We start from the raw sequence: 140888 nt of genomic DNA, 5'->3' as shown, positions 1-140888 counted from the left end.
GCTAGGTCTAAAATATTGTTTGGTCAGTCTAAACCATTTGAAACATTGGGTTTGAAGCAATATTCCATTTTGACATAGTGAGGCCTAAATGAAAAAGCTGCACAGAAGATTCACATCAAATCATTTATACGTGCATCGATATCTGATCACTTTCATGCATTATGACCGGGGATGTAATTGGATCGAACATAATACTGTTCAGCGGCCAGATCTGGTAAAGAAATTTGGATCTAATTACTAGTTAGACTAATTTATACACTGTGTGCAGTTTGAGCAACTGAATCACGCACTAGTCTAAATTGAATGTCTGGATGAGATTTAAGAAAAATTTGACCCGATTACATGCAAATGCATTTAATTAATTTGCCTTGCAAATAAGACAAATTGGTTGAATTCGATCTAAATATTTCTTACGTTTCATGTGTCAAATTAAGGGAGAAAAATGCAAATCAATTTATATATACGACAGGCTTCTTGATACGAATTGAGTATGACAATCTTGGAGACCACGTACGAGGAACTAATGTTTTAAATATCAGCATGGAGATGTATTGCTTGAATCCTGATCAAATATAGTTACATTACGATTTAAATTGAAATATATCCAGAAAAACTATTAAGAAATCCTACTAATGCCATTGTAACTAAAATGAAAAAAAAAAGTAACAAAAAATAAAAGAAAAGAAATATCATGTCAATTAATTGAGAGAGTTTAAATAAATAGCACTAAAAATTATAGTTCCTCACAATTAGCAGCAGACACTACAAGAATGAGACTTGTTGGCGCTAAATCTTCTCTATAACCAACTGCAGATCCACACATCTAACTTTAACTGCTTCTCCTTTCATCACCAGAAACTGCATCCTTGACAGCACTGTTATCAACTTTAGAACATAAGTTCTAAACTTCTTCTTCTTCTTCTTCTCTGTACATCAAATTTGACTGAGATATTTGGTCTGCTCATCCGAGAGATTACAAGCCACCGAATGGCGATGCCTGTAAGTAGGGGCAGCTATTGCCAAATCGGAAGCACATCAATTCTTTCCGCAAAGTTGAAGATCAAAGAGAAGCGCGTGGGCAGAGGATAAAGTCGATGTGCAAGCAGCATAAGAGACAATATGCATGCAAAGTATGATAGCTACACTGGCGTCACAGTGCCAAACCTAAGCCTATAATTGGCAGGTTAAGCTCACCTAACCAAGCCTGGCTAGCTAAGAGGCCGTCAATAACATCCACTCATCTTGGATGTATCTCACCCACCTTTGCAGACCTACCTATGTCATTTCCTTCAAAGGTCTACACATGCATCCAGAACCTGTATATATATATATATATATATATATATATATATATATGAGAGAGAGAGAGAAAGAGAGAGAGAGAGATCGCATAAAATACCCTGTAACTCAATGTGACACACCCTGCAATCTTAGTACGTACATGAGACCATAGTTTTTTCTATATATCCGGTACATGTGGTTAATAGCATGTAAGACTGATTATTCCTCTAGCTAGTTCATTATTCTGATAGATAAACGTAAGAAGGAAAATCAATATTTAGAAAATCCGTGACTCGCCATGCGTTGAAAATCATTGATTGATTTAGTAAGGAAAATGCAAGTTGAACATGAGCATGAAAGGTAATTAATATGTCGGAACCAATGAATCAAAAGGACACATTTTTTTCTAGCTGTGTATACGGAGACGTGGTTGGGTTGATTTTATTGACTGGGATGCGGACATAGAGGACAAGTTCCATCTGTAAAGTTTTTAGAAGGAGGGAAAGAACAAACAAGGTTACTTCAGAGACGGACCGGCAATGATTGTCGTTGCCGGGATTTCCGTAGGTCGGAAAGCGTCAAGCAACGGTGTTGGGGGAACCTGGCGAACCAGGTTATATGCACTCTCTCTTTCTCACGGATGAGATTTTATGTATGCTCCTACACGAACATGCGAAACATAAGTGATTATATATATATATATATATATATATATATATATATATATAAAAGAAGAGAGAGAGCGAGAGAGAAGCCCTTCCAGTGAAAGAAAAAGCTTATATGTAACATACATACTACACTATACGCCTGTTAATAGCTAGCTACATCAGAAAAGAGAAGGCAAATCCAAAAGAAGCTTGTATTCTATCCTTGTGATACTATTCGAGGTCATAGTGACCTCTCTCTCTCAATTATCCACCAAGTGAAATGATGCAGTACTACCATCGTCATTTTTACTCCGTTTCTAGATTGAATCTCAACCGTCAGTAATCACCTCACCTTTATTTAAGGCATAATTTTGGTCGCCTCTCTCAAAAGGGTGTAGTTGCCTGCAGACACCCTCCTCCTTCCCCCATCTTTTCTTCTTCTTCTTCTTCTTCTCTTTTTCTTCATCTCTCTCGCCCCTTTTGTAGAAGATGGATCAGGGAGTAGTCCCATCAGCAGCAACAGATTACAGGCCTTACCTCGTAGGCAAGGTCATGTCACTCACCTTTTCCCCTAATTCAGTAAAGAATTTACTGAAGAACATGCACTGCACCGATTCTGCTGGTTATTCTTTCTGTCTAGTGCGCCTACTAACTTGGCTTCTTTTGCGTACTCTTCAGAGCGTCGAAGAACTCAGGCACGCTTTGTTGTGCACCACGCTGGAGCTCGAGTACACTCGAAACACAGCCAAGGAGGAGATGGAGAAACACGAGCAGCAGGCCAGGGAGATGCTGCAACTCCTGAAACAAGCCTGCAGGGAGAGAGACGAGGCCAAAGACCGCTGCCGGGATCTCCTCGAGAAGTTGCTTCTTGCCTCCTCCACCAACACCCCGGGGACAGCGGAGGTGTTCACCAACGTCGACCCCAAGCGGGTGGACTCCACCACCTCCGAGTGCGACAGCCTCTCCCGCGCCTCCTCCTCCACCGCCCACTCCGGCTTCGGCTTCGACCTCTCCGATGACCACCGGCGAGTATCACCACCCCCGCCGCCGACACCACCAATGGCAGAGCCAACGTCAACGAAGGGGAAGTTGGCGTCCACCTGGTGCGATATATGGCCGGAAACGGGGGCACGCCTTCCGGAGAAGGGGAAGCTGCTGCAGGCGGTGGTGGACGCCGGGCCGCTGCTGCAGACGCTGCTGCTCGCGGGGCCGCTGCCACAGTGGCGACACCCTCCTCCCCCACTCACCTCCTTTCAGATTCCTCCCGTCGACGTGTGTATGTCTACCGGCGCGTTGACGACCGAAGGCTTGCTCTCCATGCCCAGGGTGAGGTCGTCGGATTGTCGTTATTCCGGCCCCGGCGACCGCGATGCTGCCAACGAATACCGGAGGGTCCATTAGATGGTGGCGGTGGCCCACCGCGGCCGTGTCCTCTGGGCACGAGGGCTTGAAAAGTTGCTCAAAAATGCCACCTTCGACTAAAAGCGACTAAAGCGGTTTTCAACTCGCCGGACAACGTCTCGATTCGCCGGCCAGACAAAACTCGTCGGAAGCGAGACGGAAGAGCCAGATCGCCGCAGGAAGTCGTCAGTTTTTGTCTCCTTTGTGCTTTTCCTCTAAACCATGTATAATAGATTTTGTTAACTTAATGTTTGATGGAAGAATTACGGACTTCCTATTAACATGGTAAAAGTGTCGATCCTTGCTCTCAAGTTTGGTTAAGTTTGAAATGGTTCTAATTGAACATCTTTCACAATTCTTTTGACAAAACGGCAAACTTAATGTTACGGACACATCTAAACTTCTAACCACACCAACAGATGCTTGAGTTCTTTAGACGAAATGTGACATCAAAATATAAAAGTATTGATCAGAACAGTCGAGAAAAGAGCGAGTATAGTGGTTTCTTTTTGTTTAGTATACTCGAGCAATGGGGTGAGATATAGCCTTATCTAATTTTGTTATGGGAAAGAAAATAAAAAACTTAGGCAATAACCAAAGAGTACCATATTACATAGTTATAGTGTACTGGACGAGAAGGTGGTATGGTTTCTTTAAAAACTCAGGTTTAAGTTTTATAGTGGTCACTTTCATGTCCTAATGTACTTTATCTCTACACCCTAAAATGTCTCAAAACATGTTACATGAAAACCTAGGATGGCGGGCACAGGAGGAGTTCAATGGCCTCTCTTAAGGATGGTGCAATGAACCACTTACCTTTAAAAAAAACCAAAGAAAGACTAAATAGAAAGTTTAATAACCAATGTTAATGACATTGCACGTGGTATATAACAACTCGACCCACTCATGGGCTTGGGTCCCTGGTTTGGTGGATCCCAATTTGGCTCCTAGCAATTTCAGCTCCAACCTAAAAAAGACTAGAACTTGAAGATATCTCACAATATTCAATACGAGATTAAACTTTTATGGTGTTAACTAATTATGAGCTGCATAAAAAGTCCCATAATGTGTGTTACATTTTAAATGTAGTGAATCTTTCAAAACAAAATATGCGGTTGAGCATATCAGTAGTATCTATGCAGCGGGCATACAAGATGTTGATGCCGAGTAAACTACGGCATCGGTCATGTGCACATAGAAAATGCATATGCATTTATACGACACTTGACACTTGATTTCGATCTTTTGAAATTGGAAAAAGAAAACCAGTCACTTGTCAGTGACTATATATGTACTTTTTGTAAATTAAATAAGTGTCATTATCTTTGCTTAAGTGTAACTAAGTTTATCATTAACATGTAGTGAACTTCATAACGTGTTCGCACTTGTAAGCCTAGATCTTATCACATTGGCAAGCATTAGAAGTGCTAGACACAGTCATATAATAAGGCATCATGTCACAATCAAATTTAATACAAACAAAAAGTGGCGGAGCCAGGAAATTTAGACTGAGGGGAAAGACCATCCACATCTTGAGCTGCACCACTGAACATAAATGAACAAAAAACTGGATGCATCAATAAGAAAATAAATGAGAAAATAAAGAATTTTTGTGGGGCTGGTGTAGGCAACTGTCAACGGCTACCACTAGGTGGCTCCCCCGCTGCAAACAAACATGAAAAACATATGTATGAGATGATTTAGATCCAACCCATTTGAATTTCTGCATTGTATTTGGTGCGGCCCAAGGAAACTGGCCATATATATATATATATCATATATGAACCAAGATATCTTTCTCTGTTTCTCTTCATATTGAATGTTCTTTCATTGACATTCAGCGAAGATGGAGAGAAAACAAAACTGACATGGTGCACATATTATATATATATATATATATATATATATATATATATATATATATACAAAAACATACATACAACCCTTTCATACCCTTGCATGTGAGTCCAAAAAGCTGATATCTAAGGCTTTGTTTTCGACAGCATGTGCATTCGATGAATATGAATGCGCTATGAGAATAGGCACCAGTTGGCCTAGAAGAATTGAACTGTGAATTGCGTTGTATTAGGCAGATACATCGCATTCATGTTAGGCAATTGAAAAGACATTGCAGTCTTATTGTGATCAACATATTTATTTCCTCTTTTTAAAAAAAAAAAAATTAATTGGCAAGTTGGGGTTAGGCAAGACTTTTACCATATTATGCCTAAAGAAACTTTTTTGCATTTCTTCAGCCTAAAGCCTAAAGGTCATAAAGAACTATCCACCATCCACTAGTCCATTCTTAACATTTGCATGTTGAGAGAAATCCATCTCTTTTTACTTTTAACCATAATTAGAAATTCAGACTGGTAAAGAACCATCCACCATCCACTAGTCTATTCTTAACATTTGCATCTTGAGAGAAATCGATCCCTTGTTAATTTAACCATAATTAGAAGTTCAGACTGGTAGCTGTGATGCCCATATAATGATCGTATAGGATAAACGATAATGTTCATGCACACCCAAGCATCATTTTAAATGTTTTAATTAAAACATAGGGATGGACTTGTTAATTGATATAAGGTATTAACTAAAAGCATCAATAGCTCATAAGGTAGGGATGGATATGAAAAAACAAAAAAGGAAAATGACCAAGAAATTAAATCTCAAGCCTTCTTGTTCGGATCTAAGATGCTAGCACAGCAACCGGCTTGAAGACGACTAATTCTCCTGTTTTTAATCCGAAAGAAGTGGAAGCCTGGAAGCAGCACCAATTGCGAGCCCTCTTCTTCTTCCTTAAATTGGCATAAACCTTTGCACCAAGCCCTTGCGTCCATCAATCTTGAACAGTTCCCTTCTCCATTTTTCAGTTTCAAGGTATTGTTACAACAAATGGTACAATTAATGGTGTTGCGTTCAGTCATTTAGTTTCTGACCTTAATCTTTGTTGAAAAGGAAGATGACTGAACAAATGGCAGCAGACAACGGAGCACGTCCGGCTCCTCAACTCAATGAGAGGATCCTTTCATCTTTGTCCAGGAGATCCGTGGCTGCCCATCCATGGCATGATCTTGAAATAGGTTTTGTTCCTTATCACCATCTTCATAATCTCCCTCTATCCCTTTTCTCAAGGCGAGGAAATGTGTACTCATTGGTTGGACCCATGAACATCGAACTTTACATTTATGTTATTAGACCATGTTTTGGCCGTCTTGTGAATAAAATATGGCAAGATTAGGCGAGTTAGCTACTTTATTTACTTTTCCAGTTTCCCGAACACGCTTATCATTCTTTTCGTTACGTTGAACTGGCAGGACCTGGAGCTCCTTCTATTGTCAATTGTGTCAGTACCCGAACTATTTCTCATCCATTTAGTTTTCCAAATCTGTAAATTTTTGACCATGGTAAAGGAAGTAGTCTCTTTCAATATTTTAATGCTCATTACAGGTGGTGGAGATTACCAAAGGAAGCAAGGTGAAATATGAACTGGACAAGAAAACCGGGTTGATAAAGGTGAACGAAATTTAACCACGATTTGTTAAGAACAGAAGATAAAATTGCCTCTCATTAACATGGAAGAAATTCTACTGGTGCAGGTTGACAGGATTCTGTACTCCTCTGTTGTTTATCCCCACAACTATGGCTTCATACCACGCACATTGTGCGAAGACAATGACCCGATGGATGTGTTGATCCTCATGCAGGTGACAAGCTAATCTACCATCAAAATGAAGAGATGTTCTATTTAATCTCTTTAACCGATGTGGAAATTTATGATACTGGGTGTTGCCATTTGTGAGCAGGAACCAGTTCTTCCAGGTTGCTTTCTGAGGGCAAGAGCAATCGGATTAATGCCGATGATTGATCAGGTTGGGGAACAGTTGCTCCTTTTGTGTTATAATGAGTCTAGTGGTCGTCTGATAAATATTTTGGTCGTTCTTTCGTATTCAAATTGATTGTCTTTTGGCTGTTCCAAAACCAAACTGATTATGTTCAGACTCAGTTCCTATTTGTTATTGAAAAATTGATCCAATTTGCTGGCATTACTCCATAGCTGCTGTCAAATTGGTCTTCCCCTGTTGAGAGACTCTAAAGCTAACAATTCATGCTATATTGACATTACAACCAGGGAGAGAAGGATGATAAAATCATTGCAGTTTGTGCTGATGATCCAGAATATCGGCATTATAATGACATCAAAGAACTGCCACCTCACCGTCTTGCTGAAATCCGGCGCTTTTTTGAAGACTGTATCCTTGGGAAAAGAAAAAGAAAAAGAAAAATAGTAGCCAGTCGAAACACTTGCCGTTTCTTCTACCCCTACGCTAAGGCACTGCTTCAGAACAAGGTATTACAGGCAACGAGAAATTCAGTGTGGTTTCCTCAACGCCTTCTTTTTGGGGGCATTAGTTTCGCCAAAAAGTTGCATACAAATAGAATTGGCAATTTAACTCAATCCTCAAAAGCCATGTTTCAACGCCACATTGAATAGATAGTCTTCGCAACGTCATTATTATATGTGGCTTCACTGCTCTCTTGTAACAGAACAGGAATGGTCATCCAGCTCCTTTCTGAATTTCCCTGGTCAGCAGACACGATCCAAACTACAGAAAGAGCTTGAAATCATCTGTTGGGGTCCGAAACTTCACAAAATTTAAGAGATCATGCTTCATCAATACATAGAAACCATGTCTCCATCTGAATGCAGGGCTTAACAGCGCCTAGACCTTGTTGTTATTAGTCGGATGCTGCAAATTCTGGGATTTGTATGTCATAAACCAGGTATTGTAAGAGTACCATTAAAGCTCCAAGTAGCAGTTTGACAGAAGCAGGACTTGGCTTTCTTAACTGTAACTCAGATAAGAAGAATGAGCACAAGGAAGTAGCTGTAAATGATTTCCTATCGGCGCCCACTGCGCTTCAAGCAATTCAGCACTCAATGTAAGTTCAGAATCAGTGAAACCAGCAAGTATTATGCACTACATACTGAAAATGCCAGTAATGCCATCTATGGAAGTTCATGCAGCAGTTCCGTGATTTCTTTAGCTCCTGTTGGGAGACCACATTTGGCATTGAAAATGCGAAAATTTTATCGGATCCCACTTTTTTTGCTAATAACGGTAGTGGAAGTTGGATCTATGTGCTTTACTGAATGATCTCGTTTCCTCTGTGCTGCAGGGATCTGTATGCAACATATATATTGCAGAGCCTGAGGCGTTAGACGGCATGGCTTTTACTGAAGATGCTTCTGTATGGCGACAGGCCGATATGTGGAGAGTGGAGAGACTTTGATGTCCTCCACGGAGATTGAATTTTGGCAGCGAACTTTCCTCTTTTTCATTTGCCCTTTCTTCCTCTCTATATCTGACTTCTATATAATAATTCATTAGTGTTTTTTCTGTTGTCAGCTAAAAGCAGCGGCTTGCTTGAAGATGAGCTTGAATCAAACCGTTCCCATATATGTAATATAAAATTCAATCCTTGAGTCATCTCTGTCTCTGTCTTTCTCTCCTGCTCCGTGCATATTGAGATGATTCCTGTAACCTGCAAACAAGTTGGGAAATGCCAATTGAACAATAAGAAAAGTGAAATTGCCTTTATGTCCGGTTTCTGCCTTGTGATTGTTAAAAAAACGTAATGGAGTTTTTATCTTTTCCATTTTATCCTTGTCTAATACGCAATTGACACGTTCATTCTTATCTTGCTGTGGATGACGATTTCATCGAATCTCCTTTCTGTCACTTTAACAATGGTTGGCAGCTCACCATAGTAATCTACCTACTGGTTGGAGTTTACATTATTTGGAAGTAGTACTTGGGTAGATTCTGTCCGCTTGTTCCTTTCTTTTGTTGCAAAATGAGGTGTCATTAACAAATGTAACCAGGGAGCTAATTTGAAAAACTGAAGGAAAAGGCAAGGATTCATTTAATCGTCTACATTAACAGTATTGAGGTGTATCTGTCAATTCCTCATATCATTTTATTATTTTTCTCCTTGATACGAACAAACTGAGGTTCCACAGACCCCTGTGGGATTACAACAATGGCGTCGTACGTGTCTTGAACTTTCGGGCTTCTTCAGTACAAAGTTTTTAAGTCCAAGTAGACTAACAGGGTGGATTGAAATCTTGTTCAAGTAATTTGAGAAACATGGGTTTTCTTATTCTTCAAGAGATAGACAAAACAAAAAAGACCACGAGGAAAACCGACTGTCGTAAATATCTCTCACAATATTGCCCCATCCACCAACAAACAAAAGGGAAATTGAAATTTTCCAGGATATTTAAGTGACAAGACTTTAAACCAATCGAAGTTCTAGCTGACAAATCTGCGGCACCGCACAAACTGAAGTATTGAAGAACTTTATTGGGCAGTTGGCATCAATGTGAAAGCAGCAACAATTATCAGGAAGCCACATGGAGTTAACTATCGATCATGAAGTGGACAAACTCCATCATCCCCATGTGATCATTTCTACGGACTCCGTTGCTATCCCTTTCAGTAGTGACAGTTCAGAGAAATGGGAAAGCCAGGCCCGCCTGAGATTTAACCAAGAAAGAAATTTTGCTCTGTAAATTGAGTTGGTAAATAGTTGACTGTCACAGCACCGAGTCATTCGGTTCCCACCGGCTTCTGTCGCTCTATCTTCTCCCTTTGTCCCGTTGCATCTGCCACTTACTTAAACTAGCTTTGGTGCAACCCCCAAGATGCTAGCAATTTAGTAAAGTTCCAAGATGATGCGAGCAACAAAGTTTGTGCCGCAGATATTTTGCCTGGACTGCGGTTCAGAACAAGCTGGATAATATACAGTTATTTAGATTCGTATAAATAGAACGTAACCACTATCGGAATTATTTGTGGATCCAAAAGAGGAAGCGTAAGATGCTGAATTTGAGAAGCATAAACTAAGTTTTTTATTGGAGCGACGAGTAACGTATGAATGCTAAAAAAGATTAGTATTAGAATACTCTGATCGGCACACCGGCGAGCGAGACGACCCATGTCCTGTCGGCAAGCCCCACGCCCCCGCCTCCGGGTCCATCCTCTGAACCTTTTCCCTCGACCCCACGTTCATGCACAGCAGCCCCAAAACCACGTCCGCCCAAAAACCACGGGAGCCAGCGTCCGATGGTCGAAAATGCCCTTGACTTTTCTTGAAATCACGAATTTCATGGTGTCCAATCAATCGAACCGACTCGAGTTTGACTCAAACTCGCAACCAATCGAGCCGACTCGGGTTTGACTCAAACTCGCGACTCTAAGCTTGACTCGAGTTCAACTCATTTAAAAAAAAACGAGTCAAACTCTTGAATTAAACTCGGGTGAGCTGAACTCAGCTCGTGTCTTTCCCCATTTGTTAACCATCTGGGGGCATATGTCGTTAACGAATTTGAACATCATTTTTGTGGTTTTTATTTTTGTTTAAAGAAAAAATATATAAATAAAGTGACAAACGAGTGGAGTTCGAACTCCATTTACCATGTCAAGCAAGAGCTCCCCTTATAATCATGACTCGAGCTCGAGCAAAGCAATATGTGACTTGAGTTGAGCTCGAACTTGACTTACACACCTTATAATCATGACTCGAGCTGGAGCAAAGCAATATGTCACTTGAGTTGAGCTTGAATTTGGCTTACTTGTTGAATATTCCTACTCTTCTTCGACGTTGAACGAAGAAGAAAACCATCGATAAGTGAGAATATTACAATCCATTCTTGTGAAAAAGAGTCCAAGCACTCCCTCTTCTCTTCCTTCTCCATATTTTTAAGATTGAGAGAACACGATAATGGTTCTTATTCTCTGTCACTGGTCAACCCGTATGGACCAAAGCCCCATTGCCTATGAGAATTGAAGCCAAGATTCTGTCTTCTACCAGTTCCCTGCTCAACAGCTGAGCTAGACCCGTTGAAGTCCTTTCACTTCTCTTTTAATTGGAAGAAATACAACAGTCACATACCACGAAGGCAAATTGTTGAAAGGAAGTGCAGAGAACCAAATTTAGCCCACACGAACTATCTGTTTTTTTTTTTTTTTCGAAATTTTGTAGCTTATTTCCTCTTGCTTCATGGACGAGGAAACTATTATACGTGCCTTGTAAGGACCGCATTTCTCGTGTTCAGAGGACCATTTGATGCATTTTTAGTTTGCACTCTACGGAATGGTTGGATTGAACGCTACCATTTTAAGAATAGCATTCTAATCAGACAGATATTTTAACTTGATAAGCATCAAACTATAAAAGCCATACTAATCTAAAAATGGTAGTCTGACAACAGAAAATTGGCAGAAACAAAATGGGCCGGAGACCTTTTCACCAGATCAGATCAACTTGACATTGAATTGTGGATAAAGCATTAGAAATTGACAAAAATAAGACAAGGGAAAAGAATTGGTAATCACTACATCTACTCGTTTTCTTCAACTCGGAAGCATCGATTTCGGCAACACTGGTTGATGGCCAACCTACCGAAGTATCACAACGGTGGGTCAAGTGAGGGGCTTGACCGACTCGACCAACGAGGAGAACTGTGTAAGTATTGAAACTTGTAAGGGCATTTTGAACTTTTGAAGCAGAAGCATACCAAGAAATCTAGGGGAAAGCGGCAGTCCGACGGTATCTCTAAATTTAAGAGAAGAGAACACGATAATCCATAACGTTGGGGCCCTCAATCCACCTATCAATTTATATAAAGAAACAAAAGGCCACGTTGGTATCGAAATCCGCAACTCAGGAGGGTGTCCTTCAATTTGCCACCGGAAAAATCTCTCAAAAAGAGCCAGAGCTTGTTCTTTGTCTACCGTTCAATTGACTGTATTTCTGGCAAAACGGATTGCCAACGGTCTGTATATGTCGTTTAAGGGGTAGCCCGTTTTTCCCTTTTCTTCTTTTGGAGATTGTGTTTATCTGTGAGTTGTGCCAATTCCCAAACTGCACCAACGTAGATTTCCTACGGAGAAAAGCCTTCTTGATCGCTTCCAGCGGTGGTCGTTCCCTTTCAAGCTGATCTGGCCCTTGTGTTGAGCCTATTTATTAAATCATTTTTACCTCGTTTCGTGTCTGTTGAGAGCACCTTTCTTTCCCCGCTGCACTTCGTGTTTTGTCAGAGGTTGAAGTGGTTTGGATGGTCTTTAAGTGGGTGGATTTGGTTGGACTTTGTCAGAGGTCTGTCTGTCGCTGTTTCAGAGTGGAGAAGGATTCAATGGAGACGAAGGCAGAGTCCTCGTACAGTTTGGATGATGCCAAAGAGGCAGAAAATATGAAGCCAATCACGAAAGATGCAGTGGTTGCTGATAAAGGATATGGCCTTTTTGGGTGCGTCTGGTTTTCGGCACCTTGAGTTTGAAACCATTTTTGTTGTTTAATGGTTTTTTATCTTAATGGTTTAAATAACCGATGGGTTTTGATCAGGTGCTCACATTATAGAAGAAGGTGCAAGATCAGGGCACCTTGTTGCAATGAAGTCTTTGATTGCAGGCATTGCCATAATGAAGCCAAGGTATGTTCGAAAGAGGGAGGCTAACTGTTTCAGTTTCCTTCTGATATCTTGTTGGGGATTTGGGGTTCTTTAGTTGGCGGAAAGTTTTTGATCCAAGTGTTGTCTGGAACTGAGCAGAACTCAGTAGATGTTGATCCTCTTGACAGACATGAAATTCCGCGTCATGAAGTTAAAACGGTAGGTGTTACGGTCACTGTTTTTTATCTATTTTGATTGTTTAACTCTTTAAGTTCACTAGTTTAACTACGGTTTCGATATTAAATTGGTTTTGGAAGGCGATGTTAGCTGCCATCTTCTTCTCCAGAGGAACAATCTGGTTTCTGCTCCTACTTAGAAAATACAAACTGCAAATGTTAATCAAAATTTCATTCAATTTTGCTCTCCGTCGAAAGTGGATATAAACTTTAGTACATTGATCTATATTCTGTTGGACTTGTTGTTTCAGGTGATATGTTCCTTGTGTGGCACAGAGCAAGATGTAAGTTTGCTCAAGCTTTATAGTTTGGCCTTTTTAACTGATTGATTTCCTCCGATTATCTTTGGAGAAATGGAAATGAAAAACTGTTCAATGTTCTCACAGGTTCAGCAAAATTGCGTAAGCTGTGGTGCCTGTATGGGAAAATACTTCTGTGGAATATGCAAGCTCTTGGATGATGATTTATGTACATCTACACTTTCTTGGTCCGTTTAATTTATTTATTCGGCAATGCACAGATGAACTGATAAACTATCTTCTTTTTTTCAGGTTTCAAAGAGGCAGTACCACTGTGATGGATGTGGCATCTGCAGGTTCTCTCTCTCTCTCTCTCTAAAATTGCCAATAATTTGCAGCAGAGGACTTGATTTTACAGTGAAATCAAGATAAATACTACCCATTTCATGTCATGATTTCTTAGACCTATTTTTCTAGTGTTAAAGTTTAGATGCTTTTGGTTGAGTTGAACTTGGCTTCTTCAGAATATTGTTTTAAGATTTCGAGAAGCGGCTGCAGTCATTGTGAATGGTCCCAAGCAGCTTTTATATTAATAATACTGTAAATTTTTGTATTCCATGTTTGCAAATTTTAGAAGTTCACACTGTTTCCAATGATACCACTTTCAAATTGTTTGCTTCTTGTTGATTTAATTTAACTGAATGATTGGTTATTTTTTGGATGTTGAGGCTTTTGTTACATATGAAAGTAATTTCTTATTTGTGCAGAACTGGGGGTCAGGAAAATTTCTTCCACTGCGACAAATGTGGTAATTCTTCTTTTCCTCATCATTTGTCCTGCAAGCTCCCTTCTTATTTTTACCTTTCTATTTCCCATTCGAAAGTAATAAGCCAGTGCAATTTTGCCTTTAGGATGCTGTTATTCCACCTGGCTAAAGAATGCTCACCGTTGTGTGGAGAGGGCAATGCACCACAGCTGCTCTATCTGCTTTGAGGTATGGATCTTTTCTATTTTTTCAATTTCTCATTCTGTTTTGCTCTCCTCTTTATCAAGTTGCTGATTAGGAAAACCTAAAACTCGCCATGTGCAATCCACTGTCATTCACATGCAGTACCTCTTCGATTCTGTAAAAGATATCAGTGTCCTAAGATGCGGGCACACACTGCATATGGACTGCCTGAAAGAGATGAAGCGTCACTTTCAGTAAGTGTCTTCACAAGTGTGGAAGTTATAAATGGGTATATTTATCATATGCTGCTTACCAAGTGAATGTGGTTGCTCTCGTCCTCTTTAGGTTTGCCTGCCCAGTTTGCTCAAAATCGATTTGTGACATGTCTACACTGTGGGAAAGGCTGGACCAGGAGGTAATTGATTTTCTTGATCACATTTTTCATTTGTTCCAATGTGTTAGTTCTCTTTAGTATCTTTGTTTCATATGCTTGCTAGACAATCTTGTTTCAATGCCATGAAATTCTTGGTGGGATATCATTGCAGGTCGCAGCAACACCTATGCCTGAAATGTACCAAAACAAGATGGTGTGGATTCTCTGCAATGACTGTGGTACCACATCTGAGGTCCATTTTCATGTACTCGCACACAAATGCCCTGGTTGCAACTCTTACAACACACGGCAGACCAGGGGTGGATCAGGTTCGTGCTTATCCAGAAGTTGAGTGTGGGGGTAGAACTCCTAGTGAAGACTTGGCCTGACTGGCTATTATCACTCGTGGATGCTGTTGTCCTAGGCAAAGATCAGAATGCAAACTACTTTCTCCTTTATTCTAGCTTAAAGGATGAGGCAGCTCCAACCTTGCCACAGTTTCTTTTCCTATTGATCTGCAAAAGAAAAAAATTCTTCCACCTTGGGAAGTGAAAATTGTGTGTAACATGCATAGTTGGTCCTGCTGAAGATTTTGGTTTCAGCGATGGTGTGATGTTTGGTTTAGATTCTTTGCAATACCTTATCCAAGACACAAGCATTTGAAGGGCGAATATGTGTATCCACAGCTTGAACCCACTAACTCAGTGGTCAAGTTATTCCTTACCACATGCCATACCCATTGCTATGTGACTGTTGCTATCAATACCTTCATGTATTCAAAAAGTCGATGATTCTGCAGATCAGAGATGGTTCTCTTGTGCCATAATTGAGTGCGACGTTTCTTGGGTGTATATCATTTTTTTCTGCTACTGCACTCTTATTTTGGATGTAGGCTTTTGAAGTTGAACCTGCGGAAATCAGTTTGCAAGTTCTCAATTTTACATAATACAGGAACTTCCTAAGAAACATTGAGATTATAAAGCTGTTCGATTACCTCAGATCAGAACAAGTCTTGGATCCTCAGAATTTGAAACCCTTGGACTTAATAAAAGACCCTCTCCCCTCTTGTCTCTAGACAAGACACCTTTTGACAGAGCGTAGAGCTGCAAAATTCCGGGGATCCTGAGTGTGGATCTTAGGCCTGTCCTATTATTTGTATTTTGATGAACTATGGGTCTGGTTTGTATCTCTTGCCACGCAGTTGGCTGTTATGCACATCGTTTGGGAAAAACTGCATGTTTGAATCAGTTACTGTCCATATGGTTGGGTTGACATTATTTAGGCCCTCTCTACCTTTTTGCCAAGAAGTGGAAGCATTGTAAGCCATCCTAGTAAGATGATGAGCGTTCTCGCATGAAATTTATCTTGTGAGTTAAATATTTTAGCATCTCGGTGCGCGTAGAATTGAATTGAATCGTAGACTATGTTCAAACAGGGACATCTGAGTTAATTTATCTGCTTCTTCAATTTCCCTTGGTGAGCTTAACCTGTTCTTCAGACCCAACCTCTCCAATCTAGCAAAAAAAAAAAAAAAACCATAAAAAATGCTGAAGCTATCTCCTTCTCCAGCATTAGGATGCAAGTTTTGCACTGAAAACCAGTGCAGGAATGCAGAATCATAGCCTTAAGGTGAAGAGCGCTTAGAAAGAGGTGCCTAGACAAAGTTGAGTGAAGACGGCATGGACAGTTTGATCGAAAACACGCAATGAGTGCCCGAGAAGTCTTCTCAATTATTAAACACGGGGACGTATCTCATAGGAGCTGACTCAAATTTATGGCTGATGCTGATGGGTATCAATATGTAAATGAAAAAAATGGTTCTGACACATCAATATACATGCTTACTTCCTTCTTTTCCCCACCTTTTCTTTTGACTAAGAGGCATGCCACCAGAACATGGGGACCGGATTGAAGGCATTACATCAAGAACATGGCCTTCGACAAGGACAGTATCTTACCTGAATACGCGTTTTATTAAATGACAATACTGAGGAAGAAGAAAACCGTATGCTGGCTGGATGGTGGGCCTTCTGTCTGTTATTTGAATTGAGATAGCTATGTAAACACCAAGATAAACAACAACCCAAATAATCACTTGTTACGGAACAGAGGCTTCCAGCTTGGGAAGGCAGCCGCTACGTGCCTCCATAGCGGGAGACAGAACATGAAATGCAAAATCTGAGAGTTCCTGTTAATGTGATTCAGATGTTACGCATATTTCTTCCTGTTCTAGTAGCGGAGGTAGATGTGGGCTGAGATAGGTCATTGCATGTACTAGCCCACATAAATGGTCTTACTCATACGTGGGTACATCCTTGATTTTTATTTATATGCAGGTGCCTCTTAAAATTTAAGCTAATGGTTCTTCGTATCAAGGTGGGTACCTACACTATGCTTCAACTTGTGTATTGCGATGTGACTCAATGGCCTATTTATATGCAGGTGCCTCTTAAAATTTAACCTAATAGTTCCTTGTATCAAGGTGGACACCTACACTGTACTTGTACTTCAACTTGTGTATTGTGATGGACGACTGAATGGCCATTGAACTACCCATGGATATGGATGTAGATTTGACTAAAGACATCTAGTGTTCCTAATGATTAGGCGAGAGTTGCATTTGACCATGCATCCAATTGGCGTATAAGGCATGTATGTGCATACAGTTGTCCACAAGGTCCCACGGAATTTAGCTATTTACATTTTGGTTGTCTACGAATTATTTGTTTATTTATATACTGGTGCCTCTCAATCACACGACCTGACATTTTCTTTTGGCTTTTAAGTTAGCTTTCTGCTTCACACGGCCAGTTGCGTGGATGATCTCTGTCTACCATTAATGGGATAGGCGTTCGTTGCGTTTGGTGCATGGCATCCGGTGATGTGATCTTATCTATTAGGCAAGCTATGCTTTTCGTTTGTCATCAGCTGATTATCATTAATATTTTGCTTGTCAATACGGCAAGAGTAGTAGGTAATAGTATGTTCCATCGGCTGCATAAGATCCAAAGGAAATGAGCGCATTCATGCACCCGAAAGCTTGGTGGGTAAGTGTCAACAGCATCTTTACTTAAGAAAGATACATATTATGACCACATAAGAGAGAACTACTACTACATGTTATGTCCATATTCTTAAAATATTTAATAAAAAACTAGAAGTTGGCACATGAACAAGTAAGTCGGCTACCAGATCAAGTCACTTTGCCACCGATTCGACTGGAGAAATGTTATATCAGTGCTTAAGACGTTGCAGTTAAATATAATCGACTTAATCAAGTTGGTAGATATTGTAAACTCTGAATCTTATCTGCTTACTAAATGAAGAATAGTTCGATAAAAGATCTACATATGACGGCTTGATCGGAAATATGGGTCATAACCTTCGAAAGCTATGGTTTTCATATTCAGATAAATGATCCTTTCGAACGTAAGAAGCAGAAAAATGACTGCAGCAAGATTCAAGAACCGAGGGGTGCTTGACTTTTATTGCTGTTTCCAATCAAGTCACTGTTCAAAACAAGAAAGGAATTGAAAGTCATTGTGTCCAAAGAAGTAGGTCTAGTTTAACCAAATCCTGAACCAGTTGAGTGAAACTTAGTTTTTAATTTCGTATCTTCGCAAATAAGTTGAAAACCTTCTGTCATATTTAAAGTGTGTCTTGGAAGAAGAAAAATTATTTTTTTAGAAAATTTATTCTTGTAAACATTTATAATTACATAAAGACGTGTTATAAGACCATATGATCTCAAAAAACAAGGTTGGTATCATAGAAACCCTCCGAGATACAAAAAAAGAACTGTTTGCAAACTTTGACCAAGCTAATGTGTCCTGATATACGAAAAAATCAGTACAAAATCTAACACAATTTAAGAAAGTCACTTGAGAACCAAAAACCCCACATCGTTCGTCGAGACAACCAAACGGAACAAGCCCCAGAGAGCTACCTCACACCCGAAAAAGAACCAGAAGACCGGGTAGAAATTAGGACCAATCATCTCCATGATCCAACGGCTAAAAACGAGTCCCATAAATCCCGAACCCGCACCGAACACGGCGACCGCCACATACCACCCGATCTCCGCCTTCCTCGTCTTCTCCTTCCCTTCCTCGCTCCTGCTCTCTCCCCCGAACTCCACCGCTACCGTCTTGACGCAGAAGCCGAAACCGGCCAGGAAAGCGGCGGCCGTTGGCAGCAGGTACAGCAACTCCCTCGTCAACTGAGACCCAAAGAAAGCACCCACCGTCGCCATTAGATACATCGCCCCGATAATCCGGCGGTTGGCCGGAATCCTGTCGTCGAGCCCCAAAGACCCCGCGACGATGGAAAGAGAGGAGCAGGCGGTTCCCGTGACGTCGACCTTGTAAAAGAACTGCCCGTGGTTGATGGAGTGGTACCAGAACCCACCGAAACACATGAGGGCGTATGACAACATGGCCATGCCCCACGAGAACGAACCCTTAAATTGGTGCGTGGTTCCGGTTAGCCGGAGAAGCCTCCTTCCGCCATCGAGACAGACGATAAATCCGGCGACGGCGGCGACTGCCACCAGCGGGTAGTTAATGACGATGGATTCCGAATTCAAACCCTAAACGGATCAAACGAAAAGAGCAACAGGAAAAGCCCAGAACATACATGTCAGATTAGGGAGCAAACGGAGAAAGCTGGACAGATGTGGATGTGATCGTACCTTAAGATGGAGGGTCGGAATGTATGGGGAGTCCGGGAGAATGAAGTTGAGGAAATGAGAGATCGCGGAGTTCGAGGCGGCCGTTTGGGTGAGAAAAGGAAAGAAATCCTTGACGCCGTTGGCTGCCATTTTCTCGATGTCTCGAGGAAAATGCGATGGTGGGGAGAAAGGAGATCGTGGGGGCGCACCTATTTGTTGGTGGTGCACCAGTCCACGGCGGTGGAGATGTGCTGGGAAAGTTCGTCCCTCGTTTGCTCCTTGACGTGTGAAAGTAAAGATTTGAACAGCAAAAGCTCGAAAAGTGAAACGCAGAGAGAGTTTTCAGTTTTCTTTCCTATTACGCCATCTGCCCTTTCAGGCGGTGGAACTAATTTCACATGTGAATGTGTGCATGATGCGGTCACCTTGTTCAGTTTTCTTCGTTTTGTAACTGTGCGAAAATGACAAACTTTGTTAAACAAAGAAGCATGTTGGAGGGTTGTCTTCCCTGTATCGACGACGCCAGGCTGCCGTTCTCGTGGAAATTTTCTAAAATTTCTCGAACTTTTTGCTGCGCAGATTCCTGCCCGTAAAGAGCCTGAAGGGTATAGTAGTCGGTGAGGTTCTCATATTTGAAGCTTTTCTCCTTACAGTAATCTAGAAAAGATTAATTTTGCGCAGACATGCATTTCACGGGAAGCTCTTGTGAACGACAAACTTTTAAAGGGCCACCTGAAAAAAGAAAAAAGTGGGCTTTGAAGAATTTTATTTGATTGTTCTTGGATTTTGTGGATTTTAAATTCTTGGTTTTCATCAAAAGCTTGAAATCTTACGTTAGAGGGATGCAAAGACTATATCCTCTGTCTTGAAATTCATGAATCTCAAGAAGATCGGCTTTCCCCTTGAGTTTTATATATGGATTTGAGGCATAGCGTAATCTTAAACCCACATTTTTTAAATTTGTAGCTTGTAAAAACCATAAATTTCAGGTGCAAACTCTGTGATTTAAGATCCAAGGCAACGAAATCCTTAGTAAGATTCACAAAAGAGCCTTCGATTTTGTAAATGCTTGCACAAATTTGCTTACACAAGTCCACGTGGGGATCTTGTAAACCAAAACAACCCGTGCACTAGCACCTTTAAGTAGCGACACTACTTAATTCAAAAGGGGTTTACTAATTCCAGTGTAGTTAGGAACTCAATTTTCTTCGGTACCCACAACCTTCTTCTCTTCTTCCATGAATTCGTCGAGCCTTTCTGATGGTTTCCCGTCCGGCAATGCGGCCACAATATGCTTGCAGATCCCTAGCGGCCGACGGCATCCACCGGCGTCACTTGCAGAGTCAGACAACTGCGTGCGGTCATGATCTCCATGTGGAGAGCATTTGGCCGGCTTGCTTTGTGTAGTCCTGATCGTTAGGGGAATGCATTTTAGCCGTGCCTCCTTCTCCTCCGGCTCCGGCCACTCTTCCTCCACCACCGAGTTGCTGCTCCTGTGTTTGCATTCAAGGGGTTCAAAATGAAAAATAGAATTGTAATATAAAATTTTGAGACTCCGAGTCGCTTATCCAGATGCATGAATCGGTACCTCTCGCTGTTGTTGGAGGATCGCTCTAGGGGAGGCATCAGTCTGGGAGCCGCCTGCTGGTGCTCTCGCCCGATAACTTGCAGTCTGGGTTTCTCGCTCAACAAGTTCGATTGACTTGAAGAACCGGATTTGTGCAAGAATCTGCCGGAATCATCAATCCTCCGGCTCTCCCCTGGAGAGCCTCGCTGCTGGTATGCCGGAACGAACCGGTGACCGTTGTTCCTGATCGAGATGGCGCCGCAGGAGATCAGCTGCATAAGCATGTCGGCAACCGTCGTCTTAGAGCCCTCCGCCCATTCTGCTTCTGGCTCAGCCTCCATGACTCTAATGCTCTGATGAGTCCGCTTCGAAACGTTTAATGACTCGGGAGTCTCGTGGTTCTCCTCGGACGAGGGTTGATCTCGCCTGAGGCTTTCGTCTCCCTCAGCGTCCTCCGTGTCCGGTTCCTCCGTGGAGACTCCCCTGTTGCAAATATTCTGGGACGCGGCGTTGGTCTGTGTCGAAGCATCGACCGGCGGAGACGAATCCGGCGCCTGGGGAAGCTTTCCGTTGTCAGTGGAAGGGGAAGATGCGGACGTGGAGGAATCCTCCTCTACGTCTTGCTTTGTTACAACCACCGGTGGCAGATGTGCCCGAAGTTGACGTTGGCAGTCTGTGAAAAGAGAGTGAGGTTGAGTGCCGCTACGAGTTTGAAGGTAAATTTAACACAACTAAACTAAGATTTGGAATGGAAAATGATCAGGAAAGAAGAGACCAAATAGGAACCAAATGGTGAACTGGAAAAGAAAAGAGAATTAATACCAGGAGTAGAGGACAGAGACCCTTCCAATAGTTCAGAGCCTTTCAGAATATACTCGTTCCCATTTGTGGGGTAGATCATATCGTTTTCACACAGATCATGCCACACAAACCCGTTCCTATAGCTTCTGATTTTCAGCAAGAATATAAGAAACCTACAAATATTTAGTTCCTTCCAGGAAGAAATGCCCAAAAGAGCAAAGAGCAAGCATGCATCAATTCATTCAGGAGGCTTTAGTAGAACGACTAAACTACAGAACTAAATTTAGAAAAAAAAAGTGGGGAACCAAAGATACGTCCAGAATCAGAAAAAGGAACAAGTTGGTGAATGATTTTTTTTTTTTTTGAACAAAAAGATCAAGGAAAGAAAATAAATTACCTTTTGCAAGACCAAGAGTACAACGCAGGCATCCCTTTGCCCCTTAGCGCATTCAAACGCTTTACAAAGTCTGCAACAACAAGCAGAAGCTATAAGCAACAATGTTAACTTGAATCGCCAATCAAACGAATGCAGAGTTTGTGCTTGCTGGTCCTGAATTTTTGCTTCACCTTTGAGGAGAAGACTGCGGGAGGAGGAAAGTGGGACCTCGATGAAATGCGGGTGTTCCAGATGCCCGTTTCTGCAGAGATAATAGACTACCGAAACTCTCTTCGGCGGTCGGTGCCTCCCCCGTGCCTCTGGGGACAGCTCGGGCAATGCCGGCGACGGCCTCCCACCGTTCTGCTGACTCTTTTTCATGCTTACGTCCATACTTTTCTCTTGAGAACCCACCGACATTGTCCTGACCTCTGGTTAACACAAGAAACGCTTGATACCAGAGAGGAAAAGAAGGTTGAGGCATCGATATCGATCTGATCATCCCTTTAATGGAGTTAAATCTCTTCGAGAGGGAGAGAAGCGAGCAAGCAAGAGAGAGAGAGATTCTGACCAGTTGGTTCAGATTCTAAGCGACAGAGTTCCACAAAATCTGCTGATTCAAGAAAAAACCAATATAACCCCAAGAAAAGGGGATTGTCAAAAGTGTATTTCTCATACGATCATATTTACAATTTTCTTCATTGTTTTCTAAGTAGAACTCTAATGTCTTATTATATAAGTTTTATGAATCCATGACTTTGATCTCCACTATCTCAAGGCCTCCCCATAATATATGAAAACTTTGAAGTCCAAACTTGTTCAACCTGATGTCCAACCTCTCAGCAGTACCCGGCTTGGTACTGGGGTATGGAACCACCTCCTCTTGCCAAGTTGCTCTCTTGCCTTTGTACAGCTGACAGGCGAAACAATTCCTGTTCAGATGAGTCTTCCTTAAGTCATGCATGCATTGGTGCTTTGGCTTCCTTTACATCCAAGCTTCTCCAACATGGTGATTGATATCAGAACTTACAGAAAAATTGCTTAGTGTATGGAGAAATAACAAAATGATGCCCATGTTTTCGCTTTCCCTGCTTGAACTGGGGTGATTAAATGAATAGATTTAAAGCTTAAGTGCTTTATTATTTCACCAAGAACCAAACATCTCTTTCATGTAGATTTTTCATAATAAAATTGCTCAGGTGTCAGGAACAGTGCGCCGCTTTTGCGCAATGACAAGGTGATGAAAAGACTGTTAACAAAGAGATGCATGATTCGGTTTTGAGGGTATGACCCGTTCTGCTGCACAAGGCAGAGACTGATACCAGCAAGAGAGATTACCCAAGTTTCAGGAAACTAATAAGTGTCTTTTTCTTTTCAAATCTTTAGATAATGGCCTTTACACGTTATGCTCATAAGTGGAGCAGGCAAGGCAAACTTAACATCGAACTCTTCGTCAGGCTTTCAAGTCAGCTCTGGTTGGCGAAAGAGTGCTACACTTTGTTGAAGACATAGTGTGATGCATGGTACCTTTGTGATCTCCATTATATTCAAATGATCAAAGGTTGAAAGCCTATTGTTGATCAGCCTCTGGGCGAGGAAACGTAGTATTCATGTGTATTTAGTTAGGATTTAGAAAGTTCAACGTTTTTGTGGTTTAAAAAGCTGTAAAACATTCGATTTCTAGCTGAACCAACGTCGCAATTCTCTCTTTCTCTCTCCGTCTCCCCAATCAATATGCCAATCATTTACCATGCTGCAGGTCGTTAATCTCCTTCTATACTACAAAGAGAAAGTTGATCGCTAAGGAAAAGAGCTGCACGCACTCGTCCCCTTCAAAAAGTTGTTCATGCAACCCCTGTCTAGCAGTTACTGTTCTGAGCTTCGTTTCTTCTACAGCGTAATTTACAAGAAAACAAGGACTCTGTGTCGCAAGATTCAGCAGTGACCTTACAAATTTTGGCTGCCATGCACCCAAAATTTGTGGAAAACGATTGCTTGCTTCAAAAGTCAGGCTGTTGAAGATAAGAAAGTGGTTCTTCTGCCAAAATTATTCGTCTTTTGCCCCTTAACTTTAGTTCGAACACGCCTTCGCTATCAGTGGATTTCCTGTACGCAACTTATTCTGGGGCACCCTTCGGCTCTTCAACGTTTTCTCATGAGAACACGTTACTGCAACTCATAATCTCACGCACGCTTTGAGACGTGACAAGCCGGCGCCAGCAAGTCAAGATTTTCGTTCCGACCATTGCTTATCCCTCTGCCGAAACTTGTGACACTATATAGGTAAAGAGTCATTCACTTTACAGAGGTCGGCAGTGTCACTCTGGTGGCAACGCTTATCTTGAAAGTAAACAGGACGAGTCCACAAGATTAAAAAAAAATTAGTAATTACTAATGCGAGCCAAAATATTCTTGGAATCTAATGAACAAATTATTAATATGTAATACAAATCGAATATGCTAGACCCCCTGTTCTAACAAGAAGTGCATCTCCCTGGTGTTATGAAATATGGATTTCAGATCCATGTCAAGGGGCCTAAACCTGGGTTCGGTTCTTAAAACCTTGGTATAGATGGTTATGATGTAGATATGAAGGAAATAATATTTTTTTTTAAATTACAAATGCTCCCAATAACTTGTACAAACTCTTGTTGTTCAATGGCACACAGCAAACGAAATTAGGTATGTTTGTGGTTCTGTGGCAGCATTACCATGTCTTCAGGCTTCAGCTTTATTCAATTTACTGTTTAAATGGAGTGGAGTGCTGTTACTAATACAACATTGGGAGAGGTTAAAGAAAAGAAAGAAAGAAAGGTGAACAAGAACAAAAATGAAGACAAAGGCAAGAGATTACTGTAGCATAATTTCTTAAGCGGCAAGCCCCCTTTTTCCGATAGATCTTGGTGTGACTGGACTTACTTCAGAGATGAATAGATTTCACTTTGTAATGGAATATTTTTTGGCTTTGTCAAATGTATTCGAAGAAGCTTGGCAGCAGCAACGCAACTGTTACTGGCAGTGCGTCGGCACTTAGTTTTTGGGTTGCTTTTCTCAGCAAGAACTAGTTGTTTTTGGTGGCTGTATCTCCACAGTTACACTTTGATTGCACTGCTCAATGTGGACTGAAAGACTTCCACGACAGCTGCTTCATTTAGCAAATTCTTTTAGGAGTATTGGAAACTGTAATGTTGTTTATTGCATCCACTTGACTAATTGGAGCAGGTTTAATTTACTGCTCTACGCTGGAACTGTAATAAGGTGTTCCAAGGCATGCAAACAATACTGGACAGTGGCACATGCGAACAGAGAGATCGCACATTTCAAGTTCATCAAATCTAGCCCAATGAAGGACACATTTCAATTGTGGGAGTCTCTCATGGTGCTTCTGAGGATGAAATCGCCTAACTCTGATGGTGGGTTTTCTTTAAAATTTTCTAGTATGTATGCTGATCAATGTTTCATTCCTTGTTGGTCTTTCCTTTTGTTGGTTGTGGAAAAACAAGGAGCAGCAGTGGATAGTCAGATTGAAGAGATCAGCATTTTCATGGTATTGATAATCAACAAATCATTTTTGTTAGCTTTTATTGCTTTCCTACTTTATTTCCAGATGCTCTTTGGGCTTTGTGGGCAGAACTGCTAGCCTGAGAGTGAGATCCAAAGAATTTGCTTCCCATCAAGGTGAAAAGAGAAGATCTCGAGGGCCTTACCAGGCAAGACTGAAGGTGCCGGGGCCTTCCTCTGTCCCAGCTAAAAGGCGAGTTTTACAATAATATCAACATTTTGAACTTTAGGCAATAATGCAAGATATGATGATGTTTTCAAAATATCAGAAAACATACATACCTTGGTAATGTCAATGGTATTGTCAAAATATTTTGCAACATTCTTGGAAAACAAATCTTTTCCGTGGTTAAAATGAAATGAAAAACCTATAGTTTCCTAATTTTTTCTTGTATTATGTTAAATTTTCAATTTATGAAAGTTCTATTGTTTTCCGTGGTTGGTTGTTTAATTTCCTATGTGGGCACTACTCTTAACTTACACATATTTAACATCTATATTATAATAACCCGACCCACTCATGGGCTCGAGCCCCTGGTTTGACGGATCCCAACCCACCCCCTAGCACTTTCGGTTCCAATCTTAAAAAGACTAAGAATTAAGACAAACATCTCATTAAAGCCTCCATTTATAAGGCACTAAACTTCTAGGGTATTACAATCTACCATCCTTAAGGCACACGCGTCCGCGTGTGTGGGACCCCAGGTCCGAGTGTTGAACCGGCTTTGATACCACTATAACAGCCCAACCCACTTCTGGGCTCGGACCCCTGATTCGACGGATCCTAACTCGCCCCCTAGCAGTTTCGGTTCTAATCCCAAAAAGGCTAGGAATCAGGACAATCATCTCATTAAAGCCTCCCTTTATATGCTCTTGAAGATCCCTCACAATCTTCGATACGAGACTAAACTTCTGAAGTGTTACATATATTCACTCCATGACAGTTGCGTCTACCGAACATCCCTTGTTCTTTCTTCTTAATATCTGTTGATGTACCAAAGTTGAATGGTATAGTTTCAATCTCCAGTTGTTCGTCTTTTGTACAAGATCACATTTTCCACTCTCTCCCTTCTGTTGGAAAATCACATTTCACAGTCTCTCTCTTTATTTTTATCTTTGGCGAAAACCCTTAGAAACCTTTTTTTTTTTGCTGCAGCTAAAAGGACGGGAAACTGTGAGTCTACTAGACAGTTCTATGGTCCCTCTTAAAATTTCATTCACGGAACATAATTGTCCTGTTCCTGCAAAATTTCCAGTGAAACATCTGAGGGCCCCCACGCATACAGGTTTTCTAGTCAGATATTGTCGGCTGATATTTTCAAAATCACACAAACATAATATGCATTTTAATCACCACATAATCTAAAACACCTCGTTACTGACTGAATAAATCTTGTAGATCGCATTTGGAAGATTTAACTCTTATAAAACATCAACAGAGAAAGTAAGAGAACATCATGGCGGACTAAAACACAGCCACAATTAAAGGTTTTGCCTGTGGTTAATGAACATTGAAGAAAATAATTGGAATGAATTGAACCGCCCAAATTATTGATTTGGGGAGAGATCTTTCCACCGAAACAGTTCAAAGAAATTTGAAATTTTCCACATAATTTCATGATCAGTACCTTGAAATATCTACGGTCTTATGGACTGGTAGGTGGGCTAGAATGCGACATGGTATCGAATTGATGACTCTGATAACTGATGACTGCATTGTTGTATTCAATTTTATGAACTTCAGAAATAATTTTGAAATATTTTGAATCGATTTTAAAATAAAAAACTGAAAAAAAAAAGACCTTGATGCATTTTCCACATGTGTCTGAATTGAAAAGAGGGTGCCCTTCCTCCCTCTCTCTCCTCAAGAATCAATCGCCCCAGTGGGGCCCACAGACTCATTTGATCTACAAAAAGGGCCCCACCAATGAGATTGCCAGCCAATTGCCAACTCTCAATGGTCCCGCCTGACCTTTTCGGGCGTGTTGGAGGGAATCCCATCATCCGCGGAGAGGCCGAAAGCCCCTTTCTTTCCTTTATCCCGGGCTCCAGAGCTAGGTCGCAACCTGGATGAAGGTTGACCCCACCTTATCTTTTAGACCATGTGCTGCAAAAAAATAAACAAAAATAAAAAAAGAATTGGATAGAGTTGCCAACTCACCTCACCTTGGCTTGGCTTAGAAGGAGTGGAAGCATTTGCTAATCCTCCAGTCCACATACTTCTTGCTCACAACTCATGTTTCCATTTTCCCCATAATATTATGAATGAAAAAGCAAGTGATATGTAGAAAATATTAACTTGGTAGATCTTATAGTGATTATTGGAAACATCAAAGGCCTAAAATCAAGTTTATTAAAATTTGTTTTCCAATGTTTTTTTTTTCTTTTCTACACGCAACACTAAAGCGATGGGACAAGTGGGTTTGAAGCCTTTCATGGTGAAAATAATAAATGGGACAAGTTAAAATTTTCGAAAGTTTTTTCCATTGATTCACTTCTTTCTGTTCAATTAGAAAAATAGGTGAGCAGAGCCCATGTGGAAAATTATTGATGTGTAAATAGACTGCGGAGGGAGAGTTTTTATAACTAGGCTCTTTTTCATTGAATTATCAACTGTTAGATCATAATTGAATCAAGATTGGTGAATATTTGGGCCGTCGCCTTAAATTCTAAATTCTGGATGTATAAAAACAAGTATGGCCCAGTACTAGGAAGCCAATCCTGGTGATAGATCAATGTACCAGCGACACCCATGATGGTAAAACATCAAAGGAGTCATCTACATAACATAAATAACATAATTGCATAGGGAAAGGAATGATAATAATGAAAAAAATGATTTCTTAGTGACTCAGCTGAAAATACAAAAAGGAAATCAAGGCCGTTTTCGATGGATCAGATCGCCCTCATGTAACATCAAATTATTGATCATACAAAAATCCTCATTTTTCATAAGAATAACTTAAAAGTAAAATTAAAGCATGTTTTATATCGAATTAGTTACTATTAATATATTAAGATGTTTATATTTTGTTTACATGAGCTTTTTTAGCAAAAATATAAAGGTTTTGGTTTTTATCCTTCATCGTCTAGTATATATATATATATATATATATATATATATATATATAACAAGCTTGTTTCACTTAAAATGGTGACAAAAGTAAAAGTTCTACCCACTGCCAGGAAAGGTTGAACTTTGTGGAACTTGTACTGAACATTATCCTGGACTAGAAGGATCTTGGCAGTTCTCAAACGCATGCAGATCTATGTTAATAAACAGCGGGGAAAACTAATGAGACAAGTCTACATGAATGGTGGTCCATATACAACAAAAATTGGCTACACAAAATATATTGATATTCTAAGCACTCTCTCTATCTCTTTCTCTCTGTCTTTTGTGATCTTCACAATATGCCATGGCATGTGGGCAGGTTAGACTAGAAAAAAGAGAAAAGCTGAGATTGCAATTATTTTCTCAAAACCCAAGTTTTCTTGAAGTTGCTATTTTGGAAATTCAGAATTCGAACTTCGTTTGCCGGAAAATTCTGCCGCAGAAATCAACAGTATTGATCCTTTGCCCTAAGTTTTAGTCTGTTGTTTTACAATCTGCTTGCATGATTATTGCGTCCACGTCTGCTGTAAGAGAGCTCCTTCAGGCAGACATTATTGTGTTCTCCATTAATTTCCTTTTCTCTTTGTAAGACGTTTTCGTTACGGGTCCCAAACTCCAAAAGGGAAGCTGCTTTAAGAAAAGCCTCTGCATCTCAGACACCATGAACAGAAAACACGATCACTTCTCCAAATTAACTGCGGTGAACGACTTGATTAGCACTCCAATCACTTCCATAATCACTATAAGATCTAAAAACTATATGCAGGAGTAGAAGTGTAGAGAACTTTCACAGTGTTCTTCCATGTCAAGATTATTATGGTGAGCCCATTGACAGAGACGTCTGAACTTGGCCATCTGTCGCCGGCCGCCCCCACAACGAGCACCACTCATCACTTCACATGGAGTGGTTAGATGATGCAGCTTTTCAGTCTGCTAGTTGGGAACCAAAATATCAGTCTCTTTCCATAAAACTGCAGCAAAATTCCTGATGTTCTACGACCATATTAACCGGCTATATATGAAGATACGTAAGTTAATTGCAACCATTAGTTATCATTTTTTGACTTCGGAAAGTTGAACATGGTAAGATGCATGTTCCCCTTGTGATCATCCTGATTTTTACTGTATTGTAGGCACAAGAGATTAATTTCTTGCTCATCTGATTTCACTGAATTCAATGTACACCACAGAAGGCATCATTCTTCTTTGTAAAAAAAATAAATAAATTGTTATTTTCTAGAACAGTTTTTTTTTTTGTTTTAGATAGGCAAGAGAATCCTAGGTGATTTTTTGTCCTACCATACATTTTTTTTAATTGAAGGAAAAAAAAAAGGTCTGAGTCTTTGACTTTATTTATCCATTCTTCTTCAAAAATCACTTGAAATCTCCTTTAAAACGTCAAGCCCATGAATGACTTTTCCAGAGTCGGATGATGTATAAGGTACACGTACTGTTCCGACCAAACAAGTCACGTGACCGCTCGCTCCAAAATTAATCTTCCTTATCTTATCCCTAATTAAATAGATTTTCTTATCTAAAACCGTTAATTAGAATCTTTTTAAAGGTTGCTCAGTACTCAGTAGACTCGGTGCCCTTTTGATCTTGTCTTTTCCAAGTTGTTGGTAGCCCTCTTGGGAATTGTGACTGCCAGAAAAACCAAGAAAATAAAAACAATTTTATATTCCGTCAGGTCCTTAACAAAATAAATGTGAAAATAAATAAGTCAAAAATCATTTACAACAACTTTCGAGAAATTTCGATTTGGGTGGGGAGCCACTAGAAAGACGAAAACACCCACCCCCAATAGGATGGGCATTTTCGTCCATCGACTTATCCCCGTATCCCTTGCTGCTGTCGGGTACAAAATAGAGGGGACTTGGCGGGACGCACTCACATGTAGGACGGCGCAGGAACCGTCGGATCATACACGTGGCGAGATCTCGTCCTGTATCGTCCGGTCCGGCTGAGCTGTACCGACAACGACGAGGTGGGACGAGGAGCGTCCTGCGTTCCACACATCGCCTGCGACAGCGAGGGGTTTTAAGCAATATTTGAAGAAGAAAAGGACGTCGGGAAAATTTTTACCAATAATTTCGATGCCTTCGGCTCACGGCCGGTGGCTTCACCGGCAGTGGCCGGTAGTCTTTCCAGTGCCTATCGACTATATATAGCCGCCATGGACGTGGGTAGAAGAGCACACCATCTCTGCGCCTACCAGTGTTGAGGAGAAAGAGAGAGAGAGAGAGAGAGGAACAATGTCGATACCGTTCTCGAGAGTGGCGTGGGGAAGGCCGGAGGAAGCGACGCACCCGGATACGCTCAAGTGCGCGCTCGCCGAGTTCATCTCCACCCTCATCTTCGTCTTCGCCGGCGAGGGTTCCGGCATGGCCTTCAGTGAGAGCCATCTCCCCCTTCCCCTTCCTTTCTCTTTGAGCGCTGTTGCCTTTTCTCTTTAGCGGGTGTTTAAAATGGGGTTCTTTTGCAGACAAGTTGACGGACGATGGGTCGACGACTCCGGCGGGGCTGGTGGCGGCGGCGCTGGCTCACGGGTTCGGTCTGTTCATTGGCGTGGCGGTGAGCGCCAACATCTCCGGCGGCCACGTCAACCCCGCCGTGACCTTCGGCGCCTTCATCGGAGGCAACATCACGCTTCTCCGCGGCATAGTGTACTGGATCGCCCAGCTGCTCGGCTCCACCGTTGCTTGCCTTCTCCTGCGCTTCACCACCGACGGCCTGGTACGTCCTTCCTCCTCTCTTTCCTTGCTTCCGTCGGCTCCGATGGTGCTGGATCCCGTAGTGCGGCTAAGTTGCTCGCTCCAGCTGCATGCTGGACCACCTGCATTTCATTTTTGCTCTTCTTCACCACTGTTTTTGTTCCTGTTCCTTTTCTTTTCTCCATCTGAACGTCCAATTGCTCCTCATGTTTGGTGACGCGTGCAGACGACGCCTGCGTTCTCTCTCTCCGACGTCTCCGTGTGGAACGCGCTCGTGTTCGAGATCGTGATGACGTTCGGCCTGGTCTACACGGTGTACGCGACGGCCATCGACCCAAGGAAGGGCACCCTAGGCACGATCGCCCCGCTGGCAATCGGCCTCATAGTGGGAGCCAACATCTTCGCCGGAGGCCCCTTCACAGGCGCTGCCATGAACCCGGCGGTCGCCTTCGGCCCGGCGCTCGTCAGCTGGTCGTGGACCTACCAATGGATCTACTGGGTAGGCCCCCTCATTGGTGCCGCCATTGCCGCCCTCATCTTCGAGCACATCTTCATCAGCCGCACCCACGAGCCGCTCCCACAATAGAGAGGACAGCGTCCCTCCGGTGGAGTCCTTTGGTTTCCGTCCGCCCTCGCTCATCCATTCCCTTTGCGTCCTTTCTTTCTCTCTATATCTTCCCCACCAACTTTCTCATGGCATCGGACTCAAGTGCATTGTTCAGTCCACCTATTTCGCTGATCTCCTCTTCTTCTCTCATCCTTTTGTGAAGCTTCTGAGGTTTTGAGTAAGGTCGGTGGACTCTCTTTTGTATTCTTCTCTTCTCCTTAACCATTTGTGTGATTTGTCTTGTCCTTTTTTGTTTTAATCTTTGCTCTTATATATATATTATCGTCGCCATCTAATTATTGGCAGCAGTGGCGAGAGGATTACGATCAACCACTGAAAAAAAAAAAAGAAAAAAGAAAGAAGCTCAAAATCCTCCTGCTTCATATATTGCCTGTGTTTGTGTCTGTCAATGACGGCGCTCTGTCTCTTTATGCGGCTGGAGCACATAGCTGATAGCCCAAGTTAAAAAGGCATTTGCCTTTCCTCAAGGGGGAAAGAAAAATTTCATGTTCCATTTAACTCACTGCCAATTTAAAAAGACAAAATATTTTATTTTCTTAAATACGCTTCTGAATCATGTTCCATTTAACTCACTGCCAATTTTTGATGTTGTTCAATAAACGAAACTTATTTTTTTGAGTGTTTTTGTGAATCAAAGACGGAGTTAGATTCATGAACAACCTTCCATAAATTTGTCATCCGTGAAACATTTACGTAGTGTTCTAATTGCCACAAGTGTTCAATGTAAAAACGAATTTACCTCTCCTGTTTCGTCCAAGTTGAGAAAGCGATGTTTCGAAAAGGAAAAAGGGTAACTACTTTTACCTTCACAGGAGTACGAAAATAAAAGTTAAATTCAAAATACTCCAAAATGACGCACGGCTTCTTATTGAATGCTGCAGGACAGGCCTTTAAATGTGCGCGTGCAAAAGATGAGAGTATGTGAAAAGAGGTCGATGGCAGCCCCGAATTTGTTGAAGTTAAAAGTGTGATTAAGGAGTTGTTTGGTAAATAAAATAGTTTGTAACTGTGTTATAAAATTTGTGGTAGATTTATAAAACATGTTTTAATGTGTTGCATGAATGTACCTCCTTAAAAAAAAAAAAAAGTTACATATTGTTCTATTGAGCTTGAGTCTTACCACCCCATGCATACACACACAATCACACCAGCTTGGGAAAAAATTGGGCCGAGTTTTCCTCTACATTACTAAGGGGACGACCAGGTGGCTGCATAATTATAGAGGGCAGGAGGAGACAACAAGGTGACAAAGCTGCACCCTCCCGCTATTCACGTGGGTGCGTGGTCCTCCTCCTTCTCCCTCCGCTCTTACCTACTCTTCTTACAAAATCGGCCATAGGTTTAGCTGAATCCGTTGTGAATCTTAATTTCAAAAGATCGTTTCTCAAAAAAATTATATATACATATACCTAGTTAATTCAAAATATGAAAAGTATCTTTAGATATTTTATGAAATCGTTGAAAGATACCAGACAATTTGAATCCGCCGGATTCCAGCCAATTCCGACGTCATAGGCCCAGACCTGGTTCCTTTTCCGGTACCGGAACCTGGTTTATGGCCAATCTGCGCCCACTTCTCGATGATCCCCATAATCTGATTTACATGGTTGACTTGGCTTGATATAATGAATCTTCATACGCCAGTAAGATTGATTTTAAAGCTTTATCGTTATCAAATTAATGAACGAATAATAATCATAACCACAAAGTTAAATTGGATCCTCCTCCTCTGAATGACTAATTGCCTTAGAGATTCTAGAACTTGTAATAGTCCCACCACCTCTCCCTTTGCTGCCTTGCCTCGCATATGATCTTTATGTTAAACTCATAGCAGTCTATATGAATCACATCTAATCTACACAATTAAGGGAATTAAATTAGTACCTATATCTCACTATCACGATGATACATTATGATACAGGCAGTACTGTTCAAACATCCTAAGAATGTTCCAAGCTTCAGGGGATCACTTCATTAAACCTAAATTTGTCTCGGGCCCAGTTTGATCTGATGAGCATACTGTGTAAGTTATATCCTCAGTCTTTAAATCTAACTTTATGAAGGTACCAAACTCAGTCTTTAAATCTAACTTTATGAAGGTACCAGACTGTGTAAGTTATATCCTCAGTCTTTAAATCTAACTTTATGAAGGTACCAAACTCAGTATACAATTGATGAGAAAAAAGAAAGATCAGGAGGCAAAAGAGGCCACGCGCTCAGGTTAATTAACTTAACTGTACTAGAAAAGGATAGATAGTCATTCCTTCTGTCATTTCTTTTACCATAGAAGATCTTCTGAAACATGCATATGACAGAGAGATGTTGATCTTACATCCTTTTGTTTACTTGCTGTAACTTAAGATCATAGAGAAGGGTCAGATCTACTTTAACAGTTATAGTATTTCATAATGGGATAATCAGGCAACATCACAAAGGCCTGCTCAAAAGGAGCTAAGAGCGAAATCCTTGGATATTCCTTCTACAAAGCAAGAATGCAAGTGCATGTATAACGGGAAAAACGACTTATTTAAGACATTGAATGATTCCACGCCGGATTCAAAAGCAAATGTAAGCTTCATTGATCAACGTTATGAAAAGCTTAACTCAATAACAAATGCTCGCCTCTCTAGTCCTGTTAATTTCGACAGTCTTTCTACGGCCAAAGACACGATTTTGGTAGTTCTAGTTTTTTCAAGTTCCAATCTTCTTGCATTGTGTCAGCACCGCTTTCATGGTGGACATCCACTTTCAGAGTATGACAGTGGAAGCGCATTAATTCTGTCGATTACTGTACTGCGATGTTCACAATCTCCATCGCGAGAGAATATGTAACTTTTCCCAATCGGAGTACATAGATGACTCAATCGGAAGCTCGAGGGCATATCGAAGCCTTGGTTATATTATGTGGCCTTAATAAAGCCAAAATTTTTGTTTGATGAGTTCAGTCCTCTGTCAAGTTAAGTTGGATGAGGAAATGCAGACAAGAAACTTTGGAAGTTGGATTTCTTCCGTCTTGTATATGATTGTAAGGTGAAGAGAAACCACCTGTGTACTTCCGCTACTACTTAACAGTTTTTATTTCATTTGAAACCAACGAGTATCAAAAGAGAGATTGGAAAACACGCTTGTTGAAAAAATAAAAAGAAGCAAAATAAATAAGAACAAGCAATGGAAAAAGTTGTTTTCATTAAAGGTGCATGGTTTTTCACCATGGAAGGCCTGAATGCTTATATAATCCAAAGATTTCTGGAACTTGTCGCGCAGCAACTCCCCTCGCTGCACTGCATATGATCTTTATGAACTTCCAATCGGTAGTTACATTCTTCTCTTCTTCTTGCCTATTTGTGTGATTTGGCTTCTTCTTTTTCTCTTTGCTCTCACTTCTTCTTTGGAGTGAATGCTTGCTTCTTTTTTTCTCTTATCAGTTCCCTTTATGTGTGTGTGTGTTGTGTGTGGAGAAAGAGAGATGGAGAGAGAGCGAGTGGGAGTCCTGAGAGCAGAAATCTCATATTATGCCTCTCAAATGTGTCTTTCATCCGTATCTCTTAGTGTTGTATCATACAATACTCGAACAAGTGTCCCATAAATATACCTTATAGATCTATGAAATATTCACATGATGTTTCTAATATCAAATGAACCGCTCCAAATTAATCGTGTTTGCTTCGATTCATTACTGTTATCTAAAATGTCCCATTGGTTTCTTTTAAGTACTACGTTGTATTTTCTTAGTGTAAAAAAGTAATGAAGTGTAGCTGGTGGGTGAACCAGAGGCTAGATTTCTGTGGGTGTCAATTAATCTTTGAGCAAGGACCATTACTTTGTAATGGACCAGAAGAACTTGAATATCTTTGGCCCGGCTTATTGCAGAATATAACTTTAGAGAGATAGCCAAAATGCATTATTCGATTAAAATTTGTTAATAACAGCGTCAATATCTTCGCCTGATGAAATTCGTCTTTCTTTTGAGGAGTTACGATCCCTTCAATCAAGCACAAGTGAAATCAAATTAGTTTACCACCTCTCTTATTTCATTCACTTCACTCCAAAATGAGAAAAGGAATGTTCAAAATAAACCAAAACCAAAATAAACGTGTTCGTCCAACGAATGGAGTGCGTCGATTGAATCAGAAAAGAACAAGAAAAGCTGCATGGCAGCTCCAACCAGTCAATTTCATTTTGAGAATTAGTTCAGTCATATCGTCACTTCTTCCGTGTATTTGCCTCAATCATCGATCAATCAATCCCTGTAACTTTCAGGTTAAAAGGCAGCCAGGAACTCGATGCGTACCCGACATTTGCATCTTTAGCAGAAAGGAAAGCACTTCACGGGACTCTCCCCTCTTTTTTCTGAAAGTTTCCACTGCTTAATTTCCATGGAGTTCTTGTCACCTCAATCATTGGCCTGAGGAATGATTACTTATCCAGAACAACCTGCTCCACCTTTTCCCCGTCCATTACTCTTTCCTTTACTTTGGACGTTTGCTGGTTTTCTGTAATTTGGAGACAGACGTGACAGAAAATGTATCGTCCGGAAGATCTTCAGGCTTGTAATTTTGTTCTTCAAATTCGTGCTTGGACGCAGAAAAGAATTCATGAATAGAAAATTTCGTTTCCGAGAAAAAATCGTTCAGAAAGCTTAGGTGTAAAAAAAATTTCGACAGTTACTGAACCCGTTAAGTAATTCTCACTATATGGTAAACCATTTACAAAATGTTTCAAATGAACCAGTCACCAAAATTTTGTTCTTACAGACGAAAGTTTTCATCTAATTAGAAACTAGAATTTCAAGCCAACGATGACTGACAGCATTGGTCAAGACCACTGGCCTCCCACTTGGGCTATCTCTCTCTCTCTCTCTCTCTCTCTCTCTCTATATATATATATATATATATATATATATATATATATATATATATATATATATATATATATATATATATATATATATATATATATATATATATATATATATATATATATATATGGACGGGACCATTGAACCTGGTTTAAGCCAATCACAAGGTGGGTCGGCGCCCATACTTTTATGATGGTCCCCTTTTTTTTTTCTTGGGTAATGTGATGTAGATGAATAGTAGACTTCTTAAATATATCGAAACTTTGAACATTGGAGAATCATTGGGAAGGATTAATTTATTCTATTTTTATAGATCCATGATTTTCCGAATGAGTGGGAGGTCAACAACCCACTAACTCAATACAAAATTTCCATCTTTTGCGCGGCACATGAGAGTAATATCCATTGAAATCAACACAAAGATATGCGGCTATGCTGTGCTACACCTTTAAAACAAACAAGACATTCAATTCCCCTTAGTTTCACTCCTTAATTTACGCAGAATCAATCTATACACGATATATATAGACCTGCCCTTGAGGGCGTGCACCCGATCTAGTTAATTTAAATATTTTTTTGGATATCTCTACATCCGGTCACCTTCATGCCAGAGGAAAGCTTATAAAAGATTTCTTCGGTTTTTAATACGTTAATTTGTGTACGTTTAGGACTTTCTTCCTATTATAACACGCTGTAACCTATGATTTTAAAGGTTGATTAACATCAAATAAATAAATGTTAATTATGCCAACTAAATTTGATTCTCCTTCTCTCTCTCCATATATATATATATATATATATATATATATATATATATATATATATATATATATATATATATATATATATATATATATATATATATATATATATATATATATATAAAATTAATTAATTGGATTTAAAACTGCATGTTTTTACTGATAAACCATTCTGAAATCAAAGTCACACACATACACATGCATATGCACGCTGACACTTACACATGCACTCGATAGTACAGTTAACAAATAGTGCCTGATCAGATTAGGGAGGTATGCTAAAACCTTGGTCTTTGAAGTTTCTCAACAACGATGACTTCAAGGCAGCCTGGTCGATCTCTTCACTGCATTCCATGACCTGAAACCAACACTCTGTTCAGCTTTGCATCTGCAACCCACTTATCTTTTCCCAACCATTGGATCCATGTTCAAGCCTAGCTAAGTTTTAATAAGAAGAAATAAAATCATTACCCCTTTGGATAAGAAAAACAGCATGCTCAGGAAAGACATCAAGCATCCTATATATATATATATATATATGCGTGTGTGTGTGTGAGAGAGAGAGAACAATAACCAGTAACACACTCACATGAATTGTGATACTCAAGGTGATATTTTCGCCATGAATGGCCAAATTGGAAGTCTGAATGACTAAATGCTTGAGAGATTCTAGAACTTGTAATAGCCCCACCACCGCTCCCTTTGATGCTTTGCATTTGATCTTTATGTAAAACTCATAGCTGTCTATATGAATCACATCCATCTACACGATGAAGGGAATTAAATTAATATAAATCTTACTACCACAATGATATATTATGATGCATCTTCTGTTCAAATTAACATCCAATTAGGGTGGACTAGCATGGTGAACATATATAGATGTTATATGTCTCTCATTAAACCTAAATTTATGAACGACCAAACCTCAGTTTCTGATCCCTAGAAATCATGCCATCAATCATATGCTCCCTAAGTAAAAAGTATTTTCATAAGTTTCATAAGCAAATTAACTATGTAAACTATATTATTACTCATGCAACCTGCCTAATTTTAAGTACCAAACTTAGTACAATTGATGAGAAAAGAGAGTGGTCGCGTTAAGCCCTTACGCATGTCTTTGGTAGAAAAGATAAGTACCCATTCCTTCTCTCTTTTACAATAGAAGATCTTCCGAAACATGCATATGAGAGGGAGAAAGATGACCATCATGCATCCTTTTCTTTAATTGATAAATTTAAGACGAAAAAGAAGGATCAGATCTTCTTCCTTTGTGGTATATTGTTGGTAGAAAACAGCTACACAAGTACACAAGGGAAATGCAATAATTTGTTACATATACTTTGAAATATTAATCGATCATTTCTTTTTTCGAGCTGCCATCTTCTTCATTGTGACAGATAAAATTTCTTTTGTTGTAAATAAATGCATGTCTAGGGGGAACATAAAATGAATAAACAAGTATCAAGCAATCAATTGCCAAAAAAGAAAAACACTTCAGATTGAGGAAGAAGATATACTTCATAATGGAATAACCAGGCAAGATCACAAAGGTCTACTCAAAAGAAATTAAGTGCTGTCAAATGTCATGATCAAGTCTTAACCAAACAATATTAATGCTTCAACTCTCCAGTACTCCTGTCATGTATGTGAAAGTGTGTGTGTGTGTGTGTATAGAGAGAGAGAGAGAGAGAGAGAGAGAGCTTGACGTCTGCCCGGTAGACATTCTTTTTTTAATTTTCCGTTGCTAAAAACATAAAAAATCATTGCTAAGTGATTGGATAAACAATTGCCAATGCACCTTTTATGAAGGAATTTAGTGACAGAAAATTAAAAAAAATCCATCCGGCAACTAAAGTAGCCGGCAGATTTCAGTAGTCCTACTTTCTTCAAGTTACATTCTTCCTGCATTCAGTAGCATTTTTTTGCCACTTTCATGGTGAACTTCATTCAGCATCTACTGGCCAAATGACATTTTCTGGTGTCTTTCATTTTAGAACAATTAATTTGTTAACAATTTCTATTATTAATTTTCAATCACCCTTTTTTTTTACCTCAAAAGTACATTAGCTTTTACATGCATGAGCATATTAATTAGGCTTTAGATGCCCGTAAGTTTTCTCATGCAAAACTGCAACAGTGTATTAAGGGGATGGGATATTTTGACAGTCTACCATGACTGATCAAAGTTCACTCAAAACATGAACAAATAATATCTATAAACGAAGTCATAAGAATTTAGTTCCCGCTTAAGAAAAAAAGCGGGTGACATCTGAGATTCTGATGTTAATTTGTTGAAAGCTTGATCGATGGTGGATTTCATTTACTAAATAAGTTAATTCGCCCCATAAAAATTATCCGGAAGTCCAATAAATGAAAAAAGGAAAAACTGGCTGTATATAGGGCAAGTGCACAGTGCATTAACTAGGCACTTGAAAAACATATTAGTAGCCAACCAAATTAATAGCAAGTCATATTGAGCATGAAAATTTATATCAGAAAATTAACCATTTAAATATGCCAGTACTAATTAAATGCAGCACCTTCACAACAATGGTAGTACCAATAGCATCTTAAAGTACAATTGTACGAGGAATAAATGGGTAGTAGTAGTACTGGACGAGGAATTCTTCATCTATGTATTTTCTTTCAATCTAAGCACACCAAACAAAAGGTGTTCTCAATAATAATCACTTAGATGTGTCATCTGCGGAAATGGATTGAGATTTTTCGGATGAAGGTACTGCAAGAAAAATGGCTACGTAAAATGTATATACCTTGGGGAAAGAAAAAAGGAAGAAGAGAAGATGGTGGTGAAGATGATAGACGCTCTTATTTCTTGTTGCAGGAAACAATTTCCTGCGCATGATTTGCAGCAGTATATCTGTGCATTGCGTTGAGATTTAGGAGTAGTAGCATACGACGCTGAAGAAAAGGAAAGTAAAGGCCAGATGACAGAAGAACTTCCCGCCATTATTGGTTAATGTTTCCTATTTGCTGGCGATTCAGATATGAAATTACAGAGGAGTCAGCTGCTAGCCTAAGAATGCAGAGCATGGTTTCTTAATCGGGCAGTGGTGCTTTTATAAATAAGTTGAGATTTTGGTGAGTGAGTACTTGGAATAAGGAATTATAAGTAGAAGCAATGGTGAACGACTGAATTTGTGGCAGCGATCAAAGATGGTAATGAATCAAGCAACGAAGCAATGATCAAGTGAAATGAAGTTTAGGGTCTGTCTTTCCTTCATCAATATCTCTGGACTTTAGAACCTCGACTTTCACAACATTACGGCATCTTCACCGATTTATGAGTCATTACATCTTCTGATCAACGATTTCTTTTTTTTTCGGCTTTTCTCTGTTTCAAGATTTGGTATGTAAGAGAACATGAAGCAATTGAAGGTATGCATTTTCAAGCTTCTTGAGAGAGAAAATACCAAGTACCTGTAATATCCTACAAGGTAAAGATTCCTCACTGTCAGTAACTTGTTTCGGAGTATCGAAATCAAGTTCACAGCGACGTCCTTCTCCACCTTCTAAACAACACTCTAGCTGTACAATTTCCTCGGACAGTTTCGTTGCTTCTTTTTGCAACTCTTGCACGTAAGCCGTGGCATCTCCAATTATTGAAGCTTTGTCCATCTGCACTCGGCAAAGTTAACTCATTACTTCTTATCATTCTTTCAGGAAACAGATGTCTTGTTCTTCTTTTTGCTGTAAGGCTGCAGCAACAGATGACAACAAGAGGACGCACAAACCAAAGAACTAAAATGGCATAAAGAAGAGACCTTGGTTATGTTGGGCACCAACGATCTGAGAGCAAGGAGCTTCTCCTTCATCCTCCCTCTCCTCTTTCTCTCGGAGACAAGAGACCTCGAAGGTTCGCTTCCAGATAAATTGGTAGGGGACGAGAGGAGGGGCTGTGCATGGTCGTGTTGGTGGTGGCCGCCTCCTTCCTGCTCGGAGGAGGAGCAGCCGATTTGCTGACTGCCCAAGTCGGCGAAAGGCGCCTCGTAGAAGGGAGTCTGAGGAAGGCACGAGTTTATGTCGAAGGCGCCGTCCAAAGGCAGGAAGGGGAACGATCCCATTAGGTTGATGCCTGCTTCAGGTGCATCTCGTTCCTCTGCTTCTGTCTCAACATTCATGAAGTTGTCCGTCGGATCGAAGTTATCCATGAGATCAGGATCTCTCTCTCTCTCTCTCTCTCTCTCTCTCTCTCTCTTGTGGTGGCTTTGAATCTGCGGAACAGCATTTGTTGTCTCAAGGGTTTACTTTTGCAATTGATCTTCCGTACGGACAAGAAGGAAAACAAACTGTAATATATATATATATATATATATATATATATATATATATATATATATATATATATATATATATATATATATATATATATATATATATAAGTCAATGTTTTAGGGATAGTTGCGGATGGATAAAAGTTAGAAATTCATTGCTAAAAAAATTATAAATCGTCGCCAAAGCCTTCATAAACTCTCGCCGTGACTTTTTATAAATGACAGGTTCTTTTAATTTTAGTCACCCCTAATATTGGCATACGACAGTAATAAATATATATATATATATATATATATATATATATATATATATATATATATATATATATATATATATATAAAGATCTGCCAACAAACTGCAAATTCTTTGGATAGCCTTTTTTTATGTTTAACGAACCCAATTTACATGTTTTAGTTTTACTAATATTGATCTGCGTTGGTCTGACTGAGAATCCAAAACTTTTCATTTTCAGTTGACCATCAAAACCCGATATTCAGGCAAATCGAACTTGCCACAACATGGAAATTAAAGAAAAACAAGAATAATATATTTATCAAGGTCCCAATAAAAATGACGTTTTGAAGAAGTCAAACACAAGAACTTCTACCCAAAAACATATATTGAACCTCTTTTTCCGGACTCACCAGGCGGTATAAAGAGGCCATTTGAAATCGAAGAATCAAAGGCTACATCACTTTTTTGTTTTTTTTAATTGCGACGCTCGATAGCCTCTTTTTATAATCACCCGATTTGGCCCTGCAATTTATGCGGATATATATATATATATATATATATATATATATATATATATATATTATATATATATATGTTGAGGAAGTGAACCATAACTCTAACAAATGTTTACCAATTAAACAGCCGATCAAAACCGTTTGATTTTTAGATTGAAAGGCTCTCAAGTTGTCCTGTTTTTTAATTTTTTTTCCCACTCATTCTCTCTGCCCGCCCCTCCTTCCCTTTCCCAACTCCCCCATCCCACCAACCCCATCTCCTAAAAAATGGTGGCCGCCGGCACCATTCCCCAGCGCCAGCAGGCCTGCTGAACCTCCGGCATGCCGACAGAGGTTTGGTGGGCCCGCCGGCATCGGAGAATGGCACCAGCGGCCATCGGTCCACCCATTTTCTCCCAGCGTTTCACGGGTGCCTCACTTGGCCAGCGGTGGTGGTGGATGAACTTGGGGAGGAAGGTAACGAGTTAGGAAAATAAAGGAAAAGTTGAAGGAGTGAGGAAGGATCCGGGAGAGAGAACGTTTGGAAAAAAAAAAATAGAAGCTTAAGGGCCACCCGATCTAATAAGCTGTATATATATATAAAGAAAAAATGTTGTGAAAAGAAAAAAAACGAGACACTAAAACATTGGCTTTACTGACGTTTATTGTAAAGATTAGTACAAGTAGTGACTTCACTGACGTTTCGGCAATGCATCACTAAAGCGAAACGTTTTACTGACCGGAGACGGAGTAAAAATGCTTTTTAAAAAAAAAAAAAAACGTCACTACAAGCGTCCTATAACGGTGAAAGTTTTACCGCTATAGGTTTCCTGATTAGTGGGAAAGCGAACATTATCACCGCTATAGGCATTATTGAACTTCCTTCGGTGGCGATGGTCCACTATTCGTCAGTAATACTTTCCTTTTACTGGAATTCAGGCGTAAACGTCAGTAAATACCTATTTTTTTTTGTAGTGAGAGAATGGGAAGGAAATAAAGGAAAGGTATGTGAAATGGAAAAACCAATCCTATATTGGAACTGGTTGGACCTACATATCCACCATATATATGCACAGAGAGAGAGAGAGAGAGAGAGAGAGAGAGACTATGTATACACCTTGGAAAACTTTATATCCATATATATACACCGCATGTTGGCTTCTTGTTGGTCTAAAATGATAGTTTATATATATATATATACACGGCATGTTGGCTTCTTGTTGGTCTAAAACGATAGTTGTGAATTGTCCAGGTTATGTGTTCAAGAAGTGGGCAAGTAATGGATGCAAACTTCACTCTCTTGATTTTTCAAGATATTTCTCAAATGTCTTCCTATATGGTGCTCAGATGATTCAATAATGGGTTGTACCGACCGACCAAATTATTCAGGTCATACAAGTCCATGTATTCAAAGCCCAGGACACATGTGAAAGATTGAAATAGTTATAAAACTCAAATGATCTGCATCTTTGTACCACTAACAAACCAATCGCCGGTTATATGCATATTATATATAAATATAAGGCGTGTGACCAGCAGATGCGCACTAGGTAGGGGTTTATTAATATCCACCGTTTTGGTACGACTCATTGGTAGAAGAAACCACCACCGATATCCCATGTGCATGGCATGACACCGAGTGGCGAGGATGACCTTCATTTGTTTAGAACACTATGTTCATGCGGTACGGGCGTCCGAACCTGAAGCTGTTAAGTACTACTACACTCTCGTATTATCTGCAGTACAAGAAGCAGGTCAGTTGGGAAATCCATGGTTTGGTTTGGCATGGAGACCAATCAAGCAGCTCGGATCCAGTCATAAGGTTTATGATCTTTGTTTAATCTCAAAACATTTACATCCTGCTTGGACTGGATGCAGGGAAAGCGTGTTTGGATGGTTAATTAAAGAAGAATGAGAGGAATAGAAGGAAAGGGAGACAGGGCGGAGCTACAAAATTCTTTCTTTCTAAGTTGAATGATTATCCAAAAACATCCATGTTAAAATAAGTTTTTTTTTAGTTTGCATACACAAATGCCCACATAGTGCTTGCACTTGCCCCTCCAACCTTTAAATGGAGGGAAACAAAATGACCGAGTATTTCTAATCTAACAAATATGGGGAGATTGCAACGGAAAGAAAAAAGTTGTTTCATTACTTTCCTTTCATTTTATTTTCCTTGTCATTATTAATTCCTTTTTTTTTACCTTATCATTTACTAATGTCTTCTCCTTTCCCTCCATGCTACAAAATAATACGCCTATACCGGTGACTGATGTTCACCGGTATAGATTGATTATGTATATATATATATATATATATAGAGAGAGAGAGAGAGTATCGATGGATTGTTTTTTTTGTAGTGCCAATTACATCTCGCCATTTCTTTAATTAAATTTGATGATGTAGATAAGTCATTACTTAGCATTTTCTTAACAGTCGAAAGTCAAGATGGAGATGCAACCATATGTATCATGTAAAGTTACATGCATCTTCTGGTGATTTCAGGTTAGAAATTGATGTAAAAGATAAAATGCAGCCCTAAATCAAGGAGACTATTCTATGTTTATTTAAAAAAAAAAAAAAAAAGAAATAGGGGATTGGGTTGGATCAAAGATGAGCAGGTCCTCTTTCCAATTAAAAAAAGGCGTCTTTACGTCCTCCCCTCATCCATCTGGCAGAAATTTGAAGCTTTCTCTTTCTAAAGCATATTCCCTTAGTTATTTAGACTTCCAATCCAAATGAAAACGTCAGTTTTTTCATTATAATTAATAATACTAGTTTAGTCAAAGGGTATCTTAAGCGACGTCCACAAATTTCTCTCTATCTATGCTGAAAAACACAAGAACGGAGATAAAATAAATCATTTGACGTGGCTGAAATATTTTCTGGTCCACCCAAGGCCACCATCGGCCTTGAAATCGAAGCGTTCGCCTCCTTATTTATGATGATCTTCCTTACTGAATATGATGATAGATGTTAACGCTGACCTGATCTGTAGAATAGTTGCGAGCCCTTATGAGATCTTCTTTCCATGCATACGTGCGGCACGGGACGGCAGTTTTAGATTTGAGCTGAAGTTGCCATTTGTTGCTCGCATTCACTGTTGGGCTTGCCATTTGCATTGATACAGTGATCTCCAACCGGTCACATTTGCACTACAAAAGAAAATGGTTTATATAATGATGGTGAAAGTCGGTTTTATCCCATGTCCAATTAGTGCGTCTGTAAAAAGTACATGTATCTATCTAATAATTTTTTTCAGACACATGACTTTCTCCTCTGCATCGTGAAACGTATCTCCATTGGAACATTATTGATGCGAGCATCGCTCATCGTTGAAATTCTATTTTGTTCAATGTGTTGACTGCATATGTCACTAATGTTGTTTTCACCAATGCACCTTGGATGCCGGTAATGTTTATCACATTAACATTATCGACGTGTTTTACATGTTAGTAAAGTCTTTCCTCGCTTATTACCTCCGTTTGAACCCTTCTTCTCATTCATTCTTCTTTCCTCTTTCTTTTTTCTTCCCTTTTCCTTTCAACTGTGATTTTTCTGTGTTTTTTGGCGAGCTTTTTTTTTTGGTGTGTGTGTGTGTGTTTTTAGACTCCTTAAAGCTTGAAAATGTTGGTTCCTCAATCTCCTCTCTAATTTTTCCTAATTCTATATAATTTGAAATTAAAACATGCTTATAAGGTATATATCTGAATTATTCCAATGAGATCTTGTTTGTGAGAATGCTAGCTATCTTTAGTACATTCAATTTAATATATTAATTGTATAAAATCTTCATACAATCACAAAACCTCAATGTTTTCCTAATTTCTGCCATCCGAAATTCCAAGCATTATGGGTGGATTTCAGCGTCAAATTTAGATCATGTCTAATTTAAGTGCACAAATACTTGTTCGCAGAATATTAATTTGATTGGTTGTCATTTGAATGTTTCAAGTCTCTAGCAGTTTTAACCACCCACCAAACATCCGACGAATTGTTTAAACAAATGAAAGTTTATATTTTTCTTGAACTACTTGGATTCTAGCATCATATAGCAATTATGTAGCATGTTACATCGCCATATGATCTTTTGCTAATGATATTTGAGTCAAGAATAAGATGATGTTTATGTCGCATATATGTTAAAGGGCATTGTCTTTGCTAACGATACCATGAAATGTCGGTAAAACCATTAGCAATGCATGTCTTTGATTCCTCTTAAAAAGAAATCACCTTAGGGATTTTGTCTGTATATCAGCTAATTGAATTCACGTTAATTTACGTTAAAAGGGGAGAAAGGAAACCAATACCTTACACAACCTAGGCCTTGAGGCAGTCTAGGACTCCATGAGCGTGGAGAATTCCGGTGGATTGTTAATCTCGCTTGAGTAGGAGAAGGGAAACGATGCCATCTGTGTAAAAACCAGTCCATTCAATGACAAATTAAATTGATCGTCGTCTGAACGCTCATTTGTTTCATCACATAGTTGTAGGAAAACATATATACGTCAGCCATTTGGTGGATGAAGCGCATATCGGGCATGTCTCTTGTTTGATTCTCATCGACGCCCATTCCATAATGGCATCCATGGAAGGTGGTCACCAATGTTTCTCAAGAATGCCCAACCACGAAAAGCGGTGATATAAAAGCAAGTAGAAGCACATTCTACCGATAAATGCGTGATGTTCATAATCAGCATTGCGACAACATATGTAACTTTTTTTCGAATATCTAATATACAACGTTCATTGGTAATATCAACCCTGAAAAATAAGAAATTGCATTTGGAGAATGTTTTTTGTCCATCTACCAATTCTAACTTAATGTACACACAACTAGATGCCTCCTTATCAATTGCCACTTTTTTGTCAATCGCTTCGTACAAATGCATCCAAGCGTTGCACACGCTGATCATACATATGATAATTTTCATGACATCTAGAAAACAATTGAGAGAGAGATAGAGAGAGAAGATCAACTAATAATTAACCTTACTCTCCCTTCCTAAAGAGGAATTAGAAGCTGGTGACACTATCGGAACAGATGACACTAGCGGAAGCTTGGGGGCATGTCCAAGCCTTGGTTAGTGAAGCTGGTGAGCAATGATATCTTCAGGGCAGCCTCATCGATCTCCTTGCTGCAATTCGTGACCTGACATCAAAATTTATTGGTAAGTACATGCATGCTCACATGTAAAGTCTCAAGTTTGGTGACCAGCATCTTCCTTTTTTAACATTATTTTGCACTCCATATTCCTAAAATCTACCTTATGAATGTGATCAAGTTTACATATATTAAAAACATTGTCAAAGTATAAAAGATAATCCATAAAACATGATTGAATTTTATGTTCATTCAATTGTCTTAACATGCAGATAAATTCCAAATATATACCAAAACCAATTTACTGTATGAAGCATCCCATGCATTTGAAACTTTAACGTTTTCCAATTTGAATGGCATATGTCCAAATTCCCAGCCAAAAATACTATGTAGCCTTAATCAGGCCAAATGTTTCCTTGATCACAAATTGATCAGTTTTTTGTCAAACGCCAACACAAGACTTGCAAGTTTGATTTCTTACATCCTGCAATGTATGATTGTTATGTGAAGAGAAACCTACATACATCCTTTATTTTCCACGAGTTTTTATTTCATTTAAACCAAGCGAATAAAGAAACAATGGAAAATATGCTCACATGAATTGTAGAGGTCAAGTTGATGTGCCCTTCAACGGCAGTTAAGTTGGAAGCTTGAATGCTTATATCATCGAGAGATTCCAGAACTTGTAGTACTCGCACCACAATTCCCTTTGCTGCCTTACAAATGATCTTCACAAAGAATTCGCACTCATCTGTACGAACTACAGCCATCTGGATCAAGAGTGAAGTAAATTCAAGTCAGTAATTCACTTTGGCTCTTAAAAAACATATGCTCTAAGTATTGTATTCTGAACCTAAAGTTACTAATCAAAAGTAAAATATGAGTTGTTACCTATCTTTTCGTGAAATAAACGTAATACTTGAAGTGCTGCTTGATATTCATGCCCTTTTGAACATAGGAAACCTACAAGTCATCTGATCTAACTAATGGAACAACTAACAGCGTTACCCATGATTCTGATATTTTCTAGCGGACACATTACAAAAACCTCCACACACACAGGCGTGCGCGCGCACACACACACACACACACGCACACACATATGTGTGGTTCACACTCGTAAATGATGCTCTAGTCATTGACATATCATGAATGAAGCGGAGCATTATCCACTGGTATTTTGATCTTTTTTGGACAAGCAGGTGTGGTTACACATGATACTGTAGATGTTTTTGCCAGGGGATACGATCTCGACTTCTTCATTTTGAAGGTCCCATAGCCAGCATACTATATAGCCGCAGATGGACGAGCTCTTCAATTTACATAATTCAAAATCAGATTAAGAATGGCGAATATAGGACTCTTTCATAACCAGTACACCTCCTCCCAACCAACTAAGCTTGTCCAAAAAAAGATTAAATTAGATCTTGCGGCCATCGTTCAGGACTGCTTTAATGATGGAAGAGAACATGTGAACCAGGAGGCTATCTCATCATAGACTCTCATTGAATCAAGGTGAGGGTGGTCCATGATGCCCTCCACTAAAATGACGTCCAGAAAGGCCGCTTATATATTCTCTCACGAAATTTTTGTGACACCATAAAAAACATGAAGACAAACGTATTAGACATTTGTGTCTGAAATGTTATGTATCCTCCCATTCAAAAGAATCACATAAATTTTAGATCCGAAAATAGTACTAGCTCCCTTAAAATCAGATCTCTGATGAATAAATGGCGGTACTAGTACTACCAGTCGTACATTGTACTAAAAGAAGCAGATAACCTGTCGTACCGGAATGGGTCACCTTCTTTTTCTGGTAGCGGGACCATACTGTAAATTAAGTTCGACGCAGGCGGAGCACTTCTCCTAAAAAATGGAGGAAAGGTGCTGAAGAAAGATCGGAACAATATTTTTGTACCCTGTATGACTCAAAGTGGATTCAAATCGTGTAGAACGATGCCAAATATGCGCTTTCATGTGAGGAACCCATGATGCTAAAAACCTTTTGTTTCTGAAGAAGCAGCGGATCGATGACAAAGGTATTTCATGTTTATGCTCCTCTGAGATCATTTGATACGCGGGCCGCGAAATTGCCTGATTTATTGTGAAGAAAATGGAAGACGAAGAAGAAAACGGCGGACAACAGTAAAGACTCCATATCCATTTGTTTACGACCGACGACATATGTCGATCGCCTGAAAGAGCGCCTATTCATCGTTATCACATCCTGAAAGTTAGGCAAAATCAGAGGAAACAACTGAATGAAAGACAAGAAGAAACGATGGAAGTGAAAGGAAGACGGGGCATCGATATATCATGATCTTTACCTAAACGCCTGCTTGACGAGAATAACTCATTAAGGGAAGAGCTGTGACATGGATCACTTTTTCTTTTCTTTTGTCTGATATCAGACAACCGGCTCTCAGTTCAGCCTAAACAAACAGAGACGAGGCTCAATGGTGGTAGCAGTGTTGCTGCCATGATGCTGTTACTCTACGAGAGAGAGAGAGATGAACAACATGGTGAATAAGTAAACTCGGAATAGGTGAAGAAGAGATATGATGTCAATGATTCCAGACAAAGACCAGACTGTGAAATTCAAGGAAGTTTCGATGTGCATCGCTCGTTTTAAAATACATTAGGGCTTAAAATCTATGCTCTTCATCGATTATAGTCTCTATCTTCTCTTCGTCAAGAAACTTTTCGTTGCCTTAATCTCTATTTAACATTTAAAACATGAATTATCGGCGAAACATAACTTTTTATCTGTACACAAGTTTTGGGATCAGAAGAGTTTTTCTGTACCTGCAATATCTTATGACGCCCAGATTTCTTCTCTCTATTAGTTTCCTTCTGTGGAATGTCGACATCAAATTCGTAGCCACCCTCTTCTTCACCTTGTAAACGACGCTCCAGCTGTGAAATTTCTTCAGATAATTTCGTTGCTTCTTTCTGCAGTTCTTGCACGTAGGTCGTGGCATCTCCTATTAACGAAGCCTTATCCATCTGCATCCAACGGGAGATTTCATCATCCAGCTTTAATTGTTAATTTTCTTGGATAGATTAGTCGATCTTCTTTTTCCTTTTCAATTGCAGTCTCGGTATGGTGGTAAGAATACCAAATAAACTGGCAAATGAAAGATGAGATGACGAATAAAAATGGCAGGGGCAGGACCTTGGTTATGTTTGGCACCAAGGATCTAAGGGCAAGGAGCTTGTCCTTCATCCTTCCTCTCCTATTTCTCTCTGAGAGGAGAGACCTCGATGGTTGGGTTGCAGATTTGGAGGGGGACGAGGAAAAGAGCTCTGCTTGGTGGCAGCGACCACCTCCTTCCTGCTCGGAGGAGGAGCAGGCGATCTCCTGACTGCCCGCGTCGGCAAAGGGAGGCTCGTAGAAGGGGGTCTGAGGAACGCATGAGTTGATGTCGAATTCGGCGCCATCCCAAGGGAGGAACGGAAATCCCATGAGGTCGTTGTTTCCAGCAGAAGGTGCAACCTCTCCCACCTCTGGTTCTATCACATCTTCCAGGAAGTAATCCATTGGATTGAAGCTTGCCATGAAGTCGCTCTCCTCTCTGTCTCGCTCTCGCTCGCTCCCCAACAGGGGTTTACCTTGAATAACAATCTGTCGCCCGAACGAGAAAGAGGATGATGGTATTATATGTATATAAATCAAGTAATTCTAACATAAATATAAATATCTTAGTATCAATTTCTTATAATGTTTCGGTCTGAAGACTTGAAAATCCATTTTTATGTATAAATGACATCATCTATAACATGATTCCCTTTAAATAAATCATGTAACGCATATATATATATACTGTGTTTTTTGTCGCTTACGTGGAAAGATTCAGGAAGTGGTCCTTTGGGGTTGAATTATTTGAACAAGGCTCTTTTTCTTCTTAATCTGTGGTCATGTGTATGTTCACAGCGCACGAGGAGGAGGAGGGCGAGCTTTCGATCTATCCATGTTTTTTCAAATCTTTGGGTGCACTAGTTAAATGAAGCCAACGGTTCAGATGCTTGGCCAGCAAAGAAATTAGGAAACGCCTCAAGTTCCTCAATAGTATTGATCTGCTGTCTGTCGTCTCGTGGTAGACAAAGAGAGGTCAACCGGCCTCATGCCGCCTGAAGCCTTCTGGTTGGACACATCCAATGAAAGATCCAGTTTCAATAAATAAAAAATGTATTGCCATGTTTAAGGAAGCTCGTGCTGTTGGTGGCTGGTGCAAAGGGCGCAGCTTTGGGACTTCATACAGAAAATCCACATTTAAAGGGGAACCCGAAGCCATGCAGAATTCTAAACTAAAAAGTATATATGTTCCGTGAAAATGATATTTTCCCTCATGTGAGAATCGAGATCACGTCGTTTACAAATTCGACGTATATACATTTGTGACCGACGTGTTGCAGGTGTTTACTGGCAAATAAATGAATGAATCTGGCACTGCAGTCTAGCACCAACATGTGTTTCTAGTTTTGCTTCTCCGTTGTTGAGCAGGTTTAACATGTTCACATATGGAGCAGGTTCTGCCATTGAGCTGATCCTTCATGACCTTTACTATTCAGCAGGCATCTTTAAAAGGAGTAGATTCTGCTAGTTTGTGTTGGTTCCTCTTTTCCCTTTTGTTATAAAGATGAATGAACTTCTAAGTATAAGCAGATGGCAGGTGCTAGAATAATGTGAAACACTTGAAATATGCTCTTAAATACAAACCAGGACAGATTGTTTGCAATGATGAAAAGAATGGTTATTTTGAGAATCATATTCAGTATCTTATGTAGCCTTTTGTTTCATGAATTCATTAGCAGGCAAGCTTTCTTTGGGCAATCATATTCATATTAAAAAACGCTTATGTAGCTTATATCAGTGGGCAATTCCCTCGATGATGTTTTCTTTGCCAGAGATGTTATGCCATCCGCACATTAAAGTCCTAAGTCCTAACTGGTATTTGTAAACATTCATGATCAGGACTGCCCTCTACATGTGGGCTTTGAAGCTTAACTTGTCTATATATGTTTTGCTTTTCGTTTACAATAATTTTTTTATTGTGGTCGTGGCACTACAGCAATATTGAGGGCTCTGACGGCCGGCAAAGCCCCCCCCCAGAGCCCTTGGCGACAAGGCCGTCGGAGAAGCTCCCGTCGGCCATGGTTCCGAGAGGTCTTACCACCGTTGGATGCCGTGCAGTCATGTAGTTGCTCTTGTATATTAGTCTTTCATTCTGACTAATATATTTGCTTAATGTTTTAAGCAGTTAAATTTATTATTTTCTAGTACTTAATGCTGTTACATATTTACTTAAAGAGTCCAGCAATGGTGTCACCCTTGCGTATTTGCATTCCTGTGGGACACAGATTTACTTGTCAAATTCCTATAAATACATTATTGACATGTATAGCTACTTGTCTATTTTAAATTTATAAAATAGGATCCAAGTTTTCCGAGGAGCTCTTGCGAGAACATTCTACATTGAGAGCGTGAAGATTGTGCTTGTGAAATATTGTTGTTTGCTTTGATCGCTTGGTTAATGCATAAAGTGGATATGGGACATACGGCAAGATTTTTCCGACTCCATTTTCATGTGAAAGATCGTGCTTTCCATTTACAATATCACGTTCCGTGGGTCTTGTAAGGAACGATTTCTTTCTTAAATTTTTAGATTTCAGTTCCATGATGTTGTACGTCATGATCTATTCTTTTTAGTGTCGGTTGTTGTAAATATGAACAGCAAGTATCAATAACTTATTTTTATGTGGCAAATATATTCAAATATATGTTGAATTGGCGGTACTTTAGCCTTGTTGAGTTAGCATTTGAACAATCAAATACTACAATTTGTACATAATAGAGTATTTAGGCGGATAATAGACAACAGGTCCAGTCATTGGCATTGGCTCTAGCTGGAATAAAACTCTCATGCTGTCAAACAGATGGGTTAAATGCCTAGAATAAATGATCCAGCCTATCAAACACACCATTTTCGCCACTCGAACTTTTATGCAACCCCGCCAAAACTTGGTATTAAATACCTTCGCGTTTAAAGCCAAGCACATTAAACTCACGCTTTCAAATGCTGTCTCATCATGTCGACATTCACAAGCAGCAGTGTGCACCATTAGTCGGTGATTATCTGTGTTTTTTGGTGCATGCATCGTGGAACGAGCTTACATGATAATTATCCACTAATTCCACTTAATGATTTTTTAGTTATCCAAAGAAGAAAATATTATTTATTAAACCCACTAACGTCATAAAGGCTAAAGCCATCTACTTAACGCAACAATGAGGGTTCATGCCGACATTCAAACGAACAGCAGTGTGCACCATTATCAGCGTGCCTCGTTGAACGAGCCTACATGAAAATTACCCATCGATTCCGTACACATCGTGGGAACAATGTCTGCCAATGCCCATGCATGTCACATGGCCCCAGGAGAGAAGATAACTTCTAATTTCTTCGTTATAGATAAAGATGCAGGTATATTTTATGGACGGATCGTGAAAGTTACTAGTGCAATTACATTTTTTATGATTGGATCTTGAAAGCTATTAGTACAATTTCACTTTGCAGTACCAAAAAGTACACCCTCGGTGGCTCAACGATGTGCCATTAGATAAGGTTGATGAGGTATGGGAAAGTTCATACGTTAACGGCTACCTTTTTTTAGCTTCTAATGGCTTCGTTGAGATTAGCAGTACCCAGCCAATTAATCCTTGACATTTCAACTGAAAGGTTAGAAATTTTGGTCATCAAAATATTATATTTTATACCCAACATGGTTGCCTAACTCAAAGCAGGGTGTGACCCTGAAGCAGAGAAACTAGAGGATTTTCTTCACTACACCCTGGTCTAGTTGTCCCCCCTCTTAAATTCAAATCTAAAAAAAATCTGCCCATTTTACTTACGGTGGTACTTCTGGCAAAAGTTTTCATTGCTGTGCATAAGAACTTTGCTAAACATGGACCAGGAAGCGGCTTATTTGTGAACCTTTTAGCTTCGGGATGGACACGTGGTCCATACTATCCATAAATCATCAGATCAACAGTCATGTCAGGCAAAAGAACTTCCTATTCTTGATAGGCTCAAAACAGCTGCGTCAACAACTGGCTGAGACCGGACTTAAAAACGGATCGATCGTCACACCTATCACTTGCAACTCCCAATTTCCCAAACAAGAGTCAATGATAAAGCAATAGGTTTTGAGCTTTAAGTTTATTATGTGCAATCAAGCGTCTACCATTATGGAAACTGTAATTGTTAAGCACCTGTTGTTATGGAAACTGTAATTGTTAAGCACCTGTTGTTTGTAGAGACTGTATACAACCATATTTTCAGATGACCCAAAGGTTAAATCCACAATTTAAAAAGAAAGGCCCCCCCATTGTCTTGGACTGCATCGGCATCAATAGTAGCAGCAATGTACCCTTCAACTTAAGCACCGCATCTCACCACTTTAATATATTCAAGTATAGTGCCCACGATAATCAAACTAAAAACAGGCTTTTCCACATGCCCTAGCTCAGCCACCTAAACTATGGCCCCTTCAAGCATACTTGCAGGCTTGAATGAGAACTATGAATCATGAGTGGCACACTTCCTTTTTTACGGCCTTATTGGTAAGCACCCACGCAGAATTGACATTGCTTATACTCTCACAATACAAAGGCATGGTTTCCAGAATTAACAGGCACACTCCAAATAAAGCTATCCAGCGTACATCCCCCCTTGGGCCTAACCAAGGAACCACCACAGTCTGGATGGCTCTTTTCTTGGACCAGGATCGAACTCTTAGATATACATATCCTACATATTTTATCTCCCAATTTTAAGACACTTTAGAAGTGCTATTCTCCTTGCCATGCTTGGCCTGCTCCTACCCAACCGGATGCATGTACATAAGAATGTGGCACCCGCATGAAGTGGTTTAAGTTTCAACATACAGAAGTTTTTCAGCTATATTCTAAAGCTTACAGTGTTAACACCAAAGAAGGACCCTTGACAATCTTGTCAGAAGGCATCAACTGCATAATGAAAGCAGTTGGTATCTCCAAGCTTGCGCAACTCCAAGCCAACTTCATGGATGAGTATCTGCATGTAACACCCATATTCAAATAGCACGGACTTCAACAAATACAGAAGTTGTTCTTGCCGGTATACTGAAGCTGCCACTCGTTGCTTCATAAAATGAATTCTTGACAACCTTGTCAGAAGACATCAACTGCATATTGAAACCTCTTAGTGCATTGCTCCTACGTGGGCATATTATCAAATAGAAAAAATTTCACCTGCAGTGGATGTAGTTCAAGTTTCTTTCTTCTCAATGAAGGAATTGAAAAAGAGGCATTGGAAGGGCACGCATTGAAGACAATGACAATAAACGAATACCTGGAGCATCATAGAATGTCAGAACACAAAACCACTGCAAAAGCAGACATCAGTTATCAAAACAAGGAGGAACTTCTATAACCCTGTAAACTTAGTCCATCATTCATCAGATTGCAGGCCCTATGGCACAGTTCTATGATGATTATCACGAATAACGCACTTGTGCTTGTATGCACCACTGTACCAGAACAAAAGATAAAACAACCAAATGAATGTGTAACATACAAGGGATCCATTTGAGTCATTCCCGGCATGCCGCTGTATCCATCTTCAATGCTCATCACAATAACACCTCGAACCCATGATGGACCGCAGTTGTGAAAGCGAACTCTTTCCTGAACAATTACGCTAGGTTAATGTCCGCTTAGAAAGTAGAACTGTTTATCTTGCAAAAGAAAGAGACTTTCTGGACAAGTAATCGTCCATGTCTCCATTGTTGCCTGGCATGTCATCATGTAGAAAATATAGGATAAAATACTAACTGCCTTCACTTTATGAAGGAACAGGTTTTGGATGTTTGGAAACAGAAGCAATTTCATATTCCACAAAAAATGTCAAAATCATAGAAAGTCTCATTATCTATGCTTTACATTTAGACATTTTCTTGCTTAGTACACAACTAAATATAAAGCAAACATTACCTTGGCTTCATGACAGCTAATGAAGGATGGTTCTTCATAACAACATTCATAAGTAAAAAAAGCTTGTACTTTCTGCATTGAATATGTGCAAAGCAAAAAAGGGATCTCACCTGAATTTCGTTTGCTGTCCTCAAGCGAAAAAGTGGTGAAGAATATCTTATCCTCAGAACATCCTCAAAATTTTCTACCGCAGAAAGAATATGAATTTTCTGAGGCTTAAATGATGCATTTGCTAGCCGTGATTTAATCCTAAATCAACAACAATTTGGATAAAAGCTAAGATAGATGGATATCAAACATCCAACCTTGAGAGCAAAATATTTGAGCAAAAAAACAGACAATATGCCAACTACAAGCACACAGAGCAGTGAGACATTTTTTCAGAGAAAAGGGAAAAGAATGACACAAATATGCAACTACTCACAGTGGCCAGTTCCTTTCATTTTTCTCTTTCGGAGGGAGGCCAATACCCCAATTGTTTGATTCGTAGCTGAAATCCAATCTGGAATAAAAATTCAGATCCAAAAACCTGATATCAATTAAATTCCAGTGCATGTTAAAATGCATCAGTGCAGGCAATTTTCATGTCAAGGAAGATGCTCATAAACATTAAAAACTCTTAAGATCTTTCTCAGGAAAGTAAATATCGTTCCAGCTTAAGGTTTACAAAATGCAGCATAGCCTATTATAGATTTCAATGGTTCTCGGGAAATTACTCACTGATATCTGATATTGGTTGGCCAATACTCCTGTTGCTCTCTGATTAATAATAAAACCACCATAGATAGCATTGTGCAGGAAAAACAACAGCCTGTTCAAAGTTCAAACTACTCTCTTCCATTTTGAACCAACATATAGACCATATAAGGAGTTTTAGGCATTCCTCAAACCTATGGACAATAGAGTGTCCAAGGGATTCACCAAACAGAATAATGACAGGAAAAAATAAATAAATAAACAAAACTATAAAGCATATCTAGACAATCCTGCATTGGAGATTCAAGAAAACGTAAACTTACGAACACAATCTAGTACACAAGACAGTTAGATCTTGCCTGTTGAACCAATCACCAGAGTTGTAAGAATCCCGATCAAGTGATTTGGACCGCAGCATCTCATCACCAGAGTGGAAAAAAGGTATCCCCTAATTAGAATCATATTGTTAATATTTACAAAATAATATATGCCACTCATGAACTGGAAGAGAATGCCAGGAGAAGCCCAGACTACAAGCATAAGAAGGTTCTAAATCATGCTCAAGGACATAAAATATGTTTATCCCCAAGTCATACGAAACATTCCTCGTCTAAGTATAGAAATAGATTTGCAATTCGAATGATTAATTTCTTGCAGCTTTTATCACCTGCATGAAGCACAGTAACTAGAATATTATCTCATCAACATCATGCTTGCTGATGGTCAGCAAATGAGAGACCTTGACAATGATGCCATTTAGTTCATGAAAAACATAGCTTTGGGCCTACCTGTGTTCTTGTTGAAGTCCAGCTTCTTGATGTTTTTACTAAAGTTCTAGGTACAGTAATTTCTGAATCTAGTTCCTAAGATACACATTTGAGATCTTCACACTCCCAATATGAAAAGGAGTGTGGCAGAATCAGGAAATTTTGTCTACTTGTACTCCCTTGTACTCTCACCACCTAAGTTAAAGGACTTGTTGCGCATTCAACATGTACATGTGCAGTTTCCGATTCAGTTTGCTCTATCATTTCACCAAACTATCCAACGCGACAAGTTAATATTCTTTCCTCCCATCTTCAAAACTTTTATCATCTCCATTTATCACTGAACTATCTCACTGCCATGGGGAAATGAGGCAAGGAAAAGGTCATCTCTTCCTTCCGACTCCAGATTTATTGTGATTTCACATAATCTGACTTATTTTTGTTCTCTGTGTTTCAACAAGTTGCTGATTTTTAGTTCAATTATTTATGGTCATTTCTTTAAAGAAAGGAAGAGATTCTTTATATGCTAATGCTTCAGAACCATTAAGTAAAAATAAACACTATCAACAATCATTCATATGCTTGTAGGAAAAGACATAGCCATGCAGCCTTCATCATTTGTTTTTAAACTGAATTCTTAATTGTTATTGTTGAGATATCTTTAGGTAGTTAGCAGCAATTTTATCATAGTTTTAGTATTTCTCAATTTACTAAAACAAGGTGGACCTTTCTATAATTTCTTACTAATCACTATTTAAGTAGATATTAGGGTTAACAGAGAGATGATTTTTTGTTCTCCTCTGTATCGGTTTGTACATGGTATCAGAGCCAAACCGACTTTGAGACCTCCAGACATCTTTTTCAATAAGGATTTTGACCATCATCTTGTACCCTAGCTATCGGGCCATATCACCTTCTAGCTCCTCTTCCTAGTGCATCTCAAGCATAGCCACAAATATCGTTCTTTGGCAAAGTTGCCTTATTGGGAAATCTTGAAAATTTTTGAGATAAATAAAAAATGAAAATGTTAGGTAAAAATACAACAAATGAGAAACTAATAAGAAGACATAAAAAAACATCTAGTTAAACTGATAAAAATGATAAAGTAATAAGCATTGTATTTCATCTAGGGGTCACATTAAAACTTTATATACCTAAAACAAGAGCAAATAAAACAGTAGAATAAAAGTTGAAAAAAATGAAAACAAAAAGTGAAATAAAAAAATTAATGAAAAAATCATGATAAAATATCAATGCATTGATTTTTAATGTTTTTTCCATTTTTTCTTTTTTCTTCATTTTTTCATTGATATTGTGATATTCGAAAATATCGTACTATTTGTGGCTATGATCTGCATAATAAAGTAGCAGAGGCCTCTTCTCATTATCGCGCAATAGCAAGCAACATCTTGATCAATCATGAATTGATTGGTCGCCGTTGCAATGCATGGATCAAGAGATCAGCCATGTAAGTTATGTTGAATCAGTTGATGACTGGTGTTCTGGGAATAGATCATCATCAAATGTGCTGAAAAGGTGTGTCGTGGAGTTTTATTTTTGGGGCATGAATGAGTTCTGGAATCATGTGACTGGAAAAATGATTGATGTCATGTGGATATTTTTCATATTTCTGGAGCACTATTTGCTTCTTTGTTGACTGACGCTGGGTAGTTCAATTTTATGGGTGTCATCTCATTTCATGGCCGAATCAAATGACAGTAAGAGAAGAAGATGGGGCAGAAGTACGAGAAGCAAGGAACACTCCAGTGTATTTTTTGTCGCAGGTCTGGACATCTAGAAGATAGATGAAGCAGCAGAACACTCTCTGCTGAAGCAAAAGATCAAACATAATGCATGTAAGAACTACAACAGTTAAGAGGACAAAAACCTGAGAAAGGGCTACCAAGCTGGTTGCAAGATGATTTAGTCTGCACCTATCACTGACGGAAATCTCCACGCTAGTCTACATGCAAGAGACTTATCAGAAACTATGATAAAATAAATAGAAAATGCTATTGAGAACTTCAAGAATAAGTACCTTCAAACTTATAGCATCAAATAAGGTCTCATTGTCATGAGCAGACACATAATTCACCTTCAAGAGATTAAGAGAGACAAGAAACATCAGAGTCACTGAAAAGATCTCCTTTTTAAGCCAAGAGATTGAACATAGTTTACTGTAATTTTCTAACTATAAAATATCAATCAGAAATCTATGGTTGGTAGTTGGTACATATAATGAAAACTGTGCACATCTTGAAATATCCAGTTTTACTTCTACTTTTCATTATGGACACGTTTGGAATGCATAAAGATATATTCTCAATTCCTTCATTGCTACTTCCCTTGTTCCCATCCAATATGGTTGACTTGATGTGCGTGCTAGTTTTCAAGCTAACTAACTTTCTAGTATAAAACAAGAACTATGTGTGCAGGGTTTCAGTAATGGACATATTCAATCCATGCTTCAGTGAGCACAAGTTTCTCAAGAAAATAATATGGTTAGACATTAAGTAAATTATCCTGTTAGCATTCTAACACAATTGCCATCTCACAAAGTACAGACCATCACCTTGCACAAAATGATGTTAAACAGCACGATGGAAAGAAAAACGAAGTTTAGCAGCAAAATTGATGCAGTGATTAGAGGCCCTTACTCTAATCCCCATGGAAGTGCACTTCAAGCAGAAGTAGAAAGCAAATAGAATGAAAGTAATGAAGAAGGAGCATAAAGAACAGAGGAAATCAGGGCTAACTCAATTGATCGCTCCTCAATAATCTGCAGAATCACACGCCCTTTTAAATGGGGTTTCTAAGTAACTTGGATCAATGGATCCTGGACATGGGAAAGAATCATAATGGGTCCAAATGGAAACTAAATAAAATAAATAAAGGTAACGTAAAATCCTCTATAAGATTCAGATCCAACTATATAGACTAATACTGCATCAAAAATTCTTACTGTTTCTGTCGGGGAAAGAGCAAATGCAACTGGTACTCCATCATGAGTTAAAACTTCAGACCCTTTCACCTGCATGAAAGCATAAGCAGAAAGGCAAAGAATTAAATAAGCACATTAAATTGTGAAAAGGAAAACAAAGTAAACAAGCATAACCCCTTTCTTGGAATGATTTGTCCACTATGTATTGAACGATAAACATCAAAAGCTATATGCAGATGAACCCTTGTATGTGTCCCCTCCTCTTTTACAGTATCTTAAACTGTTAACTACATAGAGGTCAATTGATGGCATATACTTAGTTGGCCTATAAACTGATCTAGACATCACTAGATATAGACAGGGTTGTATTGGAAATAAAAAGTAGATGAGGCCATAGGTTCTTCAAGACCATCCTTTTCCTCCTTTTCTGCTTCAACTTTCAGATTACCGAAGAGGATAATGTAGCATGCAAAACAAAATGTGGGCCAAGCCAGGTGCTAATCTGGTGACATTAACAAAGAGGATTCCTAACACTTAAAGCTGTCAAGGACAAGATATGTGAAATACTTTTATAGCAATTTGGTTTTAAAGGTATATAAAGACAAAAGTAGGCTTCTACGTGGTGGTTTATCAAAGACCATCACTATATATATATAACTTTCAAAGTGTTGGGCTCAATCAGTTGCCTGTCATCAGCAATCCATTTGGTCATTGCCAATCACCGAAGAGAAGAGGTCTGCAATGTCAAATAGATGGATTGGCTGTTGACACGGTGAAGATCACCAAAGAGAGGAATTGGAAATCGACAATCACCAATCACCAAAGAAAGGAGGTTTATTGCTGCCAAAGAAAGGAGTACTACAGGAGGAAGGTGGCGGGAATATTCTTGATACTCTCCATTCACATTTTCATTCAGTTTTCTTTTCAACTTTTTTAAATAAGAAGAGGATGAAGGTGGCCTGGTGCCATTGACCGCATCAGCTTTTTTCAGGGTAAGAAGGGGTAGAGGAAATGCCTCGAGCCAATGTCCGAGTACCAGGCGCTAGATGCACACTGACCACATCTGGCACCACATTGCTGTCGCATCCACATCCGCACCCACATCACATCAACACAGGCATGGACAGAGAATTGACCGGCATGTGTTATATAGGTTACCAAGTCTAGTTACTGCATGGAATCCAAGTTATGAAATGTTGACCTGCGACAGTCATAGATAGAAAGCAGAATAATAATAATATAGTAAACTGTAAACATAATGGGATTCATTCCCAGCTACTAGGGATTTGTAATTTATAGCCCTTCCTAATCAAAATCAACTCAAATGCCAAAATAATATTCACACGGTCAAAGGAACCAAAAAGGAAAAAGTTTGTGATTCAATATTGATGCCAATAATATCAAGGCAAGAAATATTTTTGCATAAGAAAAGAAAATTGCACAAGAAATTTTTCCAAAAAAATTGGTGCCTTACTGCTTTTCCCTCATGATTTGTGAAAACAAAGTCCCTCAAATTTGCAGCCAACCCAACCTGATAAAGAAATGGAGAGGCCATTTAGTATTCAGCCTTTCAAGCTTACTCTGAAATTCACTTATAGACCTAAGAAGCCATAAAAAATGCATACTTACATTATTGTCATGGACATGTATGACACTTTACATGCTTTGACCAGCAGTAATCTAATGTCACAACGTTGAGAAAATTGATTTTTTATATCCTAACCAACTAGAAAAAAAATTTGAGGATGCTATTGGAGCCCATCTGACCCAATATGGATACCATCCAAATTCATTGTGACAGGAAAAGAGAAATGTTTGATGAGGAGATGAAGAAACATCTTTTTGTACCTGTCTTCTGCCAGTCTGCCTTTCGCTCAACCAAAATCACCTTTTCTTGTTTGGCAACAGCTTGAGAATACTTGTTAATGCTTGGTAAGCAGGCCTAGGGGCACCTAACAGCCTAAAAAAAACGAGTATACTTGTCCAATTTTGAACTCTAATTTCTAGAACTATCATTTTTGTTCATTTATTTTCTAACGTGTTGGCTAGATAGGAAGACCTCAAAACCCCCACCTTTCCCATTTCTTGCTCACCATTCCTGTTCTTTTATTTCTTTCCTTTTCTCATACAGAGCAAGTTAGTTCCAAGTTCCAACAGTGCTCCAAGTGTGCTCCCTAGGGTACACTAGTACTTTTGACTGCGTGATGAAATTCTTCGATATATATTATTCAAGTTAAATTAAACTTGAACCAATCAAATGACAAATCATGCTTCCCCAACTTCACTGATCAGTCCAAATTGAGAACAGACAGCAGTTTAAAGAGCAAGTATTTGGAACAACTAGTGGAAGATAGGAGGAAAGCGCAAAATTTTATGCACACAGTAACATGGTACTTCCCAAGTCTTAAGAGACTTGCCAAAAGAGGTTTAAGTAAAAATGTCTGCTTTATTAACTCAAGATAGCTACCAACCTTCATAGATAGAATTTTTCTACTGTCATTATTTAACTAACTTCATCATCTCCCTTTGCCTATGAGATCATGATGCTGAAAAAAAACAATTGACCTGGGAAAATGGAATGAGAATGCCCCACTTACTGCTTAGTATGTTTGACCTCAGAGTCATAAGCTGCAAAATACAGAATTTTATGTAGTTGATCCGCTAGGTTGGCATCTTCTTTCTCTCTTTATCTTGCAATAATATATAAAAGGTGCCTTTCTTAGTAGAATTTTAAATGAATGGCCCCCAACAAGAAAATCCAGGAAGTATTCAAATTATTAAGTTGCAAAGTGAAAAACCAGATATAAAAATATCAGTGTATTAACACATTTTTGAAATTGTTTTCTCTTTTCTTTTCTTTTTTTTTTTCATTTTTTCCTTCTCCTATCTTTTCCTTCATCTTTTTTCTTCTTGTTTTCTCTTTCCTCCTCGCATTTTATTTAATAAAACTTTGAATTTTGGATGAGATAAAGGTAATCTTGATAAAAAAAAATTAACAATATAGACAAATAAAATTACTTATATAATACGTATACATATATGATATATCTATATGCCCTTGCCGCGCCCGCACCCAATTTTTTTTTTTAAACTTGCCGCATCCGCACACGCACCCTGCACCCATGTGACATAGCATAGAACTACAACATGGTTAAGCAATTTTCGTGACTTAGGTTCTACGTGAAGCACCTGGAATAGATTCATAAATCATGGAATAACATATAAACATGAAATAAGTAAAATAAATAAATGTCACTAAGAAAATGTGAAAATTATGCAGGAATAACCTGAATGTGATCTTTTAGGACTGCAAGAATGTGATCTGAATTCTCTGACTCAAGTACATGCTCATTGGGCTACAAAAAAGAAAAAAGAAAAAATTAGTTAAGTTGCAACAGACAACCATATTAATTTCTGCATTTTCTTACTATTTTGAATAGAAAAAGTATTTCATAAAGTCCAACTATAATCACAACAAAACTTTGGCATATAATCATGTTGGTATTTCAGCATGGAATCATGTTAATACCTTTAACTGTCACACATTTACTGTTAAAAATTTAAAATCCCCAAATGTAACAGTGATATTATAATGCGAGGAACAGTGCACCTAGGTCTACCCATAGGAAAATGTGCTATTTATCATGATTAACACTTTAGAGGTTCTTCCTCATGCCTTGCTTACCAAAAAGTTGAAAAGCTAAAACTACAATTCTGATCAGTAATGCAGAAAAAGACACACCACAAAAAAATAGCAAGACCCAACTAAGTCTCATAGGTTTAAAGGACTAAACCTCTTTTCCACCATTTCTCTAAACATAAAATTTACCTGCAGCAACAAGCCTGTCGAGAAACCTTGTTGAATAACAGGACCAAATGGAGATCCACCAAGTATTGCATCTCGAATTCGATCATTAAAGCTACAGAAGTGTAAATGAGATATATCCAATTATATACATATCAAAGACAGTAAAAGTTCAACTTTAAAATACAGTGGTGTGAATAATCCATATTTCATGACAACACATGGAGTAGTTAAAGATGTGGGAAAAATTCTCCATCTTTCAGGGATGATCCAAAAATTTAAACCAATTCACGTTTTTGCATGAAACAAGCTCTAAAACAGACTATTTGTCAATGTTATATTACAGTATATATTTTCTATAGACAAGCATAATACGAGCAAAGCTACATAGGTAACCACATATGTACGTAATACAGACACACACATATAGTAATTTACTAAGTTATGCCACATCACTTCAAATGGAAATTACTTGTGTATACTATATTACAATAACTTTGTTACAGGGAGAGCATGCCAACGTAAATTAGCAAATAGTTTGCTTTCAATTGTCCAGATGTCAAAATAGAATGCAATTACATAAAAAGGACAATTTCAAGAGGATAAACGAGCTCCTTTTAGTGTTTTTCTTTTTTCTCATGAAATCCAGCAAAAGGTGCATACAGAAAATACTTCATATTAGATACAATCAAAATTTTTTACGTACATAAAAAGATACGCTTGGATAAGTACAGTTTCTGACTTTGACAGGACTAGAAATCAATTAAGAACCACAGGCAACATAAAGTGTCTACAAAGGGCACAACAGAACAACAAAATAAGAATAAGACATTTTATTTAGTAAGGCCACATGAAAAATGTAACTTGAGCATCTATAGAAGGCGCATGGACTGGCATACTTGGATGGCCCCTCCAAGACACCGTGAAATCCTATTATCATGAAGACAGGATATTTGTCGTATAAACCCAATAAGAAATTATGTGTAGTTGATTGTTAGCAAGTCCAGGACAACCAGGTCCATAAAATACACATAGCCTTATATCAGAAATGCTTTTTGGGGCAAGTCATTCAAAAAAAATTGTCCTTCAGCAGTAAATGCTTGAGTGATGTTGTTTCAAGTAGTAGGAGTCCTACTTCAGAAATAAAATCTCAATTGAATTGGGTACTTGTAGGACCCATATATGATGAAGTCAACAATGTTCTCCACTCTTAATTCTAAAAAAAGCTTACAATCGATCAATCAATAACCATAGACATAGCTACATTGTATAGCTAATTCTTTCTGGGTTTGAAGAATGCTTCCAGGGAACCATAAAACAGACGGACAGCCTTTAGAAGCAACAAGATGGGAAGACTAGAGAACGCTAAATCAAACTAAAACCTGACACAAACAGGAGCTCATGTCTATCATGATCTGTCTGAAACCACTTCAAATTTCAATATTCAATCAATTGCAGAGTATCTAAATTTCTCCTTGTCATAAGGTAAAAATGAGAACTTCATGTAATTAAGTATATTCATCAACTATGATCTCGACCTTTTTTCCCTTATCATGCTAATCTTATAAAGACAATTTTATGAATTTTATTATACAATATCACGTGTAACGTTCTTGTGCATCCAAATTTCTCCCAATAGGGTACTATCATAATAACAGCATCGATTAGAATATTACATAAGAGCACAAAAGGTAGCAATTGCATCCCCCATAAACTGTTGCAACAATAACTGATTCATTAAACCACATCAGAAAGCTACTGATTAATATTGAACACTATTTGAAATATCATTCAATAATTCACTCAAAAGTAAGATGAGCTTGAAGCAAGATGTAATAAGATGAACAGAAACAACTGGGATAACTAAAAGCATTACAATGTTCAAATTTATAAACATGGCATAGTACCACACAAAGGAGTCTGCCATATTTTTACATATTTACTTGATATGAGAAAATGAAACATCAGTGCATAATATAATAAGAGGGAAGGAGGAGAAAAGAAATCTGTCTAGACAAAAAAACAAAGGACACTTTTACATAGATAAAGTAGTTTATGTCTCACAGGGAAGGCGAGATCTAACCTCCCAATACCAGTTCCACACATATTAAACTGAGACGCATTTGTTCCACGAGCATTCTTAGAAACTTCACCAAAGTCCCAACCTTCTCCATATCTTTATGAGAGCGAGAGAGAGAGAGAGAGAGAGAGATAATGTTATATAAAGATTCTAACTTGTACAAATAAGTAGCATATTTGATGATTTTAAGAAGAAAAACACAAGCACTATTTCTTTTTACATGTATATTTTTGAGCCATCTACCCCATCATTATCCTTGGACAAACTGTTCAACCTTTCTCTTGCCTTCAACTGTAAACCAACAAAAGCAGTTGTAAAAGATCATTTCATCAAGCATAAGAATGCACCATGCACGTTACAACTGATTACACTGTATTGTGTTTAAATGTTGACACCTTGGAAGCGTAAATGTTTAAATGCAAACTTCAAGTTTTTCTGCATTCCTCAAAATGTAGCTTCAAAACTGGACTTGTTAAACAACAAATCAGCGCTTCAAATCATAGCAAACACTAATGCTAATTTGGCCAATCATCCGAATGCCCCACATGAGAGTTGGTTCATCACCTGAATGATACTCAATTCCAAATCACTACCAGGTTGAAACTGGACTAATCCAAAACTTGTACCTATACTATAAGATTTCCCTTTTCTTCCTCCACCTACATAACAGAAAAATTTCAGCAATAGCAATATTTCTGTCACCATCAGTCAGAACCCCAATTCAAATAAACTATGCTAAGGAGAAGATGGAAAAGTTGAAGTTCTAAAAGAAAAACTCCTTCAGTCTTTCCTTGGTAGGGTTACATTTTGTACTATGGATATTTATCAGAAGTTTCACTAATGAACCCTTATAATGTAAAGCACAATAATTGCTTTTTGTCCAAACATATTAACTGAAAAACACTAATGCCCTGAAACTACTTCCTATCACTGAAGTACAGCAGCCATGATTATTGGCATCCAACAACAATTAATGAAGAATGGCTATATCCAGTTAAGTACATTCTTCCAAACATTCCAATGAGAATTGCAGGCAACAAAAATAAAATTCAAATTCTTGACATTAGAATGGACTTAGATATTAAAACTGTTCAGTGACAGGAGGTGTAAAAACTTCCTTACTAAATAGATTTTGGCAATATATTCAAAGATCCCTCACACCCAGGCTGCATATACATTGATCATGTCTCCCAAAGTGAAATTAGATCCTAGATACAGTTTGAGGGTGTTCAAATACACCTACTTTCCAGTAAATAGAGACAAGTTCAAAAGTGTAAGACGATTACATCTCAAACTTTTGGAAGTGCTAAAAATCTTGCCATCCAGCGCCAACTTCGTTATGTGGCTGATATATCACCAGCAGCCATGTTTGAGGTTTCAACCTGTCAATGGTCCAGGACTACACTTAAACACTTAAGATAGCACCCTATATATAGTACCCTCTATCTATCATAACCTTCAAAGCTTCAACAGTGCATATTTAGTGGATAATTCTAAATGTAATGCATTTATGTCATTGCTAAACTAGGATAATTTTATCTCGACCTACCGACTAATCTTTCACTTAAGTGAAACTAAAGGCTGAGAGGAAGCAATATTTCCATATTTTGCACTAATTCTGTTGTGCCAGCAGAAGTAAAGAAACACAATAACACAACGAAATTCATACAGCAATTCCACAATAAGAGCCAATTCGTTCTAATTGCTTTAATAGCTATGCCATAAAAGAAGCATGTTTATACCACTGCAAAGAACAACATTCATGTAGCATGTATTAAAGGTGCCCACAGGGATCAGATAGAAATAATCAAATAAATGAGCTTCCACTTTTGCAATATGACTAATACGATATGTCACGATGGCATCAGACACCAACTCTGCATTTTCTTCAGAATATCTTGTACTAGCAATTTTTCATAAATACTCAGTAATACCGCAAAAAATTCAGAAAAGCTTGTCAGTATCAGCCATGACACTTTGGCTGGTGCTGTTCTAACAGGCATTGGTTTTCTACTTTCTTAGTTTATTTTTAAAATTTCTAAAAATGTCATATGACAATATTCATTTTTAACAAAAGACACAAGAAATAAAATTTTGAAATCCTCGTAAGAAATATTCATACTGCCAGACAGATAGAAACATTGAAGTCCTTTAGAAATAAAGTCACCTTTCATATGGTTCACCAGCCTAAGACATTTTGATATTTTTTGTGGAAAGCAACAAATTGATCAGGAAGAAGCTTCTGGCCATCCTCTTCACCCAAAGAAGACCTGGCAGGTGAGTACCACATGCCTGGCAGATGAGTGCAGGGGGTTGTACACTTGTAATATGCAACTTCCACAGTTATGTAAGACGCTATATATAGTCATCCTCCAGACCCTTGAAGGGGCATCTGGGAAAAAATATTTGTACAGGTTTTTTTAGTAAAAGAAAGAAGCACATAAGCCTTCAAAACTCTGGCACCTTGCCTTAGCCACTGGATAGAGTACTGTCACAAATATCCTGTGGTAACTAGTGTCCAGAGCTCAAATGCCCCCGGAGGTGTGAAGGCTGATAAGATTCAAGAACCTTAGGCCGCACTCGGGAATAGCTGTGTGGTAGTTTGTTTTAGTTAAACAAGAGATGACATACGCCGCCTCATGCAAGTGAAATATATGTTTGATCAGAATTTCCCTCAATTATATTTAAAAAGTTAAAATCTGGAAGGTAATATGAGACAAGATTGGACCTTCATTGCAGACAACATGCATCAGATTTTTATGGTGGATTGAGATAGAAAGATGCTTGACATCAACTAGAAAGAAGCACTACCATGGTACTTTTCATGATGTGGCCCATCAGGTCAAACCGGAATCCATCAACCTAACAAAAGAAGGAGAATATGACGGTTAAATTGGAAATGTAAAGAACTCAGTAATTATTCAAAATTAAGATATCATCAGGAAGATTAAACTTTATAACGTTATAAGTAACAGTGTCTCTCTGTATCTGCTCTAGCAGGATATAGCGCCAACACTTTATCAAAATGTCATTAAATATATATGATGAAAGGTACAACAAAAACAGATTAACAAATGTGTATATGTCTGATTACATGACTCTGAAAACTATATACAGAATGTTTCCAAAAGAAACCTGATAAGAAAAACCAGACATCCAAGATACTCTGACCTATCATCTGGCAACGGGCTCTGCAGGTATGCAATTCATCATGTTTAGGTTCTTCGCTTCTTGTATGATGATATAACAAGAAAGAGATTTCTGTGTTGATCGACATCAGAGACAAAGAAGGAGAAAACTAATGGTCCCCGAGTTTTCCATACCAAAAGAAGAAATTATAAAGAAGCCATATCAGCCGATAACTACTTGCTAGTTAATAGGTAGATGGGACCATTTCCTAATACCAAAGTCTATGAAGAAGGAGATCAGGTCACAGAATAGAAAATGAATTATCAAGTTTCTTCAACTTGTTTTTATGCCTAAAAGGCATAAAGATGATGGGTAACAGTAGCTAGAGTTAAACGAAGGTCATCAGCATCCATCACAAAGCAGAAAACCCAAATAAGATAGCTTAGTTAGTTACCTTGTATTGAAGTGCCCAGTGAAGAAGATCGTCAATAATTAAGCGTTCAACCATGTAATGTTCACTAGCTGTATTGTTTGTGCATGTACTATGCTCAATGTGCCCATCAGCATTTCTTCGAAGGTAATACCCGGGAACAACCTATTTTAGAACTCACATCCAAGGAAGGAATAAAACTCCTGGACAAGTCAAATTTATAATGCTAATGGAAACTAGTGCTTCCAATCATTGGCATATGGCAACAATTATGTGCCCCTTCACAAAAGACAGATAAACTCCACTCTAGAAACTATAGAACATGAACTTCTGGAGGCATATCAAATATGACCTCTTAAAATAGGATATGGAGCCGAAAGCCTGAAATGGCTAGGCACATAACTGAAACATGAATTAACATCCAACAAACCCTCTTTAGCAACTTGCTAGTCACCTAGGAGATGAACATGCAAAAATTAATACTCGTCTTACATCCAAAAAGCAAGCCAGCCATTTTTAAGGAGTTAGGCCCAACTAATAATAGCAGATGTTTTGTCATCAACTGCCAGGTCAGGTCATTTTGACAAACCTAGCTTTCAGCTAGGCATGCTACAGCAAAACTAATAATCCCTGAAAATGAAGGAACTTTCTTTAAGAGACATGCTTTACTAATCAAAGCTCTATATCTGATGCTAACCTTGTCAAGAACAGAGAAATTGTCATGTGGACCACTTCCATGAACGTGATTATACACAACATCCAGCACAACACGCAAACCAATGTGATTAAGTGCCTGCCATTATTAAAAAACATTAATACTAAATTGATAAAGGAACACTGAAACAAGACAGACAACACTGACCTGAACCATTTTTCTGAACTCCAATGTTCGCAATGGTCCATCAGGGTTGCTGGCATAGCTTCCTTTAGGAACCCCCCAGAGAACAGGATTGTACCTTGAACAGTAAGAGTTCCAAAACATCTCATAAGCATGCATTGACAACTTTGACTGTGCATAAGCAACTAATCCAAGCCATAATAATTTTGAGCTTTTGTAGAAGCTTCACTAAGTGGACCATAGCAGAGTTGCTAAAGCTTGCTGAATGAAGGGAACCCATAGTGGGCCCCCAGTCCTATACAATGTGGACCATAGCAGAGTTGCTAAAGCTCTGCCACTTTACAATGGGCAAAAATGGGGCAAGTCCTATTACCGGTCTCAGAATACCACATGCCAGGTTCTTCATTATAAAGGGAAAATCTTAGAGGATGAATACCCCCAGTTATATCCATCTTCCTCCTGGATGGCCACAACATGAGCTTGTTGCAACTCTGAATCTGGAGGTAGAGAAGCTAATCTCTCTTCATCTACAAAAGAAACAAATAAGAAAAGTAAGCACATGACTCAGTCTCCTTGAACTCGAATAACTGGACAAGAGGCATTGACATTGATAAACCTTCCGCGATCACAAAAGCAACAAAATTACACCTGTGAGGGGAAAATATATTTGGTGAATTCAAGAACATACTGGATTTTTGAGTTTTGTTTATAGATTATCCAAAATCTAAGTTGCACTGTATTAAATAGATGCAACGAGTAACAGAATACTCCACAAAACCAACACATATCACAGTAAAATAATATCAATCACCTGCCCTCCTTTTTTTTTGGGTATTCCAGAATCCAAATTAGAAAAAAGTGATGCTAAACTGCCTTTGCTATGAACAAATAGATACCCAAAGAATTTCCTTCAACTGCTACCTTGTTGGTTTGCCACTCATATAATGAATACTACAACAACCTTAATGGAATTTTGGAAAACAAAAGCTACATGGAAGAATAATAATGAACCCACTTTTTGTGCTTAAATTAGCAGGACCAAGGAGTACCTAGATGCTTCCATTTCTTCTTATTATCATCAACACCAGCAAAATGAAAGCTTGGAAGTAGATGAATGTGTGTAAGACCTGCCTTGGACAATCTGTTCAAGTGAAGAAAACCAGCTGAATCCTACAAAATATGTAGAGTCAATAATTATCAGATATTGCATTACCAAAACAAGTAACATCCACTGCAAATTGGAATGTATTTTAGAGTTTGCATTTTCAATATAAGAATAACCATGAAGCACGAAGTCAAATAAGGCTCGAAGCCTAAAATTAAAAATACAAGGGCCACTATTTTCTAATTAAAACATGGAATATAGTCAGCCGCAATTTGTACATGCAAAGCACTAAAAGGAACATGACCATCTTATGGCAACTGTTCAGCAGGAATAAGATATTTATATCTGTATGTGGAGAAGAAAGCACATGTCAATCTTGCTATGTAGAGCACAGGAGCTAAAAAATAATAAATCTGTAAAATGGGAAAAGAAAAGAACTTAATTAGTGGGGTAGATGTTAAGGGTGCTACCTGTAATGTAAAAGCAAGGTAACCCCCTCGGAGATCAAGATTCACAGTTTTGTCATTAGCACTACGCGATTCAAAGAATATCTTAGATAATATTTTGTAACACATTAGGTACTAACTGTATGCAATGGTGTATTACAAACAAAAGTAGAGTAATGTACCTAAAATCTCTGATATGCAACTCATAGATACTGATATCAGAAAAAGATGAAAGGTTAGGTTTTTCTTCTGCCAATCTATCCCATCCAGCTGGCTTCAAGTTATCAGAGTTGAGATTGACAATTAACGTCTTTTTTCCATCTGCTGAGAGTCTGCACCAATAATCAAAAGCACGAATGTGCTCTGAAAGATATGATGGGAGTTCATTGAAAAGATTCAGAGATATGAAATGGCATACCCCTTCGCATATGGATCATTGACAAAACAAGTTTCTATTTTCATAGTACTTGAGTGGAATACAGTAAGTTTATAGACATAGTAACAGCCCTCCCATGTCCTTGGTCCACTAGCAAACCATACACCATTCATCTCTACAAGGTCTACAGTTTCAAGTGGAATGTCGTCTGATGCTCTACCAAATATATAGGCCTGCACAGCCTGAAGCATGAAATAGAATTCAGAAATGTCAAATAAATCTAAAAAGAGCTATCCTCATTAAAGAGCTATCCTCATTAACTACACGAGAATTATTATAGAGGTAAAACTTCTCCACCTGTGCTGTTGGTGCCCAAAGATAAAGAGCCACAGTGTCTTTAGCGATGACAGCACCAAGCGGTCCTTCATACGAGAATAGGTCATCGAGGACCCCTGGTAACTGCAGGCCAGTTGCATTCACTAACCTTCCATTGGCTACAAAAGCAACAACGTTCCATCATAAAAAGATAGGTCATCTAGGATCCACGGTGACTGCAGACCAGTGGAATTTATTAACCTTCCATTGGCTACAAAAGCAACAACCACTTAAATGCATGCACTTGATTGGGATGTATTTGTTGGACCACTTATACAACTTTGCTGTTTGCTAGCTAGAATGACATTAAAAGAGCAATTTTTCTGCTATTTCCAGCTGCAGAAGAAAATAGAACCTGAATAAAGCTGTACATATATATATATATATATATATATATATATATATATATATATATATATATAGATATATAAGTGATTAAAGAGAAAAGCAACAAAGAGAAAAGCAACAGATGACAGAAGAGGAATGAAGTTAATATTATCTAGGTTTGACTTTTATCCATAGTCACAAATAACGACTCGGAGTTTTAAAACGGCGAGGTTTTTCTCTGGTATAATACGGCAAGCTTGAAAAAAAGGGAAAAAATACCGTAAATTTTTAAAAATTTTAAAAAACTAAAAATGGAAAAAAATAAAATAACTGAGAAACTAATAACAGAAACAACAAAAAATAAGTAGATTTGCAACAAATGAAAAATAGAAAATGAAAAAAAAAACTGTTTGGCATTAAAAAAACTGAAAAAAATGAAAAAAGTGAAAAACGTGTTTTTTTTTATTTTTAACGTTTTTTTCAAAAAAACGTGTTTTTTTTAGTTTAAATGGACATTTAATTCATTACGTTTTTTTCGCATTTTTTAAAAAAAAACGTGTTTCTTGTGTTTATCCATCATAATTAGAAGAAAGTGTTTATTGTGATAGCTGTAATGTGGTGAAGACTTGAAAAGCTACAAGAAAATAGCCAAGGCAATAAAGAAGTCAAAAAGTAGAAGACAGACACAGCCAAGGTACCAAAATCCATGTACCGTCCAAGCATATGATTGCTAACTGCGCTTTGAGAAGTTCCTCAACATCCACCTCAGATGTAATTTTGAAAGCTTTATAATCTGCAATATGAGGAAATTTGGTGGCAACCTGAGTGCAACCACTAAATAATTTTAGTCGGACTGTTGATATACAAAGTTAAGCATCAGATCATTCTTGTAAAGCAAAAGTTGGGCAAATCAACCTACAGCAACAGAATAAAAATTGAAAGCTTACATTCAAAGGAAGCTTGCCTTCAACTGGCTCAAGACGTATTCTTGTATCATGACCTGATATTGAAGAAATAAAACATGTCATGCTCAAGTTACTATAGCACAACAAACATTTGAAGATCGAGATAGAAGTTAAATGATTCAGACAAGCCATTGAATACTTTAGAATCATGCAACACTCAACTGATTTTATTTTGTAATTTACAGTTTTATGAAGAAAAACCACAAAGTTTCTAAAGCAATCAACTATTGTGTTTGCTTAAGCTATATAAATGAGATATTCCAATTGTTTCAAATGCTAACCTTCAACTCCATCACGTGTGAGCTGTAGCTTGGCCCTTCTACTAGCATAAATGTAATAGCAGGCATTGTTGACACACATATTCCAGGCAATGAGAGACTTTGTAACCCAAAATGCCCTAGAAAAGGACAGATTATCCTGCATGCAGAAGAAAATTCAAATGGATGGTTTGGCGATGGTATGGGATGCATACTGACAAAGTAGCTTAGATGCAGATAAATAGAAGAAGGAAGTTAATCATGTAAATTGGACAAGAATAGTATTTCAAAGGATGATTAATGATTTTTTTCACTTGTGCAATTAGAAAGCAATTATATAGCTAATGCTATCTTAATGGACAACTGTGAAAGGATCAATTGATCTTCTTTAGTTGTATGCCTATGATATATCAAGGATAAAAAATCTGACCACAACAGTCATACCTTATACAGACTTCTTCTATATTAAGAAACATAATGTCTGACTGATAGATAGAAAGTTTGATACTATAACAATCAATCTGATGATCTTCTAGCAAATAACTGTGGAGAATTATTGACACCTTGTCCAAGATAAAAGCTAAGCTGATATTCGATGGAAGAAGCTATGCTTTAGGATTAACATCACAACAGAAACTTTCTTAAATTAAAGTATACTAGCTGTTAAGGGTTGTGATAGAGAAGAAATATGCAGAACAAAAGCATAGCCCCATTAAATGACATGTTTTTACATAAACCGAACAGAACAGAAAAGAAAAAAAATTAATCACCTTCATAAATGAAAATAAATCTGGTCTTTCTGGGAACACATCATGCACATCAGAAATTACCCACACATCTGTATGATCAACCGATGCAGATCCTTTGCAGTCCTGCCATGATATTCAAACTTATAAAAAACCAAAACTAAGGTTTTACTAACACACAGACACAAATATGCATATATGGGTATCACAGAGAGAGAGAGAGAGAGAGAGAGATCTTAACTATGCATTGGAGCATGATGACAGTGGGAGAGAGAGTCTATAGTTATGCATTTGAGTTTTTTTTTAGTCTATAGTTATGCATTTGTGTTTTTTTTTTCACATTTTTTAGTGAAATTATCGAGTTAATCATATGCTAAATGAAAATATTTTCAGAATACCATGTGAACCTCGAATGTGGCTGCACAAAAGGAGTATATATTTTGTTAACAGAACAAATTACTAGAACTTTGTGAAGAAAATTATTCTTTCGTTTTGCACCTGGCTAAATTTGGCAATGTTTAGAGGAAGCCACTTCCCAACATATGTTAAAGGTAGATAATGTAGTAATGAGCACCAAATATGGAATTCTTATGATGTATCTGCCTTTGTATTTTGATAGTATTGCAATTAAACCATGATATGCTAATAAAAATCCTGACCGGCACACAAGGTGTAAGCACCATGGTTTGCACCTATTGATGACACTAAAACGGCCAATAGCAACATTTCTTATTTTTCAATGTACGCACAAAATGGACACTGTATTTTCCATATGTACGAACATGAAGATGCATGCGCATATTATATCATACAAAAATAAAAATTGATTGCTAGTTTCCAATTATATGCGTAGTAATAAAACTCACTACTTTCAGGCTTTGTGTACCTGACCATGTGTAGTCATTCGACACATGCACGACATGCAACTTAATATTTTTAAAAAGAATAACATGAGAGTGTCACCCAAAAAGAAAAAAATTCCGAACTTTCTTATATACCCCATTGTCAATTGCCCCCTAATGTTGTGAGTTCTTATCCAATTCCTTCCCAAAGGTTGTGAGTCCTTACCAGATGGAGAAAACCAAGTCCATAAACTTCATTCACGAAAGTTATTATTCTAATCGTTGGACAACCAAAGGAAACGTTGACATCGGATAGATATGCTGGAACGGGAAAAAGCATAGGATTCAGGCCCTCGGGACAGAAGCCTCCTGTAACGGTTAACGGTGTAACGATGGATTTTCAATGGCTTCAAATTTTTCCATAAGAGCGGGACGACGTGAGTGATGACAAGGCCCGGTGCTCCCTCAGTTGCCATTAGAAAGTTACCCAGACACAGTCTTCCGTTTCCTCGATTCTTAGGTGAACCTCATGAAAAAAAAAAAAAATCCAGCACCAATGTTGCTCTAGATCAACAGCATTTAGGGCGAATAGATCGGCTAAAAACAATTCTACTAAGTGGTGGTCAGAGTGTTATTCACCCACATAGATAAAACGGCACTCAAGGAATTCACTAGGGTAAAACCCATGCGTCTCCACCTGCTATACCACACTGAGTGGAAATTAACCGCAAGCCTGTCGAGAACGTCGGAGGCAACGAAGAGGAAAGGGGCAACAAACGTGCCTGAAGGACCCCAAAAAATATAAGAAACGACGGGACATTCTATCCTCTAACATCTCGATCGGCAAATGGAGAATTTCTATTTCTACCCATGAATGGAATCATTGCTACAACAGCACGCCTTAAACTAGCATGATTCACGTCCATAAGAACACAGAAACACCATAAGATAAAACCATCGACCTCCCTTGCTTATCGTTTACAGATTCGAAACGGATAGAAGAAAAAGAAACTATCAAATTCCCTTTCATCGAAAGTAACTCCAACCTCTAAACCGCTTTTGTGGACGACGAACTTGAAGCCATCCTTGTCCTTCATCGCGACGTCCCAAAACACGCCGAACTCCTCCTCTCCCCTCTCACCAACCTCCGGTACCTGCGTCGTCTGCGCAGCAGCGCCACTCTCGGCACGACATTGCCACCCATCATACAACCCGTCCGGCCTGCCGATCAACGCGATGACAGAATCAAGATCTGCAAACAGTGGCAGAATCGCCTCAGAGGACACAGAGAGTATGGGAGCAGACCTGTGATAATGAATCCGAACGACAAATAGTTGATCAATCGCCACTGTCGAAGAGCACATAATTCCTCGGTGGCGCCTCCTTGCGATCGTGGAAGGCGACAAACGTGGGCTCCGCGTAGTAGTGAAGGATGAATAGATGAGATGGGAGAGTTGGCAAGGGCTTTGGAAGAGGATCCCACCACATGGAAAGGGATGTAAAGAAGAAAACCATGAAGAAGAAGGACTAGACGGATGTGGAGGAGAGATGGAACGGATAAAGGCCGATGCAGGAGAAGTTGCCATCAAGAAGATTGCCTGCTCGCGCTTTCTGCAACGCAGCAGCAGCAGGCTTTCTCAACGAAAAGATCTTTTTTAATCGCCAACAGGCGGTTCGGCACCTTTTTTCCGTTCACATTTTCCCGGGAAATGTTTGCCCAAAAAGTGCCTATTTTTAGTCATAATCTCATAAACAGGCTCAGTGCTTTTCGAATATTTCAAGGAACAATTTTTCCCGACGCTATTATCGCAAAGTTACAAGCGCTTTTCCTTATTTTATAAAAGTATATCGGCATTAAAAAGCAATTTTTGCCTGTTTTCTTTCCGCACTTGTTGCTTTTCCAGTTTGGCCCCGCGGATGAAGTACGCCGCCTTTATCTGGACCCTGTTTATGACCCCACGTTCCCGAGGGACTCACCGCCTCATTTTCCGCACTATCGCTTCGTCATAGTGTGGGTGTCATCAGATCGAGCAAACTGATTGCATGATCGACATTGGATCGACTGCTTACACTCACCTGTTCTGTATTTAGATCCAGAAGCGGCACCAGCATTGCTTTCAGCCCATAGTTTGAGTTTGGAAATACGCTCAATTGGCGTCATTAGTTAGCCGTCATTCCCCCTTCCCCTCCTCCCCCTTGCTTATTCTTTGGTCTCAGACACAAAAATACGAATGAGGGTTCCGTACAGTTCTGCCTGGTTGCAATCGTGGTAATATTTCATGGGTTGCTGGAAAGTGGGAACGATCTGCCATCTGATTCATGCTTGAAAACATTGCTAGAATTTGTAACGTTAACATAGCTCAGCTTGTTTTTATTGCTGTACATGTGTTCTTCAACCGATTCCCGAACATAATTAACAATCTTACTTTGTTCTCTGGAACTGTAATTTGTATCCGTAATTGGCTTTAGAATACGAGAACCCAAAGTCATGAAAACTTATGACAACCACTGTGGCATGTGATAGTGAGATGGCATTTCATGTCAAGAAGAACAGAAAGAATTAAAAGGCACATTTTCTATAGTTGAGAATGTCGAGAAAAACAGAGAGAATAAAAAAACACATTTTCCATAATTGAATCAGTTCCATTGCTCGTTTACCAGTAAAATTCTCCTGGATAAGATTACATGCCCAGTTTTCTTTTAATTGATGTCATCAATTGGTGTCAGAGCGACTAGCGTGTATCCTCAACATGATCTTGATTTACACTCTTTCTGGGTGATGTTTTTCCTTTTCCCTGGAAAGGAAGACCATTTCAAGCTCAACAGATTAAACAATTAAGAACGCTCATTGACTAACAGCACGGGCCAACAAGCGTACACAAAATAGCATACCATGTTCAAGTTTGCATTTAAAACCAAAAAAGGATCATGTCTTGGACTCCTGGTCGATATGTCGCTGTACAAGGCGCTGCAAATCGGACATGACCTTGTGCTCACGCTTAGATTTCTCCTCGTAATTGAACATAGCCAGCGCCCGCTTGTCTTCTGCACTGTAAACCTGGTTTTCCTTCCGGATACGAATAGCATTCATACGTTGATGCCGACTTCCACTCATGACATAGCCCAAGCTCTCGAACTTCTGAATCTCTTCTGCCGTCAGACCGACTTCTCCTCGCCGCGGGATACGCTTACCTTGCTGCACATACTGAGCAATGGCGTCTCCTTCTCCAGGCCGGAGAGCTCCACCATAGCTGATATGCCCCTCGGCTTTAGGCAAAGGAGCAGGCCCAACGAAGGGTTCATTGTCCAACGCTGAAGCAGGCTTCTTCTGCGATTCTATCAATTCCTTGAATTTGAGCACTTCGCTGTCGGTCTCGGCTGCTCTTGGTTCAGCTTCTTTTTCTTCGTGAGCACCAGAGTCTGAATCTGAAGATCCATCTGATTTGGAAGCTGTGTCGGAATCCGAAGCGTGCCTTGTCCTTCTTCTCTTGGAATGAGATGACGAGATTGATGTTTTCGACTTACTCTTCTTCTTTTTAGACTTACTTTGATCGTCGGAGGAATCAAAACTAGAATCGCCTTCGCTTCCAGTATCATCAGAATCCTTACCCCTGCTGTTCCTCCTCTTCTTCCTACTTGTTCGATTGCTCCTCTCGTCTTTCGACTGCAGTCGATCTCGAACACTCCCTGAGCTCTTCTTTTCCACTTCATCACCCGAGGTCTCTGTCAAACTAAGAGATTCATCCGTGTTAAACCCGGCGTCCAACTTCTTCTCCTTCATCGTCTTCTTCTGCTTCCGGGACGGCTCAGAATCGTCCTCGCTTTCAGTGTTCTCGGAACTGTCATCCCTACCCCTTCTTCTCCTCCGGTGGCTCCCAGTTGCTCGACTACCTCTTTTGCTTTTCGACTGCTGCCTACGAGACGAAGTGCTTCCGGACTTCTTCTTTCTAACCTTCTGCTCCTCGTCACTCGATTCATCTGTCGAACTGAAGGACTCGTCGGAGTCGGATTCCGTATCGTACTTGCTCTTCTTGCTTTTCCTGGTGGAAGATCTGCTCTTCCGCCTAGAAGATTGTCCTTTCTTCCGCTTTGCCGCACGAGGCGAGATGCTTCTGTCCGACTCCGAGGAAGAATATGAAGAAGCGGACTCACCCGAACTATCGGAATCTGCGGGGTTACTGGCCGACTTCTTGGTATCCTCCGGCTTCTTCCCTTTAACCGTTGCATCCATTTTACGTCCATCGACCAAAGAGCCATCCTTTCGATCCACAACACAATTTCCGTCCTGGTATGCACTAGCTGTCTTGTCATCCTGAGCCGGTGAGTCCAATCTTCCCCTCCAGTCGGGTGGAGGGCTCGGAGTCACTCTCCAGATGCAATTCTTCAGCTTCTTTCTCAGTTTTTGCCGCTTAAGCCGCCTGTACTCATGGAAATTCAATCCCTTGAGATCCTCGTCTTCCCCCTCAGATTCTGACAATCGAGACCCCCTATCCAGAAACCTTGACTGATTTGAAGGCCTCCTGTATCCGTCGCCATGACGATGAAACTTTCTCGAAGTAGGGCTTCCACGCCCATTTTCTTTCCTATCCGTACCCTGCTCGTACCAGTAATCATCTTTCTCACTTCGACCATGGCTAGGAAAACGGTCGCTGAAACCAGGACTACGGGAACGACGTCCAGACCTAGCGGCCTGGGTTTCGTACCGTTCGTAGCTAGGAGAAAGGCGTTCCGATCTGCGACTCAAGGTCTTCCCACGCTCGCGAAAATTAGGGCTAGGGGAACGTCTTCCATAATGTCGATCTAGGGTTTCACGCCGTCCATCCAGATACGGGCTACCCGAGCCGCGGCCGGAACCACGAGCAGGGGAAACATAACAATCATCCACACTAGGGTTACGGAAATTCTCATCAGACCCACGAGCTAAGACTTCGCGCCGATCCGCAGCAACAGAAGGTTTATGGTAACGGGTTAAGGTTTCCCGGCGATCGCCCTCAGACGGACTCCGTGAGCACCGGCGGTAGGCGCGACGGGAGGTCTCTCCATCGGAATCTGAAGAGGAGCGATCATGATCAGAAAACGAGAGATGGGAAGGCGGCGTACCTCTGTCAGGCGACGGCACCGGATCGTAACGACGGTGGCCGCCGTTGTGCTCTCTATCGGGGAGCTCCACCGCGGAGGCGATCCTCACACCATTATCAGTGTCCCCTCTTCTCGACATGAGAGAGGGATAGCGAGAAAACCCGCAAGAACGAAGAGAGGAAAAGAAATGAAAACGGAAGAGAAGGACCACGGATTTGCCCAATGCTCGGGGGCGGAGAACGCGGCCGGCTTTTATAAAGAAGCGAGTCGGATATGGTACCATTGGAACCGGTCCATGCCCGAACCACTGACAACCCCAAGATCCAGTTAAGAGAGAGAGCGCGTAGAATCGAACGGGTAGACGGCAGCCTCATGCGAGATATATGGGTCGGGGCCGCATGGAGAGTTGCAAGCTGCTCGTTCTTTCCCGGCATATTTTCACAAAGCAGGCCCTCCGCCGCCGCCTCCTCCTTCTCTTCATTGTCAATAGAAAGAGGCGAATCGCGAATTCCGTGGGCTTGGGAAGCGTGGGAACAACATGGCTGTTCCTGGTAGACTGAACGGGCTCATGGAGGAGGACGACGACAACGATGAAGGAGAAGAGTGGGTCGACTTGTCTCGCCCGCAGGAGCTCTCTCCGGAACTGGTCGACATCGCCACCGCAGCGGAGTCCGGCGACGTCGAAGGCCTCCGCGCCGCTCTCGGTGTGACTCTCTGTCTTTCATTCTCCTTTCTATCTTAGTTGAGGCCCTGGCTTTCGTGTGTATCGCGTGAAGCAATTGATCGTAAAAAAAAATTAGCTGGCTTGGTCTATGTTGAAAGAGTATGTAGAAATTGGGAATGTATGTTGACAAGGGCGTGGTCTTCACTTTGTTCATTCACCCACTCATTTGGTGTCATCTGTTTATCCAGATAAGCCAGGATTAATTGGTTTTTTTTTTTTTTTGTACGTTTGCCCTCAAACGCGACATCCCTAGTTGCCATCGTTTCGTTGTAAGTGGTTAAAGGATTGTTTAGATATATAAAGATTTTGTGATCTGGAATGCTGCAATACAAAGCGGAAATCACAAGATACGAATTTGCCCTAGCTTTGTATTTGAGTTGGAGCACATCCAAGTTCGAAGAAAAGTGGCACAGGAGTCAGGTCGGCATGAGAATGTGGAACAGAGTTCAACAACGGGGCATTAGAACAGTATCTAGTCCTATAGCAGTAGTCTCTCTTTGTTTAGCGGGGCGTTTGATCACTTCTTTTGTAATGTGCAACAGCACATTTCCTAGGTCTCGTGCTTGGTAAGCATGATTGTCTGCACTGAACTCCTAAAACAGTGCAATGAAATGTTAATATCTACTGTAAAGAAGGGCTTGGATATTAGCTTAGTAATCTCGTTTTCAATACCTAATTTGAAATGTAAGGCCTTGCTTAAGGTCCTAGATCTTTGAGCACTATACTTTTAATTGGATAGGCATTGGAACCCTTAAACCTGGTATACGCTATATGCTTCTGGTCACTATGACGTATGTCCATGTCAGCAAGTTCTTAACGTAGGTCGTGCTCGATGCAACATGGATACCAGATGCTACTTTTGGACATTTAGTAACTGGATGAGATTATTTTTTTGAGCCGTTAGTGCTTTTGCTGTTGAAATTGAAGGTTATCCTCATATTGTTCATGCAACTGTCATGTCGGTTTCTGGAGATAATGTCTTTTCTATTCTCAAAGCTACCAGAACTTGTTGCATGGAACTATAAATGTTTCCAATTGTTAACTTATGGCTTCTACCAACTTTTCGGCACATGTGATATTTGTGGTCCTTTCCTACTCTAGAGGACCATGGTATTTTGCGCACTTCCTATTTCTTAGCGCTAAATGCTTAATGATCAATTTACATGTTGGGTGTCTGTGTGATGCCTACAAATACAACAAACCTATTCACATATTGAAATATAGATAGTGAGTGCATCTTCTAGGAATAGGAGTATAGGACAGTGTTTTCACCTGTATACAAATAATACTTATAGAATAATGAATTTCCTCATTTGTCTATAATCCTATATTTTTGCTTGCATGTAGAAACCTTTTTTGGTGTTGTGCATTTAGGCCTATGAAAGGCATAGCATAGCAAACAAAGGTTCAACCGCTTGGTGTTAACATTCATATGATTAAACGGTTATTTACTAACTCTTGTATAAGCATTTCCATGTTCGCAAATACAGGCTAGGAATGAAGTCACATTCCTCCCTCTATCAGTCGATTCTTATTGTTCTGTAGTTTGTTTGTGTTGCTTCTGGAAAAAGAAGGTATAAAGAAAAAAAAAATTATGATGCTTTGCCAATTCCAACAATATCCCTGTTTGGGACGCTTTCATAAAACTTTGTGTTCCAAAGAACACACTGTTCCTATTAGCAATTCCCTATTAAGGACTGCATTAGTTAGTTTGATTCATTCCTCCTCCTTCAATTCCCAATCCACTTTGGTGATCATGCCCAGCTTGTACAATGGCAGTTCTGTTGGTTAACTTTTTGTTAGAAGTAGCAAAGTATGTGGTCAAAAATACTTCTAAATTTCTCAGTTAGTGAGAGATAGTGGTTGGTGGTAGTTAGGGCTTAGATTCCTGGCACCATTTCCGATGCAAGAGGGCTTGAGCGCTGTGTTGGTCTGCCATTTAAGGTGTCACCACCACATACTGGTGTATGTCCAAGTGCATATATCTATGTCACACAGGTGCATGATGTGGATGCGAATGGGGCTTTTCCCATAAAAATGTGAGTGCAGGTGCAGAAAGGGTGATACTCACACACACAGATATAATATATATATGTGTATATAAATATATATATATATAAGCAAATTGAACACCTTTCAGTAGTGTCAGTACAATAACCATAGTAAAAAAAATCTTCAATATTTTAAAAGTATCTCAATATTATTGCCATTTAAAAGCCAGCCGATAATATTGAAAAAAAATCCTAAATATTTCAAAATATGAGCAAAATTTGAAAAAGCAACCCTACCACAATATTATCCTGAGATATTCCTGATATTTTTCTTGAACTTTCGAAAGTGTCTACTTATGTTTTCCATTGTGTGATTTTTATTTTTGTTTTGTTTACTTTATCTTTTTTCTTTAATTACTGGTTTCTTTATAATTTTTATGCTTTTTTCCTTTGGTTTATAGCTTTATATTTTCTTTCAAGCTTTAAAATTTTTGAGATTTTTTTGATATTTTACTGAGAAAAGCACTTACTGGAATAGCTCTAGAAAAGAACCATACCAAGAAATTACCACAAATGATATTATTAGTGACTGTGGTGACAACTGACTCCCAACTTAAAGTTGGTTAGGAAATTAGTAAAATGCCATTTAGAAGAGAACCAACTGTTTGTGTCTGATAACCTGAGCCTCACCAGATTATCATCATCATCATCACAGTCACAAGAGAATGAAAGAAAAACGACATGTATATATTGCTCGGTTACGCTGACTTGCCACAATTGTCACTGCATCTGAGTTGACAACACACACGTGCGAGCTTGGCTCCGATGGGGCAACCAACAATTTGATTCCTGTCATTGAATCACTGATAGATTCGCCACACATCTGGGAAGCCATCTTTTGGTTCACTATTCCTATTTGGCATAGTTATGTTTAACATGAGCTAGCCTATAGTCAGAAGGGGCTGTTTTAGTGATCTCATGACCTGCAATGCAAACCTTCTGCAAACTGTTCTCCAAAATTCACTTAGTGCTCTGTTCAACCCTGCCTGGATGCGATTGTGATAATATTTCCTTGTAGGTTGCTGGAAAGTGGAAAACCATTTATCATTTAAGGGTGTATCTGGGATTTTATTGTACAATAGTTCAGCTTGTTTTATTGCACTTTGCTCGTTGATTGTTTCTATAAACTGATCCTTGTATATGGTTTAATAATCCTATTTTTCTCTGAAATGCAGAGAATTGGAATGGGAGTGTTGATGATCCAGTGGAAGATGGAGACAGTGCTCTGCATTTGGTGTGCCTATACGGCCATCTTCCATGCGTTCAGGTTTGAGAAACTCTTGAAGTCAAACCTTTCATATTTTTGTTCAGTGTGGCTGAGGGTTCTTCATTTTACTAGCTACTCTTGGAAAGAAGGGCTAATCTGGAGGTTAAGGATGAGGATGGGGCTATTCCTCTTCATGATGCTTGTGCTGGAGGTGAGCGTTTGTTTCATGAACTGTACTTTCACATTCTCATTATTATGTTATTATTTCTTTGGAGCTCTTAAATTGACCAGCTGAGTTGGTTAAGAGTCAGTACGGTGGTTGATTGACTGCTTGCAATATTGGATGTTTGGACTTGAGCTTCATCGAGATGGAGAAGAGTTTCCCAATGCTGATTCATTCTTTTTTTTCTTTCCTCTTTTTTGGCTGCCTTACCTGCAGGTTTCACTGAAATTGTTCAGCTCCTAGTCAACTCAGCTGGCAATTCAGATGCTGTGAAGCGAATGCTGAATACAGTTGATGCAGAGGGTGACACAGTGAGTTAGACTTGAAAATAATAAGTAATCGTTTCTATTTGCGCCTGACCAGTATTCTCACGATAAGACCACCTTTTTGCTTGATATATATAGCCTCTTCATCATGCGGCAAGGGGAGAGCATTTAGACGTTGTGCGCTACTTACTGTCTGTCGGTGCATCTCATGACAAAATTAACATCTTTGGAAAGGTTTGCAGGAATACATTTTTTGTCACGTTTTTCTACCTGATTGCGTTGAGTCTCATCTAATTGATGTGCATGACAGATTCCTGCCGAACTCTCAGATCCAGGCACAGAAGTAAGGCGCGTTCTAGAGGATGCAGCGAATAATCCAGCTGTTTGCTGATAGTCTAAATTCCGATATGGATTAGGAGAATACCTTTTCTTCCTTTTTCCTGCTGAGGCGCTTTTGTTATCCAAGCTGCCTCTTTATTTTCTTATATATGAGAATTAGATGTCTCAAGGTCACAAGTTTTGATTCTTGAGGATGTTTGAGTACACAAACGTCCACCAAAATTGTTCACAGAGGTTATGCAGCTTATCTTTTTATAGAAGTTCCAAGTTTATCAGTTTCCCATGATATCTATAAGGACAGAATATTCTTCCCTGCTGAACAGTCGTGAACTTCCCCTGTTCGCCAATATGAGCACTTGACGGGGCAGGACAAAGCTGTTGACACGGTACGTGCTGCATCTAAAACGAGGTTGGGTTCAAAACAATGATGAACATATACATATTAACAGAACTTGAGCCATAGTCACCGAGGTTGGCGGCCATCGATCTCTATTGGAAGCTTTTATGAAAGTACCGAGTTCCTTTAAATAATTACAGTTTTTTTGTACATTAACTAACTCAATTGGACCATTATGGATACGGGCTCTTTCCGTTAAGAGGAAATCATTAATTTCGTCCTTAGGTAAATTAAATAAACTCTGAGTCTTCTCATCACACTGGGGATATACTTGCGAGCTCTAGGATTGGTTGATCCCATATTTCGTGGATTTGAAGGAACATTATTTCGTCAAAAACACACAAGTCAAGTGTTTGATTCCTCACGGTAGAGCATTTTTTGTTTGTGATGAAAAGCTAAAAGATGGTCATATACCTATTGATAGAGGTGGGCAATGGGCCCGGTATCCAACTGGGTTTGATTCAGCTCGATAAGTTTTTAAGATTATTTTTATTTTATTAATAATATATATATTGTTATTAAAAATAAATTTTATATTTAAAAATATTTTTTATTTAACCAGGCCTAGCCGTGACTCGGGTTTTGGGCATCGGGCTGAATCTGGGTTCGGGTTTCGGGCATCTGGCCGACTCGGGCCCCACTCTTATTGGGTCAAGCCAGCCCGATGCCCAGGCCTAATACCTACATGTATAATTCTTCAGACTTTCAAAATTTTTATCTCACTATGCAATCGCAGTAAAAACTGAAACGAACCATAAAAAGAAACACGGGGCTTAAAAGAAACACGGGGCTTGTTATTGTATCATGAACTTATTCCAAAGATTGGAGTAGCGTCATAAAACATTGTGTTATAATGTCCTATGAGTCTGCCCGAATCTTTTAATGCATATATATATTAGAATTAGTCTTGCATAATTCTCTCAGCAAAAGAAGAGCTTGCGGTACTGTTCTTGGAGAAACTGTTGAAATAAAATGCATAAATATGAAGGGATAAAACATTAAGGGAAAAAAAAAAAGTTAGGCCTGGAAGAGTCCAAAGCAAGACTCCACACCTAAACCATCTTCAAAGCAGCGGTAAAACCGTTGGATATATTTCTTCAAATCCAAGTTGCACACTTAAATCTTCATCACGCGTAAGCAGTGAGCAATTTAATCTATATGACAGCGAAGGCGCACCTCACTTTGTCAACCCTTTGAGTTCAGGCTTCATAGAGTTGATGTCACGAAGAAAACAATAAATTCAAAGTCTGCATTATTTTAAAAATGAAGAGAGGAGATGTGATGATCAGTCACATTACACATTCAAGGGCTTCTTAAGTCCTCCTTTTTGGTCAGTATCATCCATCAGCTCCTAGTGGTAATTTGTACCATCTAAAGAAAACATGGGCAGATCTCTACTAAAACGGGACTTAAGATTATGATCTACTGCAAAATGATTTCCAACTTCCAGAAAGTGGTCTATGAATGCCATGAAACTAAGAGCCTGCATCTGCCCAAGTGCATTTCCTCAAAGCGCAAATGCACGTATGACCGGGGTAAAAAAAAAAATTATTGTCTAGGTAAGTGGTTTAGAAGTGAAGTGCCTAACCATTAGTGAACAAAAAATTTAAGAAGACAAGCGAACACTCGACATTCATGATCTTGGTGCTGTTTTAGATCACTCAGTTGACTTGCACATAGATTGACAACTTCTGAAATTTAAAAATCAATTGAAAGATACTCTTCTGCATCAGATTGGCACTTGAAAGAAGATTATTAAACTGAATAGTGACACCTGCATTTTGTAATGCGAACAAGAAAGTTCCAAATTGCTATTTAAGTATATTATTTATCGTTTCAATTGTTGGCTTCTTGAGAAAAATGCAGCACTGGTAAGAATATTCAATTGTTCTATAAAGGCGAGAAATTGCATGATGCAAGGATATTGCCATGACAAGAACTTTACATCATAAAAGCAGATTCGTTATAAATTTGGATTACTTCAGAGAAAACGAAGAAACTAAAGGTAACCTTCCTACAGTTGAGTTTGCTTTCTTACAAGTAAAAGTAATGAATAAGAAAACATGCTTTGCTTTTTTTAGTTGGTGCCCATCAATTGAAATGATAAAAGGGAGTCAATGGGAGGCACATGTAACCTCCATAATCAACTTGATATGCATTCTTCTAGCAAAGAGAGATCCCTCTACTGTATCTCAACGCCACAAGGAAGAATTGCACTCTCTCTCTCTCTCTCTCTCTCTCTCTCTCTCTCTCTCTCTCTCTGTCTTTCACACAAAAATACACCCTCCCACACACAAACAGATACCTTCCTTTGCACCCCCAGCCTGAACAGGCAGCCATTCTCCAAAGAGAGAGAGAGAGAGAGAGAGAGAGAGAGAGAGAGAGAGAGAGAGGATTCCAAATTATGAATGTCATTAACATTGGCAGATAGAAGAAGAAGGAAAGATTTTGAAGCGTTGGCACCGACATTCAGCTCCTCGGGGATCTCTCCTCGTGCCTTTATACCTATGTCTACAGTGCACATTTATAATTCGAAAGCCAAATGAAAACAATGATTTCAATGCATGTGCATATCATTTGTCAACCATTGTTCCTCAAATTTGGAAATTGAATCGAAGCAGTTAAGTTACTGGATCAGTAAATCGGCCTATATATATATATATATATAAAGAAAACAGGTAATTATCAAACTCTTGATGCCTATATATAAGAAAATAGGCTCTCTTGTACCAGACTTGATAGAATCATTCATGCGATCAATTCTCATGAGATTGGATGGTAAAAATTAAACTGCAAATATAAAAGCCAAGTTGTTTTTCAAGAAACCAAAACACCTCTCAAATGAGACAAGAAGTTTTGTTTAACAATACTAAGTTGTTTCCTCGTCTTTCTTTCTCTCTCTCTTCCCCCCTCACTTTCCTTCTTTGAAAGTTATTCTGAGTTCTTAAAGAAACAACTTGGCTTTATACTTGCAACTTAATTTCTACTGTGGATCTCATTCAAATTGACAACCAAAATAAATACTCATTAAAATTTGGTATGTGAGAGTCTAATACCTACCATGTGGCGCCCATGTATCTGGTGAAACATCATCGTCCTTCAAATTGGTCAATTCAAGCCCATTTCTACAACGCTGTTATGGACCCCAGCAGGCAGTCGGCCGACCATCTGGCAGATTAAAATCTCCATATCTTTCCCATGCCCATATCAGTTGAACCAGTATGCACAGATAAAATGGGTATTTTCATATTTAAGTTTTCAAAAGTAATTAATTAGAATAATATATATACAACACACAATTTCAGAACTAAAACAATAAAGTTTTCAAATCGGCCCATTTGGTCTAAATCGATGAATTTCACAGCAGCATGAATCTCAAATGACATCATCTTTGATCCCAAGATCATTCAGAAAGCATTAGTAATTTGTCTCTCACCATTAGAAACCGAAAGAAAATTCATGCAACGACACCCAGATCGAGGTGGCAATTGCCAACACGCTTTGCGTAAATGATTCAACACCCTCGTTCCTACGCCGGCCTCCGTTCAAAGGCGGCAACATTTATTGTTTGGGAAGAACAGTGCTTTTCCAATAAGCATAGCCATCGACAGTGGATTTGGCAAATGCCAATTCCAACACGGCATATCGCTTTCTCAACGCCCTTCACGAGAGCGTGATCTTGGCAACCCCGCGGCTTGCTAGATGGAGCTCTGCGTTAACGGCAAGCACATGGGAAAGGTGCTTCTATCACATAAATACAGAAGAAATTTTTCTGATGGCCGAGCATTGGACTGCCGTTTAGGCAACATATAATTATGTGCTTCATGTATGTGAAAGCGACTCTCTGCCACATCAAACCTTTTTATACACCGCAAGTAAGTTACTGATCACGTAGCAGGTGCATGTCATGTATTAGGACTTGCTGATCTAAGAGACGCACGTTTTCGAATAATCTCTGTAAATATGACCCCTCCATTATGTTCTTGAGCAATTTGCTGGCAGTTGAACTTCCAGACCAGACGGCTAGAAAGAGATTTTGGCCGGAAAAAATGGCCGCTCCAATCTAACAACAGCTTCGTTCATAAGCAGCAGCGACCTGAAAAATGGAAATGAAAATTCAGGTGAAGATGAGCTATTTCGACTACGTTCTGGAAACTAATTTAACGAAAATTTTTAGTTCCCGTCTCTCTTTCGATCGACTCCACCTCCCAAAGGGCCAAAGGAGATTCTTGGCTTTATTTACATGAGATTTTACTTAATGTCGATTGGAAAAGGTGTGCCTACTTCACGGTTGGCGATGATTGCGGGAGGTTAGATTTTTTTTTTTTTTTTTTGGCATAAGAAGAACCAGAAAAACGTTTTCTTCAATAAAGTAAGACGGTGGGTGCCCTGTGAACAGAATGGTAGGCCATCCTCATATAACTTGTGTGTTGGTAGCCGGTAGGCGAGTGGTAGTTGTAGCCAGTGATATATATATATATATATATATATATATATATATATATATATATATATATATATATATATATATACAATTTTGAGTACCTAAAAAATACAAAAAAAAAAAAAAAAATTGCTTGTGTAGGAATGCAGTTGCTTAAGCTACTTGTCCCCCAGCATACACGGAACGGAACTCACTTGTCTTTATGCACCATTGCTCTTGTAGAAGTGGTTACTACACGTCACCCTACTCAACTGGTTGCAGGGAGAGAAAGAAACGAGGGTTGAAGATCTATACAGGACTAAGTGTGCTACAACAGCAAGGTGTGTTAGAAATGGAAAAATGGTATATGCTTTAAATGCTTGTCAAAATGCGTTTGGGATACATTTCCTCTCTCTAATATAATTTAGGAGCTCTCTTTGAGTTTGGCATGTTAATTGGGTGTGCTTAAGAAGACGATCCAAATCACATGCACTCAATCCTTTGACAGTGAGTGAGTCGTAACCACAATTATAATTTATTGAGGTCCGGTTTGATGGCAAAATAAAATTTTGAACAGTAAAATTATCATGAAAGAAAATCGATAGGAAGAGGTCCGACTTTTTTTCCAGGGTAAAATTACCCTAATCCATCGATTTTGGCAAGGTAAACTTTCATATGTTTGATTTGAGTATGAAAAGTAGTACAAAAAGGGTAAGTTTTTTCCGATTCACAGTAAAATCTCTGTGCATCAAAAGAGGCGTGAAAGAAAAAAAAGGAAGTAATTTGGCAAAGTAATTTTTCATGTGTTTGATTTGAGTATGAAAAGCCGTAAAAAAGGGTAAGTTTTCCTTGATGGAGAGTAAAACCTATGTGCATCAAACTGGACCTGAAAGAAAAAAAAAAAAAAAAGGAAAACAAGTCTCTGAGTACAAGCAACTCATGTAAGGGTAGGCTGAATCAAAGAAGTTCGGCCCCAACATGCACCCAAATGACCAAAAGACCCTTGGCTTTTAAGACAAAAACGAAAATGGAGAAAAAGTGGCATTTTTAAATACCCAAAAATGCCTTTTCTTTTTTTTTTCAGTTGATAATCCAAATACCCCTCAGTGTGAGCAGTGTGTGTGTGTGTGTTCGGCCCTCGAACATGCAACGTGCTCTATGGTTGATTTGAAATAAGCGTACAAGCAAGACGAGGACGAATTCTCCTGCTTGGCAGCACTTTGTCAAGGACAGTCTTAAAGGCATAAGAGTTCTCCTCAAAGAAGGAATCTGCAACTATCTTCTCTCCTTTCAAGTAAAAGCAAGAACTTAGATGGCATTGATCCAATTCCTTCCTGTTCATAACTGTTCCTTTCTTGCACAAACTTGTGAAGACGATCTATCTATATGTAGAATCACTGGTCTTGGTGCAATTTTGTCCCTTCTTTTCTTTAAAATCATATCTTCTTCATAAATGAACAGTCAAGGTAGCGCTGGAGATCCTTATAGATCATATATATGCCAAAAATTTTCATGTCCAGTATATATAAGGACATTAAGGAGCACATCTACGGGAATCACAGGACGAGGATGCATCAAATTCGAGCCAAGCTCTAATGCATTAGACGCTTTTGGTGATTATTGTGCTGTCAAACCTTGGGTCACTCTGTTCTTGCTTCTTTTTGCGCGAATCTGATACACCGAGTCAACAGAACTTTCGTGCACTGTAGCTTATTTGTAAACGAATTAAACTCCGCCGTTTCAAGCTTCATCTTTAGCTAAACGAATATTCATGCGAATTTATCACCTCCGGTTTGTCTAATTTTGTAATAATGTGAACAAAAAACATGAAAATAACCCACTTTTCTTTTCTTTTCTTTTTTTTTTTTGTTTTCGAATAGGTGGAAATACTTTAGTTGACATTATTGGTTTAAAATATGGCGACAGCATGAGAGAGAAAAAAAATCGCATTTCAATTAAAAATAAGGTGATGAGATGTCACTTCAGGATACAAAATGCCAAAATAAAACCAAAAACTTTATGGGGTTTTGATGACACCCTTATTTAAGATAATTTTATGAAATCTTGGCTGATGAAATCAAGTTTTTTTATGAGTTCTGAATTTATACGTTTGAATGACACACCTAAAACTTTTTTTTTTAATGGAGAAAAACCATGTTGTGTGGAAAATGAGTTGTTCTTCTCAAACCCAATTTTGATGTCACCCAAGCACTCCATCTCCAAAACTGCTTATATAATTTAAGCACCAAACGCCCCCGTTAAGATTATTATACATAATATTATTCTTATATTTCTTAGTATTATTATTTACCTAAAGGGGCATGGTTTTTTTACCGTTATTTTGATTATTTATTTTTAACAAGTGGGTGAAGACTTTTTATACCCCAAGTTATGCTAAACATAATCAGCCCGTCTATCGGTCACATTATCTAGCACACTTACCCCACTATATACCGCTTACCCAACCTACTCATCTTCCATCTGGCAACAGGTTCGAGTCCAGATACTTAAATCAGGCTAGCTGGAGAGGCACTAATTCAATAACTTTAATGCTTTTATATATATATATATATATATATATATATATATATATATATATATATATATATATATATATATATATATAAACAATCAAATAAATATAAGTATTAATGTACAAATAAACAAACATATTGGTGTCGGCAACAGCCATCATGTGACTCCGCCACTGCCCGCCAGCCCTAGGCAGTATCCACTCGCAGCGAGGCTTGGCCCGTTGCAGAAATCAACAAAGCCGACTGATTCTGACCCTGTAAAAGCCGCTATAAGACCAGGCCTGAGTGGGTCCGAGGCAGCTTTGCCGGGCAAGTCCGACCCTATTTGGGCCTTACTCGAGCCTGGCCCGTTGTATATAGCTAGACTGCATCCAAACCTCAGAGCATTTTATCTTAGGTAAATTATTCTCAATGCAAATAACTAACTTTTCTCAGAGCATTTTATCTTAGGTAAATTATTCTCAATCCAAATAACTAACTTTTCAACGTAATTAAAAGCAAAACATAAGCTTAGCATTGTTGATCAAAACCAGCCTTCTATGAAAGTTGCCAACACATCCCGGTCTCAATTTCCATCGGATCTTCGCTAATGTTCTGATGCCCTTGAAACAACTTAGTGCTTCTCCATATAAAGCTTGCCAGCAAATTACAGTGGGGCTATGGCTTGAGCTGATACTGTTTGATGGTTCCTCTATTGACTCTTCAAAGGATCAGAGCTAGTCCAATGCGCAAAAATACCTGCAATTCTTTTACCAATAATGTATCATATTGATCTGCACTTGTTTGATGTGTGAGCAACTTTCAGAGAGTTGCATTATTTTATTGAATGACTTCGTTTTATTAATGAGCTAGCTGAGTATTTAGGGGTGCAAACGGTCTTCGGTTCAGGCTTTGAGGTTGTCCTCTTTCTTGGTACAGCGAATCTAATCCAAAATCGATTTTCTTAGTCTACTGTTTCAGGATTTGCCACTATATGGTAGACGGGAAGACTTTCATATAGATGGTCCATCGAGAGAAAAGGAGAATATAAATTAAAGACTTTTAAGAGAGATTGTAGTATGAGGTTTGATTTTAAAGGAAGAGCTCAACAAGTCTGGATCACCCATATGAATAATTACAAGGCAGAAGTTGCTTTTAGGAAAGCAATCTGTGGAGAAAAAAGAAAGACTGGATGGAAGCTTCTGTTAAAAGCATTATAACCTTTAAATTATGAGCATGGACTTGGACCTCTGCTTTAAGCAATTGCGTTTGCTACACTGCCAAAGTCGATTGTTCCTGATTCTGTCATCCTCTGCCAAGAAATCTTGACTTGGGGAATTGGTCTGCAAGGTGCTGTTGCAGGATAAAACAAGCAACAATGAGATTTCTTCACCGAACAGGGCACTCCCCATTTTATGTTTCACAATATATTCCTGAAATAAGTCTTCTGTTCTATCTTTCCTTCTTCTGTATGAAACAGAACATCTGTATTTTCTGAAAAAAAAACGAAGAAAAAGTAGTCAACGTGCTGGGAACGTATACCAGAGTTATAAAAACTTTCTTAAAGACATTCAAATGGCTTAAGAACATTTGGAAAACAAAAGAAAATAGTCTTTCTTGAGTTTGGACCATCTTGTGGCGTAGAGGAAAAAAATTGGCCCTCAAGAATACATGCTTCCAAGACTCGTTTTAGTGGGGGCGCTGAGCAAGGACTGTGTTGTCTACACGCTATATTAAAAGCTGCCAAAAAGTCGTGCTTACCTCAACAGTATAAGTGCAAAGAGTGCCGCTTCATGGACGTTTCAATCTTTAACAAAGAGATGAAAAGGTTTCGGGCACAGAAAAAATTTCCCCCTTTTTTTTTTCACTGGCAGCAGATGTCTCTGTCTTCAGTCTGACAAGTGGTGTATATTAGTTAAGAACGATCGAGTCATTTGGATTAGCTCCAGAGGAACTCTTTTCCTTTTCATTGGTAAGCCGCAGATCCTTGCCAGATTAGGCTAAAAGATGCGTCTTAATGCCAAACTGCCAGACTTTCTTGAATTTGAAGGTTCTAAATACTAATCATCTGACCAGGCGGAGGGTCCCTTTTTCGCCGCCCAAGCAATTTATTGAAGTAATCGTGTAAACAAGATTCAGTTTTTCTGCAACTTTGAGCTACCAATTACTGAATATTATCCTCTTGGATTAGGCTTAATTATGCAAGCCTAGGATCATAATAACTTTTAGAACCACTAAAGGTTTTGAGTTTCTGCAAATTTTCATGGTTGATGGGGTGGATTGGATCATGTAATCAGCTGCCCATACATAAATGGTAGCAGAAAAAGGCATCCGTTTCATTTCTGATGAACAACCTCCATGATCAGTCATCAAAAAAGGGGGAAAAAAAAAAGAAAGACTTCCAAGATTAGGCCAGGTTATCACTGTTTCTTTTGCATCTTTCCAAGCAAGTTGTATGTGTCATGCACCCCAATTATCTACGCATACGGAATCTCTCTCTCTCTCTCTGAGAGAAATGTACTGGGACCTTTCAATTTTCAATTCTGATGGTCCACAAAATGGGACTCAAGCAAGCGAGTGTTCTGTAACTAATTATCCTCTGCAACAACCCCATTTTTTTTCTCTTTTCTTTCTTTAGGAAGCAGCAGAGAGAGTACTCTTCAATCTATGGTAATTCTTTGCAGTAACAACAATAATACTGTTACGAGGAAGGGATTTTTGTTTCGCCAAGTTGGGATTAATTAATGGGGTGGGGATTGGTACATGGTTGCAACAAACATGTTTATGAGTGGCTGAGAAGTAAACTAAAACTCTCGTGGGTGACGTGAGAGGAGTGGAGCGAGTATTCAGGAAGTACTATTCTAAACACTTTGCTGCCAGTGCAACCTGTACTGCTCTTTTCCTCTTGACTTAGTTCGCCATTATAATAATAGTAAACTCGCAAAGAAAATTTTAAAAACAGTAGGAAGGAACTAAGTTGTGGTTTAGCATTAACCATGTTGCTTAGTAGTACTGGACTGGCAACTTGGGCATCGGATTAAAAGACATAGCTAATCTCGCTCTCTGATTTCCATCAATCCGATTCATCTAATGTTATCAGAAATATTCCATCAATCCCATTTCATCTGAAGATAATGAATGAGGGAATCGGGGAAAGAAAAGGTCAGAAACGGATTCGAGAGACAAATTTTAATTATAAAAGATGGTGATGTTTTTATCTTCTTGTCAGAGAACCAAAACGTCTGTGATCGGCAACTGAACAAAATTTGCCACACAAAGCCATCAGAGTTTCAGTTTGCTTTCTCTTTTTAGTATTTTGTGGAAACCCAAATGCAATGATCATCATCTCGTCTTGAAGTATTAAAAAAAACAAAAGTCAAGTCTATTCTTTAATGCCTTTCCAAGGTGTATCTGGAATCAAATTAGTGACGCTTAATCCCTTGTAAACCACCATTAACAAATAATGCAAGGATTTTCTTTATAGTTAATTAATTTCAACTTGAATAATTTTTATTAGAGTGAGCTTGATCCAGAAGATGGACCACAAACCAAACGATTCTAACCATCCCCTACTTTCATAATTGATACCAGTTAACCCACCTTCACCTTTCCATTATATTAAGCAACATAATTGCTGAACCCCCACAATAATATCAGACACATATGGTCATTTTCATCTTCATTTCCTACTTTTAACAACACTTATGAGCCTTCAACTCCAACCTGCTAACCAATTTCCCTTCTCGTCTACTTCCCTAAACGGACACCGATGGCCAGGTTTGCGTCTTTTTCAATTGAACGATGAGAGGCATGATTGAGAGGAGAATATTTTACTGCCACTACCACTAGTAGCTAGCAGGAGAGTTAGCTAGCAGCACTGGTAATGGCGCCCGGGTGGTTGTTGACAGTAGCAGGACAGTGGTAGTGGTTCAGTAGGAAGTTGTTTATGTGAAATAATATTTAAAGGGGATAGAGATTGTGATGTAGGAGAAGAGGGGATGAGGAGTGAGAATCTACATATGCTTTTTCCACCAAACAGGATGCTTTGCTTGCTTCCACCATTAGCACCACCACCTACTGCGGGAGGAGGGTTTGCCCTTACGTGCTGCCCTCTCTCCCCGCAACCAACAACAAGCCAGAGACCGAAGCAATTCATTACGCCAAGAATCTGCTCACCACCACCTCTCTCCCCCATTGACTTGCCACCACTCCCCTCTCACAATACCCGCAGAAAAAACCTCTTTCTCTCTCTAAATAAACAAACAATCTAATTGGGGAGCAGTGGAGCACCGCGTTTTACGTGGTGTGAAGGGCCACTGGGCTTCCAGGCTTGCAGTTCAATCCTGTGTGAGAGAATCGCAAGAAAAAGGAACGGGTTTGCTTGCAAGCCAACCGAATCTCTTCCCACTTTTCTTTCCCTGCCTTTTTTTTCTTCTCCCTTGTTTATTTGGGGTTTGGAAATTTATGAGGTGAGAATTTTCAGGTTGGGTGAACATGGATGCATGGTTTCATCATTTCCGTTTACTGTTTCTCGACACATGGCACAGAGATGTAAACACAAAGAGTTGAGGTTAACCACGCAAAGGACACTGTTGTGTACGTGCCTCACTCTCTCCTCCCCTTTCAGATACAAACACAAGAAAATGTTTAAAAAATAAAGCGAATCCCCGCTGTTGATCTGACCATCACCACCGTCCAGATCTCTTAATACCAACATCTTGGATGGTCTTAGTTAAATTCAGAATCTGCAGAAAAGCTAAGAACGGCGGTTTCCAGAAATCTACTGGTTCCCTGCAGCCATCGACGTCTGTCAATTAATTACTACGATCTGGCGCCACAAAATTAACAACTCCCCATCTCAAAACCCAACGAAAAGGAAGCCCGACTTTTCTTCTTTCACGGAACCGCTGGAAGCCAATAAACTGCAGCAGAAATATTTGTGATACTAGTCTGTCCTGGAGGGTGCAATTATTAGTGAAAAGCTAGCAGTTGTTGCTTGCTTTGTTCGAGTGTATAATTTTAGCATCTTTTTCTGTTACGCCTGCCTGTCTGAGGCTAAGCCTTACTTCCTTCCTTCAATCCCTACCTCTCCTTCACTACTTCCCCACCCTTCATTCTTTTCCTCTTTCTTTTTTTATCTTCTTAGGATGGTCTATATATAAAAAAGACATGCTTATAAAAAAAGGAAAACGGAACCATCTGGCAACCCTGCTTGCTTGCTTGCTTGCTTGCTTCTAGGACTCTTTCACGGTTACTCTTCACGGGGGAGACGAGGGCGGCTTTGACTGCACCCACTCTCTCACCTATAAATAACTCCTCCCCTCCTTGGTGATCCACCCTGCAAGGAAGATCCATAGACACCAACAACCTCCTTCCTCTCTCTCTCTCTCTCTCTCTTTCTCTGACTTTACTTCTTGTTCTTGTTCTTCCTGGCTGTGGGTATGGAGGCTACCGACGAAGCCATGGAAGTTGGTCACGGGGACCTCAGCCACATAGTGAAGGGGAAGCGGACCAAGAGGCACCGGCAGTCGCCTGCGCCTGCCATGGCGAGCTCAACCAGTGATGAGCGGGTGATGGCATCTCCGGCGGCGACGACATCGACCGCGGAGTTCAGCTACAGCGCCGAGGAAGACGAGGACATGGCGAATTGCCTCATTCTCCTGGCTCAGAGCGGCGGGGATGGGCCGAAGCCGAATTCGCCGGGGGGGGCGGTGGAGACGGGGACGGATGCTCGAGCGACGAACTTTGTGAGCAAGCGGGGGCCGGATTTGTATGAGTGCAAGACGTGCAGCAAGTGCTTCCCTTCGTTCCAGGCGCTGGGGGGGCACCGGGCTAGCCACAAGAAGCCCAAGGCCGGAGAAGAGAAAGAGAAGGCGGTAGCCGCCGCTCCGTCGGAAGAGGAGGGGTTCAGGTTGTTCAAGGTGGCAAGCATGGCGGTGGTGATGCAGCAGCAGCAGCAAGGAGGGGGCAAGGCGGGAGGGAAACCGAAGGTGCACGAGTGCTCCATCTGCGGATCGGAATTCACATCTGGGCAGGCTCTCGGCGGGCACATGAGGCGCCACCGCATCGTTTCAGATTCGCCCGACTCCAAGAAACCAAAGAATGCATTCACTCTCGATCTCAACCTGCCGGCCCCCGACGACTCTGAGCCGGCTTCCGAGTTCTCAGACTTCAAACCCGGCTCCGACTTCACAAGGCCGAAGCCAACGCTCATGTTTCCTACCTTGGTGGATTGTCATAATTGAAAGAATTACAGAAAGGGAGAAGCAGCAGCAAAGAAACAAGAAAGAATTAGCAAGGAAGACACCCACATCTTTCCTCGACCTCTCTCTCTCTCTCTCTCTTGGTTCTTTTCCATTTGATTGGCCTGAATCTGTCAGGCCTGAAACCAACCGATGGGCGGGGAAAACCTGGGCATTACCACTGTGAATAAACTGTTAAAAAGATTCATTGAATTCTTTTCATTTTTTCCCTTCTAAAGATCATTTTATCTCTCCATTCATAGTATTGTTACCGCTACAATCTTCTTCATTGCTGATTCACTGTAAATGGGTATTCTTCTTTTTCTTTTTTTTGCCTGTTTTCTTTTGGGGAAGGTGATGGTTTGTTATAATAGTCTGGTACACACAGGTGTTACGGCAACGTGGTGGAGAAGTGCCCCACTGCAGAGGAAAGAGAGATGCTAAACTCTCTCTCTCTCTCTCTCTTCAATTTGAAGATTGACCGCCCCTCATGAGAGGGGAGAGTTGGGGAGGTGTGGAGCACTCTTCTCCTTTCGGCCACAGCCACCCAAGCAAAGTCGCGGATTAGGTTCGAGCTTTCATGTTTGGCCCACCAAACTAAAACTGTTGGGTAGATGAAAAGAGCAACAAAGCAATCCAAATGAAAAAAATGTATATAATAACTAAACAGATAAATGCTTGACATGATTGAAACTCAATGAATGAGATGCATGCAACTCACTCACTCTCTCTCTAGAACCAATGGCTTACATCACCATTCTCTCTCTCTCTCTCTCTCTCTCTCTCTAGAACCAAGGCTTATGTCACGCTTCTTTCATGTCCTTAGTGTTTTAGGTTGTCCAAGTCGTTGGTCGGTGCTGGATAAGGCGGTCGGTTAGCTCGGTTAATCTTTTTTGAGATCATATGATGTCTTCTCAAACCAGCATTCAGGGAACCCACCACTATAGAAAGGAGGCGACCTTTTTTGTTGTATGAGAAAATAAAGTTAGAAGTTATTGAATGATCCGCAATTAAAAGTTCGAAAGCAGATTTATCATTATTATAATATATATGTAGGCAAAAGTGGTAGTAGGTTTGTGTGGAAATCACTGAGTGGGTTCAGCCTAGGTCTATCATGCGGCTGGGATTGTTTTACAGTATAGCCATTCTGACCTGAACCAACTTTTTGATTAGCACCAGTCACGATCCCAACCTTATCATATTGAACACATTGATCAGCATAGCCAAAGCTTTGGGGCCCCTTGAGATGGAAATTTCTGATATTTGTCCGAGTCCCTTTACATCAGCTAAATTAGTAGACAAAACATACACATAAGTAAACAACACAACACTGCATACTAACCACATTATGGCGTCGGATTAACTAGCTAAATTAAACCCGATTACCGGCTCCGCCGGCCCTCTGATTATGACTTATTATAACCTAGCCGGCCATTAAAGTGATTAGCACTCTAGACCTAGTTGTTTTCCACCAAGACATCCAGTAGCTAATACAAGTGGGGCTCAAGGCGTTGGGTGCACGCCTGGGCTGCCTAATTTGCTCACTCAAGTGCATGTGGTGATCGAGACGAGCTAGTTTGTTTACAAGACAATGCGTGCTTTGGATGTTTCTTTGGACTTGTGGCAGAAGAAGATTAGGTTGTCCACATTTTTCAGTTTGGAATATACGTACGTTGTGCATTCAAGTTTGGAACAACTGAGGCGGCTGGTTGGCATTGTGGGGCTTGCAAGAGTTGCTTCTCCTAATAATCTTAATGTTAAAAAGAAAGTATAATTTCGTTTCCCTTTCCGCGAATTTGCAACCAAAAGAAAATATTTTGCACCATTGGTTATTTTGCAGTTGCAGTGTTTGTTAGTATTCTTGGGTGAACAGTTGAGTGCCAAATATCTGAATCTAGGCTTTTACTTCCCTTAGAAGCATGTTTTCTTTTTTGCTGATGTTATGGTAGTGTCTACATGTTCTACTAAACAGGACGTTACAGGGGTTGATCTCTCAAAAAAGGCAAAAGGAAACCATAGGTAGCCCCGAAAGGCATAGCATAGCTAGTCGGACTGTCGTCAATTAGATTCCCGTGGTTACTGCTTCTCTGGACGGCGGATGGTGGTAGTGTGACACTCTAGTTGACAGGTGTACCTCGAGTCTATCCAAGTTTGAAAGCAGCCTTGGACCCTGGGTGGGGGGAAGAAAAGAGTGGAGCGCTTTGACCCTTCTTTGGGTGGCTTCCGCTTGCTTTAAAGGAAACCATAGGTGAATTATCTGGCTTGATCCTACAAAATTTGAAAACCGACTAGCCGACCCACTTTATCATTATGAACTCTATTCAGTTTCATGTTAACGGGCCATCTCGATCGGCTAGCCAGCTAGCTCACATGCGTCCTTATATAGGGTCCCACATGATTAGGGCAGTCCAGCCCCATGGACACCCCCCCCCCCCCCACCTTGTGAGAACTCCCTTGCAACCTCCACTTCACTTCACTTGCAAGCAATGAGAAGGGAGGAAAATATGTTGAAGCTGTAACCAATATTCAGCCAACAGATTGATGTTGGTGCTTATTTTAAAGCTACTTTATTTTCTAGGGAACCATTGAGCGCTTGGAATTAAGGTCCCCAATACATCTCAAATTAAAGTTTATTTGAGATATATGGAATTCAAGTTGAAGGTTTACTGCAAATCCATGGTATAATCCATTTATACTTCAACCAATTAGAGATTTCAGATACTTTCTATTAGGCTAATCAATCACGCAGTTGTTAGACTAATGAAAAGTGCAGATGACCAGTTAATAACAAGATTAATATTATATCGAATAAAAGATATGATAATGCGCAAAATCCTAAGTCCAGAATGTTTCCATGCATCTTCCAATGAAAGCTAGTGCAAGTTGACACTCAACTCTCTTGATTGAAATTGATTAACTAGATTTCCTTTTCCTTCTTGCATGATTGGAACGAGTGGGAGCTGTTTTTAGTCAAAATTCTTGCTTGGTGGGTGCTACACTCCAAGGTGGGGAAGAACTGAGTGAAGAACGTGGGGGTCAGTATATGGCGGCCGTGTGTTGTGGCGTCAATCCGATGTAGTAAAGGTTGACTGTGCCGTTATGTGTGCACCGGTTAAGTACGCAATAAAAGAAGGAGGATGTTTTTATAATTTAAAAAAAAAAAATGTGTTCTTTGTAGCATTTCACTTTCTTTATTTTCATTTTTATTTTTATTTTTTTTGCATGAACGAGAGAGGTACTTTTATGATTAACCATATAATTTTCATGCACTAATATGGTGCATATAACCAGCTTTGATCCAGATGGCCGGCTGTGTAAGATAGGCTCGAGTGGGAGAAGCTCTCCCTTTCTTAGCTATCTCGCTTAGTTGGACTTGAGACAGGACAGCTCTCCTTCCTCATGTGTTTGCTATCGCGTTTACATCTCATATTCTTTTACAAGAAAGAAAGAAGATCATGCTAGAATTCTATGTTGTCATGTGTTGGAGGTAGCCAGATGGCTAAAGATTAAAAACTCATCATAAAAAACACCAAAAATCGTTTGCTAAAAAGCATCATCAACTATTGTTGTTGTATGATAAACTGTCACAAATTAATGTTAAGTGACAGCTGTTTTTTAGTAACAAATTTTTAATTTTTAATCATCTGACAACATGCAGTACACAACAACATAAAAGTCTTCTACATATGCGTATGTATGTGTGTGTGACTTATGATAAAAAAAAACTATGTAAGAGGATTTATTGTCATCTAGATGAGCAACAAATAATCTAATCAGTAAAAAGTATCACTAGCTGGCGTGATCTCTTGTATACTATTATGACCATCTGATGCCTGTTAGATGGATTTGTCCCACTCAGAATTTGGAGCTTGTGTAGATCATGGGTCTAAAAATGATACCTCTCAAGTTTATCAATGCACCCGAGAGTTTGGTTTATCGGGTGGCACATAGCGTTTACTCTTAAATTGAAATCAACAAAATGAACATCTTCTTGATTTGCATCTCGTAGTAGAGCTTTCTGATCTTTTATTATTTACTCTTTATGGGATGTCAAAGAATTTGAAATCTCATAGGTGAAGGAGAGAGCTGATCTAGTCGTCAGTCACTCGAATCAAATTTTGCCATAGATCTGATGTTCCAGCCGTCAGATGACCTCGCATCAATGGTGGAGATCTTAAATCCCCTTGACAATATACTTTGACAGGACGTGCATCTCCTTGCTGCTAAGTCGTCCTAAAGATGCCCTAACTTTTCTTGAAGCTGCAAGCGAAAGAAATCTATAGCACATGAAGAATCTTTGTGTTTGATGAAGTTGGAATTGTGGAATTCTAAAATTAGGATTTTCGTTTTTCATGAAATAGGAGATGCATTATCAAACAAAGAATTTTGATTCCGGAATTTATAGACTCGTTGTTGAATCAGAATTTCAAAATTGTGATTTTGCCCCAATGATGGAATTCTGATTCCAAAATTTTAAATTTTTTTCATCTCTTTAAGACGCATGTCATCATGATGGTTTTAATTCATCAATTCTAGAATTTTAATTCTTGTTTTATCAAACACATCATTTCAAAATTCTAAACTGTTAACCCTAAAGGAAAATTAGAACCCAAAGTGGAATTTTGTTTCTAGAATTTTAATCCTAGAATCCAAATTCAAGGTCATCAAACGCCAATATAATACATAAATCAAAACTAAGACAAGAATTTGAAAATCCAATTACGTGACTGCACCAAGAAGATCAAGGGTGGAAGCAACTCTGTTTTCAAAGCAAATTTCTTGGCCACCAATCAAGGAAGAGCTTCATCCAGTCAAACTAAGACCATTTATCAGCTGACTTTTTCAATTCTTAGATGAAATGGACTCAAATATTAGTTTTTTAGAAGCAAGAACTGCATAATTAAAGATGCTTTATGTATTTGAGTTGGGCTCATTCTTGCATAATAACCGACTCAAAATGTGTGAATATAGGATATAGTGTATTTACTTGCAACTGAATCTGCATCCAATTGAATATTTTATTCAAATATGTATGAATACATACAAAATCTCAGCGACCCAATCATATATGAACACTAATCTTTTTGAAAATTAGTTAAGAGAGCCTTTCTTCTTTACATGTCTGATCTCTATAATAATTAAGAGTTCGAGCGAAATTAATTAAAAGGATATGGTTCATTCGACTTCAATTATTGGTCTCTTGGCTTTTCCATATGATCTGGTTTGAAGTTAATTATGGAAAGCTTTCTCTTCTTCATCTGAATTTTGGGCCCACTTGTAAACTCGAGAAAATGGTAGTAGAAAACAGCGAATCCTAAGTTACTCCTCTGGATTGCAAAAAGTGGATGTGCGATACTATAGTTGACAGGTATATCACGCTCCACCCACGTCCCAAAGCAACACTAGAGTAGATCATGAGGAAATGGAGAAGGGGCTTCGACCTCTTTGAGATATCTCATTCATTACCGACTGCTTCAACAAAAAAGTTAGGTATTAATATTTGTCTCCTGCAAAATGCATATTTATTGAATCCAAAACTGCTTGAAGTCGGTCGGATTCCGAACCAAGTTGGATCTGGATTAAGTTATAGAAACCTAATCAGATTTGGAACTAAGCGCCAAATCTGGTTGATTGATGGTTCCTACCTACCTGGGGCTGTCGGTGGGATCTGATCCCGTGGGATCAGGCCGATTCAAGTCACTCCCTTCAACAGATTGGATCCACCAGGTACGTACCTTGTTCCGGACAACTTGATCGGATGATTCAGACACAGTTCATGCATCTGACTGCCCCACAAGGTACTCTGGTCTTATATCCTGCCTTAATTTCATTCTGGATCAAATTGGGAGATGAAAATTAATTATTGGATCTTAATTTGACATATTTTAGCATTTTGGATGACTCGAGAGAGATATTCCCAAGAAGCTGAAGCTCCTCCTCCTTTTCCCCCCTGTTTTCAGGGTTCAAAGCTACTTCGAAACTTCGGTGAAAAGCAGAACACCTGTCAACTAAGTGTCGTCGACCCAAGATTTGCAGTTTAGGGGAGTAGTGCATTTTGGATTATTAGGAAGACTCTCGTTCAGGTGCGAATGGCGCACTATAACTGAAGTCTTGTGTACGAACCGAGCCCAGTCTGGTTTGGCATGAGCCAACAAGAGAGGGTTGGGAAGTAAAGAGTTGGGATATATATATATATGGTTTTGAGATTTGGGTTTCTTTTTTCAGCTGTACTAGTACCAAATTTGAGTGAATTTGATCTCTATTATATTATTTTGATTAATAGAAACGACGATCCAAACACGAACCGTTCAGGCGTAGATTAGTCCTTTTGTCACAACTCATAAGGCAGAAGCAGCTGGGACTTTGTGGGGAACAATCGGCTATTTGCGTGTTTTATGCATTGGTAATCACAATACAACATGACAAAAACAAAATGAATCCAAATCCAATTTCTCTGGAACTGGGATTTAGATTTCGTTTATAAGCATTGTATTCGGTTCCAAATTCAAGTCCATTTAAGTCGAACTTGGTAAGTAGATCCGCTCGAGTTTGAACCATTTATGTGATCCCAATATAACTCAAGACAGATTTCCTGCTACCGGAAGCGGCGGATTCCACCTGATTCATTTTTGACGTTGTGTACTGCATTTAGGTCCCTGAGTCTCAACTCTCAAGGCATGAATATCCACTTTGTTTTGGATCCAAACAACTTTGTTGATGAGCAGCTCAAACAAGGAGTGACTTGATCCTAATTTTCATCGAGTCTGTTTGGTTGTTGGGTTCAAACAGGGGGTTCCAATATCCGGGTTCTTCGTATCATTATGATTTTGGAACAGAATTATCTATCGAATAGGAGACTCGCCTCATGTTGAACCTATTGCCTGTCTGACCAACGATGCTACGATTCCAGTTGACTTGATTCGAGTCTAAGAGTCATCTAATTTCGATTTTCAAAAATTTTCACGGGTAAAAACAATATCATTATTTTACTTATATATTTGTTTCAAAAAGTTGAGTGCCTAGTTATTAACTTTTAAAAATTGAACAGTCATTTGTTATTTATTCAATTGTAAGATACGAATTCGGATTTTTTTTTTCTAAATAAAAAGTGATAGGCTGATTGAATCGGACCGGGTTTGACCCTGTCCACCTAATCTGGATTTTCCCAGTCAAGATCCAACCCAGTTAGGCCTGCCATGTAACAGTCTATTTACAAAGAGTCAAGTCAACTAGGGTTCCACTCGAACTTGCCTGTATAAACAAACTCAAGTTTGAGTTAGAAACTCTGGTTATAAACAAGTTAAGTCTGAGTTACATGAGCTCCACTGTGTTTAAACTCTACTTGCTCTTCTCTGTTTGTAATCTTCAGGAACATGTCAGTAATCTTTTATGAATTTTAATACTTTTTTTTGGTTTTTTCATGTCTTTATATATATATATATATAAAGCAAAAGCTACTGTTTGGGATTCAAACTTAGGTATCGGGTCCGCTTGATTGACATTTGAAAACCATGGAATTTTTCATTTTTCTACAGGCTGACATCATACGGTTTTGAGGAGGACACCCCGAATGAGGATAATTTGTTCTTATTATAAATAAATAAAATAAAATAAAATTGTTTACATGTATCCGATGTACTTTATATTTACCAATAATAAAAATCCGTTGTCTTAACTAAAATAAGAAATAAAAATAAGTAATGCACCGCGCCACTTTTAAATTGGTTACTGGGTCGATTTGCCATTTTAATAACATTAATTTTCTTTGTATAATACACGAATTGTAAAATTTCTATGTGCAAATTTCTTTTGGAAAGGCAAGAGAGTCATCATTTCTAGTTCAAACTAACCACAAACCTTTAAATCAAACAATATATGACGATTAAAAAAAAATTCATAAAAGGTAGAACACAAGAAAAAAAAATAAATTTTGCCTATATTCAATTAATAGAAACGAAGTTTTTTTCGTATTACTCAAACTTTTATTTATAAATTTTTTTTATATACATATTAAATGAGATTTTTCCGAATGTGATTAAATCGGGTTATAGTTCGGGTCAGGTATGCTGGTTCCTGGCTCCCGCTTACTCGGATTTCCCGGGGTTTTAGGGTAAAATTCACCGCTCCTTTTTCCCGGAAATCGTTTTCCTTTTTCTGCTTCTTCCTTTTCACTCCCTCCATTCTTTTTCTCGTTTATTTTTTTTTTTCCCCTGAAAAATCCCCGCCCCCCCTTTTCGTTATTTTTTTGGAAATCGGCAGCTCTCCGAACCAGAGAGGAAAAGAGATCGATCGAACGATCGATCTGCCTCGTGGTTTGCATATCCTCCTCCCGATCGCGTAGCGATGGCTGCCGCGCCGACTAGAGCTCGAGCGGACTACGACTACCTCATCAAGCTCCTTCTCATCGGTGATAGCGGTACGATCGGTCTCTTCCGATTAGGGTTTCTTCTTTGGCTCTGATTATCTGGTTTTCATCTGCTTTTCTTTTTGCCTTTTGGCGTGGTTAATTTTGTTGCTTTTCCTGTTTTTTTTTATTTGTTTCAATTTATTGATCCTTGTGGGTTCTTAATGTGAAGAACGGCCAAAAAAAGGGTCTGGTTGGCAGAGAAATGTGCTGGTTTATGATGAGGAGCGGTGCGAATATTGGCTGTCATGATGTTGATTTCATGGTTAGGAAGAAAAATCTTCCGAATTGTGTCGGTTTCGGTGTGTGGATTGTGGCTTGAGAAAGGAGAGGAACTTTTTTGGTTCGCGGTGAGCAGTTGTAGATTGAAAGGTTCTGCTGTCTCTCGCGTTGTTTTCTTCATCCTAGCTGTAGCTCGGGGACTTAAGATTTAGCAAAAATTGGTTCGTGCGCCTGTTTTTTTTTGTTGCGGAAATTGAAGATCACAACGTATGAGGATCTTGGTGCATGTGGTGCATTACACGGTTGGAATTCTCGTTGGTTCTGATTGCGAACCTCAATCCACACTGAATTATGTTAAAATGTTACTCTCTGGGGCTTCGTCGGCGAATTTGAAGATGGTGAGAGTTCTGCGTTGATTCCTCTTCCATTTGGGGCGTCCAACCTGATGACCGCACCTAGATCTGGGATTTCGTGTAACCATATGACAAGAACAATGCCTAAGAGGAGACATGACACGTTTTGAGTTCATCTGTTGTAATAGGAAACGGAGACATGGGTGCCTTCACGGTGCAGTTCTCCTTGTGGTCTACTTACGAGGAGAAGGGGACCTGTTTTGCATGTGGAGCAGCTTAGGTAATGACGAATTCCGCCGAAATAATGATTTAGTGATTAGATGATTGGTCGACGATGTAAAAAACTAGCTTTACTTTTTGGCATGCCTTAATTGGAGTTGAAAAATTTGTAATGGAATGTGCTCAGAAATCTGAAGACAAGGTGTCAACCACTGATAACGGTTTCAGAGAAAAAGAAATCAGTTTTATAGATTCATAGTCGGTTGGTTAAATGCAGTCCTCCGAGAATAACTAGGAAGAAATAACTCTAGCAACAGGGAAAGAGAACTCCTAAGACTAAGAGTAGCCCTTCCTCGAGGAGCTAACACTAAGAATTGAGAGATTAGTAAAAGCAAATTGGAGCAAGTGTTGGATTGTCAGTTGTAACGTAAAAGATATCAGTGATGTTCCTGGTTTTCTTTGACCATTTAAGTGGTAATGTTCTTCGGTAGCAAGATTGTAAAACAAAGTAATAGAATGAGATAGGCGGAAAATGGCAAAAAGTGGTCGGGGAAGAGGTAAAAGGTTGATAAAAGTGAACTGAAAGCAGAAAAAGCATACTGATAGGGAGACGACAGACAAAAATTGAGGTTTATGGAGAAGAGAACATATGGGGAAGAAGCACAAGAGAGTGTGAACAAACAGAGAGGTCTTCACTCATGGGATGACAACTTGAATTCTTTAAAAATTCATGAGAAGAAAACCAGAAATGGAGAGGAAGGAGGAGCATTGAGCCTGGATTCCATTCCACAGTACTGCAGCTTGGTCAAACTAGTATAATGTCTAGGGCATGGAGTGTGCTGTATCACGACAATATCAAACCCCTTAAAGAAGCACATGTATTTCTTTGCTTACATAGTTTCCTGTAGATATAGAATGTCATTGATAATGTCTAGTTGATACCAGAGAATGACATTGTACATCAATAAATTTTAGTGATTTCCTGTTCCGTTTTCTGTTCTCCTCTTTTAACTGCTGAAAAAATCTTCTTCTTGAGCATCTTCTGTACCCACTAAATTTTTTTGTTATTTTATTACTGTTTTAAATTGTTTTTGTTTCATTCTGTTGCTAATGTATTTTATAGGTGCTGTTTTGCCGATGCATCAATCTAAAATAATACATCTTGGCTTTAGTGTTTTATTTTGTTGTTTTGAATTTTTTTATTTAGTAATCCTTTCTTAGTTGGTCTTTATCTTCCATTTTCTTTTGTCTTGTTAACACTTTGTATTGTTCTTTTTATTGTACTGGTTTAATATTTGGGAAGTTATATGTTTTCACTTTTTGCCTCTTGTAGTTCTTTGGTTGGTTCTATTCAGTTGTTGTGCTTGATCTCTTGTCATCTTAGTCTGTGTTTTGCGTGAGTTTTATCTAGTGCTTTTTAGGTCTGTAACCATTGTGAACTTAAACTGTATCACACAACTTCTCCAATTTGACTGTTGGATCACATCTGCTTATATAGGAGCTACATTTTATGTTCCACAAAATCTTGAGTATCTGTAGCATCCATGTGACATAGAACTTAAACATTGTGGTTTAGGTTGAGCACCTAGTTAGTTTGACCTTGAGGGAATTTTACTGGATTTTTTCAATAGTTTGTTTGGGAGAGTTGGTCAGTTGAACTGCTGCCCAATATTTCATGATTTGCCACGAACTTTTCTTGTGAATTCAGAAACTCAAATAAATTTCTGTTCATGTTTGGGAAGATGAAAGTTTTGTTACTTAAGTTATCATCATGAGCAGCATGAGCCATTGAGTCTTGAATCTTGATACCTGTGGTTTTTTCTACATATCTTGAATCTGTTGATGTAGAATTGTCTCCTGGCATATGTACTGGATTCCTTTCTACTCTCGGTGCTAGCTTGTTTCCTGTTAGTTGACTTGTGATGGGCCTCATGGCATTTTTATCAAATGTATTTGCAAACATCGGAAACACTTTTGTTTCCTGCTAAGCGTTATTGTCCAATATTGGATGCCTTTGTTAACTAAAGAGACTTTTCCAGTTGTTCAACAGTTTGCTGCTTTCTTAATATGGCTTCGTTCTATTTGATGGTATTATTTGTTTTCATGGACAAGCAGTACCTTTGAAAGATTTATTCCATATGAATGGCCCTTTGAAGTTTTTTTTTTTTTTTTGAGAAGTGTGCCATCTCGACTAATCTAATGCTTGAACTAAGCTCCGCACTAAGCATTTTCCATTACATCAGCACCCACCTGAGGGATTTGGTCTGAACAGTTAGTCCAGTAGGGTTCTTGGTGACATTTGGCTGGTAAATCTATCTGATCGATCATATCGGAGATAACAGTTCTTTTTTTTTTGGAAAAGTCCTTGTGTATTCACTTCTAATGGATCAAGCGATGAGGTCAAGTAGTCCTTTTCTTTAGCCCTGCACTTGTCCAACTAGTCAGCTAACTCTCTCTCTCTCTCTCTCTCTCTCTCTCTCTATATATATATATATATATATATACATGCACACACACATGCACGTGTATGTATGTATAATCTTTATATAGATCTGTATTTATTCTTTATATAAATATATAATATTTCTTTATAGTCAATCGTTGCTGAGTTTGTATATTAGAGCAAAAATTACTTTTAAACTTAATAGTTTGTGAGATAACAATTTTTTATCTTCTATGTGCTTTGGTGCACCATGAACATGAAGGTTACTTTCCTGCTTCATGATACTGAATAGCAGTTAGTGAATGTCGTTAACTTGTTATGTAGCTACGTCTCAAATGTTTCTGAATGTAATTGATTATTCTTTGCAGGGGTTGGAAAGAGTTGCCTCCTCCTGCGTTTTTCTGATGACTCATTTACCACTAGCTTTATTACCACAATAGGGTTTGTCCTTGGAACTCCGATTCTATAATCCTCATGCCATGGATAATCTGAAGTGCAATATTTGGCATTTGTCTACCAGGATTGACTTCAAGATTCGAAACATTGAACTTGATGGCAAGCGTATCAAACTGCAGATTTGGGATACAGCTGGTCAGGAACGCTTCCGGACAATCACAACAGGTATTTGTCAGCCTAGTTGTCCTTCATTTTAGGAAAGATTAAAAATCATGGTAGGGTGTTAATTAAACTGAAATCTGAACAACGTCTGCATCCTTCCTTTTTAGCTATTCTCTCTCTCTGTGTGTCTCTCCTGCATGCGTGCAGAACCACAGTACACAAAAAATGAGAGAACTACAGAGCGACTCATAATGTTTAATGTATCTTATTACTGGTTTTATGTTATCCCTCTTTTCAAACACCTTGCAATGTTTGAAGTTTAGTGGTGGAATGAGCCTTACAAAATGCTGACAGTCTGTCTGTCTATTCTATTGTTTTATGAAGCTTATTACAGGGGAGCCATGGGTATCTTGCTTGTATATGATGTCACTGATGAGTCTTCCTTCAACAGTATTTTCTCCTTACTCTAGTCTTATTATCTTCATTCTTACACGTGCTCTTCTAGTTACCTGTTTTTAGACGATTTTGTCCATGATCCACACAGACATTCGTAATTGGATTAGGAACATAGAGCAGCATGCATCTGACAATGTTAACAAGATATTGGTTGGTAACAAGGCCGACATGGATGAGAGCAAACGTGTAAGTGAAGTAAATTGTCTATTCTCTGGATCCTTTGGAAACTCTGTTAGCACCAAAATAATGCTGGAATTGATCACTCTTACAGGCTGTACCAACGTCACGAGGTCAGGCACTAGCTGATGAGTATGGAATCAAGTTCTTTGAGACTGTAAGTAGTTTGCAGTTATGACTTGATCTCATATCTTATGCATTACTTTTCAATCCTAAGCCAATTTTTCATGCAGAGTGCCAAGACCAACTTTAACGTGGAGCAGGTTTTCTTTTCCATTGCTAGAGATATAAAGCAGAGACTTGCAGATAGTGATTCCAAAGTTGAGGTTAGATGATTTTCTGATTACATTTCTTCGTCTGTGCACTAGCAAATCATGTGTTTTGATATGTGATGCTTCGTCTTCGGGGCAGCCCCAGGCGATCAAGATTAGCAAACCCGATCCAGCTCAAGGCCCTGGCGATGCTGCACCGAAATCAGCTTGCTGTGGATCTTGAACTCTGTACATAAAGAATGCTGCACCCAAATCAGCTTATGGACGTGCGGTCAAGGAGTGGAGGATGTCATTTCATATTGCAAGGGCCTTTAGCTACATCATGTGCAGTATGATAACATGTATTTTGAACCTGTGAGTGCTCGTGTTTCCTACCGTATTTGGTACGTCAGGCAGCTAGAAAAGTTGGAGTCTGGCAGTCTTTTCTTGCTTTTGTTTCACCTTGTCCGTTTGTTTCTTTTGTTTTCCTGTTATTAATTCTCTAAGTTCTTGGATAAGTGTGTTGTCAAGTTTTTTCTTGGTGATAATTATCGCTCCCCCAACATGTTGGGGAGCGAATCGAAAGATTCCAGAAACCATTTTTGTAACTTTAGTTTCCATTGGGTGTGCTCATTACCATTTAACCTCGTCTCTTGGGTATTTGTCCAGCTTTTCCATAAAAGTTGCTTATACTTCTTTCCACCAATCATATGGTGGCCCCACCAACCACAAGCTTATTCTTTTTATGAATCCTTTGAATTTAGCTGAGAACTTGCCTGTCCATAGACAGTTGCGGATATGGATATTATCGTGATTTGCACTGGGAAAGAACCCATGGAACTGAAATAATTCACTCGGAACACCTTCTAAAAGATTGTGCGGTACGATTGGTTCAAATGAATGCTTACTGAATGATTCTTCCATGATGGAATCTGATAAGTGAGTAAAGATTATGCGGTACGATTGGATCAAATAAACACTTACTTCTTCCATGATGGAATCTGATAAGTGAGTAGGGAAATTGAAAGAATAAAAGTGAATTAAACCTCAAAGAAATTCTGATTCTACCCAGATTGAATCTGGGTAGAATAAATAGAGGGAGAACAAAAATAGAAATGTGGATCTAGGCTTGGATATTCAAGATTGGAGAAGATACTTAAATAGATTCGGAAGTAAGGAACAATAAATATGACGTATGAAAATAAGAGTTTCTATTCGTAAGATTTGGACGGATCCGTAGGCAAGGACGAATTATAGTAATTTGTTTTAATCGTAAACATACCATCATCTAAAATGCGATGGAGGCAAGTATAATGTGGAACCACAAATTTAGGTCCTGATCACAAGACGTTGGTCGCCTCTCTTGTGGTTCTTAGATCAGCCCACATCACTCGCATCTCAGAGCTCTCCATTACTGTCTTATGATACTCCTGCCAGATCGTAGGCGTTGAAAACCAATGAGCAGCTGAGCAAGCAATTAACGATATCTTAAATCTTCATTTGAGCTTCGAAGAAAACAAATTGTGCCAGGAAATATGTAATAATTTCCCCTAAAAGCTGACTCTTATTCAAGCCATTTTTTATGTATCGTACGATGAACTACATTTGTAAGTAACTACTTGTTACGTATTGCTCGGTTCCTTCAAACAGATTGACGTCTTTTATTTTTCATCCAAGAAAAGAAAGCAAGAACAAAACAGTAGGGTTCATCTTCCGTTCTCCTGCCAACTAGGAGTTTTAGACTCGAGGCTCTCCTGTGCTCCTCCACTCATGGGCATTATCTTGATCATCCATGTATCTGGTACGGCGACCTTGGCTGCAGAGTCTGTTGGTGGGTGGTGGAATCCGTAATTGATGCAGAGGATGTGCTTCATGTCCACCACTGCCACTGGTTCCTCCAGGAGCGTCGACGCCGCTCCCCATGGAACGGGCAACCAAAGGGAAAAAAAACTTCGTCAAGTGAGAGAGAAGGAAGTAGAGAAGAAAAAAGAAAAAAAAAAAAGAACGCCGTCAAGTGGGAGAGAAGGAAAGAAGGTAAACCATTTAGTGTGAATAGAGACACCGAAACATGCGATCAAGCTGGCGGATCACCCTTTTAGATGGTGCCCGCTGCCTCTGACCTCTCTCTCTGGCTTTGCTGCTGGCCGGAGACGATGGACGTTGCGGGAGAGGAAGGCCCCCACAGGGGCGACCTGGGAACACGCGAGCATGACCTTCTCGGCCTTTACGCCTCCTGTGTTCCCATGTCGCTCCTATTGGGACCTCCCCCCCTATGCTCTCTCCCTCTTGCAGAAGTCTGTTCGAATTTGAAGGTGTTTTTATAGAGTGAATCCGCCATTGAAGCTGTACTGCAGTGCTTGATGATTGGTTTCACGAGAGAGCAGGAGGTGTGAGCGAAAGCGAAGTACTCGGCCGATTTGTGCAACGACAGCCGCTGCAGTACATCTTCCTGTACTTAACGGAGAGGCCACCCTCGTACTACCTCTTCTTCCCGGCTTCCTCTGTTTACGAAATTGCCCTCCAACTTGTTGCAGATTTTTTTCTAGTAAACTAATATTTTCGATCAAGAACAATGTTCAAAACAGGGACTCTCCCACTGATTTGGTCAGAAATTATGTAATTAAAATTTATATTCGAATTTGTTTTCAAAATGAAGTCAGATTTGACTGAACATTCAAATGGAATCGTCTCAGATCTTTACCGGCAATTGAAGTAAGATATCAACAGATGTTTATTGAATTTCAATTGTACATCAAACTTAGTACCTGAATTCAACTATGAAACTCCTGAACGAATTTGAATTTTGTTTGAAGTGATTTTTAGCAAAACCTCTGGTTTTGTTGTAGCACCAACTTTACATCATGATAGAATATATAGTTTTCTGACTCGTAATTGATGGTAAAGCCTTCATTTACTCAAGATTAGTTCCTTACATTGATCTTCGCCCATTGTTACAAAAAAGGAGTCCAAGCACCCAGCATTTTTTCATCTACATCTTCTTTGCTTCTAGTTTTTTTAATCCATCTTTTACTCTTTCTTAAAGCCCCATTTGTTCGCTACGTTTGATTCTTTATCTGTTTTCCTATGGATTCAGCTGTCTGAATCTGTTCGCACTCTTACCCGAATCGAACATTGCATTCTTGCTCAACTCTTTTAATAACAACTATATTGTGCTTCTAGAATGCATGTTCTCAAAGTTTGTGTTTTGAAAGCACTATCTTGTGCTTCCAAAAATATAATGTGTTTATAAATATGTTTATAGATTCAATAATCAAAATACATGTTTCTTACAATAACGAGATGGTGTTTTTAAAATGCATATAAAGTTATAAGAATATTTGCTGAATACTCTCCTAAGATTTAATACGTATAACTTTTATCGATCTTGGAATATGATTATTCTACCTAACATGGTGCAAGCTTCAATACTAAGTTATATTTTAGATTTGGCATAGCTTAGTGGAGCTTGAGATTGATTTTGTGACTCTTAAACACCCCTAGTTTGTACGGTGACTCCAACGGTTTAACAAAAATGCAACGCAAAAATTTCATCGCCCGCGCGGCAAAGGTGGGCAAAGCATTTGCCAGAAAGTGTCAGGTTTTTTGGTAAAAGCAGTAGTTAATTTGACAGCTGGCGCTACGTTCAATGGGGCTTTTTGTTTCGATCAAATTACGTTTGCCCTCTTCTGTGTGTTAGTTCCTCTCGCGCGTAATGGAAAATAAAACGGATGAATACTTTACAAAAGCGGTGCAACTTGTCAGTTATTTACAAAACGCGCAAAATCCTACAGTTATTACATTTGAATGGATGATTTTTTTTTTCTTTTCCCTCCGTTATCTCCAAAATTCAAGCCACAAATGGGACTTGGCATCCACTTTGCTTTAACCATCAGATATTACAAGGAGTATCACTGAGAATTAATTCAGAGTCTTTAGTTGTCGCTTATTAGGGATGTCATTCGAAATATATCCTTAACTGTATGTGCTTTTTTCAAAAATTCTCTCATTCGGATTTTAATTCGGATTCGAATGCGAATAAAGAAAATCATGTTCGAATTCGAAATCCGATTTCACAATCCAAATCCAATTTTTGAACCAAATTTTGCCAATTTTCAAAATGTAAGAGTATTAGTTATCGGATATTTGTTGAAAAATAATTCTGACCCGAATCTCAATCGGATCAGATATTTATGTATATCCGAATCCGATTCGATTTCTTAATAAGATGCTAAATTTTTTTCCATATTTGATTTTCGAGATCAGTTCGGTATATCTAATCCAAATCAGATATATTGATATCCTTGGTCGCAGTTAACATCCTTATCTTAGTTTAACATCAGGTAAATTCATAAAAAATAAAGAAAAAGGAACTTCTTATAGTTCTGAAAAATGATAAGTCTTAATCTTTCTGTTTTCTGGGATTTCAATGGATCATATTCGGGTGAGATATGTGATCGACCAACTTTAAGTAACTCCATTGTACAAACAAATTTGACATTCCATGAAGAAATACAACCAGATTCAGATTTCAGAACTGACATCCAATCAAATCTAGTTTTGGATTTGGATTTAGCGGTGTTTGATTGAATAATAAGCACCATTTAATTAATTTTTCTATATTTGACATCCATACATTTTAAAACTTGATTCTTAGCATATCATAATGGGGTTCCAATTCAGCAGTGAATTCAAACGTTGGATGTTAATCACATCCGGTATTGTGAATTTCAAAACCGAATCTAGATATGGTACATACTTTTCTTAGTTCGAATTGGAATATGAACACGGTCCTGCTAAAATATAATAAATCAAATATGGTAAAAAAGATACATGTGATTCAAATTTAAGCTGTTGAATCTCTGTATGTTCTCGTTCATTGTGCACTACAAGTGCATAATTTTTATTGGTTACTGTTAGTTGAACTTTAAATCGACGAATTGAAGGGCACTCTATGGGATCTGAACAACCCAGCACAAGAACCTGAATAGGTGATCAATGATAGGTAGCAGATCTTGTAGGGCTCTTATAAGATTCCACTATTTAGATAATTTCCATTGAACCTGAATTTAGTTTAGGATTGACATTTACAGAAGTACAAAAAAGATTTGGATATTCATCCAAATCAGATGATCAATGGATCCAGTAAGAGAAGCTTATGTTGAATATTGGACCAAATTAGAAAACCAATCTGCATAAATGAGCTTTCCCACCATGTTGTCCTCACCAAGCATGCTCAGATCAAAGCTAAGAAGGAATGGAAATAAAAACTCATGCAAACTAAACGATTTTGGGGTTCAGTTCGGAACTTAGAGCAGGCATTACTGTGTAATATCTGCAAGAGATTCGAGAAGCTATTTTATTTAAGTCGGCCAGAGCCAGTCGGTTATGACAACTGAAGATTAGGTCCTTCGTTGTAAATTATGATATTTAGCAGGCTTTCTTGAAAAACTAACAAGAGAAGCGTGCTCGCGCTTACAGAGAAAGACAGAGAGCGGCAACCTTCCGTTTCTTCTTCCCCAATTTCTTCTCGTTTTGGTGCATACTGTGACGCCTCTCTCAGAGAGGAGAGAGAGAGAGAGAGAGAGCGAGAGAGAGAGCGAGAGAGGGAGCTCTCTGCGAGGGCGGAGATCTCTTAGGGAAGGCGTAGAAGGGGAGAGCAGGAGTAGCGGAAGAGAGGAAGAAGAAATGAGCGGGCACGACTCTAAGTACTTCTCCACCACCAAGAAGGGAGAGATCCCCGAGCTGAAAGAGGAGCTCAATTCCCAATACAAGGTACTGCATTCCTTCCCTTCACATTTTGCCCCCGGTGAACAAAACCTGGGATCCCGTTTGGGAGTGGTTACTTGATCTACGTACATTGGGGAAAGTCTCTTTTTCCTTAGTTGCTACTTGCGCCTATTGGTTGGCCCTGAGTACAGATCTGGGAGGTTTGTGTCAGTAATCGGCTTCCGATCTGTATGTTTCTTGTTGAGAACTTGAGCTTCTGAGTTGTTTCTTTGTTTTTTTTTTCTTGATGGGATCTCCTTTCGTCCTTGTGTTGTTTGGCAAAATCGACCTGGAGGATGGATTCCCGCGGGTCTGTTTGAGTGGATCGATGTCATTGTGGAAATACTTAAATGAATGTTATATTTGCTCCGTAAGTGGCTAGATTGGTTTGGTTTCTGTTTCCACATGGAGCTTGACGGTATCCATTTTTGTTCTTTAGTGGAATTTGAGTTCGATCTCTATTTTTTCGTTATTTAGTGGAAACCGATCTCGAGAGAAAAACTTCCAAATGATTCGGAATTTTCCAGTATTGGAGTGGATCGAGTAAAATCGGTCTATCGGATCTTCTTGGTTTCCTTTGCAATCGGTTTATATCTTCATCGATGATCGAGTTGGGTTCTCGAAATCTGCAACTTTATCCCGCGATTTATTCGAGGAAAGGAACGAAGAGGAGTCGGAGCATGCTGTTTTATGGAGGTTGTCAAACAGAGTACCTGGTAGATGGAAGATGTGTAGGTTTCTCCATATTGGATGATAATCGTCAGAATTGGAGAAACGGAAGTTGAGAACCAAAAGCTTCTGTGCAATGTTTGGTCTGGTTATTATCTGAATACGTGTCAAACATCCCGTGGTAGGAGTTGAAGCAGAGCAAGGTTATTTTGCGAATGAAGACGTCCACTGATTTTAGATCCTCCTCTCTGGGAAATGCGTTTTATTGGAAAGTCTCCATTTTCATTGGTAGATAGGTTTTCCATTGCTTGTGATACAAATATATTGAGTTACATGAGGAACCTTCAAATACGATGGACCTTCAAAGAGAAAAATTTCTTTCTATCAAGTGCTATGTGCATTTACCATTGTGCCAGGTGGGTGCATTCTTATATTTCCCATGATGTCAACTGCTGAGAAATGTACTTTGATGTTTTTGAACCATCTTGGCATTACTTAGTATTTCGAACTTCACACAATTGACCTCTATCTACAGTGATATTCCTTCACTTGGTGAGCCACTTGACCACCCTCTGCTATTTTCTTGAACTATTTCTCTTTACTATTGCCATTATGATGTTGAGTATCGGTCCCCTCACTGACATAATATTGGGCAATATGGGTTTGCAGAATAAACTTTTAATTGACAATTTTCTTAAATTACTATGAGAAAAGGACTGATATGGGCTAATGCAGATCTACCAATATGTCATAGCAGCCAACAAACAGATGTGGTACCGATGCTGATGGTACTGGCAACACTACTTTTCATCAAACACCAGCTGTTTATCATGTCTGCATGTTTTTGAGGTCATCACGCCTGTTCCTATTCTTTGGGGTACCATCTAAGCAAATGTTTAGCTGACTAGGTTTGAGGATGGATGAAAGCTCCATAGTTTTGGCAGACAAAGGCTCAGGCAGCATGTACATGTTTTGCTCTCACAGATTAAAATGTGGAAATGGATACCTGATAAGCCTAAGAACATGCAGGTGCCACTGCACAAGTGCTGCTTAGCTGTGCGTACTAGAAGAGGAACAACATAAAAGAGAGAAATACTGAGCTTCAGTTAACTGCAAATAGAATAAAAAAACTGGAGGAATTAGAGAGAGGGAAGTGACTGACAAAGAAAATCTTCATCATGGGTCTAACAACATGGAGAAAAAATAAGAACAAGAAAAAAAGTTTGTATAACTAACTATAATTAAGTATGTCATATCAGACTGACCGGTTACATAAAAGTAACACCGTGTTTGAGACTGTGGCCATTATTTGTGCCTTTCTATACATAAGAGATTGTTTTGGAGCCAAATTCAAAAATTATTTATCTGGAAAACTATATACTAGTAGCAATCATGCTTTTCCCTCTTCTTTTGAATACGAAATGTAATAACTAATAACCATGTTTGTCCCTGGTTCCTTTGAGTATGTGCATATGTCCCTTTCTATGCATCAATATGTGCAACGTTTCATAGCACACTGAAAATCTGAAACATGGATTTATGTCAAAAGTCGCAATTGAAATTGTTAGTTCTATAGGGAATGTTGGTTTTTATACATAATTGAACACGTAAAGGTTCTCCTCTACTCAAAAATTTTAGGCCTGCAATTAAACCATCTACATGGTTTTATTGCTAAAGTAATACATAGGCTATACTTTATGCAGAGAGATCCTGGGGAATTGGCCATCAAAAGGACCTGATAGTTCAGTTGTTAGAATTGGACTTTTAGCATCCCTCTAAAAGGTGCACATGGTGATTTACTTTTGATGGTTAGATGTTGAAGCAGGTTAGGTGATTTGAAGCCCGCATCAACTTGACTTTTGGAGGTTGTTTTAGAAAGCCACCGGAATGAAACTGAATTGCAGGTCCGAAATTCTTCAAGTGTGGGGACTGGTAGTAAAGGTCCCGGTCCTAAGGAGGGAGCAGTTCTTTCAGTTGATTGCCAACATATTGCGCCTTGCCCATTGCTGTCAAGTGTCAACACTGGGTATTGGTGTCCAGGAGTCACATCATGTATTCTTTTTTCAGAAATAGTTTGTGGACATGCCTTTTGCAGTTAGCACATGTTGTGTTCAGTTTGGTTCCATATTCACTTTGCTAATCTGTAATGGGATTATCAGATCACATTTCACAACGTGCGTATGTTCAATAAAGCAGGAGTTATCTTTCTGAAGTTGATAAGATGATGTTTCTGAGTTAAGCTGCATCCACAGGTTGAATAACGAGAGCTGTTCTACTTTCCTTTTTAAATTGTTTAACTGCCATGCTACACATGCAAGCTATACCTTCTCAAGGCATATCAATGTGAACTTTTTTCTACGTTTTTATTTTATTTTTATTTGTCAGTGACTTTATAGAGGGGAGAGGGGTGGCAAGCTATGAATCTAAGAGTGATCATCTCATTCCGTAATATGTTTTTTAGCCAGAGGCTTGTAATCCAGTCAAAATTGTGCTTGGATGTGGTTTTTCTTTGTTGATACTTGGAAATGGAAAATATTGCATTACCATTTTCTGGGAATGAATTTTTAGATTGAGTTCTCTGTCTTTTCTGTTTTTTTTTTGGCTTTGCAGGACAAGAAAAAGGATGCTGTGAAAAAGGTTATTGCTGCCATGACAGTTGGCAAAGATGTTTCATCACTGTTTACAGATGTAGTGAACTGCATGCAAACTGAAAACTTGGAACTCAAGAAGCTAGTTTATTTATACCTTATAAACTATGCAAAAAGCCAGCCTGATCTTGCAATACTTGCTGTTAATACATTTGTGAAGGTAATATTTTCTCTATAGCCTGCATATTTCATACAGGTACTTAATTAATCTCAGAACTAAATTAAAATACTGGTGGATTGTTAATCTTCTATTTATTTTGGTAGTTTATGCATTTCCTGAAATTATTAGCAGATTTGTCATAGAATGGTTCATGAAGACTATTTTTTTTTATGCTGTTTTCTTGCCAATTTCAATAGATATTAAAGCCCCTAGTTGATGCTTTAAAGAAGATTTGTGCAGATTTTCATCATTTTTGCTGGAGTCCTACTGCATACATTCTCTTCAACATTACATTCTCCTGCAAAGAATTGAGGATTTCAGGCCATTTTCATCTTACTGTTTGAAAAACTGTGTTCTGTTCAATGTGATTAATGGTATAGCAATTAATTCTTGGAACATCCAGTTATGATATGTAGGAAACTTTCACTAACCTTGAAACTGAGAGCAGTTCCATGGCTAGAAGTTTCTTACTTTTCAAGCATCAATTAATCATGCATTTTACAAAAAACTATGGTTCAAGTGTAATTCTTAGGAAATATTAATGTGTTGGAAATATTACTTGTAAGGTATGCAGAAAATAACTGGAAATACTTGATGTAGCACAACATTCAGGGTTTCTTTGTTTATGTTTATAACTTTATATATATGTGTATAAACATAAATGCATGTAAACATGCATACCTGCACAGATACACATGCAATACCATACAAAGAGGGATCTATTCATTTTCTCCTAGTTTAATGCTATCTGCTATTTTTCATTACTTTAGGATTCACAAGATCCAAATCCTCTAATTCGGGCTCTAGCTGTGCGTACTATGGGATGCATCCGTGTCGACAAAATCACAGAGTATTTATGTGATCCTCTTCAGCGTTGCCTTAAGGTAACTTGATTTGCATTGACTATTTTTCCTGTACCATTTTTTCAATAAACGGCTGTTTTTAATTCCTGTTATTGAAAATTTTCCTTTTATCCTGTGCTAGGATGATGATCCTTATGTTCGTAAAACGGCAGCAGTTTGTGTTGCAAAGCTCTATGACATAAATGCTGAGCTTGTAGAGGATCGAGGTTTCCTTGACACCTTGAAGGATCTGATCTCTGACAACAACCCAATGGTAGTTGCAAATGCAATTGCAGCCCTTGCCGAGATACAGGAGAACAGCAGTAGACCAATTTTTGAAATTACAAGTCAAACACTTTCAAAGCTCCTTGCTGCTCTAAACGAGTGCACTGAGTAGGTTCTTATGGATGTTGCTTTACAAAAATTTGTTCATGATATTATGCTCGTCTAGCTGGTGTACAAATGGCTGTGTGATTATATCACCTGATACATCCTTTTCTATAAAATGCTAAGATGTTCTGGTCTGCAGCTTTTCTTTAGGAGTTATGTCTATGATAGCTTGACCAAACCTTATGGCAGTAAAAATAAGATATTAAACTTTTAGAAAAGGACCTTTGCAATTCAAAAAGTACAATAATTTCTTCTAGTGATAGGTTGAGTTCCTTTTTATGGATCTTTAAAATTTTGATGTCATATTTAACTTGAACTTTTGGGTTTCATAAGGAACACCTGGGATTTGAGAAGTATGGGGTAAGGTTCTGTCAACTTGATTTTTTTTTTTTTTTGTGTGTGTGCACATGCATTAGCTGCATAGGTTCATTATCTTTGCAAGGTTGTCCGTTCAGCCTTGTGCACATTCACTTTCGGAGGTATGCTCCTATTCTCATTGATAGTAACAGCAGGCGTCTTTTCGTTTTGTGCTGTTCTCAATCTGGATCGTCATTATGTTGGTTTTAGAGAAGCTATCTTGGATTGTTCTACTCGAGAACAGCAAGCTGAACCATATTGTGAATTTTGCTGAAATCATTGATAGAGGATGTTTTATTTATTTCCTGTTCAGAATGTAAATCTCATAATAATAATTCTGATGGTTAACAAGACAAAAGTTATTGATGGGCATTGATTTGTTAGTACTTCTAATCTGCTAATTAGGCCTCTGGGTTAGACGGCCAACTGGCCTAGATGATGCTTACTTTGTCCAACCGTATACTGCCAAAGTAACTACTGCACTTAGCTGCATGCACGTCAGGCCAGTGGGCCAAAACTCAAACTGCACTGGCTTGCAGGTCCTCATCTATTGCTGGAGCATTTTCTGGCCAGGTTGAAGACCAAGTTGAAGTTGAACTGCCTACCTGTTAGAGGAACATCTCTAAGGGTCCTAATAGGAGAGTGACTTGCTGAAGCTTGGTAGCACCTAGTGTCAGTTCATATAGGTTAAATGGTTGAGCAATTGCCACCTGATCTATAGCTCATCCTCATGTAATCTTCTTTGATAGTGCTGTGTCTTATATCTAATATAGGACATCAATTATCAATATGACTAGGCTATGATTCTCTCTAACTGATAATATCATTTGATTTATGCTGTTGTGCAGATGGGGTCAGGTTTTCATATTGGATTCTCTTTCAAGGTACAAGGCATCTGATGCCCGTGAAGCTGAAAATATAGTTGAGCGAGTTACTCCACGTCTACAGCATGCAAACTGTGCAGTTGTGCTCTCAGCAGTCAAGGTACTTTCTTGTGCTTGGTTGAATTCTTATGCTTCAGGTTTGTGCAAACTTAATTGGATACCGATTAATATTATTCCTGTTGAGAGTCCTGTGGCAAGAACATTCTCAAGAAATTATCCAACAAAATTCATATTAATTCTGTGAATGTAATCTGATTTGCATAAGACCACTTAGTCTATGAGCTGCTGAAGAAAACATCAAAAGACAGATTTGTCTCTTATTATTTTATTTCTTCTGCTTATCAAGCTGGGGTTTATTCTCAAATAACCATATGCAGTGCTGACCAGGCTTCATATTTCTTGTGCATATTGCATTTTTTTGGTCCAAATCTGCTCACCATCGCCACTTCTAATTTAAGTGCATTATTCTTTTATGCCCTTTTCATCTGCATCCTGCAGATGATTCTTCAGCAGATGGAATTGATAACTAGCACAGACATTGTCCGGAATCTTTGCAAGAAAATGGCTCCACCTTTAGTGACGCTTCTTTCTGCTGAGCCAGAAATACAATATGTTGCTCTACGAAATATTAACCTTATTGTTCAACGGCGGCCCACAATTCTTGCACATGAAATCAAGGTCCTTTCTGTTCACCCCGCTAAGCATGACATTGTTTGTAGATATTGCTTATTTATGCTGATAAGATGAAACCTGGCAGGTTTTCTTTTGCAAGTACAATGACCCGATATATGTAAAAATGGAAAAACTGGAGATTATGATCAAGCTTGCTTCAGATCGGAATATAGACCAGGTAATATTTTTATTACATGATCCTGTCTCATGTCTTGCCTTTTATGTCTGGACCTGCCATCTATAATAGATGGCAAACCTGGAAAGATGTGTTTGTTAAGACTTTGAAGTTGAAGGAGATAGTGCATCTTTTTGCTAGTTTGCTTAAGGTTTGGCACTATGCCTAACTCCAGCTTGCTAATTTAAAAATTGAGAAAAATGAATGTCATGTTAAATGTTACTTGTTAGTAAACAATTAGACTGATCACTGATGTTTATTTTTATTTTTCCATGTTTAAAACAATAATACTTCAATATTTCTCTTCAGGAAGCTGCTATTAAGCTCTGATGCTTAGAAAAATTCTGTGAGCCCTGGGTTTTGAGGATATGTAAGCTTCTAATATGAGATTGATCCCTTGGTTTAGTGCCGTAAAGTTATGAAATTTTCATTTCTTTTCCTTCAACTATGAACTTCATATATAGGCATGTTGGAAAAATTATGCATCTTTAGAAAGATCACTTATGTAAATTTTGAACTTAATAAGTTATGCTGTTAATATTAGATTTTTTTTTTGTTTTTTGTTGTTGAAAGCTGTTTTTTTCTCCTAATATTTAATTTGAGTTCTCTAATAAGTTAATGTATATGTAACTTACAGAATAGATATGGTTCAGTCTTCTTAAAGGAAGTCAAAGCTAGGAGAGTTCTTTGAAATCCTTAATAATATCAATGTTTTTAGGAAAATTAAAATAAAATGAAATCTTTAAGTTGATTTCTCGAAGAAAATGGTGAGCGTTTATTTCGTTTTGTCTTGAACAGGATCAATTTATTCTTTTTCAATTGCATTTGAATGTTACACTTTTCTTTTGGTAACAAGTTACTTTCCGGGAAAATAGGAAATATTAATGGATTTCTTAAGTAAATGCAAATTTTATCTAGTTGCCCGGTCAGTGTCAGCTTCAAACAGTTGCAAAAGTATGATCACAGGTTTTGCTTCCTTGTATAACCATGTATTCCATAGTTAATTTGCAGATGCTGCATCTATGCATTTATTGTCTTGTACTAGTAGTCTAGTGTGTGTGTGTGTGTGTGTCTATATATATATATATATATATATAGTTTTAATATGGTCATTCTGGAAAATTATTAATGTCAAAAGAATAATTGCTGCAGGTTCTTTTGGAACTTAAGGAGTATGCAACAGAGGTAGATGTAGATTTTGTTAGAAAGGCGGTTCGTGCGATTGGTAGATGTGCCATAAAGCTTGAAAGGGCAGCTGAGCGGTGCATTAGTGTTTTGCTTGAGCTGATAAAAATTAAAGTGAATTATGTTGTTCAGGAGGCCATAATAGTAATCAAAGACATTTTTAGACGATATCCAAACACGTGAGTTATTGTTTATATTGGATTACATTTTATCATTTTTTCTGTACTCATACTAGGTATAAAGACTTGTCATCTTGTTGAGTGCAGCTACGAGTCTATCATTGCTACCTTGTGTGAGAGCTTGGATACTTTGGATGAGCCTGAAGCCAAGGTGCTTGTCTTATATTTTCTACATGTCAGTTCTTTTCTCTTAATAAATGAGGTTTTTAATTCCTGGTTTTTGCAGGCATCGATGATATGGATAATTGGTGAATATGCAGAAAGAATTGATAATGCTGATGAGCTCCTTGAAAGTTTCTTGGAGAGTTTCCCGGAGGAGCCAGCACTTGTTCAGTTGCAGTTGTTGACTGCAACTGTTAAATTGTTTCTTAAGAAACCAACTGAAGGGCCTCAGCAGATGATTCAGGTCTTGCATTTCATGCTTTCTCACAATACCTCCAGTTTATACATGGAAATCTGTCCCCCTATTCTTGCCCAATTTGCAGGATTACTATTAACTATTAACATAAACAGTTGCATCGTCCAATAAACACTAGCATTCCTCCCTCTATATATGTCTTTAGCTGCTTCATGTGTGGTAGGAATGTAACTAATGGCTTACAATCCAATAAACTAATGAATAAATTGTGCACTAGACAAAATTATGATTCAACTATTACATGGAACAGTTAAGGAGAATCAACAAAGAACTGTTGTGTTTAGCTTTCTTAAAAAGTGGATGAAGAAACCGTACTCATTAAGCCACAAATTGCAGGCTTGCTATCAGTCGGTGACTTGGTGGTCATCATATAAAATTTTTTCTTTGCTGCATTTAGGATGAAGGAACTCTTTTGTTTGTACTTTAGACAACAAACGTACCTTCTAAGATGAACATCAAGGTCGGTCTATCTGTCTGTCTGTGTCTGTCTGTCTGTCTGTCTCTCTCTCTCTGTATTACGATTTACGACTATTGACTTCTATAGAAGCTATCTATACATGCACAGGGAATGTTGTCGGGTCTTTTTGGGTTTGAGATGAACTGGTCAACTTGTTGCTTATGAGCTCCTGGTTCTGTTGTTTCATGTAAAATTTGATTGTCACCAGAAATTTATGCACCTGATTTTAATTTAATGTTTTATAAAAAGAAAAAATTGATTTACGTTTTCTTGCTGAAGTCTCGTTCCTTTTCTCCAGGTCGTACTAAATAATGCCACTCAGGAGACAGACAATCCAGACCTTCGTGATCGGGCATATATATACTGGCGGCTCTTGTCAACTGATCCAGAGGTATGCACTGCATAGACATTTTGTCACTCTGATTAGCTTGTACATGCCTATGACATGCCTATATGTGTACAGGCAGCAAAAGATGTCGTGTTAGCAGAGAAGCCAGTGATCAGTGATGACTCTAACCAGCTTGATAATTCTCTTCTTGATGAACTTCTTTCAAATATTGCAACCCTTGCATCTGTTTATCATAAACCTCCAGATGCGTTTGTAACCCGTGTTAAGACAGCAATCCAAAAACCAGATGACGAAGAGTACCCCGACGGGATTGATTCAGGAAATGCAGAAACTTCTTCTCCGGCAGACAATACTGCTGCTTTATCTGGTTCGAACAATATTTCATATAATTCTCCAAAGCATCCGGCAGCAGCACCCTCTGTTGCGTCTCCCCCAGTACCGGACTTGCTTGGAGATCTTATGGGTCTGGATAATGCCCCTGTGCCAGCCGATCAGACATCTGCAGCTTCAGAGTAAGTGGTGGGCACCAGTAATGCTATAGTTTGTTTTCACTTTTTCTCCTGGGATTGTTAAAGATGGGGGCATAGCCTGCGGGGTTGAAACTGGGATTCCACTTATTTTTACTTGCCTCATCCAGCTGCTTATTTGATGACGTGCTTTCTGTTCTTCCTTTCCTTGTATGCTTGGTATTAATATTACATCTTGTCAGATGTTATTTTTGTTTGTTCTAGCTACTGTTTCTGAGTCTTGGTGACCATTCTCCATTTGCAGGTCTCCTTTGCCTATTCTACTTCCGTCATCTTCTGGCCAAGGACTTCAAATTGGTGGAATGTTGACAAGGCGTGATGACCAAATCTTCTACAGCATGTCATTTGAAAATGCCTCCTCAATTCCTCTTGATGGGTTTATGATTCAGTTCAACAAAAACACTTTGGGGCTTGCAGCTGCTGGTCCACTACAAGTAAGAAATCCTTGCACACTTTGTCTTTGGGACTGTTACAAATAATATGGACACTCATATATAGTTCTAACAGAGCTTAAATACTTGGATGATACTGACTGCCTCCTTTACTGTTTAGGTCCCCCAATTACAACCAGGTGCATCTGCAAGGACTCTACTCCCAATGCTGATGTTCCAGAATATTTCACCTGGACCTCCAAGCTCACTCCTGCAGATTGCTGTGAAAAACAATCAGCAGCCAGTCTGGTACTTCACTGATAAGATTCCATTGCAAGTATTCTTCTTTGAGGATGGTAGAATGGAGCGTGCCTCCTTCCTTGAGGTATGTAAGCTTTGGCCAAGAACTGCTAATATTGATAAAACAGATTATCATTTCCATATTTTCCCATATCAGACCAGAAAAGTCTCTGAATTGTCTCAAGGTTCCTGCTAAGTGCCTTTGGCTACATGAGAACAATCCTGAATGAGGCCGATTCAATGGATCTTACAGCCTGCACCTAATGGGCCTATGATACGAAATGCAATACTGTGCATCCACGAACCATTGGGATACAAAATCTTCTATTAACTGGGGTCGGGGATTTTAGACAGTATTTGTGTGTCAATTAGATGATAGTGTAGTGTAGATCTGTGAGATCTTGACAATCTACAAAGTTTATCAAAGAATGTGAACTTGAAAATGGTTCTTTCTTTGAAGCATGTACGGAATTATTCTCTTCATTACTAGTACGGAATTTGGGGATAATAAACCAAGGAAAATTGAAGCATGACCTAGTTTGGTTAGAGCCATTTGTGCTTACGAAAACCTGCTGCTGTCTGAGATTCTGTTCTGAGCTGTGAGGAACTCAATGGAATCTGCGAACCATAATTCTGAATTTAGATGTGTGGTTGACTGTATCTTACTGTATTTTTCGACAGACATGGAAGTCTCTTCCTGATACTCACGAGATCGTGAAAGATTTCGCAAATGCTGTGATCAACAGTGTGGATGCTACACTTGACAAGCTGGCCACCTCCAACATGTTCTTCATTGCAAAGCGCAGGAATGCAAATCAGGAAGTTATCTATCTGTCGGCCAAGCTGTCTCACAACATTCCCTTCCTTATAGAACTGACGACCACGGTCAGTGTCCCTGGGGTGAAATGCGCAATCAAGACCCCAAACCCGGAGCTGGCTCCCTTCTTCTTTGAAGCAATGGAGTCCCTTCTCTAGTGATGGTGTTGAGAATGTTCATTTGCTGCTGAAATGTATGATCTGTCCCATTTTGTATCTTTATCTTGTGTTTTTGGCTTCATTTTTTCCCCCGTTATTGAAGTTATTGATTCTCTCTGTCTCTGTCTCTCTCTCTGAACAGGAAAAAATGGCAAACGTATTAAATCAAAGTCCGCTGCTAGTGCATTTTGATGATAATGAACTAGTATTTTGTTTTTTGTTTTTTTTCCTTTTTTTTGGTTTTGATGTTGGTGGGGTGGTTAGTTCCCCGCAGATTTTTTATTTTTCATTTTTATTTTTATTTTTTATTTTTTTGAGAAAAGCTGCTTAGCGACAAGCATAAAATTGCTTTTTCCAATGATGGAAACGTATGGTCAAATGCGGATTGGGCAATTTCGATGAGCCCCATCCCTCGTAAGTCAGAATATAGCTCTGTTGAGAATCACAATTCGGATATGGAAGAAGACTTGAAATATGTACGCAAAAAGTCAAAAACCGTCTGAATGGCATCATTTGCAGTGTATTCAAGTTTGACCCTTGTAAAATATAGATGATTGGATTAATCAAGCTTATGAATTATGCGTTTCCCTTGAAATATATCTATATTCTAACTTGCATTTCTACGGCTTAAATTGTAAAATGTCATAAACTCCTGGATACACGTAAAGGCTCAATTTACACTCAAACAATTTCGTAATTGATTAAAATATCAGAAGAATCAAATTGATACTGTCAAATTTGAAGCAAGGTAAGATATGGAAGCAGTTTATATGTTAACCATAAGAAGGGAGGGCATGAAAGCCCGCCTCCCCCAATGAACACACGACTTGCGGGGCTCCTTGTCTGGGCCGCCGGGTTGTGGGTCGCCCCTCTTGTGGGCATAACGCCCAAAAATCGCCGTCGCAAGATATAAAGGTCTTGAAGTCTCTCAACATCAACTTGAAGCAAGGGCTTGCATTTGGATCGAACTCGGTGGATGACGCTACCACAGTTTCCCATGAAGCAACTCAAAGGTACTCCGGACCAAGCAACTCCAAGGTAGTCAACCTGAATGTTAGTAGAAGTTACATCACTTTTGAGGGTACGGATACATTGGGATTCGTATCTTTTAGCATCAAGAGGAATGTTAAAAATGCTTAGAGAATTCTCATATAAACCAAGACAGAAATGGTGTCTACCCACCTGGTCCTTTTAACTTACCTTGACCTAGAAGAAGAACTCCTCAAAACCATATAAGTATTCTGGGAAAGTTTCCCATAATTCGATCTAATGGAAGTATATCATAAACAAGAAAAATGTCATTTTGGGTTTTATTTTCTGACAGAAGCTCATATTGAAGTAAAATTTTGGTAAACCGCAGAATGTTTAAAAAATAATATCGAGTCTATACAAAGCTTGCATAACATAGCGCTTTTGACATGTCACATCAGTTGTATATATTCAATTCGTCGGTTAAGTTGGATCTTCACCGAAGAGCCTAACCTTTTTCTTCTTCTTCTTTTTTTTTTTCTGAATATGCAGACTGGACTTGCAACCAAACAATACCAATAAAAACGGACCGAGTATCGAACTCTTGACATTCTGTAAATTGAAGATCTATAGGCTCTATCTCACTACCCAAGTGAAGTATGCAAGCACCTAAGTTGCTGAGAATGTGGGGAACCCCTCTACAGTCATGGTTTCCCAAATTGGAGACATGGTAAAATTTAATATGCCAGTTGATTTACATCATTCATATGCTGTCCTTGAGAATCCTCGTTAGCCGGTTCAACTTGGATAGTTGCTGATACTAAATAAAAAGCACGCAGTTGATGATAGTTTTTGAAAGCTTTTGGAAACGTCGACGAATCCACGTGATCTGGTGAAGCATTGGAAGAAGTGGGAAGCCATGTGTTGGAGAGCACTCCCTAGGAAAGTAAGATACGTTCCGACTTGCGAGCATTCCTCAAACAGGTGCTCTTGTTAAATAGCGAAGGCTCACTTTCCAACTCTTTGCCAAACAGAGAGCAGCAGGGAGCGCATCAATGGATTTAAATATATGGGCAACGAACGTGGCTTTCTATTGCACCACAAAGGCACACTATGTAGTAGCAATAGCAAGGTACATTCCTCCAGATTTCCTGTTATTGTAAAGGGAAGCACTTTTATGTTATATATATATATATATATATAGCAAGCTTCGGTTCGGACCTAGGAATAATTGTACGCATCTTGTGTTCGGGTTAGGCTCGTTTTACTAAGCCTCTAGCTAAGCTTCACACTCACGCTTGGACTAAAGAATTGAGAGTAAAAGTGTTTCTCTTAAGATTTCGTTTAGGCTTACTTTTGCTTATAGTTCTCATAAAGGTTCCATCTCTTGCAATTTTTCTAATTAAGGATATATCCCTTTTTGAGAAAACTGTTGATTAGTGGCTTCAGATTAACCTGAGAAATTGAAAATGTTAGCTAAAGCTGTAAGAGCACAAGTTTATTGATGGAAGTGTAATATAGAGAAAAATAATTGTAGCCAACTTGTCTGTTTCTCAGGTTAAAGAAGTTCACTCTAGGCTGTTATTTGGAGCTTTTGTATGAAACATAGCTTTTATCATGAACCTGAAACGGGCGCTTGTTCCCATCAATAATGTAAATTTCAAGATGAGCGAAACCAAGCTAAGTCAACAGCTGCTTGGTTCATTCTTAAAATAGGTCTGACTTGGCACTTTATGCAAAGTGCCAATCGTAGGCTGCTCTTGGTTTCGGGATCATGCCCAAGTGCTTTGATCTCTGAGATTAATTTTGATGGGGAGGCGAGTAGCTTTTCATTGTTGAACAGAAAAAGGCAAGCAAAAAATTCAAGGACGATCTAATGCTAGATAATGTTAAACCAGTGTTGCCAAATTCTACAACGCAATGTCTAAGGGGTTGACCAAAAGGCACGGGATCCGATTGGAATATTGTGGTTTCATAGAATTGTTGTGTACATGATAAGAAAAATGAACTCTCTTTCTTTTCATGCTTAATTATTTATTCAACTCATGTTAGCTTAGTTGACTTGGGCAGACCCCAATAAGTGTCAGCTCGAACATGACACGAGAATAGCGAGCACGACCCTAATATAGATGTCCATGGATTTAATCTTAAGCGGATGTAATCTGAATCCAATTTTGAGTTCACAATCTAAACTCGATCCAAATCTAACTTTGTTTTGTTTTGTTTTTGTTTTTTTGTCCGAATCCTATTTTTAAGTATACAACCGAAATTGAACTGCATTGCATTATGATGTATTAAGAACCGATTTTCAAAATGTGTGGATGTTGGATGTAGGATATTTATTTGAAACTGAAACTGAATCTAAATCACAATATGATTGGGTATTTGTTTAAACCCCAATTCAAATCGAAATCCAATCAGGTCTCTTTTTTTAAAATTTTGAACTGGATCCAATTTCTTAATTGGATGTCAAATTGTTTCATATAGAACTTGTGAAAGCAGTTTAGTTAGATATCTTATCCAAATTCAATCCGTTGACATCACTAGCTAGCTAAGGGGCTTGCGGCTACATGCTCACTCCAAGTGAGTAGTACTGACTTATTGTTGTTGGGTTTCATCAAAGAAAGATTTGTTAGTTGTCGATAATGGCCACTTGGACAAGTTGTGCTATGTGTACGAGGAAAATTGCGGGTCTATTTGTTATATAAGACTGTGCCAATCTGCTGAAGATTTGTAGCAAATCCAATTATCTCATTGGCAGCATCTTCAGCCGTCCATCCTACGTCTATATACAACATGCTGCAGGTAATGGGATGAACTCACAAGCCCATCTTCTTTCCCTTCGAGATATTTTCATGGCTAACATCCAAGGGACTTTTGATATAGATCATTCAGTGGCTTCTTACGGCCGGACAGAAGGTTAACAAAGAAAACATACAGAGAAGCAAAGCATTTCTAGCAGGTCCGTCACTAAATTGCTTGGTTTACTGTCATTTTCGGCTACTGAACCTCTCCCCAAGTTACTGTTGAAGAAGCTGTTACTAATTTATATATAGCATAGGAAACGGCGAAGGAAACTCGACTTTTTCTAATCCTCTTCCTACTTCCCCAACAATTTGTAATTTGACCAATGCATTGGGTTTAGTATCAGCTATGCAGTTTCGCCACCCACATGAGGAAGTGATCATACTAATACAGTGGAGTTTTTCAGCAGAAGCAAAATCAAGAGACATAATTCCTTTCAACCGAGCTTGTGCACCAGCTCTCTCTCAGGATTACGAGGAGGAAAACTCAGAAGAGAAGAATTGTAAGAACACCTTGGGCTTATTATTGGGGGAAGGAGTTGACAGCAGCACTGCATTGTTTTATGGCACATTGAAGCACCGCATGCTGGGTTTGAAACCAGATTTCATCAATACGACTACGGTGGGTCACGGCCATATGGCAGGGATTCATCAGGTTGGTAGAGATGTTCTACCACTGCGCGATGCATGCATGTATCATGCAAGTGGTATAAATCAGGGGATTAGTGGATGTCCGAAGCGTAAATTGCACAGAGGAGGAGCGGAAAAGGGAAGGGCATTGTCCAAAATGAAGGAACTGTTACGTTGGGCAGCAGCATCCAACACCGACGGTGAAGGAAGCAAAAGATGGAAGGTAAGTTCCTTTTAGCACAGTTCTTTTACTTTCTTCAGTATATCTTCCCTTTAGCACAATTCTTTTACTTTCTTCAGTAACCTCGAAAATAAGTATGACCAGTTTCTTTAGTTGTTCGATGGTCAAGTAAAACCAAAGTAACTCCGCTACTTTTGAATTTCCTCAATTATCTGTAATATGTTGATGAATGGTGGGTAGCCCATGATTGTCGTCTCAACTATGGAAGTTCAATCCTTTTGGTCCCTTTTTGTTGCCCACATAATCATAGATCACAGGCCGAGAGAACACGTTGAGAAATCTCACCTGTGGCTAGTTTATATATGCCTCGACTCATTGGCTGACTTGGTCTTAAAGAAAAGAAGAGTCAAAATGATATATGATAGATTACCAAACTTAATATATAGACATCATCAGGCAGAAGGGCTTGCAGCTGCCTGGAGAGTTTGAGTGTAGAGGTGGCTCGATTCCACTGTGAAGAAATAAATAGCAGGAAAAATGTATGTTCATCTTCGGTACGTTGATGGTAACCTGCTGTAGTATTTGTGGTTGAAGGTTCTGTATTTCCGGAATCGTGGGGCACTCGGATCAGGGCGTTACGACAATGAACCATCAAATTCGAGCATATTAAACTGCAAATATGATGTTGGTAACCGTTCAGCCTACTCTGCCAGTTCTGATTCTTCTGAACAATCCATAAAATCTTCCTCCAGCTGGAGACAGAAGGCGCTTGCAGGTCAAACATCACATCCCAAAGCAATTTCAATCTCTGCATGCATTGTCAAGGAACCCACGAAGAGGGGTAGCTGGATCACGACAGATTCAGACTGTAAGTTCTTCAAGCAATAATCTTTTGACTACACGTTTAAACAGAGAATGTTTTATTCTTGTGAGTTATAACCTGCCAATATTCTTGTAATGTACAGATGTGGTGCTAGAATTGTAGAAAAACGGATAGAAGGGGCAGGACAATTTATGGCAAGCAAGTTTGCTCCATGGTGGGTGTTCAGGGAAATCTAGCAATCATCTGGAGCTAACTTCTCCTCTAGATGTAACCTTTTGTTGCATTGAATGTTCGTCGAGACTGGAGATGTCGACGCAAAAAACATGTACCATATATAGGCAACTTATCAGTTGCTCTGCTTTTAAGATTTCACCCTTTACTGCGACTTTCTTTTACTGTGGCTCTAAAAAATAGTAAATGGACATACTGCTGGCCGAGAAAGGCGTTCCTAGGTCTTCTATATCGAAGTTTACTAGTTGAATTCTTTGGTGCTTCATGATTCATGCGAACTTAACTTCCAATCACTTGCTTTCTTGGCAACCCTTGCCAAACTCAAAAGACTCCATAAAACCCTGTGGCAGATGGGAAATATGGAGGGCACCGCTGCCGTCCGACTTTGAGCATTGTACCGTTAATCCCAACTTTTTGGGGCACATGATTTGGAGTCAGGATGGATGGAAAAATGGATGTGCACTAAGCATTCAAAAAAGGTAGGCCTGAAACTAAAAATCACGGGATAATGTGGGCTGTGTTGGCATTTCAGAGATAAAGCCATAGGGGATTGTTTGGGAAAAAAGGAACTCAATTCAAGTGCTTGTGTTTGGAGTCGATGGATGCGCTTGACGGCGACATTGATTCATGAGGAACTTTCAATTCCAGACAAATAGTCTTTGTCTTCATAAACCAGCATAGGTTAGGTTAAGCTAAAACGTCCCATTACGTGAACCATGAACAGCAGTAGACTGAACGGTGGATGTCAAACTATTTAAAAGCGAATAAGAGTATGAATTTGGAAATATGAGAAATTAAAGAATATCAAATAGGACTAGGATTAAAACTTCAATTAATAAAAAATCCATTAAAGAAAGATGGGCAACGCAGAAGAAGAGGAAAAGATGATCTAGTTGTACCCATCTCGTCCATTTTAATTCCTTGGCCTTCTCTTGGTTGACCTGGTTGCACTAAAGTCATTCAATTCCGACAGGGAAGATCCCGTTTCCGTGCCACCATTCTCACCGTTGCCCTTCTTCCTCCACGCCCCTCTCAACACTTCCCCTGCTTCACCGGCCTTTCACCTTATCTCCTCCCTCTTCTCCGTCTCTCCCATCAGCAACCCCACCTGACCACCCTCGGCCTCACCACCTCTTCCTTCCTCACCTCCCCCTGGTTCCCCCTCGCCAATCTCCACTGCCACCCCCATCTCCTCCTCCATCATCTTCCATCATCTTCGAGTTGTAAAACTGCTTCGCCGTGATAAACTTGTAAAGGTGAAGGACAGAACGAATGAGAGAAATCACTTGCATTCATGACAGATCTACATATTATGTAGGCGTTACACAGTTCTACGTAAGTCTCCCAATGAGATAACTGAGATCATGTAGGGATTGGATCAAACTATTGATAAAGATAAAACAAAACTGTTGTGATACCAAAATTTTTGCTATGAAAAGCTTATCTGTTAGATCTTTCCAACACTCCCCTTTAAGTTAGCGTTCCTGGATTGAAGAGTGTCAACTTGCTTTTTAATGTTTGAAACACTTCTAGTCCTAGTGACTTAGTGAATATGTCTGTAATTGCTGAAAAGAGAGCGCAAACTGAGTATGAATCTCTCCACTTAGAATTTTGTCTATGACAATCAATTTCAATATGCTTGGTCTGCTCATGAAACATAAGATTGGCTGCTATGTGCATTGCGGCTTGATTATCACAAAATAAAGTGATCGGCTCTGTGTGAGATATCCCAAAATAGTGTAGAAGAGCTTTAAGCCATATGAGTTCACATGTCGTAAGTGCCATGGATCGGTATTCAGCTTCAGCAGAAGACCTAGAAACTGTTGTTTGTTTTTTTGTTTTCCATGTAATGAGATTGTTGCCGATCATAGTGCATTATCCACTTGTCGATCTGCGAGTCATGTGACAAGATGCTCAATCTGAATTACAATATGCCTTAAGTTGGATGGGATATTCTGAAGACAATAATACTCCATAGCCTGCAGTTCCCCTTTAGGTACTTTAGAAGACGATTCATTGCTTCTCTATGCGGGATGCGAGGTTTGCTCATAAATTGACTTAATATATGTACTGTATGTACGATCTCGGGTCTAGTTATAGTCAAATATATGAGTTTGCCAATGATTTTTCTGTATTGACTGGCTTTTTTCAGGACATCATTATCAAGCCTCAAGTGTTGTTCCATAGAAGAGTCATATGGTTTTGCTCTCATATAGTTTGTTTCATGTAAAATATTGAGGAGATATTTCTTTTGGGATAAAAATATCCCTCTTTCAGATCTTGTAACTTCAATCCTGAGCATGTATCTGAGCTTGCCCAAGTCTTTTAACTTGAATTTTTCATTCATCACATATTTGATATTCTTGATTCCCAAAGTCATCGCCTGCAATAATTATATCATCTACATAGATTACTAGAAAGAACCTTTCTCTAATCATGGTTTTGGCAAGGAATGAGTAATCTACCTTTGACTGGGAAAAACCCAAACTTGTGAGAAATGTTGTCAATTTAGAGAACCAATTTCCTGACAATTATTTAAGTCTATAAATGGATTTGTTCAATCGACATACCATATCTTTTTTCCCTTGTCGAGTGAACCAAGGTGGCAACTGCATATGTACTTCTTCTACTAAGTCGCCATGAAGAAATGCGTTATTAACATCAACCTAAAATAGGTGCCACCTTTTAATGGCTGCAAGGACGAGCAAACGGGGATGGTAGAAATTTTGGCAACATGGGTGAAAGTTTCATTATAATCAACACCTTCAGTCTGATTGTATCATTTGGCAACAATGCGGGCATTGTATCTTTCAACGGATCCATAAGATTGATATTTGATCTTGAACACCAATTTGCAACCGATGGGGGTTTTGTCGGGAGGTAGCTTGGTGACGGTCCAAGTCTAGTTGTCTTGCAATACATCAATTTGAACACGCATGACTTCTCGCCACTTTGGGTCCTGCATAGCTTGGGTAAAAGATGAAGACTCATGTTGCTTAAGTAGGGTAGTCATGAAACATAGATAATAGGAGGTGAAATTGGAGACATCAATATATGATGCAATTGGATAACATGTATCTTTTGGTGTTGTCGAACATCACTCGTTAACAACTTGTTGGAAATGGGTAGGGCAGAAGGACATTTATAGTCCTTAAGGTGATTGGGCATATGTCTTGGGCGGGAAGACCTACGGAGTTGGATGGAATTATTGGTGGTGTCTGGGTTGATATTACTAGTATCTTGGGTTTGGTTGCCTAGTTGCCTAGTTCATTACTAGGTTGAATATTGTGGTGGTCATGATTTGTTTGCAAATCAGGGATAGGATCTTGATGTTGGGTTGAATTTGAAAAGATCTCATGTTCGCTTAAGATTTGATTACTGAATGGTAAGAGAAACACTACTATTTCATCTCCATTAATAATATTCTCACTTTTTTAAGAAAAATAGTTTTCACAAAAACGAACAACCTTACTGGTGAACAAAACATTGTTTTCAAGATCATACACTTGATATGACATTTTTCCATATGGATATCCAAGAAAGATACATCTTCTTGCACACATATCAAATTTATGTTTTTTATAAATATTATGGGCATAGCATAGACATCCAAACACGCGTAAGTGTTTGTAGTTGGGGCTTTTTGGAACAAGATTTCATAAGAAGTTTTATTGTGAAGTGCATCCATGGGCAACCTATTTAGTAGATAAGCAGTTGCGGTAATGCATTCTCCCCAAAATTTCACGAGCAAATTTGCTTGAAAAAGAAGGGATCAAGCCATATTTAGAAGATCTCTATGCTTGCGTTCAACTACTCCATTTTATTGTGGTGTCGCAGCACAACTATGTTGACGATCAATTCCTTTTTCATGAAGAAAATTTTGCATATCTTGAGAAAAAAATTCAGTCCCATTATCACTCCTAATAAGTTTAATTTTTGTTTGAAATTGATTTTCTATAAGTGTGACAAAACTTCTAATCATGCAAAAATCTTCAGGTTTGTGTCTCATAACATAGATCCATGTAGGTCGAGAAAAATCATCTACTATAGTTAAGAAATAATGTGCGCCACTTAAATGAAGGTGTCTGGTAGCCTCCCCAAACATCACAGTGAATCAATTCAAAAGGTGCATGAGTAGAGATAGAACTAGTTGGAAAGGGAAGTCTAGTGCTTTTAGCAACAAAATAAGTATCACAATTATCAAATGACATATAGGAATCAATGAGTTTCAAGTGAGATAAAGTAAGGAGTTTAGGATTAGAAGCATGCCCAAGTCTGAGATGCCAATGTATAAGTTTGATCGTGGTTGTGCTAACAGCAAATCTTTCTTCATTGAGTACGTACAATCCGTTTTCCAATTTACCTGTTCCAATCGTAGTCATCGAGTGACGGTCCTGCAACAAACAAAAGTTCTCATTAAACTTTGCATCACATTTTGAGTCACTACAAA

At 39.1% G+C, this 140888-nt stretch overlaps 14 protein-coding genes across 22 annotated transcripts; 8 read left to right on the top strand and 6 right to left on the bottom strand.

Annotated features, from left to right (window-relative positions):
* The first annotated feature begins 2270 nt into the window (after positions 1-2270).
* LOC116252079 (uncharacterized) lies at positions 2271-3627 on the top strand. The gene is made up of 2 exons (XM_031626129.2): positions 2271-2477; positions 2607-3627. Exons 1-2 carry the CDS (start codon positions 2418-2420, stop codon positions 3327-3329), a joined length of 783 nt encoding a protein of 260 aa, XP_031481989.1. The 5' UTR covers positions 2271-2417; the 3' UTR covers positions 3330-3627.
* Positions 3628-6116: 2489 nt separating this feature from the next.
* On the top strand, positions 6117-8824 carry LOC116252080 (soluble inorganic pyrophosphatase 1). 2 transcript variants are annotated; one of them, XM_031626130.1, is made up of 9 exons: positions 6117-6212; positions 6291-6415; positions 6650-6678; positions 6783-6848; positions 6932-7039; positions 7139-7204; positions 7465-7585; positions 8195-8276; positions 8514-8824. In XM_031626130.1, the coding sequence occupies exons 2-9, from the start codon at positions 6295-6297 to the stop codon at positions 8554-8556; spliced, it is 636 nt and encodes a 211-aa protein (XP_031481990.1). In that variant the 5' UTR covers positions 6117-6212; positions 6291-6294; the 3' UTR covers positions 8557-8824. The 2 variants fall into 2 exon arrangements, with proteins under 2 accessions (XP_031481990.1, XP_031481991.1); XM_031626131.1 differs by having other exon boundaries at positions 6118-6212; positions 6295-6415.
* A 3211-nt stretch (positions 8825-12035) lies between these two features.
* LOC116253416 (E3 ubiquitin-protein ligase RZFP34-like) lies at positions 12036-15437 on the top strand. The gene is made up of 11 exons (XM_031628218.2): positions 12036-12647; positions 12744-12831; positions 12949-13008; positions 13277-13309; positions 13412-13489; positions 13577-13620; positions 14032-14072; positions 14176-14258; positions 14376-14467; positions 14559-14628; positions 14759-15437. Exons 1-11 carry the CDS (start codon positions 12457-12459, stop codon positions 14936-14938), a joined length of 960 nt encoding a protein of 319 aa, XP_031484078.1. The 5' UTR covers positions 12036-12456; the 3' UTR covers positions 14939-15437.
* Positions 15438-18318: 2881 nt separating this feature from the next.
* On the bottom strand, positions 18319-20195 carry LOC126409971 (uncharacterized). Its single transcript, XM_050077217.1, has 2 exons — positions 19277-20195; positions 18319-19174 (listed from the first exon to the last, which is right to left on the bottom strand). Exons 1-2 carry the CDS (start codon positions 19403-19405, stop codon positions 18464-18466), a joined length of 840 nt encoding a protein of 279 aa, XP_049933174.1. The 5' UTR covers positions 19406-20195; the 3' UTR covers positions 18319-18463.
* Positions 20196-20288: 93 nt separating this feature from the next.
* LOC116253750 (protein SOSEKI 4-like) lies at positions 20289-22557 on the bottom strand. The gene is made up of 5 exons (XM_031628732.2): positions 22191-22557; positions 22021-22090; positions 21645-21769; positions 20844-21495; positions 20289-20748 (listed from the first exon to the last, which is right to left on the bottom strand). Exons 1-5 carry the CDS (start codon positions 22417-22419, stop codon positions 20454-20456), a joined length of 1371 nt encoding a protein of 456 aa, XP_031484592.1. The 5' UTR covers positions 22420-22557; the 3' UTR covers positions 20289-20453.
* An 8304-nt stretch (positions 22558-30861) lies between these two features.
* On the top strand, positions 30862-33124 carry LOC116253503 (aquaporin TIP1-2-like). 3 transcript variants are annotated; one of them, XR_007573208.1, is made up of 4 exons: positions 30862-31069; positions 31161-31411; positions 31616-32179; positions 32904-33124. XR_007573208.1 is itself a non-coding variant. In XM_031628335.2 (3 exons), exons 1-3 carry the CDS (start codon positions 30931-30933, stop codon positions 31973-31975), a joined length of 750 nt encoding a protein of 249 aa, XP_031484195.1. In that variant the 5' UTR covers positions 30862-30930; the 3' UTR covers positions 31976-32241. The 3 variants fall into 3 exon arrangements, 1 of the variants encoding a protein (XP_031484195.1); XR_007573207.1 differs by having other exon boundaries at positions 32899-33124; XM_031628335.2 differs by lacking the exon at positions 32904-33124 and having other exon boundaries at positions 31616-32241.
* A 7085-nt stretch (positions 33125-40209) lies between these two features.
* On the bottom strand, positions 40210-41811 carry LOC116253281 (transcription factor bHLH13-like). The gene is made up of 3 exons (XM_031628044.1): positions 41425-41811; positions 41081-41278; positions 40210-40290 (listed from the first exon to the last, which is right to left on the bottom strand). Exons 1-3 carry the CDS (start codon positions 41809-41811, stop codon positions 40210-40212), a joined length of 666 nt encoding a protein of 221 aa, XP_031483904.1.
* A 5694-nt stretch (positions 41812-47505) lies between these two features.
* On the bottom strand, positions 47506-51388 carry LOC116253414 (transcription factor FER-LIKE IRON DEFICIENCY-INDUCED TRANSCRIPTION FACTOR-like). Its single transcript, XM_031628217.1, has 4 exons — positions 50946-51388; positions 50576-50776; positions 48364-48537; positions 47506-47815 (listed from the first exon to the last, which is right to left on the bottom strand). Exons 1-4 carry the CDS (start codon positions 51327-51329, stop codon positions 47714-47716), a joined length of 861 nt encoding a protein of 286 aa, XP_031484077.1. The 5' UTR covers positions 51330-51388; the 3' UTR covers positions 47506-47713.
* A 4046-nt stretch (positions 51389-55434) lies between these two features.
* Positions 55435-78602, bottom strand: LOC116253650 (pullulanase 1, chloroplastic). 5 transcript variants are annotated; one of them, XM_031628581.2, is made up of 30 exons: positions 78235-78596; positions 77976-78150; positions 76112-76213; positions 75366-75501; positions 75067-75119; positions 74832-74940; positions 73775-73911; positions 73460-73659; positions 73224-73373; positions 73066-73126; positions 72540-72660; positions 71927-72017; positions 71515-71608; positions 71350-71445; positions 70677-70817; positions 69905-69955; positions 67314-67384; positions 67097-67189; positions 65038-65128; positions 64496-64564; positions 62683-62739; positions 61230-61298; positions 60306-60362; positions 60156-60230; positions 57860-57948; positions 57229-57306; positions 56915-57053; positions 56389-56498; positions 56064-56163; positions 55435-55996 (listed from the first exon to the last, which is right to left on the bottom strand). In XM_031628581.2, the coding sequence occupies exons 1-30, from the start codon at positions 78513-78515 to the stop codon at positions 55886-55888; spliced, it is 3207 nt and encodes a 1068-aa protein (XP_031484441.1). In that variant the 5' UTR covers positions 78516-78596; the 3' UTR covers positions 55435-55885. The 5 variants fall into 5 exon arrangements, 2 of the variants coding, with proteins under 2 accessions (XP_031484441.1, XP_031484442.1); XM_031628582.2 differs by lacking the exon at positions 62683-62739; XR_004172510.2 differs by lacking the exons at positions 55435-55996; positions 56064-56163; positions 56389-56498 and adding an exon at positions 57525-57694 and having other exon boundaries at positions 56991-57053; positions 57824-57948; positions 78235-78602.
* Positions 78603-79539: 937 nt separating this feature from the next.
* On the bottom strand, positions 79540-82234 carry LOC116253348 (uncharacterized). Its single transcript, XM_031628123.2, has one exon. It carries the CDS (start codon positions 82145-82147, stop codon positions 79856-79858), a length of 2292 nt encoding a protein of 763 aa, XP_031483983.1. The 5' UTR covers positions 82148-82234; the 3' UTR covers positions 79540-79855.
* Positions 82235-82435: 201 nt separating this feature from the next.
* On the top strand, positions 82436-87099 carry LOC116253098 (uncharacterized). The gene is made up of 6 exons (XM_031627861.2): positions 82436-82712; positions 85959-86050; positions 86123-86201; positions 86430-86524; positions 86618-86713; positions 86790-87099. The coding sequence occupies exons 1-6, from the start codon at positions 82547-82549 to the stop codon at positions 86868-86870; spliced, it is 609 nt and encodes a 202-aa protein (XP_031483721.1). The 5' UTR covers positions 82436-82546; the 3' UTR covers positions 86871-87099.
* A 12249-nt stretch (positions 87100-99348) lies between these two features.
* LOC116252333 (zinc finger protein ZAT5-like) lies at positions 99349-100722 on the top strand. Its single transcript, XM_031626509.2, has one exon. It carries the CDS (start codon positions 99593-99595, stop codon positions 100394-100396), a length of 804 nt encoding a protein of 267 aa, XP_031482369.1. The 5' UTR covers positions 99349-99592; the 3' UTR covers positions 100397-100722.
* Positions 100723-108568: 7846 nt separating this feature from the next.
* LOC116252826 (ras-related protein RABE1c) lies at positions 108569-114120 on the top strand. Its single transcript, XM_031627385.2, has 8 exons — positions 108569-108809; positions 112403-112475; positions 112555-112655; positions 112977-113042; positions 113137-113234; positions 113320-113382; positions 113459-113551; positions 113637-114120. The coding sequence occupies exons 1-8, from the start codon at positions 108737-108739 to the stop codon at positions 113718-113720; spliced, it is 651 nt and encodes a 216-aa protein (XP_031483245.1). The 5' UTR covers positions 108569-108736; the 3' UTR covers positions 113721-114120.
* Positions 114121-118964: 4844 nt separating this feature from the next.
* On the top strand, positions 118965-130998 carry LOC116252798 (beta-adaptin-like protein B). 2 transcript variants are annotated; one of them, XM_031627339.2, is made up of 16 exons: positions 119029-119248; positions 122522-122719; positions 123490-123603; positions 123704-123954; positions 125157-125292; positions 125691-125870; positions 125950-126042; positions 127192-127403; positions 127491-127554; positions 127630-127809; positions 128577-128669; positions 128742-129139; positions 129399-129588; positions 129707-129910; positions 130507-130835; positions 130943-130998. In XM_031627339.2, exons 1-15 carry the CDS (start codon positions 119162-119164, stop codon positions 130798-130800), a joined length of 2694 nt encoding a protein of 897 aa, XP_031483199.1. In that variant the 5' UTR covers positions 119029-119161; the 3' UTR covers positions 130801-130835; positions 130943-130998. The 2 variants fall into 2 exon arrangements, with proteins under 2 accessions (XP_031483198.1, XP_031483199.1); XM_031627338.2 differs by having other exon boundaries at positions 118965-119248; positions 130507-130998.
* Positions 130999-140888: the final 9890 nt, after the last annotated feature.

Source organism: Nymphaea colorata, chromosome 4, assembly GCF_008831285.2.
Source record: "Nymphaea colorata isolate Beijing-Zhang1983 chromosome 4, ASM883128v2, whole genome shotgun sequence".
In the NCBI taxonomy this organism is placed as follows: Eukaryota; Viridiplantae; Streptophyta; class Magnoliopsida; order Nymphaeales; family Nymphaeaceae; genus Nymphaea; species Nymphaea colorata.
Note: the sequence above shows the minus strand (reverse complement) of the source record. Positions and strands in the feature narration are given on the sequence as shown.

Coding starts and splice junctions, on each gene's coding strand:
- LOC116253503 (XM_031628335.2), top strand. CDS start 30,931: ATGTCGATACCGTTCTCGAGAGTGGCGTGGGGAAGGCCGGAGGAAGCG. Junction 31,070..31,160: donor GGGTTCCGGCATGGCCTTCA/GTGAGAGCCATC, acceptor GTTCTTTTGCAG/ACAAGTTGACGGACGATGGG. Junction 31,412..31,615: donor GCTTCACCACCGACGGCCTG/GTACGTCCTTCC, acceptor TGACGCGTGCAG/ACGACGCCTGCGTTCTCTCT.
- LOC116253098 (XM_031627861.2), top strand. CDS start 82,547: ATGGCTGTTCCTGGTAGACTGAACGGGCTCATGGAGGAGGACGACGAC. Junction 82,713..85,958: donor AGGCCTCCGCGCCGCTCTCG/GTGTGACTCTCT, acceptor TCTGAAATGCAG/AGAATTGGAATGGGAGTGTT. Junction 86,525..86,617: donor TTGATGCAGAGGGTGACACA/GTGAGTTAGACT, acceptor TGATATATATAG/CCTCTTCATCATGCGGCAAG.
- LOC116253348 (XM_031628123.2), bottom strand. CDS start 82,147: ATGTCGAGAAGAGGGGACACTGATAATGGTGTGAGGATCGCCTCCGCG.
- LOC116252798 (XM_031627338.2), top strand. CDS start 119,162: ATGAGCGGGCACGACTCTAAGTACTTCTCCACCACCAAGAAGGGAGAG. Junction 122,720..123,489: donor CTGTTAATACATTTGTGAAG/GTAATATTTTCT, acceptor TCATTACTTTAG/GATTCACAAGATCCAAATCC. Junction 129,911..130,506: donor AGCGTGCCTCCTTCCTTGAG/GTATGTAAGCTT, acceptor ATTTTTCGACAG/ACATGGAAGTCTCTTCCTGA.
- LOC116252079 (XM_031626129.2), top strand. CDS start 2,418: ATGGATCAGGGAGTAGTCCCATCAGCAGCAACAGATTACAGGCCTTAC. Junction 2,478..2,606: donor GGCCTTACCTCGTAGGCAAG/GTCATGTCACTC, acceptor CGTACTCTTCAG/AGCGTCGAAGAACTCAGGCA.
- LOC116252080 (XM_031626130.1), top strand. CDS start 6,295: ATGACTGAACAAATGGCAGCAGACAACGGAGCACGTCCGGCTCCTCAA. Junction 6,679..6,782: donor CTCCTTCTATTGTCAATTGT/GTCAGTACCCGA, acceptor TGCTCATTACAG/GTGGTGGAGATTACCAAAGG. Junction 6,849..6,931: donor AGAAAACCGGGTTGATAAAG/GTGAACGAAATT, acceptor CTACTGGTGCAG/GTTGACAGGATTCTGTACTC.
- LOC116253750 (XM_031628732.2), bottom strand. CDS start 22,419: ATGTCGGTGGGTTCTCAAGAGAAAAGTATGGACGTAAGCATGAAAAAG. Junction 21,496..21,644: donor GTCTCTGTCCTCTACTCCTG/GTATTAATTCTC, acceptor CTCTTTTCACAG/ACTGCCAACGTCAACTTCGG. Junction 20,749..20,843: donor TCCTCCAACAACAGCGAGAG/GTACCGATTCAT, acceptor ATGCAAACACAG/GAGCAGCAACTCGGTGGTGG.
- LOC116253650 (XM_031628581.2), bottom strand. CDS start 78,515: ATGGCAACTTCTCCTGCATCGGCCTTTATCCGTTCCATCTCTCCTCCA. Junction 65,129..67,096: donor TGTGGAACTGGTATTGGGAG/GTTAGATCTCGC, acceptor ACACTTCTGTAG/CTTTAATGATCGAATTCGAG. Junction 56,164..56,388: donor ATGACTCAAATGGATCCCTT/GTATGTTACACA, acceptor ATGATGCTCCAG/GTATTCGTTTATTGTCATTG.
- LOC116252333 (XM_031626509.2), top strand. CDS start 99,593: ATGGAGGCTACCGACGAAGCCATGGAAGTTGGTCACGGGGACCTCAGC.
- LOC116253281 (XM_031628044.1), bottom strand. CDS start 41,811: ATGGATAACTTCGATCCGACGGACAACTTCATGAATGTTGAGACAGAA. Junction 41,279..41,424: donor TGGTGCCCAACATAACCAAG/GTCTCTTCTTTA, acceptor TGCCGAGTGCAG/ATGGACAAAGCTTCAATAAT. Junction 40,291..41,080: donor TACCTTGTAGGATATTACAG/GTACTTGGTATT, acceptor TGGTGTGCTTAG/ATTGAAAGAAAATACATAGA.
- LOC126409971 (XM_050077217.1), bottom strand. CDS start 19,405: ATGGCAGCCAACGGCGTCAAGGATTTCTTTCCTTTTCTCACCCAAACG. Junction 19,175..19,276: donor TTCCGACCCTCCATCTTAAG/GTACGATCACAT, acceptor TGATCCGTTTAG/GGTTTGAATTCGGAATCCAT.
- LOC116253414 (XM_031628217.1), bottom strand. CDS start 51,329: ATGGCAAGCTTCAATCCAATGGATTACTTCCTGGAAGATGTGATAGAA. Junction 48,538..50,575: donor GGCGTCATAAGATATTGCAG/GTACAGAAAAAC, acceptor CTCTTGATCCAG/ATGGCTGTAGTTCGTACAGA. Junction 47,816..48,363: donor ACTTGACCTCTACAATTCAT/GTGAGCATATTT, acceptor TTTTGATGTCAG/GTCACGAATTGCAGCAAGGA.
- LOC116252826 (XM_031627385.2), top strand. CDS start 108,737: ATGGCTGCCGCGCCGACTAGAGCTCGAGCGGACTACGACTACCTCATC. Junction 113,235..113,319: donor ACATGGATGAGAGCAAACGT/GTAAGTGAAGTA, acceptor TCACTCTTACAG/GCTGTACCAACGTCACGAGG. Junction 113,383..113,458: donor GAATCAAGTTCTTTGAGACT/GTAAGTAGTTTG, acceptor TTTTTCATGCAG/AGTGCCAAGACCAACTTTAA.
- LOC116253416 (XM_031628218.2), top strand. CDS start 12,457: ATGGTCTTTAAGTGGGTGGATTTGGTTGGACTTTGTCAGAGGTCTGTC. Junction 13,310..13,411: donor TGTGTGGCACAGAGCAAGAT/GTAAGTTTGCTC, acceptor ATGTTCTCACAG/GTTCAGCAAAATTGCGTAAG. Junction 14,468..14,558: donor GAGATGAAGCGTCACTTTCA/GTAAGTGTCTTC, acceptor CGTCCTCTTTAG/GTTTGCCTGCCCAGTTTGCT.